At 39.1% G+C, this 144179-nt stretch overlaps 10 protein-coding genes across 15 annotated transcripts; 4 read left to right on the forward strand and 6 right to left on the reverse strand.

Moving 5' to 3' along the window:
• The first annotated feature begins 1686 nt into the window (after nucleotides 1-1686).
• LOC105384446 lies at nucleotides 1687-7116 on the forward strand. Its single transcript, XM_011554679.3, has 5 exons — nucleotides 1687-1841; nucleotides 4074-4116; nucleotides 4430-6270; nucleotides 6632-6820; nucleotides 6928-7116. The coding sequence occupies exons 2-5, from the start codon at nucleotides 4083-4085 to the stop codon at nucleotides 6982-6984; spliced, it is 2121 nt and encodes a 706-aa protein (XP_011552981.3). The 5' UTR covers nucleotides 1687-1841; nucleotides 4074-4082; the 3' UTR covers nucleotides 6985-7116.
• An 11791-nt stretch (nucleotides 7117-18907) lies between these two features.
• On the forward strand, nucleotides 18908-44737 carry LOC105384475 (trifunctional purine biosynthetic protein adenosine-3). 6 transcript variants are annotated; one of them, XM_048622831.1, is made up of 27 exons: nucleotides 18908-19333; nucleotides 19629-19876; nucleotides 20656-20836; nucleotides 21969-22182; nucleotides 26202-26332; nucleotides 26768-26891; nucleotides 30117-30220; nucleotides 30540-30658; nucleotides 31872-32091; nucleotides 32416-32614; nucleotides 33882-34089; nucleotides 34696-34943; nucleotides 35281-35430; nucleotides 35892-36057; nucleotides 36221-36305; nucleotides 36765-36857; nucleotides 37272-37425; nucleotides 38073-38188; nucleotides 38665-38800; nucleotides 39242-39315; nucleotides 39810-39914; nucleotides 40477-40587; nucleotides 41270-41413; nucleotides 41955-42116; nucleotides 42539-42672; nucleotides 43261-43384; nucleotides 43809-44737. In XM_048622831.1, exons 1-27 carry the CDS (start codon nucleotides 19160-19162, stop codon nucleotides 43992-43994), a joined length of 4110 nt encoding a protein of 1369 aa, XP_048478788.1. In that variant the 5' UTR covers nucleotides 18908-19159; the 3' UTR covers nucleotides 43995-44737. The 6 variants fall into 6 exon arrangements, with proteins under 6 accessions (XP_048478788.1, XP_048478787.1, XP_048478789.1 ...); XM_048622830.1 differs by lacking the exon at nucleotides 37272-37425 and adding an exon at nucleotides 32878-32947 and having other exon boundaries at nucleotides 32416-32544; nucleotides 36765-37011; XM_048622832.1 differs by lacking the exon at nucleotides 37272-37425 and adding an exon at nucleotides 32857-32947 and having other exon boundaries at nucleotides 32416-32523; nucleotides 36765-37011.
• A 529-nt stretch (nucleotides 44738-45266) lies between these two features.
• On the reverse strand, nucleotides 45267-46747 carry LOC105384447 (dnaJ homolog subfamily C member 28). Its single transcript, XM_011554680.3, has 4 exons — nucleotides 46572-46747; nucleotides 46281-46496; nucleotides 45838-46194; nucleotides 45267-45721 (listed from the first exon to the last, which is right to left on the reverse strand). Exons 1-4 carry the CDS (start codon nucleotides 46668-46670, stop codon nucleotides 45275-45277), a joined length of 1119 nt encoding a protein of 372 aa, XP_011552982.3. The 5' UTR covers nucleotides 46671-46747; the 3' UTR covers nucleotides 45267-45274.
• Nucleotides 46748-47078: 331 nt separating this feature from the next.
• LOC105391128 (ankyrin repeat domain-containing protein 13D) lies at nucleotides 47079-67552 on the forward strand. Its single transcript, XM_048622558.1, has 14 exons — nucleotides 47079-47386; nucleotides 48940-49081; nucleotides 50168-50338; nucleotides 50579-50683; nucleotides 51447-51590; nucleotides 52123-52297; nucleotides 53386-53596; nucleotides 54093-54266; nucleotides 54544-54661; nucleotides 55766-55913; nucleotides 56930-57044; nucleotides 57519-57619; nucleotides 58103-58298; nucleotides 65443-67552. The coding sequence occupies exons 1-13, from the start codon at nucleotides 47279-47281 to the stop codon at nucleotides 58293-58295; spliced, it is 1905 nt and encodes a 634-aa protein (XP_048478515.1). The 5' UTR covers nucleotides 47079-47278; the 3' UTR covers nucleotides 58296-58298; nucleotides 65443-67552.
• A 176-nt stretch (nucleotides 67553-67728) lies between these two features.
• On the reverse strand, nucleotides 67729-77101 carry LOC105391127 (glycoprotein-N-acetylgalactosamine 3-beta-galactosyltransferase 1). Its single transcript, XM_048622559.1, has 12 exons — nucleotides 76643-77101; nucleotides 76042-76180; nucleotides 75356-75452; nucleotides 74921-75047; nucleotides 74492-74652; nucleotides 74025-74186; nucleotides 71078-71264; nucleotides 70443-70581; nucleotides 69847-69940; nucleotides 69444-69573; nucleotides 68297-68451; nucleotides 67729-67875 (listed from the first exon to the last, which is right to left on the reverse strand). The coding sequence occupies exons 1-12, from the start codon at nucleotides 76860-76862 to the stop codon at nucleotides 67729-67731; spliced, it is 1758 nt and encodes a 585-aa protein (XP_048478516.1). The 5' UTR covers nucleotides 76863-77101.
• A 1461-nt stretch (nucleotides 77102-78562) lies between these two features.
• LOC105394500 (glycoprotein-N-acetylgalactosamine 3-beta-galactosyltransferase 1-like) lies at nucleotides 78563-80862 on the reverse strand. The gene is made up of 6 exons (XM_038115436.2): nucleotides 80535-80862; nucleotides 80062-80200; nucleotides 79821-79917; nucleotides 79527-79644; nucleotides 79145-79296; nucleotides 78563-78688 (listed from the first exon to the last, which is right to left on the reverse strand). The coding sequence occupies exons 1-6, from the start codon at nucleotides 80629-80631 to the stop codon at nucleotides 78569-78571; spliced, it is 723 nt and encodes a 240-aa protein (XP_037971364.2). The 5' UTR covers nucleotides 80632-80862; the 3' UTR covers nucleotides 78563-78568.
• A 3226-nt stretch (nucleotides 80863-84088) lies between these two features.
• Nucleotides 84089-85265, reverse strand: LOC125488916. The gene is made up of 2 exons (XM_048622835.1): nucleotides 84986-85265; nucleotides 84089-84464 (listed from the first exon to the last, which is right to left on the reverse strand). Exons 1-2 carry the CDS (start codon nucleotides 85155-85157, stop codon nucleotides 84319-84321), a joined length of 318 nt encoding a protein of 105 aa, XP_048478792.1. The 5' UTR covers nucleotides 85158-85265; the 3' UTR covers nucleotides 84089-84318.
• A 9916-nt stretch (nucleotides 85266-95181) lies between these two features.
• On the reverse strand, nucleotides 95182-101647 carry LOC125488869. Its single transcript, XM_048622561.1, has 2 exons — nucleotides 100225-101647; nucleotides 95182-100123 (listed from the first exon to the last, which is right to left on the reverse strand). Exons 1-2 carry the CDS (start codon nucleotides 101645-101647, stop codon nucleotides 95853-95855), a joined length of 5694 nt encoding a protein of 1897 aa, XP_048478518.1. The 3' UTR covers nucleotides 95182-95852.
• A 3071-nt stretch (nucleotides 101648-104718) lies between these two features.
• On the forward strand, nucleotides 104719-105745 carry LOC105394497 (60S ribosome subunit biogenesis protein NIP7 homolog). The gene is made up of 3 exons (XM_011566406.3): nucleotides 104719-104880; nucleotides 104984-105276; nucleotides 105515-105745. The coding sequence occupies exons 1-3, from the start codon at nucleotides 104825-104827 to the stop codon at nucleotides 105706-105708; spliced, it is 543 nt and encodes a 180-aa protein (XP_011564708.1). The 5' UTR covers nucleotides 104719-104824; the 3' UTR covers nucleotides 105709-105745.
• A 14113-nt stretch (nucleotides 105746-119858) lies between these two features.
• LOC105391120 (probable cytochrome P450 49a1) lies at nucleotides 119859-135954 on the reverse strand. Its single transcript, XM_048622836.1, has 12 exons — nucleotides 135666-135954; nucleotides 131168-131349; nucleotides 130043-130176; nucleotides 127409-127503; nucleotides 126772-126882; nucleotides 126151-126303; nucleotides 125456-125668; nucleotides 125011-125158; nucleotides 124299-124373; nucleotides 123836-123915; nucleotides 122791-122935; nucleotides 119859-120508 (listed from the first exon to the last, which is right to left on the reverse strand). Exons 1-12 carry the CDS (start codon nucleotides 135704-135706, stop codon nucleotides 120194-120196), a joined length of 1692 nt encoding a protein of 563 aa, XP_048478793.1. The 5' UTR covers nucleotides 135707-135954; the 3' UTR covers nucleotides 119859-120193.
• Between the last annotated feature and the right edge of the window lie 8225 nt (nucleotides 135955-144179).

Here is a 144179-nt window from a genome sequence, read left to right on the forward strand (position 1 = left end):
GGCAAATTTTAATCCCAAAAATTTCGGGACTGGAAAATGACCGGGATCCCGGGATCCCGGGGAGCGGGATCCCGGGCTTGTATTCCCTAGCTGTGATTGATGCAAAAAAAAGTTGAAAGTAACTTCATGTTAATAAAATATTAGATCTTAATTTAACAACATAACATTGCAAAAAAAAATTAACATTGTTGAGTATGTTATTGTAATTTACTAAAGTAGTAATAAAAACAAAGGCTTATTGCATAGTTTTCGTTCACGTTCGCCTACATCGCACGTTGTATATGAGAATAAAGGGTATAATTACTAAGTTTTCTTGTTTAAAAATCACGGTTTGGGGTTTAGAGGAAAACAAATGGTAAAATGCGGAATACAGTTTTTTTTTTCGAATAAAGAGGAAAACATGTGAATTCAAAAAACGTTTCCATTGACACCAAAGAGTACTTTTCGCCGAGAAAAGTGGAGTTACAATGTTTGCGATCTAAAGTGATGATAGAACTAGAACTTATTTTTTCAGTTCATCTGCTGTTGAGTGAAATCGTAATTAGGTAAATGACTCCTTGACATGAAAATAACTTTTTTTTTATAATCGTTATAACAAAACCGTTTTTTTTAATACAGCAATATTTGTAGGTGTACTTACAGTGAGCAAAAGAGCGCAGCAAGGTGTAAATTTTTTGGTTTTTAAGAAACAAAAATATTATTTTTATCATATCCCAAATACACATAAGTACTTAAAAAAAATACACACTCTCGCCTTGTACTAATGTACTTTCTTGCGGGGGTACTTACATGTTATTATTTTTCTGGTGACCTCCCCATATCCCTTTGCCAGCTACGTAACCTTTTGTGACACCCTGTATATGCAGAGTTCTGCAAACTACTGTTCTGCTTTTGAAACACCAAAAAAAACAGGTCGTCTAACTAAAAGGTCACGTGACCAAAAAAAAATTATATGAAGAAGCGTTTTTTTCATGAATATAAAAAATTACGTAGGATAAAAGTTTTTCAGAGTGACGCCTGAGTAACGCCCTTTCGGCTAACTATACTTTTTTTATTACACGGTGGCAGAGTTTAATACAACACCCTGAACTATTAAACTCTGATAATATTTTCGCGATTTTTTTACATTCTGATTTCATTTCCTGGCTTAGAAATAACATCAATAACATGCTACACACGTAGGTTTCGGCATAGTATTAAACCCTTTTTGCAACAACCTGTATAAATATCGGCACGGGTACGACTTTATATATAATTAATTATTAAATATTAAAAATACTTTCAAATAAAAATAAATATTTTCGTATCACAAAACAATATTACTTACTTAGTATATTTTTAACAAAGTGGCATGTCTTCACTTTTATGTTTTCGAGTACTATGTTAAAATTTCATGTCATTGTCTGTAGAACGCCCCGCATACCTCAACCCCCCCTCACTAGATTTGACAGATTCTGATTTTCTTCCAGCTTTAGTGACAGCCTTAAGTAAAACTTTTGTCAAGTCATTAGATGAAATTTCGGATCGATCGAGCACCTTTGGCATCGGAGGTTGTCAGGTTGTTAAAACATAGCTCAAACTCGTACGCAAGTGGCGGTCCTTTCCAACATGGTTGTGTACAAATTCATTCATTCAGTTCATTCATTCAATTCAACAAGTTTGGACTAGTGCAGCGTCTTCCTCCCGAATGGTTGGACGTCGGCGTCGGCGGTAGCCTTTGCTCTTGCATTCCATATTTGAATCATATTAAGTTAAATTAAGTTTTATAAACTAATTAGGTATCGGTGAAGTTAAAGAGGATTGCAGTGAATATAAGTGTGGTTGGATCAATCTTTTAATAAGTAAGTTCCTAGTTATTTACGTCAACAACGATAATTTTATTTTATATCAATTCAATACTTAACTACCTACACATATAATTATTACGATCAAGTAGTGATCGCGAAAAATACTGCCCAGAGGCAACACGGTTAACTTAAGTACCCACACAACTCAAATAAATAACTTTAGTAGGCAGGTACAGTAGGTACGTACTTAATTTATTTAAGTATTTATTTATTTTATAATTAAATTATTTTACTGATAAGTAGGTAACGTGCCTACAATAAGAGTAGGTAGTCAGTTAGTACCTCAATTTGTAAGTAAGGTCTTATTTTAAAATATTTTGTTAGAAGATTTTTCATTTAATTCAATAGTTCTCATTAAGTCATTAGGTTTAACTTCTTGAATCTACCTATGTGGTCTAGTGGCAGAAGCTCAGCTTCATCACCCAGGGATCCCGGGTTCGATTTCCGGGTAGGGCCATCAATTTGTGTTTCTATATTGCGGTTCCAAGTTAGTTTAGGACATTAAATTTAAACTTTTATCTCGGTTTGACATTATATAAAACCCAGACAGTATTTCGCTTCATTTTTTATGTCACACAACATCTAGTTCGTATATTGTTTATCAAAGGCTCTGTTCATTTTTCCATCTTGAATCTTGACAGAATGAGTGACAAGTAAACAACCCGTTGCCTGGTTACCGGTCTTAACCAAGTCTTAGCGGAACCCCACAGCAGCAATTAAGTTTATCACCCGATCAAGGGAGTTAACCCCTTGATTTAGCATGGTGGGACACTCACTAACCTTAACGGTCCATCATGTAACCAAACCGAGGTATTTTTAACCTAACCGAATGGTGTGAAATTAGGCCTTAGACTGTAACCAACAGAATCATGTGAAACCAGGTCTTAACTTGTTAAATCATATTTAAAAAGTGTTAATTTATCTATATTTTGTTAATGCTGTTCATAAGAAAGTCAGATGACCCGCTCAACCAACTTTATTATACAGAATGGAAGGTGCACTAAATTTTAATAATATCTAAGTACCTACTAAATCCAAACAATGTGCTTTAAAAGCATTGATTTATGTTATAATGTACCATTGATTAAGTATACATGTAAAAATTGTAAAATATTTAGGTATGTTTTTTCGTAAATGTACTTAAAATATTACAGAAGGCAGTAACATAGACTAATACACTAATATTAGTCTATGGCATTAAGTTAGTTTAGTCCGTTGAGGAGTAATTTGATGGTTTTCTCAATTTGCCTGTGACTGTAATAGACTACTCACGCCAGAGATGCGGATTCGAATTCCGGCGCTGACATGTACCAATGAGTTCTTTGAATTTAAGTACAATGTACATACCAAAGCTCTTAGGAAAACATCGTGAGGAAACCTACATATCTAGATTTAGCTCGTCTATATAATAATAATGTGAACCCGCTGACCACGCTTTCAGCGAAGCTGGTCCAAGCTTTGGAAGGCAGTTTAGACCTTGGGGATATGCACAAAGGTTCACTCGAGAGAGCCAGGTGCAGGTACTTACACCGCGCAGATAATAGAATAGAATGGATTAGAGGCTGCCTCGACGATGCGATGGAAGCTGCATGTGATATGCAAGTGACTGATATGTTTGTGACTATTTACTGGTTAGTTCCTAAGTTAAATCTTGAGTTTTCTATTCCCGTAGCCCCACTACCAAATTTAGCCATACATAGGTCTCAAAGAAAAAAATATGTCACATGATAAGTCAAATATTTTGTCGGTTCAATGAACCTTAGGACGCTTGTGCCTCGCGACAATGATTTTATTTAAAAACCGGCAAATTTAACACATTTTCACAAATTCTGGTGATTATACTAGATTATATACCTATCCTACCGAATAAAGTATATATATTTCACATTAAAATCTTAGTCAATAGCTTCATTAAAAATTGGGGTACGTAACGTTACCCTGTATTATCATTAAGTACCTACCACATTTCTTTCTTTCTGGAAGTATTGTTATCATCATCAGCCAATAATCATGCCACAGCACTCGGTCGTCGGCATTCCTCATCCAGCAACTCGCACTAAGGTCGTCGGTCCAGCGGGCAGTAGGGCGTCCCACGCTGCGTTTGCCTGTTCGTGGTCTCCACTTGAGAACTCGTCTACCCCAACGGTTATCGGTTCTTGATATGACGATAGGAAATATTGTTATTTTCATAAATCATTAAGCTTATTGTAATCTACATTGTTTCAGAATTAAAAAATGGCGAAACGTGATTTACGAAGTATAAAACAAGGTAAATATATCAAGCTAGTATAATTTTATACCCATAGACTTAGTATATACTGGCGTATATACGCTAGTATATACTAGGTCTATGGTTATACCCAAAGGATGAAATTATCTTATTCAGTCCGGGGCCTGAGCGCAAAGACTAATAGCCCATATTTAAATGGACTAAATAAGGGGTTCGCCCGGGGTATCACTGTGCCATTTCTTCTTACTTGCAATGAAAAAAGAGAGATTTTTTTGGGGTTGAGATACTATATATGATATATATGAGATATATTTGGCTTCAATTTCTTAGTTGGTTCTCGTTTACCTTTCAGATGAGACTTGGGAAAAAATGCTGGCATTTAAATCAGTTGAAAACATAGAAATGAAAATTATTTTTGAAGACGACGGAAGTAACTTTGAAACAGAAACGACAGAAAGACAAAAAGTAACAAAACATGAATTAACAAAAAAGTCTAATAAAAATAAGTTAAATAAAAACGGAGAAAGAGGTTTCAAACACCCTAGGTCAAATAAAAGAAAGAAAAAAAAACACCATGAGACATTTCATGACAAAGATAATACTTTTGGTTGTGATGAAATCGTCTCAATTCATTGGAACAATCTTGAAGAGCTTTCATCAGCCAGCGATGCAGATGAAAAAACCAAAGAAAAAAATATTAATCTACCTATACATGATTCTAATGTAGAAGCTAAAAAGGACAATGAGGTATTACCTAAAAATAACTTACCTAGATCCCTTCCTGTCATAGATGATATTCATATGCAAAACGAAGTTACGCAAATTGAAGTCACGCAAAATAATGAACCTCTGAAAGAACTTCAAGAGTTTGTCGGTGACGTTGTAACAAGGCACATGTATGCAACTAATATTCAATCAAATGACGAAACTAATCAGCTAACAACTGTGACGTCAGTGAATCCATCTGAAACTTCAGATCCAATTGTTAGAACTTTCCCTAGAGTAAAATACACATCTCGCAGGGATGTAAAGAAATATCCTGGGAAGATGCATGCTATGAAAAATTATATGTCGCAAAAGTCTGTTCCATCTGAGAGTATTACTGAACAAAGTATAAATAATCAGAATAGTAAAATTGTAGAAGCAGATACTTTGAATACCATGAATGAACCAAAATTACCTCCAAATAGAGTGGATCATCGATACGAAAACTCTCAGTCATATTTTCTGAAATGCACTGAAATCATATCTGAGAAATTATTAAAATTATTCCCATATTTAAATGAATTTCTCATTGCGAGGGACTCACTGCCATTACGTAAGCATGTCCTTCTCGAGAAAAAAAATGCTCTAACGGAAATGAAAAACCGCACATTTTGGGATGTTTCTTATACATTGATTCCCATTTACAGTGCCTTTGAAAGTGAATCATTCACAAAAAACTTTTTTGATAAGACTTTAAAATTGGCTGCACATCAAGCAATGGTCACAAATGTGCACGGTTTTCAGGCCGATAATTTCAGTTTATTATTTGGAGAAATGTTAAAATATATCGAAAAGAGGATAGAGAAAGAGCAGCAAAATGTTACTTTCGCTAAATCTGTAACTCCTACAAACATAAACCAAGTTACTCAAGAAAGCTCATTACCGTGGCAGAAGTTGCATGGTCACCTGGGAAATGTGTCTGCATCTGAAAACAGCCACTTCCAGTTTTCGGTGGGGCCACCAGGAAGGGAGATAAAGATTTCTTTTGGAAACAATGAAGATAGTGCACAAGGTCAAACGTGTCTCTTACCTGGAAACCATAACGTACGACTACCTGCACAGTCGGCACATCCCGTGCTTACATCCGTATTGAATGAGCCGAGCCGACTACCGACTGTATTAAGAACTGCACCGCCGATGCATAGCTACCACCGGCAGGTGCCTCCACCACCTCCGTATCAACAGACGTACACCCACACCTCTGTCCAGCCCCCGTCACACTGGTACAACACTGACCCCCCGCCTCCGCCGCCGCCACCGCCGTCGCTGCTGCAGCCGCCGCCCTATCGGCAAGAAGTCCAGAACTATCAGAACAGAGACGCTGTCCCTAGTATAATGATGCCAGCTCAAGAAAGATCATCAGTATCCAGAGACAGTGGATTTTTTAGTCCGTTGTGTGAAGAGTTACTTAGCAACTTTGAGCAAATGGTAAGGATAACGTTTGACTCTGTTTTATTTAGGTACATAGCTGTTGCCCGCGAGTTTCGCTTCTCCTCTTACCCTACATCTTGCATCTTTTTTAAATAACTAACGTTGATTAACAGTAATAAGTGTTAAGTGTTTCATATTGCACTACTGGGACTCACTAACCAAGAGAAAACGGATACCTAAAGTCGGAAAACCATTCAGACGACACAGCATTGAGCCGCCATTCCTTAGCAGACTTGAGGCCCTGTATGGATGCAGTGCCTGTGTGGAGAAGTGAGGGGTCGTGATGATGTATGAATGCATACGAGTATACCAATATGTCACGCTATTCTCTAACAACGTTTCCTCTCATTATTTCCAGGAGTCACCAGGCCCGGTGTCTGCTGGTGAGGACGCCAGCTCGCTGAACACGCTGCAAATAACGCATGTGACGTCAATGAACCCTAAAGCTACGTTCACACCGTACAGCCAGTGTAGGATCTGCGGGACCATCACCAATCTTCGCTGTTTGGGATGCAACAGGGATTACTACTGCAGCAATATGTGTCAGGTAGACAGGGTTTTTTATTATCGTTATGAATAGTTAAATTATGCATTGTACAGAATTAAAAAAAGCTTACTAAGTAAACCACTTATATTTTTTTAAATTTGTTTCAGAATGCTGACTGGAACGACCATAAAAAGGCTTGCCATCAAAGTACATTGTCAATATAGTTTATTAAAAATATCATTATGACAACGTTACGTGGTTATAGATTTAAATATTTAGTTATTTGTTAAGACACAAACGGTACTGATAGAGTTAATCTTTTTGTTATAAATATACCTATAATTATTTTGTATTTTTCCTAGATTATTTGTTTAATTGTGTTACCGGTCCTGTACGTATTATGAACCTACAATGTTTACCCTACTTTATTATTAAATCCAATTCCTAGCTAGAGTATCATAAGCAGGATGAGTAGACAGGTACTTGCAATGAGGCTATAACACTTAAAAAACCGTAGCCATTTTAAAATACCAAAACCTAGGAGTTTGTTACATAAGTACAAAAACCGAGATCTCATCATTTGCCCGTAATCATCCACACTAGTGGATACAAGCGTCTCTCATAGAGCACAATAACTTCGACCTTCTTCCTCCGACCACAACCGCTTCTTGTCGTCTTTGCAGAGGGCTGGAGGCCGTCCCACGCTATGTTCGAACTGATCACTGACATGGCAGTCATGGCACGGTCAGCCATTCAAGTGGTTCTTTCCTGGACGCTTCCGTGCTTTGGATGGCAAGCTGCCGGTTGCTGCTTCGGCAGCAGTCGTTAAGCCTAGTCAGAGGCTTTCGGGCAACTTGAAAACAACTGACAGTCGGGTTGCTCACTTAGCGGACAACTTCAGTGCATTGTATCTATTCATTCAAAAGCGGCGATACGGCTCGCGACCTATCACGTAAGTACAAATTTAATGTATGTATTTACAGCTAAAAGCGGGTGACTCGCCTGCGAGTCATCTCTAACTACCTACCTATTCGGGGATTACAGTTGTGAGCATACGTTTCCCAACTGTATAATTAGTATTGAAGTACGTAGGTACTTTTATTAAAACAAATTTTCTTAATAAAAATCAGACTACCAGGAAAATAAAACCCACGTGGCCGTGGCCCGATCTGTTTTAATGAGACAGTTTCGAGTTTTCGACCATACATACTACTCTGTGTAAAAAGTATCGGGACTGGATCAATAAAACAAAAAATGTTTATTATTCATCCAATTTTAATTATTTTATAAGGTTATGATTAGCGAATGCCAACGATCGCTCGTTGGCGTGTGCCGGCGATCCGAAGCGAGGCGGCAACACCAAAGAAATCGAGCTATTTGAACGAATCCTGGACGGTCGCCGAAGGCCAACGAACGAACGCTCAGTTGAAGCAAGAGAGCGTAGCGTCACTCCAATTTGATAATTACTTGGATATTTCCCGCCATTTAGATCATGCAGAAAAACAAAGAATGGAGTAACGACGATAATATGGAGTACAGAACTGGCGAGCCGCACCGTGTGTCATCACGACCCATTACGTCCCCACTGCTGGGGCACGGGTCTCCTTCCAATGAAGGAAGGGTTTAGGCCTAGTCCACCACGCTGGCCAAGTGCGGGTTGGTGGACCCCAACACAAGCAAGCTTGTGCTGAGAGAGTTGTCGAGTAAGTGGGCAACCCGACTGTCAGATGTTTTCAAGCCGCCCGAAGGCCTCTGACTAGGCTTAACGACCGCTACCGAAGCAGCAATCGGGACCCACGGCTTAACGTGCCGTCCGAAGCACGGAAGCGTCCAGAAAAGCACCACTTGAAATTGGTCACCGTGTGTAATATTGTAATATTACACGAACCATTTCAAGCTACTTCTGACCCTCTCGTAAATCAAAAACTATTTAGGGGAACCCGGGGTAAGATGGGGTCGCGGGGTATGACGGGACCCCCCACATATATGCAAAACTATACATCTTAGGAATCTAAGTAATGAGCCAATAGAAAGGCTTAAATGATTGACCTTTAGTGCGCCAGAGACAGCAGGTGTGAGCGCATGCGTTTTTTGTGTAAGCTCAATTGTTTGTTTTTGCGTAGTGTTCATGTTATTTTAGACCGGTAGAAACAACGTCACAACATAGTAAGTAAAGAGTGGCATTTTTGGTAATTGTGTCTTTTTATTTAAGGTTTGGTACGCTTTATTTAAATATGTGCAAAATCACTTTGACATTGAAAATGTTTTTTTTAATTAATTATTTTTATAAAAAATATAACGTGGGGCAAGACGGGGTATTTTTGGAGGGGCAAGATAGGGTACGGATCTAGCTTGGTTAAGTTTTTTTTTTCTCTCCAACCCGATATTTGACATTGTAGAAGGGCTCTAAAAGGGCTACAGGGAAGTAGGCTAAAAAGACAAAGCAGATACTGCATACGAAGAAGAATAACAACGAAGATGACTGTGTCTACCTCTACTTGAGGATATCAACAGTCCTACTTTAAATCTAAGGAAAAGTGGGTCGGATTTCAAAGGTGCAGGCGTTGGGCTCACACTGCAGGTGCTGGTGTTGACGATAAAATCACAGAAGAAGTGTTGTTTGTCTGTTTTGTGCCCCTCATAGTATACTTACCCCATCTTACCCCGTACATGGGGCAAGATGGTTTATTTCCCATTTTTTACATTTCTTAAAATAAGTCAATTGTAATGATTACTTTTTTAGTAGTAGAGCGGTGGTAGATGAGGTTCCATTCGAGAGAGCCAGGTGCAGGTACTTACACCCCCACAGAGAATAGAATAGATTACTTTTTTGGCAAAAGCTGTGCCAAAGTGTTCGTCATTAAGTTCCTAATGAGCCATAAATAATTGATAACGTTGTGGTTATAAATACCTGTTGATTTTTTAATTTTCCCTTAGCGACCCCGTCTTACCCCGGGTTCCCCTAATATAAACGTATGAAATTTGGCTCATATATTGAGACTTACGAGATACCTCGGCTGTGCCATTTCAAAACACAGTAAGCGCCAACTTGAAAAAAAACGGGTCTTTGATTTATACATTATTTTAGGCGGTTGCGCACAAAACTGCATTGTCAGAATATCAAAAAACCGCTCAGAAACGAAAATAAAAATTCTAAAAACCTAGTAACTCCACCCTGCGATATCAAAAATGCCACGAAAACCATTTTAAAACATAGTAAGAGCCACCAACCATTTTAAAACATAGTAAGTGAAGTCATTTTCACTTACTATGTTTTAAAATGGTCAATGGCTCATACTAGGTTTTGAAATGGTCAGCAAAGGTCAATTTTTGCCCGTTAATTTTAGTAAGTCACAAATGGCATACATTATTACTAAAACTTTAAAAAAAAAATCAGATATTTCAGAACCTGTATCTTTGAACCAATGAGACCTAGAGAGTTGAATTAAAAGTAGAACATAAGGAAATTTTGTCTTCTTTATAAAAGCCATAGAAACCTTTCTCGTCAGAACCTTTCTACTAGCCCTATTTTGCATAAACAAAAAAAAACTCAAACATAGTAAACTAATTTTAGCTCAAAATTTAGGAAATATTGTCTAATTTAAGGCAGCTATAAATAATGTTCGTGTCAGACATGCCTTCTTAATATGGCGATTTAGTTCATTTAGATAAAACAAAAAACAAACTTAAAATATTTCAGCTATTACTTATAGTGCGGTCGTGTAAAAGTGCTGCAAAATTTGATTTATATTATGTGAAGGATTCAAAACATATAAAGAAAGAAAAAACATATAAATTATTACTTTATTGTTGCAATTTCAATATACTTAACATGTCTTAAATTACACAATAATGGCTCTTACTAGGTTATAAAATGGTCAGTGAGGGCGATTTTAGGGTAAGAAAACCATTTAAAACCTAGTTAGTGTTTTCTTTTGTGCATTACAGCAACAATATTAGTCATATTTAAATGAAATAGTATTGTATGTAAAGCCTAGGTTCTGCCGCTTCTTTTAATCTTACAATCGTTAAGATATGTATCATAGTTTTACCAGGGTTTAGGGTTTAATGAGGTTTATATGGGGTTGATGGTAAATGACGAATGCAGGATTTCTTGAGGCCAAACTATTTACTGATTTTACCAATTACATTTTACAAGTATGTTGTCTAAGTGACGGGCGCGAGACGACTAGCGTCTGCGCATTGTTCGCTACTGGAAGTTACTAGAAAGCTGACATTGCAAAACGTGACTATAACATGTGTCGCTACATCACTTCCCCCGTTTTTCAAAATTTTTCTCAAAAATTTTCAAGTACAATACGTAATACCTATGTTACAAAAGCCTCTCTTACGGAGCTTTAAACTTGAAACATACAATATCAAACAAAACAGAAATCACAAAATTACATTTCAATACTGATACAAAATTAACAAATCAAACTTATAAATCTCACACAATAAACCACTTGGTAAAACTACGTAGCACTCTGTTCACTCGCGACGCGCTTATCACATTCCGCTGACCGTGCAAGATGAACGCGGCTACCTCGGTTCTGTGAATCCGACCTCGTGTGTGATTGAACCATGTGGGAATTTCCGATCTAAAAATAGCTTCTTTCTTAGCACTTCTCACCCATCCTGGCGGGAACTTCCATGAGGACCCTCGAGTGAGCCTCTGCGTGGCTGACCAGTCCACTATGCTCCAGCTCGGCAGCCTCGCAGCGAGGAAACCGCCCAAAACTCGCTAACTCCAGAAGCGCCGATTACCGCTCGTTGACCTTCCGTCGTGAACGCGCAATCGTACCTTCTATATGTGTTCCGCTCGTCCAGGTCCTGACTTGAGATGCCTCGATACACTAATTTCTTCTTCGTTGCGTAACCAAAATGTGTGAAGGGGTGATGCACTTCCAGTAGGTGATGATTATAATTTCTTGATGTTGTCGCCGGTTACCCCATGGCCTCGCTGGGGGAGCCGTCTCGTCCACGCCGTTCCATGCTGCGCCGCGTCATTGCCGTGCTGACTCCATAATTTGTTGTAGTTTCTTCCGAAGGTTGCGTGTTCAAATTGTCGGTGGTCACCAGTTTAGGGTTTAATGAGGTTTATATGGGGTTGATGGTAAATGACGAATGCAGGATTTCTTGAGGCCAAACTATTTACTGATTTTACCAATTACATTTTACAAGTATGTTGTCTAAGTGACGGGCGCGAGACGACTAGCGTCTGCGCATTGTTCGCTACTGGAAGTTACTAGAAAGCTGACATTGCAAAACGTGACTATAACATGTGTCGCTACAAGGGCATTGAAATGAAGGGACAAAAACGTTTTTTGGCTCTCCTGAAAATTTTGTCTCTTGGCTGTTACTGTGTTTTGAAATGGCACAGCCGACCTACATATGTGTTCAAAATTTCATGAGCGTATCTCAAACGGTTATTTACATATTAATGTCCAAAAACCTCATTTTTATCATTGACTGACTCACCGATAGATCAAAACTCTTATGGTAGGTATCGTATCGTAACATAATAAAATATGCATAATATAAATGTTAACTAGTCTAAGAAAGCTGTAAATGGATGGGGGATGGGATCGCATACGAAACGACACGACACGACACGACGCGACACGATGCGACACGACGCGACACGAAGCGACGCGGCATGAAACGACACGACACGACAAAACACGACACGACACAACACGACACGACACGACACGACACGACACGACACGACACGACACGACGCGAGGCGACGCGACACGACACGATATTCTTACTTGTTATTGTTTTTCTTGGACTGCGATAATGTTTTAAATCATTTGTTTTACTGTGATTCTCATTAGATGGCGCTGCTGCAAAACTTTCTACATCGCGGTATGGTTGTGTTTCTTGACCACCATATAAAATTTCCTATACTGAGTGTGGACCCATAAATCTTGTGTCTTATTTTCTTTGTTCTTTGGTTATCTATCGATCTACGTTACGGCGACGTTACTAGGATATGTAGGTACCTACTTACCTATAAAAAGTAATGATATTCCATCAAAAACATAAATGTAAAATAAGAGCCAAGTTCAATATCGTGATAAATGCCATGATGCCTAAATGCCTAAATGATTTCAACGACAAAAGAAGTGAGATCTAAATGGTATGGTTGCCAAGTTCAATGGTCATTGGTCAGTCCTGAAATTTATTTATAAGTAACAGTAGGTATAATAACATATCATATATTATCTTCTTATAACATAAAATTATGTATTATAGCCTAAGGTCTGTCTTGGCTAGTTTTCATATATGAATATAGCCTTCACAAGTTAAACCTACAAGAATTCTTATATTATAATTCCGATAATTTGTATTGTTGGTAGAAACTAGCGATGAAACAGGTAGGTGTATAAAAACTAGCCAAATCAGACCTTAGGCACAGAATAATATCTAGTAACCAGGTGCCTTAGGCTACAATACATAATTTTATGTTATAAGAAGATAATATACCTATGATATGTTATTATACCTACTGTTACTTATAAATAAATTTCAGGACTGACCATTGACCATTGAACTTGGCAACCATACCATTTAGATCTCACTTCTTTTGTCGTTGAAATCATTTAGGCATTTAGGCATCATGGCATTTATCACGATATTGAACTTGGCTCTTATTTTACATTTATGTTTTTGATGGAATATCATTACTTTTTATAGGTAAGTAGGTACCTACATATCCTAGTAACGTCCTAAACTAGGAACGTTGAAATCAGCAACCAAGGCATTTATCATGATAGTGAACTTGGCTCTTATTTTACATTTATGTTTTTGATGGAATACTGTTTACACAGAATGTATATTATTATTATAGCTGTGGTTGGGGTCTGAGCTAAAATTAGGAAATTACATATTCATTAAAATCATAAGTTATTGACAGGTTTACGACCCTCTTGTTTACAACGTTTTTTACAATGTAAGTACTTATTAGGTAGTACTTCTGACCAACCAAACCGGATGAGATAAGGCACGCCGTCATGACTGACTCTTTATTCTCCTCAGAGGAAATATGTACAAAATCCTAGTCTTTTAACTTATACCAACGCTAACTTTGCAAGAGGTAACTATTTAAATATGGCAGATTTTTTTGTTTCACTAGTACCTACCCCTAATTTTATGGAGAAGAATAAGAAGACCTTTGGGTTAACTTTACGAACCCATTAATTAAGTAATTTAAGTATACATTTTTTTTGTGAAATAATGATCAATTTGAAAAGGCTTGGTAGTCTTATGATCGGATCGCTGGTAGTAGAAGCAGTGTTTATTGGTATATTACAGAAGGTCATTAACATGAAAGATAACTTAATACCGCGATGTAGTTTGCGGGATAGTGACATCTATGTAATTACATGACAGTTATTTGATAACTGAACAGAAGGTTTCTTAATTTAAACTAGACAGGTAGGTACAGTCCAACTATAAAGTGATGAAAACGGAAGTGGATGCTAACTAATCTATTATGTAGGTATTTATTACACAAACTTGCTAAAAAGGCACTATCTGTCGGTATTTTATTTTTAAAAGTCATTGCATAATCCGTCGTACTCTTTATTGTCAGGATTTATATATTTATATTATATATATATATATATATATATATATATATATATATATATATATATATATATGATATTTTAGTTGGACTGTACAAGGTATCTTTGGTAGGGGTAGGGATTCCCTACCCTTGCCTGTTGTAGGGAAATTTCCCGCCATAGACTTAGTATATACATATCAGGGTCTATGTTTCCCGCAGGCCCTGCACGCGTAGCACAGTATGGCGGTGACAAGATATAAATGACAGCTACTTGCAACAAATTGTGTGATACCAGTTGTCCTCACAAACGCTAACATGGCCAACACGAAATAATCACTACAAGATGTGAGTTACAATTTTGACAGCGAGATTGGAAGATTTGTCTTATTTCCTAACATGGGTGTACCAATTTATCCACACATGTCTCAGTTTGACATTTGTTTAGGTAGCATTATATCACTCAAGTTCGAAGGTGGTGATAACATGTGACACAAATAATTATTTGTTTAGTTTTTGTTAATTTCATCCTTGCTCTACAAGAAGAGATGCAGGAAAGGAAAATTACTATAATACTTATAGGGAGGATGATCCGGGACTCTAATAACCCGTTGAAAATGCTTTAAAAACAACATTTGTCAAAACACACATCCTCTTTTTTATTTGACTAAAATTATACATTAAGTATATTACTTATATGTAGCGGTGTTAGCTCAGACGGGTAAGCGCCCGCCCCTCACGGAAGAAATGTGGATTCAAAACCTGTCGCTCACATGTGCTAAGAAGTTAGATAGATAGACATTAGTTTGTTTGGAAGCAACTCAGTGCATATGTTTGCCCTTAGGAACAAACCACTGATTTTCAGTTGTCTCCCATATACTTTAAGTTTGCCTATTCACGCCAAAGTATGTAGGTAATGAAGTGGCTAACTGAATAGTTTGAATGCTAAATGTGGAGTTCACAAAATGTAAATCATATACATTGAATAGGTCCGGCACACCGGGCAGTCAGCGACTGATGCTATGATCACTGGTTGTCCTTTCACCACAGCGACAAACCCTAGTTAGGCTTTATTATTTATCAACAACACACTAACTAAAATGAAGTGGCTAATTGAATAGTTTGAATGTTAAATGTAGAGTTCAAGAAATGTAAATCATAATATAAACTGTACATTTAATAAGTCCGGCACACCGGGCAGTCAGCGACTGATGCTAATCCTTTCTCCACAGCGACAAACCCTAGTCAGGCTTTATTATTTATCAACAACACACTAACTATAGAAAAATAGGTAAATATGCTAGCATGTACAACTAAATTAAATGGTTATAAAAATATAATATTTTCTTTAGGTAAGTAAAACATTTATTAAACTTTTAATTAATAAATTATAAAAAGTATACTATTTCACACACCATAAAAGCATATTAGGTATTCTTAGTTATCAACTATCACAATAATCACTCTGGACTTGGCTTATATCAGTGATCAAAAAGGTCTCATAGTATGTATGCCAAGTTTTTCAACTTTTTCAGTTCGGTGCTGCTCCGGTTCATTGTTTCACCACAAGGTTGCTGATGTCATCTGACCATCTTCAGGTGGTTTCTGCCAACAAGAGCTCTCCAACCGTGTCTAGGCCATCATTTTCTGACCCGTTTTGACCATCTTCCGTCTTGCCTATGAGCCAATTTCAATGTTCTGTAACAAACAAAAATGTTTCATTAGATTTTAGTTATACTTATGAACTAAGATTATGACTCCTATTGTCATCTTCATCATCATAGCCCATCACGTCCTCACTGCTGGGGTACGGGTTTCCTTCCAATGAATGGCCTAGTTGACCAAGTACTGCCAAGTGAAAAAAGTTTTTTGAGTTGTTTTGTGTGCATGTGCCCAATTATAATAACATGTGACTGGTACTGGCACTTACCTACTGTTTTTTCCTTCCATTGATTATACAAATATTATTCAGTCAGGCCGTGGGACAAGCATCGTAGATGATATTCTGTTGCGCCCATCAGAATCCTGCCCGAGCTTTTGTCTCAAGGCCTTCTAGCTCCTGGGGCCGGGTAAACGGTGGGTGGGTCATCAGTCAGGTGGCATGCTGTTTTGTTCTTCGTCTCATGGAGCCGGTGCATAGAAATCGTCTGCCGAAGAACTCCCAAGGAATCTGATCGTGCTTGGTCGGGAGCAAGCTCGGTCGTATATTATTTCATGTGACGACGTCCAAGAAACTCAAGAAAGTAGTTAATGAGTCCATGGGGTAGCGCAATGCAAAAATGCAATGGTAATATTATCAAAATATTTCACTCGAACGCACCAAACAGCGAAAATTTTCTTCAAATTTGACGTTTGGTGACATTTAAATTGTCAAAAAACCATAGACAATACAAACAAGAGCCACAAATGAGGGATTTTCAAAAAAAAGAACGAATGAAATACATATTTCCACAGAGCAGAAAAGTTTCAGTGTCACTGTGGCTTATATCCAATCACACAACTAAAATGAGTCCCATGTACACCCTATGCTAACATTTAAGACTGATATCAAAAAGTGACTCAATTTAATCAGTCACTTCACATGTTGTCTTATTATGGCCATACTAGCCGTGCTGGGGGGACGCGGAAATGGCCAGCCAGAGAAATACCACAAAAAGTTAATATCAGTTAAAATCTAGTTCCCAGAAAAGCTCGGTACAGTAGAACCATAACAGCTTAACACCTTTAACAATATCACTTATAATAACGTAGGCACCTACCTATACCTACGTAGCTTTGGGTAAGTACACAGTGCAAATATATACGCGCCTATGTAAATTAGTAGAGCAATATCAATATTTGGTAGCATTGCGGTGTGATTAAGTAGGCAGGTGCGTAACTAAGTATAACAAAGGCCAACGATCGTTTCTTGGCGGGTAGTAGGTAGCTATGTATTTTAGTTCTTCGGTCTATATCTACTCTACCTCTCTCCATATTCAGTAGACGATTCCCCGAAAGGAGATCACGAACAGGCAAAATTATTTTTTTAAGAACCCACCACAAGTCGTCACAAATTTATCAACTTCGGATATCGCGTGATTGTCAGTTGACATAACTGGATGGGATGCTGGTGCTTGGCAGTGGTGACAGATCTGAGCCTGAGTGTTGTGGCTTGGTTGTGGCTCTCTTGAAAGAGACTGAATTAGGTAGGTAGTTGGTACTTATGCCTTTTAGTCAAGCAGTAGTTAGCATTGTTAGCACACTACCTATGTGCTGACGATGATAAGGTCAGTAGATACGTTCGTATGGTTGGACTTTCAGGCGTGTGACTTGGGTAGTATTATAGATCACTTTGACATATGTTGGTACTAACCATAGACTTAGTATATACCTACTAAGTCTATGGTACTAACTAATAAGTTCCCTGTTGATAGTATGATAGTAGTTAGCTGAACGAGGTAGGCAGGTTCCTTTATAAGAGGATTGTCTCTTGTATGTTTTGTACTACTACTATACTGCTTCCACTATGTTTTTTATTCTAAACTTCTAGACAGGTGGAATTAGTGATTGGAAAAAAAATATTAAAATATAGATTAGGTATCATCTGACTATCCGACCCATCACGTCCCCACTGCTGGGGCACGGGTCTCCTTCCATTGAAGGAAGGGCTTTAGACCTACTAGTCCACCACGCTGGCCTAGTGCGGGTTGGTGGACCCCGACACAAGCAAGCTTGTGCTGAGAGCGTTGTCGGGTAAGTGGGCAACCCGACTGTCAGATGTTTTCAAGCTGCCCGAAGGCCTCTGACTAGGCTTAACGACTGCTGCCGAAGCAGCAACCGGGACCCACGGCTCAACGTGCAGTCCGAAGCACGGAAGCGTCCAGGAAATAAACCACTTGAAATCGGTCACCCATCCAATGGCTGACCGTGCCAGTTGTTGCTTAACCTCAGTGATTCGTTACGATCACTGATGCCCGCTCGGCTACGGACGCTTCGTAGATTAAGTAGGTAAGTATACCTATGTTACAATCGAAATTTATTAACTAGATAGTATAGGTACTTATTTACTATTTACTACTGATGCCACGAATAGTGATTTGGCCGAATACCGAATATTCGGCCGGAGCTCTCAGCCGAATACCGAATATTCAGCCGGATAGTTACCGAATATTCGGCAGATGATCTTACTTCAATAAGTTGAAGTTTTATTTAAAGAGTGTTCTCCTTTCTTATGATAGATCCGTACAACTGGTGCTCAACCAACTCTACAATATGCGTATGCTATGCTACTTAACAAGCATTTTATGAATGTGCATTGTCTAATGTCAATGTACCTACCTACCTACCACCTACTACTACACCTACCTACCTACCACCTACTACTACACCTACCTACAACAACGACGTATTGGCTAAGTACCTAAATTTGTTTTTAGTTTGTACAAAGCTGGGCTGGGCAGTAGTAGCGAATACAATCAACAAATGATGTAATTTTATCATGAAGCACATTATCTCCGGAGACCTTTGTCGTTTGCACCTTTGCCTTTTCATGATAAATGAACGCGACCGTTGAATCTGACGGCCGCACCAAACGTCAACAAAACGTCATTTGAAAGTTTTCGCGTGTGGTGTGTGGTTGTAGGTTTTAATAAAAAATACATTTAAAATCTAATGTATTAAATTAATTACAGCCGAAAACTTATCCTAACTAATAAATTAGAGTAGCTTACTGTATTAAAAATATTTTTAAGACAAAATTCGTTTATTTCACTGTCAATTGTGTTGGATACGTACTTCGTCGATTGTAAACAATCCAACAAGTGATTTTAATTTCGTCTATCAACATGACTGAGAACAAGAATGTTCTTGTGATCGGGAGCGGAGGTCGGGAGCACGCCCTGTGCTGGAAGCTGGCCGATTCACCTCTAGTAAAGCGCATCTACTGTGCGCCGGGTAGCGTAGGCATTTCCACCACAAACAAAGTTGAATGCGTGGATATTGACATCAAAGATTACCAGGTTAGTTTCTTGTTTGAATTGCCTTAGCAAAATTGTTCACGGTATGTACCTACCTACGTAAAAATCAGCCAATATGCTTATTATCGTAAGTGCGGTGTTGTGGGAGCATTTTCTGAAGTAACAAAAAGCTTACAACTGTTTAGGTTAGGTTTTATCAAGATGTTCTATGGAAGAATCTATAGTGATATCTTGAATTAGTATACTTCATACAAAATCACATTAATCCTTACCAATCTGATTTAATTTACAAAACTAGGAAAAATACTGAAACTTTACCATTCGGTGTATGATACAGGGTCTAGCGAAATGGTGCAAAAACAACAACATCGATTTAGTGGTGGTGGGACCTGAGGACCCCCTCGCCAACGGCATAGTGGATGGATTATCTGCTGAAGGGATCGCTTGCTTTGGTCCCACGAAAGCTGGTGCCGAGATTGAAGCCAACAAAGACTTTGCTAAGAAGTTTATGAGCAAGTACCAGATCCCCACCGCGCGCTACCAGTCCTTCACCGATGCTGCCGCTGCCAAGAACTTCATCAACACGTAAGTTTAACATATTATACTTTATTATTAGTAGTATTATTTTACTTAATTAAACAATAAAAAGAAATTACTTAATTCATTTCATTAAATTAACTTGTAGTATTGTGAAAACTTTCCATCCATATTTTTTAATATTATACCGCATCATTGTGTTGATTTCTGAGTATAAAGTTGCCTATGGATGAGTATGAAAACATTAAATTCTATTCAGTCTGTATGTATTGAAAATAAAACGATTTTCCTTTTTCAAAATTTCTTATATAAAGTGCATAATTTTTTTCTGGTGCGGTACAGTGACATCACACTTTCTATTACTGTTCATACATTCAGATTGAAGGTGTATATCAACTTACCATTATGTGTATTCATGCAGTTTAGTAAATCATCCTATAAACAAAAGTAGAGCACATTGAAATTAAAATATAAATAAATAATGTCCATGAAGTGATTACAAATCCTTGTACTTAAAATAGCTTTGTGGCCTTCTCAAGACAGTTAATAAAAGAGGATTGTCATTATCACTACAGTTAATTAAGTGAGGTAGTTAAGAATTACATCAGCTTCTTACTTAAATTTTACATTATAAAAAAAAAAATGTAGGTATATTTAGGAACTGTATTCAGATAATGATAACTATGTTTTAAACATAAAACTAAACTAGGACTCTAAGTCCTAAAACAAAAACTAGACAAAGAGACAGCAAGCTAATACCTTTTATAAAAGAGGCTTCACTGGTTTTTATTTGAATACTGAAATAAACAAGCCTCATTTAATTGCAGAGCCCCGTTCCCAGCGCTTGTTGTGAAGGCCTCAGGCCTCGCTGCAGGCAAGGGTGTGGTGGTGGCCACCAGCAAGGAGGAAGCCTGCCAGGCCGTGGACGAGATCCTCACCAACTCCAAGTATGGGGCGGCTGGGGAGACGGTTGTGGTTGAAGAAGTGCTGGAGGGAGAGGAAGTTTCCGTAAGTTGCTGTCTCTTTCTCGCTTCAGTAGTCTGCTTCTTCATATAGCGTCGGTAGGCAATTAGGGCTTGTCACTGTGGTGAAAGGATAAGGCAAGTCTGAATAGAATGGGATATAACTTTATTGATGCAACTTAAATTAATCTTACACTAAGACTTCGAACAGATTCAGGTAAGGTCACTGGGGTGAGAAGATTACTGCAGGTATAGAATGTAGGGGTAAAATAAATACCTAATGTAGTTTATTGGTTAAAGATCTTCTACATCATTAGTTCTCTTACGCGGTGTTTCTCAATCTAATACTATGCTCTTATTTACTTCACCTGACCATAAAATCGTGTTATAACAAATTAATCATTAATGATTTTAAGTCCAGCAATGCTGACGAAAGAAAAATACCCCTTTTCGTAAATACTGGCGGATCGTATTGTTACTAAGTTATTAGCTATCTCGCCTCTCATATGGGTTGTTATTGTCGTGATTATGTTTTTGGTAGTTAAATGAAGTAATCAGTGATTTATTTGGCCTCATGGATGTCAAGTCGACCTCTGCTTATCTTAAACAGTTACCACCAAGCGATTCCTACAATAGTTAACAAAATATTTCATTTTAGCTATGTTTTTATTATTATAGTAAACAAATTAGTTTGTAGGTACTATATACATATACATATGCACTCACGGCAGTAATCCCCGAAGGGGTAGTAAGAGGTGGCTCACAAGTGAGCCACCCACTTTTCGCAGCACATTTGCACTCACGTGATAGGTTGCGAACCATATCGCCGCCGTTTTGGAATAAGTACAATGCACTTAGGATACACATCTAGATTCTAGATGTGCAGGTTTCCTCACGATGTTTTCCATCACCGTAAGAGCATGTGGTATTATTGTACTTTAACTCCTTAATTGAAAACACAATTGGCCAGGATTTGAACCCACGGCCTCTCGATTGAGAGGACGAGGCCTTATCCATTACGCCACCACCGCTCAAGTTTGTAGGTACAGTTTGAAAGTATCAAACTTTGCTAATTTATTTGCCCATAACCTATTAATGGTAAATTCTCCCATATTCACCTATGTGCTCCTAAAAATCTATCCATAACTCTCCAAATACCACAACAATGACCCCTGCAGGTGTTGGCCTTCACGGACGGCGACACGGTCTCGGTGATGCCGCCGGCGCAGGACCACAAGCGCATCGGCGAGGGCGACACGGGCCCCAACACCGGCGGTATGGGAGCCTACTGCCCCTGCCCGCACATCACCATCGAACAGCTGGAAGACGCGAAGCAACAGATCATACAGAGGGCTGTCGATGGCTTGAAGAAGGAGGGCATCAAATATGTCGGTGAGTTATTTTATTATTATTTTAAAGAAATTAATAATGAAATAAAATGTGGAATTAATGCGAAAAGCATTTTCTACTAGTCAACCTGCAGGAGTGTAGTGAGTGGAAAGTATGGGTGTGCAAAAAAATAATACGATCTAAAATAATATGAAATGATTGTGAAATACCGAGAGACGTAAAAGTGATGTTACAAGAGGGTGATAGTAAAAAAAATGCATATTAATTTGTGTCTTAATTAGCTGTGGGTGCCTAATGGATAAGATATCGTCCTTCATTCAAGATAGCCGTGGGTTCGAATCCTGTCATACCCTGCACGTACCATATGCCAGGCAAAAGACCGAAAGTTATATGCATAATAGTAATCATAATGTACCACTAAATCTAAAACTAAATAAAATAACAAAAATATAAATACCGCTATGGAAAAGTCTTCTAGAGTCAATGCAAATTAACTGATTTATTTTAAAAGCTACGTATTTTGAACAGTAGGTTAGTCCATTCTTACAAGGATTTTATTTATCAAACGACATTTATATTTTCCCACGGTTCTTAGTCCAGTTTATTTTGCAAACAATTAGGATTTTGTTATCTGTACTCCTATTATGCGGGGTGCCTAATTAAGAAGACTGTCGTCCATCTTATCAAATTATTCCGCTATTTATTAAGTTAATAATATAAATACAGTATTTTTATCGATTTTTATAACGTTATCAGCTTCAATGAGACGAGAAAAACAAGCGAAGTTCAAGTTCACTTTCGATCCAGATGATGGGTTATTGTGATTAAACGATGTATACATTTTTCATCATCTTTCCACTGTAAATCGTCATTGTTTGTGTCTAGCAATCATACAAGTATTGCAAAGCGCCAGGAAAACTTAAACGACCCAAATTATTGTGAAAACTCACTGTTGCGATTTTTAAATTGTAGTGAAAAGTGCATGCACATGGCATGCCATGGCTCCGGCTATCTTGGGGTCGGATGTGAGATGTCCCCACATATTACATATTATTATTATTATTATACGAGAACTATAGTCTTCACTAACTGCTTTTCATCAGATGATGTGATACGGTCGGTACTTTCGCTACCCTAATCATTATAACAATAACGTCATGATATGAAATAACACACATGTAAGTTAACGTGATCGTTTGCGCACGAGTCTACGCTTGACAACGGTCGATAGGGGGTTGACTGCCAGACAAAACAGCTACTATTGGTATCTAAAAGTATTATCTAACTGTAAACATGGATTTTGTATGGAAAGCTTTATCGTAGAACTGCCAGTACACGGGAGAAAGTTTTACTACACCCACGAGCAATGAATAATAATTAAAAAACCGACTTCAAAAAACCACTAAAATGCAAGAAAGTTCCTGCTTAGGTATATTTGTACTGTCACATACGAGTAGAATTTGTGTAAACCTTAAATTATTTCTTGCATTTTAGTGGTTTTTTGAAGTCGGTTTTTTTAATTTTTTTAATTATTATTTTATTTTATAGTTTTTAGTTTATTTGCGATAATTTTCAATCAAAAGTAAGGTGCAAATGATACCAAAAAGTCCTACTAATCAATACGAATCATTCAAGCCTAAACACGAAGTAGTTGCTATATACCGTTGAGGAACTCCTCAACCCCCTCCTCCTCCTCCCCCTGACTGCCTTCCGTTTCCATCATCAGATCAGCTCAAAGTCACCATCATATATTTTTGTTATAAGAACTATATTTACGTTCTTAATTTCATTAGAATCGGTTAATATGTGCCCAGAACCTCCTCCTTTTTTTGAAGTCGGTTAAAAATGGAAATTCATACCCTGTTTTTACCCCTTTACCCACCCTTGGGGGTGAGATAAAATTCTGAAAAAAAATGGGACCACCTGGGAGCTCAACCCAATACAACAAAAAAAGAATTTTCAAAATCGGTTCATAAACGGCGGAGTAATCGGTGAACATACATAAAAAGAAAAGATCCCGACGAATTGAGAACCTCCTCCTTTTTTTGAAGTCGGTTAAAAAGTCTGTCCAATGACATATAGAACGGCAATGGCAGGTGGAAATTTTTCATTGCTCGTGAGTACTTACCTACTTACAACAACGTTGGCAATGATGATGATAAATGAGTTACATTTCCATGAAACATTTCTAACAGCTCACGCAGTAAAAATAAATTATATTTAATTCCAAGACAGAGTAGGTATAATATAAATACGTGAAAATTTTAGTGCAGTAGGTACCCCTTTTATATCTTTGCTTCAGAGATTTTCCACAATAATCTTTGTTGGTCTTCTAATAAATAAATAAAAACAAGATTTAAAAAAAAAACCTATAATACCATAAGAAAAGGTGAATAACATGAAGCTTCTAATTATCACCAAAACCTTACGCTTGCTGCAACATTATCAAACATTTCCCGAAAAGTGCATAGACCTTAGCACGGTCTAGAAGAGGCACTTATCACTGGCGACATTTAGCATAAACGTGACCCTATCTGTCTCCTGTTGCCACGGTAATAAACTTAGGCACTGTCACTGATAAATACATTCATTTCGACCATTACTATGTAGGGTCATTGCACTGTTTTATCTTGCTTTCGTTTAGATAGTTCAGGAGTCTTAGGTTCTTATTCCAAATGTATATTCAATATTTTTCAACAATTTTAGATAAGTACTGAAGTCCGTATGTACTTATTATATCCGACTAGTCTATTTGCATAAATGGCCAACCTATATTAATTCATCAAGTTAACAGTAACTTCTTATCTTGAACTGTATCGTTTTGTTAGATACATCGAAATATCATTAAGTACTAAAGTTATCTAGATCTAGTATTAGTACTTAGATTGAATCTGGAACTAACTAGAACCAAGTTTCTAGGTATCACTGTTGAGTAACAAGACCTGCACCTATTAATATCTTTAAATATTATTTATAATTCATAGATTTGTTTTGATTTATGGATCGCACGAGTCCTAGGTACCTATTAGTTATTGCTGCTAGTGATAAGTGCTTTGAAATATAACATGTGTCTGTAATGGAAAGCTAACACTAGGAACACATATTTGTATCAGACCATTTGCAGTCATAGGTCATAAACTATAAGTAAATGCAATGCACTTAATGTAGGTACTTATAGGTACTGTCGGAGAATTGGCTAACTTTATTGGTAAACAGTAAGTTGAAACGGGTGACTCAGGGAGTGATTCATTTTGAACATGAAAATATATTTGCGCATCCATAGAAACTTTGATGATCACGTTACTTTTTACCCTACAGAATAGAAAGTTGTGTTTTTAGCGAATTTCCAAACGTCTTGGACGAAGAATGAAGATCAGAATTTCTCCCTTTCGGCTAACTATGCCACTTTTGCAACATCTTGTATTATATACTAGTAGATAGTTGCCGGCTTAATATCATGAGATATATGAATTTCATAAACCACAGAGTAAAATCTACTTCGTTTCTACACGCGTCTTAAATAAACAACTCGTACTCAGTTAATTAACTTGTTATGATATTGATAGTGACGACCGTATGCGTAGCTATTACCTAATAAAAACTGTATATGTATCTTTATTTCTAAGTACCTACATGGCATTTTATTTCTCATCATAGCTAGTTTAGGTAGTTAGTTTCGATGTTCCTACCATGATTTCTATTCTAGCCCATGTATCTTATTGAAATCCCTATTGAAAAACACCCGAAAAAAATGATTAACAGAGTATCAGCCTTTTTTTGACTGTAGCAATATCAGTAGGATATCCCACCAGACCAACTCTTAGGGCTCCGCACACGGGCCACCGGCCACAAACCACAAAACGCCGCCACTGGCATATTTCCTGTAATTTTCTACATTTTATATGGACTTGCCGCACACGGTTGACGCCGGTGGCGGCCACACGCTACAAATAGTTGCCCTACAAAAGCTTCTCGTGGCGGCGTTTGTGGCTGTAGCTGGTGGCCCGTGTGCTTACTGCCCCTACAATACGTCTCTACTTCAACCGTCCCTTATTTTGCAGGAGTGCTATACGCCGGCCTCATGGTGACGAAGGGAGGTCCGGTGACCCTCGAGTTCAACTGCCGCTTCGGGGACCCCGAGACGCAGGTGCTGATGACGCTGCTCGAGTCAGACTTGTACACTGTTATGAAGGTCAGTAGAACAAAGCAATATTTAAGCTACAAAGGCGATTTTATTCGATTTTTTTATTGCTCGCTTAGAGCATATCGACGTCACACATAGTATATGATAAGCATACTTAAGTGTTAACATTTTATAACGTCTCATTGGTACTTACCTGTGTTTTCTTTCCGCATGCGTACCATGTTGACAAAAACCTGGAATTGGTAGGTATTAAGACCCAAGTTATAACACCTTTATTGATAAGGCAGAGTAAGTTCATATCACGACCCAAGCAAAAGCTTTGTTCCAAAAAAAAATGTTTATAGCATGTCCAAACTTATCATTAAAAACTCAACCTTATTATCTAAAATCTAAAAACTCAACCTTATAATCTAAAAACTCAACCTTATAATCTAAAAACTCAACCTTATAATCTTAGCTAAACCTACGATATTTGTTGACCAGGCCTGCGTAGACGGCACTCTGAACCAGCAGAAGGTCTCCTGGAACACCAAGCTGTCTTCAGTGGGAGTCGTCATCGCCTCTAAGGGCTACCCGGAGACCTCCACCAAGGGTTGCGTTATCAGCGGTAAGTTTATAAGAAACCAATAAGTATAAACTTTATTTTCTAAGTTAAGTTCTTGTTTAAGGGTCCGCAATAGGCAATCGAGGGTTGGCATTGTCATAGAATTATGTAGTAAATGATGCTCTACAGCCTTGAAAAAAATCACACAGGTAGCCGAAGAGTCTAGCTAGGTGCTGAATCATTCGAATTTAAGTAAATGCTTATGGATAACTGTAAATTAATTACGAAAAACCAGTAAATCACACTCCCGTATTGTAACAACTGTGTCGTAATTATCAAGAATTTTCATATGATTCTTATCAAATTATAAAGATAAATGCTTGGACTAGGCGCTAAATACCTTGTTTTTTAATAAACACTCACCTATTTTGTGTAAATTAATCCCAAACTTGAGCAATTTTTTTCCCTCAAATCTTCATACAAATATCTATGGCGGCTTTCTGTGTTATAAAATCATAAACACAAGCGACGTTTGACTCAGTCGGCCGGTGGCCTCCAAAGAAGGGTCACGTCGGTTTAGGCGGCACTGACAGCTCGCGATCTAATTGTGTACAGACACAAAATCACTGCACATTGGTTGTCATTGCACTTTTTCAACTTTTATGACACCAACATAATTTGATTTGAAATTGAGGAAGCATAATTCTTATACTAATTAATAATTCAATAAATTAAATGATAATGTTTTTTATTAGCTAAGTCCATGGTACTTCTTGATTAAATTATAATTATTAATGCCTAACTAAAACTCACTAATATAAAATTAAAATTAAACTAAAAAGAAGATGCTGGCCAGATTGCTGCCACTGTCGGGTAGGGTACCCAAGACGCTGGCCGCGTTAACCCGCTATATAGCGATGCTTAGCCTTTGTGATAGGTAAGTGCCAGCCCTAGGGTCCCTTGAGACTTCTATTAGTCTGCTGCTGATGTCTTTAAAAAGCTGACGTGCCTCCCCACGGCCCTGGGATGAGGAGCAGGAATATAGTGAATGGATCTAAGTGATGACAATACGTAGGAAGATTAGGTTAGGATTCAAAAACACAGTCTCATGGTGCTGGTTGAGGCATGGTCTCGTGAGGATCTGATGAGGGCAGTAACACGGAGGTGACTGAATTTTATTTCAAAGATTTAATAGCTAAAAGCATCGAGTTTGGGCGCGGTGGTAGCTCAGTCGGGTAAGCGCCCGCTTCTCACGCAAGAGATGCGGGTTCGAATCACGGCGCTGACATGTACCAATGAGTTCTTTTAACTTAAGTACAATGTATACCATCGCTCTAACGGTGAAGGAAAACATCGTGAGGAAACCTGCATATCTAGATTTAGCACATCTAGATATGTGAACCCACCAACCCGCAGTGGACCAGCGTGGTGGGAAATGGTTCAAGCTTAGGAAGGCAGTTTAGACCTTGGGGATATGCACAAAGGTTCCACTTGAGAGAGCCAGGTGCAGGTACTTACACCCCCACAGAGAATAGAATAGAATCGAGTTTGGGCTATTAAGTATGTTTTTCAAAGAGAGAGAGAAAGATATTTTAGGTTTCCTCTGGATTAGTTAGGTTTACTGGGTTTACTAAATTCATTCGTAACGTAAAATTGTCAATGACGGAATTTCTTCTATAGACAGTAGCCACTAATAAAAACAACGATATATGGCGTGATTTGCAAAAGTACCTATCTAGTCAACCTGCCACGGGGTGACTTCGGTGGGTAACTCAGAATAATACTAATTATATGTTATTGCATCAATAATAAAAAAATCAAGAAAATATTCAAAGTTTCCATCCTCGCTTTTCACGCACACAAATCACAAACTCATGCCTTGTTCTAGGAGCAGGGTCTACCCTGGTGCATTTCCATGACCACTTTTCATTAGCGTCCCACCGGTTTCGATGCTCAGCGGAATAGCACCATTAACCATTATTATTCTGAGATATCATCACTTCTTATTCTGAGTTACCCAACATAAAATCACGCCATCTATTGAAATCATTTTTTAAATTAGGATTTGTCTATGGTGTGGTCCCCAAATTTAAGGGTAAAAGCCAAATAATTATATTTTAACCTTTTTTTATACCTATTATATTAAAAGACCTATTCAACGATACCCTACCTACACCATCAAAATAACCGGAAAAAATATCAACCCCATTTTTTTTTGGGTACTCCTCATATCTATGCGAAATATCAGCTTGATATCTTTACCCGTTTCTGAGAAAAAGGGCAGTGACAGACAGTCAGTCAGACAGACGGACAACAAAGAGATCTTATAACGGTTGCTTTTTTCCTTTTGAGGTACGAAACTCTAAAAATATGAAAAAATATTATTCTGCCACCAAAAAATATACTTACATACATACATACAATCAAAAAACATTACTCTCCTCCTTCGGCAGTCGGGTTAAAACAAGTGAGACTGATTCTGAACTAAAAATTAACCAAAAAAAACCTTTATCATAGAAACTTTGTTGACACGTGACTTTTTACCATGGAAAACGAATTTTTTTTTTCGCGTTTTTGCAAAACTCGTAGAACTAAAGTTGTTCAGAATGACCCCTTGAGTCATCCCCTTTCGGCTTAGTATACCCTTAGTATAACTTATTATCTACACTTTAATACCTGTAGTTACCTTTCTACAAGTAAATACCACATTTGTTTAGAAATCTAATCGGGTTCCGAGTATGGAGAAAAGTGGCACCCCTATTAATTTCTACTCTTTCCTGGTGCTTACCAGTGTAATTAAAAATTAAACTTACCCTCAAATCACTACTTGAAAATAATTGTCAATAAAGTTGGCGAGTAAAATTTTATCGACCCACTGTGCAAACTTACATGTGTGCGTGTCACTGCGTGTGCTGTGTGAAGAGCATTGAAAACCCAAAATTGGCGCGGCACGTCACCCTGTACGGGCCCTTAATTCAACACACTTATGATGAAGTTTGTCGCTTCTGTCACTGTTTTTTTCAGTGTTGTTGTTAGTCAAGCGCATTAAAAGCACATTAATCATTAGCCATAATCTCTCCTTCATCATACTGAATATAACTTAAAATAATAATACAATAGCGGACGAACTCAGAAATAATAATAGCGGACGAACTCAGGCTATCTATTCCCACTTATGATTCATGCTGTTTACATTATTATTTCTTTACTCACGGGCTCGCATCTATACCCGTCTAGGGTTGCCGATAATCAAAAACACCGCCAGCAAATGTTTGTTTTCTTCCCTAGGTCTGTCTCAGGTGCAAGCGACCCCTGGTCTGGTGGTGTTCCACAGCGGGGTGGCTCGCGGCGCCAATGGCACCCTCGTCACTTGGGGAGGAAGGGTTCTGCTGGTAAGTTTCATTTACTTATAATGATGCATGGAGTCTGTATTGACTCTGAAATAGTTCAAGTGACAGTGGCATGTGAAACTTTTTCATTGCTCGCGAGTTTATTAAATGCCTTGATGGCAATATGTGAAAATAGAAGTACTAACATGCATGTAAATTAAAATTATAAAAGCATAACAGATCTCGCTGTTTAACTTAGTAATTGATTTTTTACCCCTACACCTCTCCAAATAAATAACTTTTTTTCACATTCCAAAAACTTAAACAATATAAACTGCCTACCTTCAATGCCCAGAACTCAAATCAACTTCTATGTTCTCAGGTATGCGCCCGCGCACCCAATCTACGGCAGGCGGCGGCGGCGGCGACGGCGGCGGCGTCGGTCATTGACTTCCCGGGGGCCCAGTACCGCAAGGACATCGCGCATAGGGCCTTCTCCAAGTAACTATCGCATTTACACGCATGGTTTTACGGGTTTTGTCGTTTCATGTGCATCTATATTTTAGGTTTCGATTGGTGGGTTAGGTATTTGGTATGTTTAAGTGGAACGGTTCCATTATAGCTCGAGATAGGGTCGTTTTATGTGCATCTTGTTAAGTTGATGGCATGCTTCAAACATTAAATTTGTTGTAAGGAAACCTACATTCCATAATACATTCTAAAATTTAAATTGTAAAAATTATAAGATACGAGTATATTTTGTTGTATTTTATGCTTTTGTAAAGTTTTTTTTCGATATTGTAAACTAAAGATGCACGGTGCATAAAACATAATCATTATTCTGTTATTTTATATTTTTTTATAAAACTAAATAAACTTTGTCATGCATCTTTGGCTTTCACTTTCATCCATTTGGTCCTTCTCTTTTGCATGTATCATGGTCCCTTTAGCCCCTGGAGGGGTAGTCCGAAGTGACTCCTTGTCTCAGTATTTAATGTCTACTTAATTACCTATTTACTTATAGATTCCTCACGCATGGTAATCAGACTGAAGTTTTACCATTTTCATAATTATCAATGCAGATGCATTATTTCAGTATTTTTACAAAGTTAAGTAAGTACATAATTATCGATAAATACGAGTAGAAAGCAGAGTAGGTATGACATTCTGAGAGAGAGGTCTAAAAACCTATAAAGCTGCATGTCCACAATGTCAATATTGCTTTGGGCGATTGATTGTACCTACTTCTGTGGACCGAGTGTCAGTTTAGTCACTACGAAATCGCCTCTAAACACATTCTATCTTATTGCGAGGGTGCTATCATTTCATACAGACGCTGCACGTCACCTCACCATAACAATTTGCGTTTACTTTCTGGAAAACCTAAAACAAAAATGAACTACTTTCTTAGTCAAATGCAGTACAAGTGCCATAATAAAAAAAGTTCATTGAATTAAAAACCACAACAGCAACCAAACCCCCACTTCTTCCTATCCCTACCCTTATTTTCTTCTTAAGGCCTCTACACACCAAAGCCGCTGACCCGGCGGCATAGCCCGGCGGCCTAGTGCCGGCGGGTTAACATAGTACAAAATGAGGCCGGCGGGTTGAGCCGGCGGGCTGAGCCGCCGGGTCAGCGGCTTTGGTGTGTAGAGGCCTTTAGTGCATCAAACCATCAGCCAACCCAATTACAACTCACAAATTCCCCCAACAGGCTCAAAAACGGCCTGTCCTACCTAGACAGTGGGGTGGATATCGACGCGGCCGCGACCCTCGTGCAGAAGATCGAACCTCTCGCCACGGGCACCCACAGACGAGGGGTGCTGGGCAGGCTCGGCTGCTTCAGTGGACTGTTTCAACTGTCCGCTATGGACCCCAGTCTGAAGGACCCGATTCTGGTGCAGGGGACCGATGGGGTTGGGACTAAGCTCAAGGTATTGTTAAGGCTAAGGCTGTTTTGTTTGAGTAGGTGGAGTAGATTAGGTCATCTGATTTGCATAATTAGGTACTGCTTTAGGTTAGAACCATGACAAATATGCCAATCCTTAAAGTATGCTTCAGTACCTAGGTACATTCATCGATCAAGCCTAGAAGGACTCAATAGTATTTTTTATGGTTCCAAGAAATGAATTGAAATCGAGGTAAGGTAGGGCCGTAATCTGATTTCGATTGGGCGCCAGTTTCCTTTAGTTGTCATCTACCAATATTTTGTCACATTATTTAACTACCATAATCCTAAAACAACTCTCCCCCAACAGATAGCCGAGCACATGAAGAAGTTCGACACGATAGGCCAGGACCTGGTGGCCATGTGCGTGAACGACATTATATGCGCGGGCGCAGAGCCGTTCGCGTTTCTGGACTACATGGCGTGCGGGCACCTGGAGGTGGATGTCGCCACTGTCATCGTGAAAGGAATAGCTGATGCGTGTAGAGCTACGGGATGCGCTTTGTTGGGTACGTAAATACTGCTATTTGACATTATTATGAATTTTAGCCCCGTCAAAATGCAGTTTTTGTTTCGTCGTCTGTATTTTTGGATACCTTCTAGCAGTGTGTATGTGTAAATCGCTCTAAATAGAATGCGGGTTTTCGTCGTTATCTTAACATATATAGTTAGTGGCACTGTTTCACCCATTTTGGCTTAGCCGTATTTAGCTACAGCAAGGTCTGGAGTTCGTTATGCGTTTCTTGACTACATGGCGTGCGGGCACCTGGAGGTGGATGTCGCCACTGTCATCGTGAAGGGAATAGCTGATGCGTGTCGGGCCACGGGCTGCGCTTTGTTGGGTACGTTATAAGACAGTTTTTTTGTCAGTATCATTAATTTCAATAGGATTGCTGCCTTTTAGCATTGTCAAAGATGCGGTTTTGGTTTCGTCGTCTATATTTTTGATTATCTGCTAGCCATGTGTATGTGTAAGGTGTAAGTCGCTCTGAAAGGAATGCGGTTTTTCGTCGATATCCTGTTAATTTTGTAGCCGTGTTTTTTTCAAATTCGGTTCAGCCGTATTTAGCTCCAACCAGGTTGACCCAAGAGCTCGATATACTGTATTAGTTTGCGTTTCTCGACTACATGGCGTGCGGGCACCTGGAGGTGGATGTCGCCACCGTCATCGTGAAAGGGATCGCTGATGCTTGTAGAGCCACGGGATGCGCTTTGTTGGGTACGTAATACTGTTCCATTAATTTGAATCGGATTGTTGAAATTTTGTCCCGTAAAAAATGCGGTTTTGGTTTCGTCGTCTTTATTTTTTGTGTGTTACCTATTAGCCGTATGTCTTATGTGTGAGTCGCTCTGAAAGGAATGCGGGTTTTCACCGATATTCTGATCATTTTGTAGCCGTGTTTTTTTCAAATTCGGTTCAGCCGTATTTAGCTTCAACCAGGTTGAGCCAAGAGACATACATGGCGTGCGGGCATCTGGAGGTGGATGGAGGAATCGCTGATGCTTGTAGAGCCACGGGCTGCGCTTTGTTGGATACGTAATAAGGTTATTTGTCTCTGACTCAAACCCAGGGTTTCCCCTGTAAGGCAAGAGTAAGCCTGGGCATGCCTGCCCCGTTTAACTTCGACCGAAAAAGACTGAGGCACATACGTCTTATCCTACAACTGAATATTGCACAGCGGAAACTACTATCTTTAAAAATCTAAAAATCCCAACAGATCCCACAGTCTACACCCCAAAAACCCTCCCTAAAATCATATCAATCTCTCCCCACAGGCGGCGAAACCGCCGAAATGCCGTCCATGTACGAGGCCGGCAAATACGACCTGGCCGGCTTCGCGGTCGGAGTAGTGGACAACCACATGCAGCTGCCGCGCTCGCTGGACATCCGCGCCGGCCACGCCGTGCTGGCGCTGCCGTCCACCGGCGTGCACAGCAACGGGTACAGCCTGATACACAAGATCATGCTGGAGACTGGATTGAGGTGAGTTATACCGCGCGCAGATAAAGAAACATTATGTACATGGCGGACCGATTCAAAGCTATGACGCTATAATCGGAGCCGTAACTATGCTTCTTCGTTCTGTTTAACGTGTGCAGCTTAAGAAACCACATTAATATGGCGGACGGACTCGCTATGACTTTGTAAACATAAGCTCTGTCTTACTTAAAGCCGCCGTTATTTTGCCAGTTTCTTTATCTGCATGAGTAATACTGACATACCTTATAAATTATAGTAACTAGGCGCATAAGCAATGGGCTGGCCACGTAGCCCGCAGAGCCGACGACCGCTGGAGTAGAAAGGTTCTGGAGTGGAGACCCCGTGTCGGCAAACGGCGTGTCGGTCGCCCCCCAACCCGTTGGTCTGATGATCTGCGGAAGGTAGCGGGAAGCCGCTGGATGCAGATGGCGGGTGACCGTTTGGGGTGGCGATCGTTAGGAGAGGCCTATGTCCAACAGTGGACTACGGAAGGCTGAGAGAGAGAGGCGCATAAGCAACTTGTAATACAGCTATAATATTTACAAAAAAAAACTTGTTAACTTATTTACGTTCGCATAATAATATTTATGTTTTCTTAATTGCCAACAGCTACCACGAAACCGCCCCATTCTCGGACTCCAACAAGTCGTTCGGCGAAGAGTTTCTGACCCCCACTGGGCTGTACGTGGAGCCTCTCCTAGCGGCCATCAAGGCTGGCCTCATCACTGGTCTCGCCCACATCACTGGCGGTGGTCTTCTGGAGAATATTCCGAGGATTCTGCCGCCTGGCGTGAGGGTTAAACTGGATGCGAGCAAGTTCAGGATCAAGCCTATGTTCGGATGGCTTATGGCTAAAGGTATGGAATTTCTTTTCTGTGATGTAAAGACTATAATATTAATATTAATAATAGAAGAAAGTTTGGTTGATATGGCAATTCTCTAAAATAATTGCAGTTGAGCCGCCTGCGGTCGATCAGTAGCGCGTCATAGCGCAGTAATAATAGTGCTACTTTCACTATTTTGTAATGAATCTCGAAACGCGAGCGGTTAAGAATTGGCTATACCTACACCAACTTTAAAATTATTTTGACCATTATAATAAATCCATATTCTTACTCATAGTATGAATCATAGTACACTTTAAAGTACAGAATTCCCACATATTCAAAACTTAACACCACATTCTCCCACCAGGTGGCGTCTCCGACTTCGAGATGCTCCGCACATTCAACTGCGGCGTCGGTATGATCGTGATCGTGGACCCGGCCAACGTGAAGCAGGTGTTAGAGACCGTCACCGGGCCCATCGACGTGGTGGGCGTTGTCGAGGCGCTGGGCAAGGAAGGTGAGTCACGTTTGTAAGGTTACTTGTAAACAATTTATGTAAAGAACTTCTGGCATTACTGGAGAGGTTTATGTCCAGCAGTGTTCGAATAAGTAAATTGTGTGTGTAGGTATGTGTGAAATGTAGCTATAAAGATAAAAATTCTTTATTCGGTGTCCAGCACCACACACCAAAAATACACAAGAAAATACAAATAAACAAAAAAATTAAGGAAAATAACAAAAAGGTAAAACAAAAAAAAAACTGAATATAATATAAACTTATTAGTAATAGCTATTGCATTAGATTTCCACTTCCGAGGATTCCTTTTTGCTTCTGAACGAGCCACTTAATATTTGAGAAAATAACAATCATAGAGACAATAAATATTATTCATCATCGCACTCATTGAGTATGGTATGTCTCTCTAAAAACTTTTACTACAAATCACGCTTCATTTACTATTATCCTTTCCCCGCCAGGTGGTCACCAAGTGGTCGTAGACAACTTCGCCTCGGCCATGGAGCCCCTCACAGCCCCGTACAAAAGCGCTGTGGCGGCACCGCAGAAGTCCCTGTCTTACAAGGACAGTGGTGTGGATATTGATGCTGGAGACTCGCTTGTCGCACTCATTAAGCCGTTGGCCAGGTATTTATAGTGATTTAAGTGGAATGAATGAATGACATGTCAGTCAGAAAGTGACAACTCAAAAAAAACGCAAACGTGAGTAAAGAATCAACATGAAAGTGACGAGTGTTTTTCTTTTTTTTTATAGTTGTATAACGGTATTAAACATTGTATTTGTTTGTAGATCGACCTCCAGAGCTGGAGTGTTGGGAGGTCTCGGCGGGTTCGGAGGATGTTTCCAACTGAAGGCCATCGAACAGGAATACAAAGTAAGTTACTCATTCTCTTACATTTTGTAGGTAAGAATTGAAATACCAAAAATTTCTTGTGGCGTGCCTTGAGAGAGGCCTATGACCAGCATTGAGCGAAAACAAAAACTACAAAAATTTGTCACACAGTCTTTTACGAAACTGCTGCTGTGGAATTCATTTTGTGTTCTATATTGTAACTTTGCCGCCGTGGGTCCCGGTTGCTGCTTCGGCAGCAGTCGTTAAGCCTAGTCAGAGGCCTTCGGGCGGCTTGAAAACATCTGACAGTCGGGTTGCCCACTTACCCGACAACTCTCTCAGCACAAGCTTGCTTGTGTTGGGGTCCACCAACCCGCACTTGGCCAGCGTGGTGGACTAGGCCTAAACCCTTCCTTCATTGGAAGGAGACCCGTGCCCCAGCAGTGGGGACGTAATGGGTCGTGATGATGATTGTAACTTTTATATTTTTTCTTCCCCCAGGACCCCGTCCTAGTCTTCGCTTCAGACGGTGTCGGCACCAAGCTCAAGATCGCCCAGAAGATCGACCAACACGGCACGATCGGTATCGACCTGGTGGCCATGTGCGTGAACGACGTGCTCTGCTCAGGCGCAGCCCCGCTCACGTTCTTGGATTACTTCGCGTGCTCGTCGCTAGATGTCGCTGTCGCGCGTAGTGTAGTGTCGGGAATTGCTGAGGGCTGTCGCCAGGCTTCTGCCGCGCTTGTTGGTGAGTGTTTTAATCATTACCTAATTCCTTATTTCACTCAATTTCTGGTGAACCGTTCAGTCATTCACTCACCATGTGTCTGCCGCGAGCGATTGTTGGTAAGTCTTTTAGTCAGTCAATTCGTCATTCTTATGGTGGGCTGTCCAGTCAATCTCTTCATTCACTTTGTAGGGAGCCGTTCGCTCATTCCTTCATTAGATTACTTCGCGGCTGCTGCTTTGATTTTAAATAACCAACACGGCACGATCGGTATCGACCTGGTGGCCATGTGCGTGAACGACGTGCTCTGCTCCGGAGCAGCCCCGCTAACGTTCTTGGATTACTTCGCGTGCTCGTCGCTAGATGTCGCTGTCGCGCGTAGTGTAGTGTCGGGGATTGCTGAGGGCTGTCGTCAGGCTTGTGCCGCTCTTGTTGGTGAGTCTTTCAGTCTGAAATTTTTTCATTCAATCACTCATACACTTTTTGGTGAACCGGTCAGTCATTCCTTCATTCACTTTATGGTGAGCTGTACAGGTAATTCACTTGAGTTTTTGGGTGATTTGTGATAGTAACTAACTTACAACGTAACGCATCAAAATATTCACAAAGTACACTCGACTCCATAGATATGTGTAAACTTTTGTACCTTGTGAAAATTAAACTGCACTAGCCAAATACTTCTTGTATTTGAAGCGTTTCTAATATTTTATTAGACGGTACTAAAATTTAATATGCTTTTAAATAACTTTCTACAGTATATAACAATAAAAAAAATAAAAAAAAACACGCACTCACGCCTTGTACCTACTCATGTACTCCCTTGCGGGGTAGGCAGAGGTGCATTGCTGCACCCACTTTTCGTCAGAGTGTTATGTTAGTCCCAATGTAATAGGGGGCGGGCCTATTGCCATTTTACGGGCACATATCTGTCCAAGACCCGAGAACAAATATCTGTGTTTAAACAAATATCTGCCCCAGCCGGGAATCGAACCCGGGACCATCGGCTCAGTAGTCAGGGTCACTAACCACTACGCCATTCGGTCGTCGTATATAACAATAATACAATATAATGTTGACAACAGGTGGTGAAACAGCGGAGATGCCGGGCATGTATGAGACAGGCGTGTACGACATCGCCGGGTTCTCGCTGGGCGTGGTCGAGCGAGCCAACATCCTGCCCAAGATCAACGACATCGCTGTGAGTTTGTTGTTTATTCTGATATACCTAATCATCCCTGAATTTAAATAAATTCAGGGTTTGACGGTTCTAAACATGTTTAGGACATTCGTAAAATAACAAAATGCGCATATGTGGCGCGTAATAATTCATTGCAGAACATAAGCCTCCTCCAAGACTGGAGCGCTATTACCATAATCGACGTTGGCCGATGGTTTGAAGATTTAAAATACAACTTGCCATAGGTATACTAAAAACACCAGGGAATTTCTAGCTTATTTATGCACTGTAGTCATACATTGTAAACAGCGCCAAATAGTTTGGTGTATGCCACTTTATGAGACGAAACCTTTATGCCGACCCCATGCTACTTTATTTCAACGTACTTGGTAAAACATATTATGTCCATGCTTACCCTTTGGTATCGACCTCCTGACGCCATTCCAACAAAGTAAATACACTTTCAATTAACACTTACATAAACAATTCCTACCCAGGTGGGCGACATAATCATCGGTCTGCCCTCCAACGGGGTGCACAGCAACGGCTTCAGTCTGATCCACAAGCTGGTCAAGAAGGCGGGTCTGACCCTGCAAGACAAGGCGCCGTTCAGCAAGGAGGGACTTACCCTGGGTAAGATATTGTGTGGAGTTATTAGCATACTTATTAGCTAATTAGCCAGTGCTGTAAATAGGTTGTTATAAAGGAGCGTAATAGCTCTGTGTTCAGCTACACAGAGACCCATATATGGATATATTCATATTCATTTCGCATAGAACCATCATACTTTATGGTGGCACATACTCTTATAATGCTGCTAGCAATAATGGCCAGCGAATATGCGTATCTGAACGTTACAGTAAATTAGCCATTTGATTTTACGGATTTTTTTTGGGTGCGTGATTTAATGTAAAAGGCAGGTGCCCGTTATAGACTAACGGGTAAAATCACAATCCCTAATTGTCTGGAAAACATGGTTGCAAGATAAACGATGTAACACTTGCAAGTGCGATAGAAGTTATTTAGTGAATTCACTCATTTTATATGTTAACCTAACCAACATTTTCTCCACAGGCGAAGAGCTAATCAAGCCAACCCGCATATACGTGCGCAGTGTCCTACCGGCCCTGCAGCGCGGCAAAGTAAAGGCAGTGGCTCACATCACGGGCGGCGGCTTACTGCACAACATACCGCGCGTCATACCCGAGGGAGTGAGGGCCCGCCTCAACGCGCACTGCTGGAATGTGCACCCGGTAATATAACCTATCCTTCTAATATTATACCTAAACTTGAAAGTCGGTATGTATGTACATACCTATGTTTGTTACTCTTCCAGGAGAAAACGGCTGAAGCAATTTCCTATTCAGCAAGCTTGACCTTACTTATAGGCTACTTTTTAACCCATAATCCCCACGAGAATACCTTCTAAAGCCAAACGAAGCTTGCAGGAGAAGCTTGTAGATGAAATTTAGTATTTTCGGCTCAAGCAATTTTGATGAAATTCGGTATTTTCTATTTAGTAAGCTGAGACCGTGGATTAACACATAGGCTATATTATTTGATCCATAATTCGCTCGAGACACCTTCTAAAACAGTACGTAGCTCGCGAGAGAAGCTAGTAAGTATATAATGTAAAGTAAAGGCAGTGGCGCACATCACCGGCGGCGGGCTGCTACACAACATACCGCGCGTCATACCCGAGGGAGTGAGGGCCCGCCTCAACGCGCACTGCTGGAATGTGCACCCGGTATGATTACTTTGAGTTATTGATAAATACAGGACTAGGCCTAAAACCCTTCCTTCATTGGAATGGCCCCAGCAGTGGAAATGTGATGGGTCGTGATGATTGATAAATATACCCTTTAATATTATTAACGTAATAGTTTGAAAGTATGGATGTTTGTGCCGTGCCTTATTCACGGGAAAACGGCTGAAGCTGTTTTGGAGGTAGGGAGGGAGGTAGGTCCTAAAAATTTAACTTAGCATTTTTGGAAAAAATGATTTCAAACTGAAATTATGTTTTTTGTTTTCAATTTATTTATTTATACTTTTATTGCACAATATACAGAAGTAAATATGTACAATGAGGTGGACTTAATGCTAGAAGCATTTTCTACCAGTCAACCTGCAGGAGGTACCGGGAGCAAATTGTATGGGATAATAATATTCAATTGGCGACGGTAGTTGGCCTTCTACTTCATTTTATTTGCGTTTCTATGTATTTCATTACTCTACGGCCATGGATACATCAACGAAACTATAAATGGTGCCAATATTTCCAGTGACTAATTAACTTGTTGAAATTGCAGGTATTCGCGTGGATCGCGGACGCCGCTTCGGTCAGCGACGAAGAGATGCTGAGGACTTTCAACTGCGGTATCGGCATGGTGCTTATTGTGTCGCCTGAAAACCAAGCCGAGGTAACTATTTTTACTTATTTTTACTATTAATATTGTATTGTAACACAAGTATCATATCAATGCACAGAAAACAATTGACTTTCGGTCATTGACGGGATGATTCAGAATTAGATTGCGACATAAACAACTAAACTCTCTGACTAAAGCGCAGAAGGTCCCGAGTCCAATTTCAGGCCGAATCGTGTTATCGGGTCTTGTAAGTGCCCTAACAGTGCTACATTGCAACTAAGTAACTGCAAAGTTTCCGTGCTCAACCAATAAGGGTTTCCAAGTCGAGCTAAAGGAGGTACGGTGGCCTGCGCCTAAAAGTATACAGGCGGAGATTTTAAAATAGCGATCCCTGATGATGAAGGGACCAGCTACATCTGTTATAAATCCGGAGACGTGTTGTGTGTGATGTGTATAGCAGTGGTGTTTATGTGGATGTGCTTAAGCAGCATATGAGCTTGAGATCGCTATTTTAAAAACTCCGCCTGTATACTTTTAGGCGCAGGCCACCGTACATTTACTCTTACATGACGAAATACGAAGTTTCAACTTTATATCGTTGCATTAAACGTATCGATTACATCACAGTACACATTAGTTTGTAAAATTTGGGTAACCCTCTCGCACCTACGAGTATACAACGTGCAATCCGCATTACCTGCTACATTAATAAATAATCAACTACTCCCCACAGGTGATGAACATAACCCGTGCGTTCGGCGCGATGGTGATCGGTTCAATGCAGGCGCGGCCCGCGGGCACGCCGCGCGTCGTCGTCGACAACTTCCCCTCCGCGCTGGACTTCACCCGCCGCATGCCGCTGCTGCCGCACAAGAAGGTAACTGACTGTTAATAAAGATACATATTTATTTCAGACAGCAATAACAACACGGAACTAACACAATACAAAACAAAGTAGGTATAACATAGAGGTCGCTGTCTAGAAAGTCAAAAAGGCAAGTTCTGATGTTCAGCATAACATAACATAAACATAAACATTTCTTTATTGCAACACAAATAGTACAATCTAATGTAGCCCTGGTTCCTAAACTAGGGTAACCTGTGTGTCAGGAACCAGTTCCTTCCATTTGGTGGATAATTCACATTGAGTTACAGTAGGTATAAACATTAAAAAATAAAATTACTTAACGTTATGGGTTTATAGAGCGTTAGGCTCTTATAAGGTGATAGTCTATTTACATTCACTAATAGAACGGTGTAAAAACTCGCCATCCACATGCTGATAAGCATCGCTATACTAGCGCCAAACAATACAGTCATTTTCTTAATCGTCCTGCTCCTCCTAACTCCTCTCGTGCACCTCGTCTATTATAAACTTTAGGTTGTTGGTTTGGTTACAAATTCAATATTACTTCTAGGTGGGAGTGCTAGTGTCAGGCACGGGCAGCAACCTGCAGGCTCTGATCGACAACTGCGCGGACCCCACCGCCTGCATGTGTGCTGACATCAGCCTGGTCATCAGCAACAAGCCCCAGGTGTTGGCGCTGCAACGGGCGAAGGATGCTGGGATTCCGGCTGTGGTATGTTTATTGATTAATTAATGAATTATAAGGATGTGGACTATTGGTCAAGTTTAACTCAGACACATTGATAAGCGAGTAGATCACTGACGAAATTCTATATGTTATAGGAGCACTAATAATTACGATTGGCTACAAATTTTGTCACATACTAAAATCTGAGTGGTCTTATTGAGGAAAGGAGATTTCAATCCATACAGACTTAAATTATTTACGCGTACGATATTTACGTACGCACGTGCTGATGTCGCGTTTCAATTTGTTTATCGAATGTTATTACTTATTCTTATTTTGTTATATTAACCCTCTGCAGTAATATTCCGTAGAAAAATCTCGCGCGTTCTCCGGTGGGCAGGGTGGCGATTCTTAAGTAGAAAAAAAAATTCTATCTTACATACAATGGTAAAATGTTTCGCCCACAGTACCTGAACCCCAAGGACTACGCGACCCGCGAAGAGTTCGACGCGGCGGTGTCGGCTCAACTCGAGGAGCACAAGATCGACGTCGTGTGTCTCGCCGGCTATATGCGCATCCTGTCGCCAGAGTTTGTGAGGAAGTGAGTATTATGTATCACAGCCCATCATGTCCCCACTGCTGGGTCACCAGACCTCCTACCAATGAAGGGTTTCAGAAGAGTATTATGTATCGCTACCTAAACCCTATGGATTTTGCCAGCTACATGAGGATCCTGTCGCCAGAGTTTGTACCGAATGGAGTAGTACCACTAGTACCCCAGTAATTGAAGTTGATTTTTTAAGCTACGTAATGCCCACTTCACTCGAGGGTAGAACAGTGGGCTGGAAAGTACTGCTACTGTTTGAAAGCACACGCCTAGACAGAGAAGCACTGCTTTGCCAACTTGCCAGTAACCAAGGCAGAGCATTTAATAGACTCGCGATTTTTTCAATGTCGTAGAACAAACGTGGTTCAGAATGACCCCTATTCGGCATACCATACCACTTTCGCAATACCGTCCTGCTGCCGCTACACGTGTTCGTTAACGACGTAGATAAACGTCACTACTCGTATATCACGATTCGCTACAAATACGGCGCTATGATTTGTGGACCGTTCAACCCGTGTAGCGGCCGCTGTATACTTATCTCACAAGCACCAACTAACCTACATCCTCTCTCACCACCAGATGGAAAGGCCGGCTCATCAACATCCACCCGTCGCTGCTGCCGCGCCACCCCGGCCTCAACGCGCAGAAACAGTGCATCGACGCCGGCGACCGCGAGAGCGGGTGCACTGTGCATTTCGTTGACGTGAGTACACTTCTTGTACAGTCTACAGGGTGAAGACTTAACAGGTGGAAACACGCACAGGCAGTGCATCGGTGGCATTGTAAAAGTATGATGAGGTGTGGCAACACCTGTTTACTCCCTTACAAGAGTCGCAGCATTTACAATTTTGATTGCTAGATCGACAGCAGAGACGTGTGGAATAAACATGGGGAGGCCTTTGCCCAGCAGTGGGACACTGAATTGGCTACTTAAAAAAATAATAAAATAAGATTGCTAGTTGAAACCCTGCTTCACATATTAGCAAGTAACGTTTTTTAGCTGGTTTGTTTAGTTAGTAAGTAAATACCTACTACCTATCTATGGAATCATAATATTATGGCACGATTCTAAATGCTTATATCTTATCTTCCGCTCACTACACACAAACACTGCATCTCATTCACAGGAAGGCGTAGATACCGGAGCGATAATCCTGCAAGAGCGAGTCCCAGTGCATAGACACGACACGGTGGAAACACTCACCCAGCGCATCCACCAATCAGAGCACAGGGCCTTCCCTAGAGCCCTGAGACTCCTCACCACTGGCCGCGTCCGGCTATCCAGCCAAGGCACCATTATGTGGTATTCGTAAACGACAACTGGTAACGCAAAGTGACACCATTGTAGCACGGCCCGCGGAGAATGGAATCAAAATGGCGTCCAGTGCTTATTATTAAAGCTTTGTTAAGCTGAGTACAAGGTTTACACAGTTTTGAAAGGTAATTTAAAAGATTTTTACAGATTGTTAAGGGATGCCTCCATTCTTTGTGGACAAGTGTTCTACTAATTGTTGATGTTATATTAATTGATATAAGTAATTAAGTTAACTGTTACCCTACAAACAAAAAAGGGTAATTAGATAGTCATATTTTAGTAGTAAAGTAAGTTGCCTTAAATTTCATTCCTAAAGTTGCATTCCAACTAAACTACCAATAATTGCTTGGGGTTTTTTGTAAAACAACATGATTGTTTCTCAAGCAATCATTCTTGTTATGTCTTCCGACTTAATCGTTCTACCTTTTATATTATATGTGTGCCTTATTGACAGTGCCATAAATATATTTTTGCACTGTAAAATCTCCACAGCACTCGAATAAGTTAGGCAAAAAGCATTATTGTACGTAACATTAAGTGCATAATCAGGCCTTGTATTGTATATAAAATCATAATATTTTACGCATTTTGTTATAAAAAGTAGCTTTCTTTATATCACAATTTCTAGAGTAAAACTTGTTAAAATTTACACTTTGATTGTTAATATCTTTATTATTAACTATAAAGTATGTTTGTATTCGAAATATTTTTAAATAAAGTTGTTTTGTAAGTGCATTTATATTTACTTGTTTTATTCATCCAATCAAACCTAGCCGGAGTAAAAAATAAACCAATAATCATGACCATTCATAATAAATTTATTTAGAATGGCTTTGGTTTAACCACTACATGATTTACTTTTGAATAAAAATATTAATTTTTCCTTTTTTGTACTATTTTATATATAAGTTGTGAATTGTAATGTTGTCTTTAATGGTGCAAAATAAAGAGTATTCTATTCTATTCTAATTATATTTTTGACCTAATGACCTAAAGATCGTAAAGAATGGCGGCGCTTCACTTCGGCCCCGCCATTCTTTACGATCTTTTTTCCCAATCTCCGCTGGGGATTTGCTCCCCAGCAAGAATTGGGAATAAGTAAGTAATGACGGTGAACCTCGACATTTAGTTTGAGAAAAGAGCATGACTACTTGTAAGTAACAAATAATTTTATTGCACTAAATCACAGTTAGGGTTTTGTAAACAAAATATAAGTACCTAAAGTCATATGATTGTTCAAATGTTGTTTAGATAGTTCTATGGGTAAACCTGCTTCTTTCATCTCCCAGCTTCTTTTTTCTTTTCTTTCTCTAAACTGAAAACCTCAGAGAAGGCTTTGAATAGTGCACCTAAAAGGTCGTCATGGTAATTAGGCACTGACTCGTATTGCAGTTCCTTATGTGTCTCATCCTCTTTCTGATACACTGAGTGGATACCATTCTGCAACACATCATCACAAATCTCTTCAAACTGAATATGTAGCCTCTGTTTGTTAAGCAAAGGTACAATCAGATTATAGTGGTTGATTTTCTTGTTGATACTCTCAGCTATGCCCTCATAGCCTTGTGAAAGTTTGGCCCATTTGGGGGCCTCCTCTTCAGAGAGTGGATATGGTCCTAGAAACATGCGGTCCTTTTGAAGTTCTTGCTTCAGGGCTTCAATCTCTTGTGCTATTTCCTTGTTCATTGTTATCCATTCTGGCACAAAGCCATTGTTGATTAGGACCTGGAAATAATTAGCTTTTTATTAATATGAAAGTTTGAGTGTTCAGAAATAAATAATGAATTGATTTTGACTAATAATGATAAAAAAGAAAATATTATTCATAAGTAAGTAGGTACCTCATTAATTTTATGAGTTGTAAAATCTACATAAGGATTCCTGTTTTGGTCTTTCAATGGCTTCCCTTTACCGCTCAAGTTCTCAAACTCTCCTTTTGATATGGACTCTTGAATCAAATCTTCTACTAATCTATCAAATCCATATTTTGTTTTTATATCATGCTTTTTTGCAAAATAGTTTTTTTCCTTTTTCATGAGTGTATTTTCTGAAGCCATGGATTTGGCTACTCTGTGTTCCATGACATTATCCGCTGCCTGCTGAGCGCGGGCCTTTTCCCACTGCCTCTGTCTCTGGGAGGGAGTGCCGTGACCAACTCCTTCAAAGCTTAGATACTGGCGATGTTGTGGGGCTGTATGCTAGCAAAAAAGAAAAGGGTTAGTACTGGTAATTGGTCTTAGATATGATTCAGTGAACTTCAATATTTATTAAATAGAATACACACCTTGATATCAAATATTTTTGGAACAACCTCGGTGGTGCTGCTGCCAGTAATATGTTTAGATAAAGTTCTGAAAGCATTTTCTACAGCTACAAACTTTTCTATGTCCGCTTCTGGAGATCCTGAATCTGGGTGGTATTTTTTGGCCAAATCAACAAAAGCTTTTTTCACATCTGCGTGTTTTGACCCTTGAGGTAAGTTCAGGATATTGTAACATTCCTGTGGAATAGAAATGAATGATTGTATTGTAATAAATTCATAAGACTTGTGTTAAATATTTTACTGGTATTTTACCTGGATTTTTTTATCAGGGCGGTCCGAAGTGATCTGCCTGTGAAACAAATTTCTGATATTCAGTAAACTCTTTCGATAGATGTGCAAATTAACGTTCATTTTAAGGTTTTTATGACTAAATCGGTAAAAAATTCTTGTTTATTTTGATTTTTGCCCTCGCACCCCCCCTCACTTATTTTCTGTCAAGTGTCAAAAAAAAAAATGACAATTTTGACATCTGTCACAACGACAGAATAAAATATCTGTTGGTCCTCAGAATATTAACGACTCGAAATTCCCTAATACAATCAGTTTCAGTTATTCAGTGAGATTGTCCAATGTCCATGCCATATCTGACCACAAGCCTACTGTAGCTAGCTGGTTTTTATGGGTGCAATGGAAATAGAGGTCGATGCATTGTAAATCTGGCTAAGCGTGGTCGTTTTTATTCTGAGATCTGGCTTAACGAACGCATCTGTGAATTCCGTGACTGGTAATTTGACATTTGAATTGACAGTGACACTGACAATAACGTTTGATTGGGTTTGGTTGCTTGTGGTTGGTGTTTTATTTCGGTTTTCGCTGAATTTTGCTGTGTTTGGACTACAAATATAAATTTCTGCGTTCTCAAAAACATTAATTGCATCTTTTGATGCGCAGTAAATTATAGTTTTGGGGTGCTTCTAGGAAAACGAATACTACGATAACGTTTTAAAGTAAATGAATTGATGACCATGTCGATGTCAACAGAGGAAATCGAAAACCGCTATCCAATCCACTGGTTAGTGTGGAATAACCGGCATGAGGAATTAAAGAAGGCTCTGGACTCTAAGAAGGTATTCCCTACTATCTCCATTCTTTCTTAAGTTGTTAGCTACAATGAAATACACAATTTTGTGTACTTTTCGTACGTTCGTTTGTTGACCGGGAATGTAGGATTTTGTGCTATAAGTTAAGTTATAAGAATCTGAACTGTTACATTACCTACAAGGAGACACCTTGACTACAGTTACTAGTTTTTATCAGTTTTAATATACATTTAACAATTTGCCTATTGATTTTGTGCATGTATGTACTTCCTTATCTTTCATACACCACCACTTTGATAAAACCTAGTTGTCTACTAAAAAAGTCAGTATTTTTAGTCGTATTTTCAGATATAAATAAATGTGTTATTTATGTGAATTAAAATTAAAGTTAATAATAATACTGTTTAATCAATGGAAACCTTAGAAGTTTCTCTTTTGTGAAACATTAAAATAATCTTATTACTAAAGAAGCCACTGAAGTGGTATTAGGCCAAGTCAATAGCTTCTTGTCAAATATTTGTACATTGAAACTAGCTAAGGAATTAGGTACAGACAATAACATAGTGGCTGAAAGGTGGCTGGTTATGATGGGATTTGGGAGAGGCTTATGTCCAGCAGTGGACTGCTATAAGCTAATGATGAATAACACAGTAACATAGATATATCAGCTGTCTAATACCCATAATACAGGCTCTGGCTAGTTGGATTGTCATATTATTATGTAATATATTATCTCCAAAAAAAAAAAAACACGCACTCACACCTTGTACTAATGTACTCCCTTGCGGGGTAGGCAGAGGTGCATTGCTGCACCCACTTTTCGCCAGAGTGTTATGTTAGTCCCAATGTAATAGGGGGCGGGCCTATTGCCATTTTACGGGCACATCCAAGACCCGAGAACAAATATCTGTGTTTAAACAAATATCTGCCCCAGCCGGGAATCGAACCCGGGACCATCGGCTCAGTAGTCAGGGTCACTAACCACTACGCCATTCGGTCGTCGGATATGACATATATGATATGATATATAAAATTACCCAGCATCTGCTCCTTGGAAGAGACCTATACCCAATTCAAGACATTAACATGCTAGGAAAAGTAAAATTATGAGAAAATAAGTATCAGAAAGCTGAGAGTGGTGCAAACCATTACTGTATCTCTATCTCATTGTATTAAATGTGCTAATTGCACTACCGGTAGTTTGCATTTCGTAAGTATAGAGTAACCCTCCAGTAACTGGCTTAATAATGTCTAACAGTTATTGTTTGGGCTAGTTCATGTGTCCTTGTAAATAAATACATATACACATGACTACAGACAGTAGTGATAACTAAATTAGTTCAGATATTTTCTTGTCTGTTCAGATGACTCATGTTATGTGCTATTGTTGTTACTTAAAAGGCAAAGCAAATGGTGAGACAATATGCTATACATAACTAGGCTTATAGTACTTGAGTATTTGATATACAGGATGTCGCAAGGTGGTACCACCTGAAGGGGAAGTACCTTTGCAAAAAGTTAACTATTATTCATATTTTCATTCAGAAAACTTTATTCAGAAATGGATTTGAACCTTTCAGTTCATGACAGAAGAGTTAGAATCGAAGGATCCCCGGGGCCGCACTCCTCTGCTGTTGGCGGTCACCCTGGCCCATGTGGAGTGTGTGAAGGCGCTGGTGGAGGCCGGCGCTGATGTCAACTGCGAGAAGGACGGCTGGACAGGTAAGTAATGTGTGAATATAAAGATAAGATAAGATATTCTTTATTTGCACACAAAAATATGGACAACAATACAAAACTTAATCTAACACATAAAGCTAGGTATCCAATCCATTAGCGCTCCTGTGGCGCGCGCCAGAGCATCTCATGCAAGGTAGAATGGGCAGCTCCATGTTCCATCGTACTCGGACAATTAGGTACCTATAACGAATCCGCATAGATAAACAGTATATCGCGAATCGCCTTAAATATGGCACTTTATTAGTGGAATGCACATTAAACGAGTTTATCAACGTAGATAACGAACCCGTGTAGTGGCTGGAGCGCATACCAGGGCATTTATAATGATACCTGTATATTAACTAGGTACATAAGTACCTACATGAAGTATGTAACTAATCTTTGTGGGCGTTTCTCACTAGTTTCCAATAATACCTACTTTATGACGCGATTGCGTGTAAAGAAAACTGTAAGCTTAGTGGTTAGCCTTTGGCAGTAATCTGCTAGTTTTAGGTCACGGCTGAAGGCCATTGTAGTCTGAATCACTCACAAACCCGTGTAGTGAGCTAGTCTAATTATAGTGTTCCTGAAAATAAGGTACTTAGCCTTGAATTAGGTTGGTTCATTTCTCAATACATAATAAAAATAGAAAACTTTTCTTAGTCCAAATTGAATAGATTAAGGTAACAAATACATACATAGCTATATATACAACCGCTTTTTCTTCTTAGTTAGACAACGGGTTAGCTATAATGCCTATGAATTAATCGATACCCTATCACTATCATGATCCCTCTAGATTAGCCTAATCCCAGCGGCGGTGGGTATACTCAAAGCTACGATAAAGCATACCATACACCATGTACAATTCATTCAAATAAGTTTATTTCGCTTTGAATAGTTGATGATGGTATTATAGGTAAATAGACTGACATAAGAACTAAGTTTTGAAACTTGGCTTACAAATATGTTGACGGGCAGCGCTCCACTGGGTCAGCGTGACTTTAAAACCAGCCTTAGGTACATTCAGCATCTCCTCACTCTAATTCTAATACCTACCTCTAACCTTAACCTCATTACCTCCCACAGCGGTGCAAGAAGCGACGGCGACCGGTGACGCGGAGTTACTCTCACTAGTGCTGGGGCGCCGCGACTTCCAGCGACATGTGCTGCGCTCGGGCGGCGTGCCCGAGCTGCTGCAGCGCCTGAGTCTGGCGCCCGACTTCTATGTGGAGATGAAGTGGGAGTTCACTAGCTGGGGTGAGTCTAGTGATGGGACACGTCCTGCGGTCGGGCGGCGTGCCCGAGCTGCTGCAGCGCCTGAGTCTGGCGCCCGACTTCTATGTGGAGATGAAGTGGGAGTTCACTAGCTGGGGTGAGTCTAGTGATGGGACACGTCCTGCGGTCGGGCGGCGTGCCCGAGCTGCTGCAGCGCCTGAGTCTAGCGCCCGACTTCTATGTGGAGATGAAGTGGGAGTTCACTAGCTGGGGTGAGTCTAGTGATGGGACACGTCCTGCGGTCGGGCGGCGTGCCCGAGCTGCTGCAGCGCCTGAGTCTAGCGCCCGACTTCTATGTGGAGATGAAGTGGGAGTTCACTAGTTGGGGTGAGTGGGTGGGAGCTGGGAGCAGCTTTGAGTTTTATAAGAAGCATATAAGGGCTGGATTAGGGAAACGCTTCGAATCGAATGTCATCAAGTGGCTTTCGTTTTTATACCTATTACACATTACAACCAGGACACGACCAACCGTCCCGTCAGCTGAACTCGTATCTTGTTTACTCGTTCATTACAGCCCTAACACTTTTTAGAGTACCCTTCAAAAATGCTATAGTAGTAACTGATAACTTATCTTCCTAAAACCTTTTTACTGTAGCTATATCCATCAGAGTACTTTTAACCTATTTCGTTTTTTAAGCTAAGTGTACTCCTTTTAACTCATCAGCTATCAAATATGCTGAAAATGTATACCTAAACTTTACACAGCACTGCTTTGCGGTGCTGACGGCTATGTGATGTGATGTATAATACACGTAAATAGAGTTTACAAATATCGACATCGCCCTTCCGTCTCGTCGGCCGCGCGCGAAAGTTAACAGCAGCAAGATGAAATTTAACCTCCCATTGGTGTACTTATCACTATAACCTCCACTCCTTCCCTATAACAGTGCCGCTTGTGTCCCGCATGTGTCCGTCGACTCGTAGGTTCAAGGTGTAAAAGCGCGCCGCGATCTATGAAATACTTTTTGTATGAGTTCGGTATTTATTGAGTTGGCTTTCCCACTATTTGACTTCACGCATCGTCTGCTGCCAAATCGCACCTTTACCTCCCATTTTTGTACCACTAACCATTAAATCTTCCCTATTCCAGTGCCGCTCGTCTCCCGCATGTGTCCGTTCGACACGTACAAGGTGTACAAGCGCGGCGCCAACGTGCGCGTCGACACCACGCTCGTCGGCTTCGAGAACAATCGCTGGCAGCGAGGAGATAGGACTTATATCTTTACTGGACAAGGTATGTTGTTTGATGGATTATTCACCGCTTCATATGTATGTTTGTTGCGACGGATTATTCACCGCCAAGCACTTCATGTCTACGTAAAAAAGAGGACTGTAAAGGATTGTGTGATTATGTCCAAAAAAGAGTGCCGGGCCGCATCGTAAAAGTAGCTTTAATATAAATAGATGTAAAATAAACTATCACACACTGTGCTGGTGCGTGACGGCCTGAATTGTCATGTAAAATTTAAGTACAATACCTACATACGAGGTTGCGCTGCGGCTTGATAATCATTTTTTTCTATAAAATTACAGAACAACTTCTTCAACAAAGTTAAAGAAACTAGACTAAAGACTACAACCATAATTATTGCATCTGCTCTTTGGTTTATATTTGGTCCAGTGACCACCAACCTTGCGTCTCCTGTTGAACTATTTATACCTACCAAGTAACGTACCTACTTCTCTGACGAGAAGAGGTATCTCGTGCAAATTCCAAGTCATAAAACTCCACAGATTTTACTGACGATGCTCACGTTTCTTCACAGGCAACGCAGCCAGTCTGATCGAGCTGGACCACGAGCGCAACACAGTGTGGTGTTCCCACCTCGACGCGGCGGCCGAGGCGGCCTGGCCCGCGCCCTCCGCGCACAGCGTGCAACAGCGACTGGCGCAGCCCATCGCCATTAATTATCTGGACACGGACAAGATCAGCTTCGAGAGGTGAGTATTTGATGCAACATGCCGTAATGTCTTGAAGATCCAAACCAGTTTTCTTATCCTCTCATTTACGTATTCTATGTGCATATGCCACGATAGTCATTGATCAATGATTACCCCTAGATATTTTGTGTAAGCTACTCTTTCAATAATTTCGCAGTTACAATTGGTTTTGCACACAATTGCAGTATCATCTGCATACGAAAAAATATGTCCATTATTTATTTTCAAATTTGTCAGATATATTCTATTCTATTCTATTCTCTATGGGGGTGTAAGTACCTGCACCTGGCTCTCTCGAGTGGAACCTTTGTGCATATCCCCAAGGTCTAAACTGCCTTCCTAAGCTTGGACCATTTCCCACCACGCTGGTCCACTGCGGGTTGGTGGGTTCACATATCTAGATGTGCTAAATCTAGATATGCAGGTTTCCTCACGATGTGTTTCCTTCACCGTAAGAGCGATGGTATACATTGTACTTAAGTTAAAAGAACTCATTGGTACATGTCAGCGCCGGGATCGAACCCGCATCTCTTGCGTGAGAAGCGGGCGCTTACCCGACTGAGCTACCACCGCTCTTTTGTCAGATCATTTATGTATATTAAAAATAAAGTGGGGCCCAACACACTTCCCTGGGGAACGCCAAATGTTATGGACGCGTCCCTGCATGTAACATGTAGCGCGCACAGCGTGCAACAGCGACTGGCGCAGCCCATCGCCATCAACTACTTGGACACGGACAAGATCAGCTTCGAGAGGTAATGGAGTTAGGGCGTCCCACAGGGAGCGATGTATGCGAAGCGTATAAGGCTGAGGTTCCATGATAAGAACGTCACACGCGACATACGAGACGCTGCGCGTATGTGCTCGGGGTTCTACTCCAAAACATAGCGCGGCCATATTTCCTACGTCACATGCACTAACCGCGCTCGAATTATGAATACTGCGCTATGTCATCATTACGAGTATCGTTATCATAATGCCTTATAATAATATAAAACGTCGTCATACTATACAGTATACAATTTCAATTTCAATGTTAATAATACACACTATAAACTCACTATAATTTCCAATATTTAACATTCCAGAAACAAATGCGGCATCTGGGGCTGGCGGCAAGACAAGACCGAGCTAGTAAACGGGTTCAGCTGCGTGGTGTGGGGCGCGCACAACGTGGAGCTGGTGTCGGCGACCAGACGGGAGCACCTGGCGTCCCCCGCGTCCCCCGCGCCCCCCGCGGCCCCCGCCCCCGGCCCCCGCGCGCCCCTGCAGCCGCTGCTCGCGCTTACTAACTCCGAGGTGAGAGTGTAGAGAGCACAAGGCGAGCCCCGGCCCCGCCCCCGCGCCCCCCGCCCCCGGCCCCCGAGCGCCCCTGCAGCCGCTGTTAGCGCTTACTAACTCCGAGGTAGGGCAATTTTTGATCAGCCAAGTGATTTCGTACTAAACTGGCAAACTGTTAGTTATGTCAGGACTCGGGAAAAACAAAACTAAGGCCGAGTGAAGCGAGCGATTCAAAACCAGAAGAGACGAGGAGGACGAATTAAAAACAAAAGTTTGAATGTATATCATGTATCTGAGTTGTTAATTTGTTGTATTAACGATATAATATTGTTAATCCAAGGTTGTAGGTGAATAATGTATTTACGTTGCAAGACCGATTGGTCCGCGGTCGAATCCCCGTCCATGAATCAGTTACATCCACTTTTGTTTAACACGCACAAGACACACGCAGTAGTTGTTAACGTCTACAGCAGCCGTTGTTTCGTTCTTTTTCTAAATTACCGCCTCTTTCCAGCCAGAAGAAGTGGAGTGTCCTGCCCCTGCGCCCGCGCCGTCGCGGCCGTTGACAGCCGAAGAATACTTCTCGGAACAGCCGCCAGAGGGCGACATCGGGCGGCCGAGGCATTTAGCCACCAAAGTACAGAAGTTCAAGGCTACGCTGTGGCTTTGTGAGGATTATCCGTTGCAGGTTTGTGTTTTTTAGATAAAAAACTAGATGAAAATCGGTTCAGCCGTTCGGGTGCTACGATACCAAAGACAGATAAACGTACACACAGACACGTTAAACTTATAACGCCCCTGTTTTACATCGCTGCTAATAAGCTAGCGAGACAGATATAGCCTTGACATTAGCACCGTGCTACGTTTGTAAAAGCCATGGAAATAATTTGAATATGAATAGCAATTGTTCGGAACTTGCATGTGTTTTTAAGGTTATTGTAATTAATATTGTTGTTTTTTTTCAGCTTCAAGAGCAAATAATGCCCATCCTCGATCTAATGGCTTCCATGTCGTCTCCGCACTTCGCCAAGTTAAAAGACTTTATACAAATGCAGCTGCCAGCTGGCTTTCCAGTTAAAATAGGTATGTTCAAAATTATACATACAGTTCTCCCATATTAATAATGCGCACGCAAATCTTCGCAAACTGTCGTATTCCCGGAAACACCCGAATCATTGAATCGTTGAGCCTTAAACAAAGCACTTGCATTTCGATTCTTGTTCGAAAGAAATAGTAGTCAATATCATGTGACACATAATCGAAAACAATTTGGGCGGTCGGTGGCTGTCACCGATCAGTCAAAGGTCTCAAGGTCAAGATCAATATTACTTTTGTGGAATTATAAAGAGCTGCAAATTACACATCGTTCTTGTTATTTTTTCAAATGTGAATTTAATTTCAACTTTAATTATTTTTGACGACGCCATATTATGAGGCACATTTAAGAATAAAATATACGTCACATTGATAGACTTCACTTTGCCAATAAAGCCACACCCAAAAGACTAAGTTTGTAATTGTAATATTATTGTGAATGATCAGCGCTGAAAATACTTTTGAACTGAGATTTTAATTGAAACATTTTTATTAATGTGAAATAATCAGTGCTGTAAATACTTTTGAACTGATATTTAAAAATTTTAATGTAAACCTGTGTTTGAAATCCATTTCTCCTTATAATATAAACCTTGTGTTATTCAAACCTTCTTTCATCCATCTTTACATCAGCTTCAGTAAGACACTTGAAAAGTACCTACTGTAACATTTTCGAAGTAAATTTTAATATTATGGAATATTATGAATTATCGAATCAAATTTCGTTACTGATAAATCAATTATCTCTTTTAGCACCAATTACATAATTCTACTAAAATTTCATGAAGAAAATGCACTTAACCACTCTAAATACATAATAGTTTTCTAACGCTCGGGAATACGACCGTTGCCGAACAATGACGAAGATTTCTATGTGCATTATCAATTTTGGGGAACTGTACATAGTTATAAAAGATTGAAAATATATAATCCATTTATTTTCCGTATTTAAAAGCTTATCTGTTGATTATTCAGAGCCCATGATACTTTTATACCCCAGTAAAAATCTGCTAAGAGTATCCATAAAGCTGATTTCTTTAAGACAAACAAACGGTAGCCATAGATTTTAATGACAACATTTTTAACTTCCAGAAATCCCACTATTCCACGTTCTGAACGCACGCATCACGTTCGGAAACATCTTCGGAACGGAAACTCCGGTGCCGCACGTACAAAGCATTGAAGAGGGAGACAGGATATCGGCCGTCATAGACGACGCTTGCTTCGCGATACCACCCGGGTGAGTTTATTCATAATATTGCGTACATAAAAGTAACAAAAAAACTGAGGATCTGTCTTAATAGACATTAAGGTAGGTCTCTGGTTCAGGTCCGGCTCGAAGGAATAGAACGTACGGTACGGACCTTACAGTAGATAAACGATAGGAGTTTTGTAACTGTAAATGGATTTATTGATAATCAATGCCTTATGATAATTATTAGGATGAGTAACCGACGTGATTGCTGAAAGTGTAATGTAGCAGCTCAGCTGGAGCTGGTCTGGATCACCGGGGAGCGACCCCTGGGTGAATCGACCTGCCTGGCCTCCCCCGAGAGTAGGGGTTGGGTGCTATATTGTAATATGATACTTACCCTTATGACTATGTTACTAGTGCTTAGGGCTGGTACCTACCTAATAACTCTCAATTAATATATACCGGGAAGCGGTCTTGGGCTAGCTCAACTTGATGCCGGGCCTCTGAAGGAGTGCGGTCCTAGCTATCCTGATCTTGATCCTGAGGCCCCTGGAGGGAAATAACCTCGGTAGGTATACGGGGTGAGAATTAATAATACCGATTAAACATGACATTTTATAATTTATTATATAACTAAATGAATGACTATTATTGTATGACTATTTAATTATTATATTGCTATTATTGTGTTATCTCAGTTTGAACTTAATTTATATAAATTTGACGGTTTGGTAACGGCCCGTTACAAAAGTATACTAATGAATACGTGAAAAGTTATTGGTTTGTTGTAAAATGATCCGCTGATGCGGCGATGTACGAGTTGCGGCTCGTACAAGATTTTTTTTAATAAAAAATAGCGATCGAGCGGCATACCGCACACCAATTGTGTTCCGGAATTTTGACTCATTCCACTTGCGCCCCACCATACACCCCCAAGAAGACCGAAATAGTGTCTTCAAGGTAGATGTGGTTCCTCAAATACTTTAAGTAGAGGAAACATGACTGTAACTTGCAAAGAAAAATACTCACATTCCGATACCTAAGAAAACTTTTTTTTTCAGTTACAAAGACGCGACGGCCCTGGATGATAGACACTGCGGGTTGGACGATGAAGAGGGTCTACTGCAGTACGCGATACAACAGAGCTTGATGGAGAGCGGCACACAGGATGACCAGGTAAAAATAACCTTAGAATTTACGGGTGTTTTAGGTATTGGAAATAAAAGTGTCTTAAGCTACTTCGGCTTTTCACTGTATGATGTCTACGTTTCATTAGTCATTCAGCCGTTTATTGAGCTAATTTTTAATTATCGTCGCTTGCTTTAAATTTACAAGGTGGAATTTTATCAGTGTAATTACCGTAGTCAGGTCATTGTATCACACTTTACACACTTAACTGAAACTTTTCTGTTCCATAATGAAACTTACTCAGTGTATCAGACACCAGTTAACCAGCCAAAGTCAGTACCTATATTATTTATTTATTGCACAAATATTACAAAATGAAAATACGTACCTACAGCATTTTCTGCCAGTTACCCTGGGTGTGTATATCTTATGTATATTGATAAAATAACAACTTGTAGTTTATATAATGTTACCGTTCTTGGGTTGATCTATAAAAGTACTACAACCACATACTATTCCCAGGTGGACGTATGGGAGGCGCTACGCGGCGCGCGGCCCGTCACCCCCTCGCCCCGCTCCGCCTCGCCCAACCTCCTCAACTCGGAGGAGAGACAGCTGCAGAGGTAATGCACCCGTCTCGCTCGCTCGCACTTTTGGCATACACTTGTGTGTGAAGCTAGAGTTTGTGTTGTAGGTGTGTGACTGTGAGGTTGCTGTGTTGGACAGATATTTTCGAGTTGTAAAGGATATATTTGGTTTTTGCTGCACTAGGTTTTGGTCATCATCATTTTATCAATACTGGTATACCTATACAATATACAAGGGCTTTAACAATTCATAAACCGTATTTTTAGTATAGAGGAGGTTCACACATTATTTTGAAACACACGAGTTTCGACTCTTTGTGCCAGTAGAAATTCTAATATCGCAACGTCATTTGTAAACCTTTTTTGAACGAGACAAAGAGCTCTATGAATAAAGGAGTTAGTATTTTTCTCTACTACTAGGTTTAATATATGTAAAAAGTGCCCTGGAATACACAAGCAACACAAAACAGCACCTAGATTAGCCAAACCGTAGCATACACGGCTAGTTTTTCTTCGCAGAGCAATCGAGGCGTCTCTCGCTTCGCTATCAGTCGGGCCGCAGCAAGCCGCGCCCGCACCGCCACCAATCGAAGACGACTTGCAAGCGGCGCTGGCACTATCCGCCCAAGAACATTCTAGACTCGAGAGCGAACTCATGGAGGAACAGAGAGCCTTGGACGAGGCCATCCGGTTGTCTCTGCTCGATAAGTAGCTGGTAAGTGAGGTCAAAACATAGACCATGAACGTTACACGGTAATAAACCTGTAGGTTAAATAACCAATTGGTCGGTGGACATTGGAACATTTTTTTATAGTGTTATTGCACATACATCGAAGCAACCTATACTGTATTCATTCTTATTTGGCGAAAAAGGTAAACAATCTTTGTGTGTCTTTTTAATAAAATACTATTAAACAAATAAACTACGGCCAAAATAAATGGTTTAATTACGAAATCCCCCCCCGCTGCGCGCCATAGCGGTAACACGTATTCTTATAACGCTCCGGTTAAAAAAAGTATTGTGGTGTCTAAAGTGCTTAAAATACATAAAAGTTATTATTACTAGTTGTGATTACTTCTAATGGTCACAGTGATGTATATAAATCCCACTTTAAAAGCTTAAATAAGGTATCAGTTATAAAATAATTTTATTTATTTATTATTTTATTTTATCGTATTCGGAAAACTTACAGCTATCTTAAACTAGTTTACATTTATATGATGCATCTAAGAGCCATTTAATAGTTTTCGCATATGGTAGTAAATTATTACAAAAAGAAAAAACAGTTATGGTAAGTCTAATTTACACATTTCGTAAAACTACGCAATTAGCAATGACTAGAATTAAATTACGCTAACAGTGAGAATAAGAACTTATATTGTTATTTTAATAAAGAATACTAAAGCTAATCGTTTGTCTGGGAACCAAAGTACTCCGATGCCAAATTTCTTTTCAACGATAATAAACTACAGTTAAAAAAGTCAATCTCATTTGCCATAGCATTGAACTGTCTACTCACCCGTACAAAGAAACTATTTTGCCTATAGTTAGTGTTAGCTTTAGGTACGTGTAGTTGAAAACCAGTTCGACTTGATCTTGTAGGTACCTTCATCTTAACACACTCAAGCAATTCAGGAGAATCGATATTACCATTGATGATCTTATGTAGGTAAGACAGGTCAGCTATCCGCCGCCGTAGTTGTAAAGGTAGCAAATGATGTCTTTTACAGCGAAGGTCATAACTTATGTCATAAATACCCGTTTTAAACTGTATGTATCTTAAAAATTTACGCTGGATAGATTCAATTCGATTTATGTAATAGTCATAACGTGGGTTCCATACTTCAGAAGCATATTCTAGGATACTTCGTACAAGAGAACAATACAATATCTTAATTGGTTTAATATTTTTGAATTTAGCACAGGATCGTATTATAAATCCTAGGCTTCTTGATGCTTTTTTAATGATATTATCTATATGCCTATCATAGAGAAGTTTGGAATCCTGAACTAGGCCTAAATCTCTGATGTAGTTCACAGAGCTAACTGATTGATTTTTAAGTTTATAAGAAAAAATTATATTGGAATGTTTTCGTGAGAAAGTGATATAGAAGCATTTTGATACATTTAGATCCAGTCTATTTACTTCACAATACTTGCTAAAAGAGTCAAGATCCCTCTGTAGTGATACACAATCTTGGTCAGAGTGGATTTTACTGTAAATTTTCATATCATCGGCAAATAATATGAATTTAGATGAGGCAAAACAAGAATTGATATCATTTATAAAGATAATAAATAACAGAGGACCTAATAACGATCCCTGCGGAACTCCCGAAGGAACAAACTGCCATCCCGATGTAAATCCATTTATTGTTACCGCCTGAGATCGATTATTGATGTATGAGGTGAACCATCTGAATAAATTACCATGGATACCAGCGCTTTGAAGTTTTTTCAAAAGAATAACATGGTCAATGCGATCAAATGCTTTGGAATAATCTGTAAAAACTACATCTACTTGATCACCTTCATCCATAGTCGATGTGATATAGTCATTAGATATAACTAGGTTAGATATAGTTGAACGTTTTTGCAAGAAACCATAATATCGTGGGTAATCAAATCAGTGCTCAGTGACAAAATTACAAACCAGTCAATCAACAATCCACACCGACGTTCTAATACGTCATTGCGTCTAAAGTACGATTACCTATTTCGCTTCCAAAGCCAAGAAGTCGAATAGCTCGGTCGGAAAGAGACCGCTTCACTAAGCATTGAACACGAGTTCGATTCCCCTGGCAGCAACACAATCTTTTTTAATTTATTTGACCTATCAAATCCATAAAATGAGTAAATTGAAGCGAACGCCTCCACACTCTCCGCTTACCCTACAGCATGCGGGCTCAGAACCAAACTTGAATAAATGCACTACGCCTGACCCAATTGAGAAAAATATGTTGAATATTATCTGTCGTAACAAACGTAAACACGACGACGACCAAACATCTTTACTAACAGAAATGAAAAACATGTTCACTCAATGGCAAAAAATACAAGATAAAAAATTTGAGTCTCTGTTGTCTACGGTAAAGGATATCAAAGAACAAAATGTCTCAATTCAGGCATCTGTGGAATTCATTTCTAAGCAGTATGATGACCTATTGGAAAGAATGAATCATCTGGAACTTGAACGGAAGGCAAACATGTCACACATTCAATCACTTGAAGATAAAATTGATTATCTAGAGCGCACCCTTCGCTCATCTAGTATCGAAATTCGAAACGCTTCTCTGGATAAACAAGAATCAAAAATCGATCTGATAAACACAGTACGGAAAATCGGTGAAACTATAAATGTTCCTATACAGCCGTCAGACCTGCGAGATGTCTTCAAAATGAGTACCAAATCTGATTCGAAACCTATAATTGCTGAGTTTACGAGCGTGCTGACGAAGGAGAAATTTCTCCAGTCATATAAGTCATTCAACAAAGAACGCAAAGATAAGTTAAATACTTCATGTGTCCACCCAGCCATGCCGCCGAAACCCGTTTTCATATCTGAAAGTCTCACACCAAAATTGAAAAAACTACACTTTCTGGCACGTGACTACGCAAAAACGAATGCTTACGACTACTGTTGGATCAATAATGGCAAAATATTTCTTCGCAAGAAAGAGGGCACTCCTTACATTCGTATCACTACGGAGCAAGATTTGTCCAAATTGAAATCTGCAAATAACTGACTAGTTTCTAGCAATTACTTAATTATCTTAACCTTTTTAAAAATGCATGCACTATGTATAGTTAAAACCATAACACTTAAACCTTTTATTTTATGTACAATTTTGATTAAACTTCAACATTTATATTTAAATATTATCACACAAATCACACAATCACGGACAAAAATAAACTGCTTATCTCAATCAACACCTAAACAGTTAGTTTTTTACCAGCTTTTTGCTTTTCTTGTACCAATTAATCATTGTGACATTCCACACAAAAGGTCTTGTGTTTGTTTCACCGTTATAAATGGATGATATAATTTCAACAATAACTAATAATATAGATGAGATTACCGTCTCGAACTCATACATTTGTGTTCCTGAGGACTGCTGCAAAGTTCTAAAAGAGCACTCAAACAAGTTTCAGATTTTAACACAAAATATTCGTAGTATATCTTGTAATATCGATAGTTTTCTTTCCACATTGCACATAATGAATGTTAACCCCGATATTATTGTTTTAACGGAGTGTTGGCTAAATTCTCCTACCAATACTTGTATTCCTCAAGTTGACAATTACTTACAGTTATCTTCTAAGAATAACAAAAATCAAAATGATGGCATAGTTATATACATTAAAGCAGGTTTAAACTTTAGTTACTACGAGCCGGAATTTCTTGAAGGAAACTGTTTAGTTACTACTATTGATAATAGTTTTGCATTAGTCTCTATATATAGATCACCATCTTTTTATAACACCGAACTATTTTTAAAATCACTAGACTCTGTGCTTGAAAAATTAAATAAATACAGTAATGTAATTCTAATAGGAGATGTAAACATTGACATAAAACTTAATAACAGTGACAGACACGCACCTAACTACCTGGACCTCACTGCATCTCATGGTCTTCTACCAGCGCACACCTTTCCAACGAGGCTAGAAAACTGCTTAGATCATGTTTTACTCCGAAGCAAGCATCCCTCTTCAACGATTGTTGTCACACACAGTGTAACCGACCATGACTCTGCTCTTATCTCCTTTAATCTGAACAGACAAAAAATTACAGCCAAAACTATTAAAAAAATAAATTACACCGGTATTAGCAGTGACCTAAAAGCAACAGACTTTAAACCAGTTCTGGAGTCAGATGACTGTAACATAGCTTCGGATATTTTAGTTAGAAAGATATCTAATATCGTCGAAAATAACACAACCGTAGTTACTCTTTCACGTAGGAAAACTCCTTTAAAACCCTGGATAACTCCAGGTCTCCTAAAATGTATTAAAACCAGAGACAAAATGCACAAAAAATGTCAAAAAAATATCGAGGATGAAATGGTTAAAATTGTCTATCACAGGTATAGAAACTTCTGCAATGATTTGTTGAAAAAACTGAAACGCCAGCACCAAAAGACGGAATTAGAAAAAGCTTGCTCGACAAATATGAAACAAACTTGGAAGGTTATCAACAACATAACACAATTTAAAAAACAAAAAATTATAGCTCAGGACCTGATATCCACAGTAGATTCACCTAACGAGGCAGTAAATAACATAAATACTTTTTTTGCCGATGTTGGCAGGAAACTTGCAAATAAAATATTAGAAGATAACCTCCACAACCCATATAAGCCAAACATCCTTGATACACCGACAAATCCTATGGTCAACTCATTTGTTATGCTTGATACAGATGTAAGGGAAGTAATGGGACTGATTAATAATCTAAAATGTAATTCATCATCTGGGTGGGACAATATCTCCGGGTTAATTGTCAAGCAGAACAAAGAACTCTTGTCGGGTCTAATAGTTCATATTTGTAATCTATCTTTAAGGTCTGGTAGGTTTCCTGACGCTTTCAAACATTCCATTATCATTCCAATTCATAAATCTGGTGACAAAGCTGATGTTGGTAATTATAGACCCATATCTATCCTCCCAACACTATCAAAAATTTTAGAAAGAATAATCAATAATCGACTTATCAATTATCTAGAATCGGAAAATCTTCTTTCATGTAATCAATACGGCTTTAGGAAGGGCAGATCTACTGCTGACGCTGTATCTGACCTTACAGATCATATAGTCCGAGGTCTTGATGCCGGCGAAAAATGTCTAGCAATCTTCCTCGATCTCGCGAAGGCGTTTGACACGGTGTCTATCCCTCGGCTTCTGTGTAAGTTAGAAAGATTGGGAATTCGGGATCTCCAACTTCAACTTTTTAATGATTACCTTTCTAAGAGGACACAGTCTGCGAAAATTGGAAATTTTACTAGCGAACCACTTCCAGTTACATATGGCGTCCCTCAGGGTAGCATTTTAGGTCCCACTCTTTTCTTAATTTATATAAATGACCTGTGCAACCTTGAGCTACCAAATGGAAAAATCTTTACGTTTGCTGATGACACGGCATTGGTCTTTAGCGGTGAAAGTTGGGAAGAGGTTTACTTTCGTGCACAATCTGGTTTCGATAAGGTATCCACTTGCTTACGTCAAAATCTGCTTAGTTTAAACCCTGATAAAACCAAATATCTACCATTCACTATACTTAAAAGTTCCCAACCTGCGAACCGTCTAAATTATCTCATTACTGCTCATCAATCTGACTGTCACAGGTTTCCTTTAGTCGCATGCAATTTTCCGAAAATTGAAAATGTACCGACAATTAAGTACTTGGGTGTAGTATTGGATAGACACCTTAAATTTCTGCCCCATATTCAACAATTATCGAATCGTATTAGGAAACTGATCGTTGTTTTTAAAAATATTCGACATGTTGCTGACCCTAAATTGATCAGAATGGTTTATTTCGCCTTATGTCAGTCTTTGCTGACATACTGCATCGATACATGGGGAGGAGCAGCCAAGACTCACTTGATTATCTTAGAAAGAGCGCAACGGGCTATACTTAAGGTTAGCCATTTCCTTCCATATAGACACCCAACCACTCTGTTGTACAAAAAGACAAACCTACTGATTGTCCGTCAGCTTTTTGTCCGCCAAGTATGTTTAATACAGCACAAAACTAATCCGAGTTCATTAGGTAGACGTCGTGCAGACAGAGTGTACAACATAGTCAAATTCAACCATTTTTTACACATAGATTCACTTGTTATCTTGGTAGTTTTCTCTATAATAAGTTAAGCAAAATAGCGATGATAAAAAATCTTAATAAAACTAGCTGTAAAAATAAACTAACTGAAATTCTTCAAGATCTTTCTTATGATGATACGGAAGATTTACTTTTGTCCACAAGATAAACTTTCATTTAACTTAATAGTAAATTTGTGTTTAGTAAACTTATAAATTAATAGTAACCTTATTTTTATATAAATTTTGTGATTTGTGTTTAATTTTAAGTAGGTAAATTCTACTTTATTTTTATGTTCTGGCTGTTTAGTTATACTTACAATACTGTTGCACCTACTCTATTAGTTCCAATTAACAGTAACGGAGTAAATACCATATCTGTGTACCTAGTTTAATTTGCGGGATGGCACTGTTGCCTATAATACAGGTTTTACCTAGCTTAGGCATCAGTAACCAAACCAGAATTTTATGTTTTCTTTTGTTCAGTAAACAAACTGTTAATTACTTTTACTGTTTACATGATGTAAAATTCTTTGTTGTACTTAAATTTTTTTATGGCCAATAAATAAATTTATTAAATCAATCATTTTTGCTTGTAAGTATTTCATTTGTCATTATGTTTTATTTTATAACTTAGTTATAGATTAATTCAAATAAAAAGACACTCCAAGATTGCTCAGAATCTACGACAAGTAAGAAAAAATACATTATACATGGAATTTATGGCAATAAACAAGCACCTATACTGTATTCATTCTTATTTGGCGAAAAAGGTAAACAATCTTTGTGTGTCTTTTTAAATAAAATACTATTAAACAAATAAACTACGGCCAAAATAAATGGTTTAAAATAAATTTCTTTTCTTTATTAATTTTTTGTCGCGTTGTGTACCCTAAAAGCACCCTTAGCAGCAACGAATTAAGCAAGAAAACAATGTTATAATGAGCATTCTTTTCTTATGAGTAAGTTTTGGCTCAAGTTTAAAAAATGATAATATAATATACGCGTCATTGAATCATAACATATTTTATTACAGATCGCCTCTGCACTTACCCAGCGTCCAATTGAAGACTTTAATGCCTAAACGTATGTTTTATAAATAGTAGGTAAAATTCTACACATTAATGATGTAGGCAATATATTTATTTAATCTGCACTCCAGTGTATGCCCGAGAGATTTTATTCGTTTGTTTTACAAGAAGGAATCTTATGTTGAAGGAGACAAGATAGATTGATGTAATTATTTACCATGTAAAATCCCGGTATAATACTATTAAATGTTTTTTTAAAGTTGCATAAAACCAGGATTTCAAAACATAATGTAAAGCTCCGTACATTTACTTTTTTTTATATACTGTATTTGTATTCCTTATTTATTTACAGGTTAGAATATATTTATTATAGTAATTAAAGCTAGATAAGATATCTAGACTAATTCGAAGTTGATATAAATATCTGTCGATGGAAGGCAGTTATGGTGGTAATTTTTTTATAATATTGATACTTACTGGAAAAGCAATAAAATAAATTAATTTAACCTAAGATCTTATATCCTGTGCAATAACCTACATTTTAAGTATTCTGACTATTCATTACTTGACATAATATTTGATTAATTCACTGTAGAGATATTAAAGTATGATCTAAAAAAATTATAACCAACTATTTTTTCCAACCAATCTGGTTCAGAAATGTAAACAAAAGATTTATAAAAAAGTATTACATCTAAATGGTCTCGCTGTAATTAAGTACTTTGTAAATGCAAAATTGTTTATTTAATTGATCTAAGGGACTTAAATTATGATCTCTTACCTGTATTCCTAATACATAGTAGTTTTGTTTATATTTTATATGGGACTAAATATTTATAGTCCTTCTTACTAAATTAGGCAGTACCACTATCATTTTACAATTAGTGTTTTCTGAATCTATCCTAGTTATACTAGTTTGTATGTATGTAATGCATGCATTTTTATTTGTTTAAAGCACTGTTGTCAAATGATAGGGACTACGAATATTTAGCATACTTACCAAAATCACAATATAACATAGTAATTCTTCACACTAATTGCAGTCAGCGTATAGAAATAGCTTAGCGCTGGTTTTTAATCTGTGATTTATTGATACTTTTGATGCAAAAGTCAACTTTATGCTTTAGGTAATAAGGTTACCATGAACCGTGATACGTACGATACGTAGTCTAAGAAACATAACGACGCTAGACAAACAAAAATACCTAAGCGACATATTTTTTTTCATAAAGATTTATATAGCTTGCCCAACGCGGAAATATTTCCAGCAATGCAGGTAATTTATTGTCTAAAAAATTATGTTTAGTTATTTTAGTCTTTCTAGCGTCGATAGTTTCATAAAATGATTAATGGTACCCGTGATTCACCGGAAAACTTTTAATAGCCTTCCGTTTTTAGCCGTCGGGCAAGTGTAACAATTTATTTTAAAATATGGACGATATTCAAATGTCTCCTATACTTATCGATTAGGTACTTTCATAAAGTTGATGTTTGCATCTCAGGTCTAAGAATGAAGGTTACCCGCTAGGTATCCTTAGGGTACGTTCCGATTAGGGCCACATACAACTGTTATATGCAGGGGCACATTTAATCAGTGAAAGACAAGGCTTTTAAAATATAATCCGATAAACGGCATTTTTTTCCAAAACTAAATGTGAAATTGGGAATTGGATCGATCACTGATTAAGTTCTACCCTGAGACGTTGTTTAATTTAATTGGAGAACATTGCTTAATTTGAATGTGTTGTAATGTGAATTTAATCGGAACATACCCTTACGCCTGCCTTGAGCTCGACCAAAAAACAGTAGATGGATTAATTTACCAAGCAATAATGTATTACATTATGAAATATCAAAAAAATATGTACAATCCCAACTAAATCGAGGTTTCATAACTTATCCAATTAGGTAATTGAGTAGCATTTCTATTCAGCAATTGATTATAGTCACATGTCGCCTTAAATTATGTTTTTGGTCGAGCTTTTCTTCTAACTCTAAAGTAGGTTTATTTTATGTTACAAAATAAGGGACATTGTACAAGCATGCATTGATGAAATAAGCGTGTATTTAATGATTATATTTCTGTATATTGATAAAAATATTACCAAAAGTTTTTTTACTGTGTTTTTATTTAAAGATAGATATTCTTTATTTGTACACAAAAACATGGACAACATTACAAAAAACTTAATCTAACACATTAAATGTACAAATGGCGGCCTTATCGCTAAAGCTTTTATGTAAAGGTAGCTATAGCTAGCACATTATACTATAGTTAAGCCAATGAGACTTTACTGCTCATAACTGTCAGAAGATGGGTCATGTTTATAGTCGATGCCGTAAGGTCGTATGTGGTACACGAGGGCGTCCAACAGGTACATGCTTTGGGGGTCGATGCCGTGGAATGTGATCGCGAAGTCTGAACAGCAATCGAAACCCTGCAAAAAATTACATTTATAAACGAATGACGAGATAGGATTCGGAGCGCATTATCGCTCCGATATCGCTAAATAAATTTAATAAATAGCGCGCACTAATAAATTACCTATAAGGTAACTCTAACTATAAATGAAATATTTCTTCTTCTAAAGTCACCTGAAACGATCTCCGCTGTAGGTTCAGTCAGCTGCTGCCTGCTTTAGTAGCTATTTATACACTTTTGAACCTTGTCAAACTCACTAACTGCCTATTCATTCATTCAAACATTGACGTTTTGTTTAGTAGGTATTTTGACAAGGTACAAAAGTGTATAGCTACTAAAGCAGCTGACTGTACGTACGAGCTTTTTTTATCATGAAATTGAGGTTACCTTACTTTAGAAATCTAGTTTTTTTCTTAATTAGGTATGTACTGGCTTACCTTCCTACTCTTATAATAAGTAGTTGGATGTTCCCACGGGTGTTTCTTGAAGTCCACGGGGAACTGGTTGGTGAGTGCGAGAGGGAGGAACCTCTCCCGAGAGTACAGGTCTCTGGAGTCCATGGCCCTCACGCCGATGCTCTCGAGACATTTGCCTGGATGCGAGAGAAGAAGAGGTGATCAGTGGAGAATGGGGTAAGTACTTTATGCACTTGCATGTACACGTTTTTTCGAATATATTAAGCATGTTATTGTACATAAATATACCTACGTATTATAAACCTTCCTCTTAAATTACTCTACGTATAGGTAGGTACAAAAAACAAAAAAAAACTGCAAAAAATCCGTTGTTTAATTTTAAAGTATACATGTCGCAGGCATCTGGTTTAATCTCCTGTTTGATTGAACCACTAGCCCGTTCATTGGATGGCGCTATTCAGTTGTATGACTAAAGGACAACTCGTCAAGTCGTTGATTGTAACGTTCGACGTCTTGACTGAACGTCATTCAGCGGAGTCGTTGAATGGGATATAGTATAGCAACTTTGTAATGTCTGGTTAGGGTGAACATGACCAGACAAGAGTCAACAAAAAGACTATGTTACAAAGCTCTTATCTCACAAATTAACTAAACAATAACAATAAACGTACCTTCATATTGTTGTTTATAATTATCCAGTTACGCCAATTTTTTCTTTGAAACTATCCGCCCGCGGCGTAATTTTAGGTAAATCCATGTTGTCACACTATTTTAACACAAATAACGCACTTTAAAGCTAATTTATTTGGAAAAAACTAACAATATAGGCTTTTTGTATCAGCTGTTAGACGCCATATTTGTTTTGTTCACGTCCTGACTGATTTTAAGTCAGCTAACTAGTTGGACGTTTTGTGGCGCTTGTGCAATCAACGTTCGGCCTAGTCATACAACTAAGCAGCGTCATCCAATGAACGGGCTAGCGGTTCAATCAAACAGGAGATTAAACCAGATGCCTGCGACATACATACAGTCAGGCACTGGAAGCTATTTTCCTTTAATTTTTAAGTACTATTATATAGTTAGTGAAGTGATAAATTGCCATGGGTCAGTGTTCAGAGTGAACAGGACACCTTACTAACTAATGTAACATTAGTAATGTGACAAATACCCATCTGCAAATCCTCATTCCCTTGGCCCCGCTTGCTGCAGGGGGCGTGGGCCGGCAGCCCCGTGTTGATAAGTTTATCCAGAGCATCCCTGCTCAGCACGTACCCAGCCCCGCCGCTCATGTAACTTTGCTGCTTGGAAAAGAATACTTGAGGTGAGCAATGTAGGTGTTCAGAAATTACCTATGTAAGTAGGACTATACGCAGTATAGTTAAGTACGTAAGTAAGTAAGCAAAGATCGTATTCATGGCATAAGAGATAGGTACATATATTTGTATTTGGACTGACATAACGGCCGGATCATGCGGTCAGGATGGATTAGGAGTAATGACTCTTGTATGGAAGATCCTGCGGGTTTAAACTCATGTGGCGGATTTGCATATAATATAATTTAAAGTTGTTACCTTGCTTTTATCTTTGCAGCGATGCCCGAAATAAATAGGTCTCTGAGTATCGTAATTAAACAACATGAAGCGAAGATTTTCTACAATAACGTATCTGAAAAATACAAGTTTTTATTAAGTAAATTACGTTAGGTACCCTACGTATTTAGGTAGGTACCTATATGGTGTTCAATGTATAGGCAAATTTGTGCAAGTAGGTACCTACCTACGTAAGTATTTTATGTTCGTAGGTATTTATATGCAAGCATATTTCAATGTATTTATGCAAGGGCGTACCCAGGTAGGAGCAGGGGGGGGGGGCAGCTGCCCCCCCACCCCAGAAGATAAAATAAACGTAAATTTTCCTGCCAAGTGGGAATTAAAACGTGTTACTTACTGTGCGCAATATGAAGTATTGGAAACAAAGTATCTTTTCATTTTAGTCAGATATTTTGATTTAATATTCTTTTATCTATAATGTTTCAATATAACCCGACCGAGCATCATCTCGGAACAGGTATGAGCTGCCCCCCCTAGCTGAAATCCTGGGTACGCCCTTGTATTTATGTGCAAGTATTTTAAAATTAAAAAAGCCCATTGTATGTGAATTTTATTACGTATCATCGTCAGCTTTCAGGAACCAGTCGGCGCGGTCTATATAGTGCCTGTGCACGTATCTGAAGGCAGTTCGAGTCTTGCGCCACAGGAAGTCAGGACCTTCCTGAACATTCAGCTTCACCGTAGGGAGAGAATTATCTGAAAAGGTATAATAAGGGATAAATTTCATTGATTGAACTACATTAACAATTCTCAAAATACAAAAACTTATGAGTGATTTGTATTTTGAGAATTGTTCAAATTTTAAGGCGTAAATAATAAGTAGGCAGGTACGTATGTAAGTAGTTAGATCTGATAATAAATTAATCATTCAGCTTCCATTAACTGTAAGATGGTTGTATAAAAATTGTCACATCGTTACATCGGACAAATAAATGTTGGAGAAACAATATGCCGTAGTAAGATGTTCGGTGTTAAGATACGTCGAACAAAAAAACCCTCGAAGCAACAACCCATCGCACTATGAAAGCTTCGGTTTAATGTTATCGAAGTATGCATATTAGAAAAAAATAGTTTCGTAGACTCGTAGGGAACCTTGGACCACTATTACCTAACGCTACACCCTGTATTTATTGCAATATACACTAAGAAGAAGACCGAATTTGCGTTCGTATTAATTTGTAAAAGTCATTACCTTTCTCAGTGCTCATAAAGAGCAGGATATCGCACCGCTTGCCCCAAGTGGCCTTCACGTGGGCCGCCCGGGTCGCGTGGGTCTCGGGGCGGGTCATGACCCAGCACAGGATCTTCACGAAGCTGGAGTAGGCCCCCGCAACTGTCTTTATTACTGCTGGCTTGGGGGGTTCCAAGCTGCGTCTATGAAAAATTTAAAATATAGGTACTTCATTTTTTTTAAAGACTTCTTTCTTCTCTTACAATTCTTTATGTAGGCAGATAAGTATACCTACTATAGTTAAATAAAATATCATTCTGTTCCTGAATTTCGTAAAGGATAAGCCTCCAAGTGTAAGGTAGGTACATTTTTATGTTAACACTTCTTGAAACGTCGAACTGATTGCAAATGGTCTACACGTCAGAACAGTCTCAATGAATCTAAATGGTCTGCTACTAGGGTCCCTAGATAGGTAATATGAAATTGTGAATTAAAGATAATGAATTATACCAAAGTCGTACTCACCTATTCAATGTTGAATTGGCTCTATAATGCGAACTCACTGAATTTAATAAAACCAAAAATACTGTAACACTGAAAATCATATCTCGTGATATCATTGCTTATGGTGTGAATACCTAACTTTTACCCACACTCGTTAATGATATGAAATCGTCTGAAGAATTACGAGTACTTAAACCTCAAATGAACACTGGTTCGTAAATCTAAACAGTTTTGTTTAGTTATTAGTTATAGTGTTTTTATAAACAGGACATGATGTTCTTTACTTCCGTATAATATTCTCATCAGTTATTTATATTTATTGGAGTAGACAAGACCTATATAATTACACCGGGTATACCTATCAGGAAATTTCATAAACTTGTTCTACGACCTCAATGACGGGACGATTTTGATTCAATTTGAAGTTTTTGAAAGTTCAGTGAACGCGTTGATGTCTTTTGTATGAACAATTGTATTTTTGATATTCCAGCCCCAAACTATTCATTGATTGCGGATGGAAGAGTGATTGTCAAATGACTGCATACATCTGGAAAAAGAGTTCGAGACTATGTAATAAATTGCAGCAAGTGAAATGCTGGAAAATCTTTAATTTTAAGGTACTTCATCAACATCATCAATAGCCTATGTTAACACATTGCAGGGTATAGGCCTTCTCCATAATGCCAAGTCCCACGGTCCTGTGCTACACTCATCCAGTTACTCTCCTAATGTCATCGGACCAACGGGTCGGCGGTCTACCGACTGATTGCCGTCCCTCCCTTGGCATGTTGGTAGCCGGGTCTCTGCCGGAGATTGTTAGTACCCTCTGCCCCGCCGGAACCGTGACCGCTAGCGGAGGCCGGGATAGCGGGGCTGCGGGACTTAGGGCCGTGGTTTTTTGGAACTTTTCATGGGGGTATCTAAGTCATAAAACGTACTTGCATAGCATTTTTACAAAGAGATAAAATAAAATGCCCAGATTTTAAAACTTAAGTATATAATATGTATTTATTTATTACGGTTGCATAAATCAATGTAATTTCGACGCACACTTGCATAACACACAAAATTAATTATCTAATAGAACAGCTGGAATTTTGATGTTAACCACAAATTCGTCAAAGTTATTTAAAAATGCGTGTAGTATTTTCTCTCCAATTTCAAAAGAGCCGATTAAACGTCCCAGGCATAAGGCCGCCTTCCCGGTCAAAGAAGAGATGGAAATAGAAGAAGGGGGTTTCCTTGCTTTGATCGCATAATTAGATGGAGATGAATTTGAATTTCCACCATTACCACCAATGCAACTGCGATCACCTTTATAACATACTTGTGAAGATCTGGGTCTTATGATTTTATTTTTAGTTGGTTTTATGTTAATATTCACATCTGCTAACACATCTTCGTAATCTTGCAGGAACATCGTTGGATCAAGGGTAATTCCTTGTATGGTCATCTTTCTTTTTGCTTCACATGCCTTAGCTAATAAAATTATTATGATTGATAGCCACTTGATAACTTGCATTGGTCGTGCCATTTCTGATATTTTATTTGTAAGCACTGGACTGTATGATATTTATTTCTGTTGTTTAATTGATCGTAATTTTGGCACACACTTCGATAAATCTACCTTTTTTTGATAGTATGGATCTCCACTTGATTGGTTTTTGATAAAAAAGTATTTGTTACAAAATTGTGTTACTTAACGCTTTTTTCCATTTCTTCGTGTGTTTCAGTTCACTGACTGGCTCTATCATGATAACTGGGTCTGTAAACTTTACTAAGTATTGTGTTGAATGTCGTTTGTTTACTCGAGTCAAAGAATGTCGGGAATTCCTTCTGGCCTCCTCTTCTCTGTCGTCTGTAAACAGGTTTCATGAAAACAACGACGTCACTGTTGTTTGAAATTTTTATGATTCTGGGAATAATTTTTGTTATCATGCATAATTAATTTAATTTTACTTACATATTCTATTCTATTCTCTGTGGGGTTGTAAGTAACTGCACCTGGCTCTCTCGAGTGGAACCTTGGTGCATATCCCCAGGGTCTAAACTGCCTTCCTAAGCTCGGACCATTTCCCACCACGCTGGTCCACTGCGGGTTGGTGGGTTCACATATCTAGATGTGCTAAATCTAGATATGCAGGTTTCCTCACGATGTTTTCCTTCACCGTAAGAGCGATGGTATACATTGTACTTAAGTTAAAAGAACCCATTGGTACATGTCAGCGCCGGGATTCGAACCCGTATCTCTTCCTTGAGAAACGGGCGGTTACCGGTCCTTATTACTTACATAATAAAATGAAATTTTGTATTTACATGATGGATGATTTTTATTGTATGGTAGGTAGTTCATTTTATCACCATTAGAGGAAGGGTTTAGTGGCTTCCTGCCTGTGAACACTGAAATTATTATGAATAGAGTAAAATAAAACATCTAACTACCTAGTTTAAAATACTTTTATTATTTCCCATCAGTTTTCAAATTATACATAGCTTGGTCGTACATGGAATGTTTGTAGTCGACCCCGTAAGGCCTAAGGTGGTAAAGCAAATAATCAAAAAGATGCATTTCTTCAGGTAAAATGTAGTGGAAACTTATAGCGAAGTCTGAACAACAGTTGATGCCCTGAAAATATAATAAATAATCTGAAATCTGTAACTATGCATTGTGGTATTTTATCAGTGATGGACTCGAAGAAAGATTACTAGAAATCTAAGTAAAGTATTCATGCAGTTTACTAGAAATCTTCGTAGGACAGAAAAAGTTTCATATTTCATGGCTCTCGTTTTTTCTTTATAACATGACATGGTTTACACAACAATTAATAGATAAAATATATTTTGTAATATGTATTTAAGCCAGTCGTTATTGAGTTCATTAGATAATTTTACTTTCTTTTCTAATATTAAATATGTATACAGATATCTTACGTCATTTTGCGGATAAAGCGTGTACAGCTGATACCATGAGGGCACTCCCTCCCGTGAGGAGGGGAACATGTGTAGGGAGGGGATGAAGGGGAAGAACCTCTCCCGTAGATAAACATCCCTTGAGTCCATCGCTTTCACTTGGAGGTCGTCCAGGCATACACCTGGAAATGTGTTGAGTTCGAGTAATTAAATTAGCTATTACCCCGAAGCAAATAATGTTATTTTTGGCATCTTTCACCCCTTCTTTAACAATGTACTACTATTACATCAGTGATCTGCACCGACGACCTTAGGCGGGCAGCCGTAGCCGGTAGTAGCTGGATGAGGACCGAGTGTTGTGGCGCTCCTTAGGCCTATGTCCAGCAGTGGATGATTATTGGCTGATTATTACATCAGCAGATAGCAAGTTGGTCAGAAAAAGTAAAATACCAATTGAAACGTCCTCAGCTCCATGGAAATCGATAGAAGTACACCTGTTTCCGTAATATCCATGTTGTATGAGGCGGTCTAGCGCAGCTCCGCTTAGAACATAGCCGGCGCCGCCGCTCATGTAACCCTAGGAAATGGTTATGAATTAAGACCTAAACGTCTTAGCCATTTGTAAAATATTATAGCTGAGTCATACGAAGGAACTTTAAAATAAGGTCGGACTTGACGGCCGACTGGTGTAGTGGTTAGTGACTATGACTCCTATGCCGAAGGTCCCGGGTTCGATTCCCGGCTGGGGCAGATACTTGTTTAAACACAGATATTTATACTCGGATCTTGGGTGTTGATATTTATAATTAATAATTATGTATCTAGGTATCTATGTTTTTGTGTAGATATATCAGCTGTCCGATACCCATATACTTATATTCTTACCTGAGAGGTGAAATGCTGAAACCGGTGACCGAAGTATAAAGGCTCGCTGTGATTGTAGATGGATAGCATAAAACGTACGTTTTCTACGATCACGAACCTGTTACAATATTTTCAATGAATAAAAATAATGAGTTTATAATACTTAATTAAGTATATAACAACAAAAAAAACTAACGGGTGGAACTCAATCTAAATCAGGGAGAGGTCCGAAGTGAGGTCAATTGTATTTTATTTCGAGGGCTTACTCATTCAATTCCGCTGTGAATATCCTGTATAATAGCCTAGTATACCCATACTATCATACCTCCACGAAACCTTCAATCCAAAGGTTTATATCTTCTTTCGTCACACGTCTTATATTATCTACGTTCCCATGTCGCACAAACAACCAATACTGCACCGGGATTACTGCCAAAGTAGGTACTATTGGATACGTCGGGGTCACTACTTTGGGGTAATTAGTATTGAAATAGTCCTAATCAGAAGGATACAATTAAATGAGAGAAAAAACCAAATATTTGTTTTGTTCGAAAACACAAAGTTACACAAAACACATTTTTATCAATAGGTGTGGCGAAGGCGGAGTGACGTGGGCTACTGGCGTGTGGTACCCGTGACTCCACTATGTAACACTCAATTGCTGACACGTACTTTGCAACATAGTCGCCAGAAACCTTATTACGTACGTGTCATCGTCAGCTTTAAGGAACCAGTCAGCCTCCTTGCGGTGGTTGTCGTAAATGTATGCGAAAGCAGCTAGCGACTTCCAATACAGGTAATCTTTTCCCTCCTGCACCTCTAAAGGAATTGTAGGTACCCGTGGATCTAGAACAATATTTCAGTTTTCAGGCAATTTTTGATATCGAGTGGATTAAAACCAGTCAGATAAGCGTCAGTCCTTGATTGGAGTATCATTCGCTGATATTCGTTCGACGCTCTTTACGTTACGTATGTCAGGAACCGGAGGAGGATCCTTTCGGGAACGGCTATGTTCTCTTCTTCTGGTAGCTGATACCGTAAATTGGATGAAGCGCTCAATTAATATTATTATTCGTCGTCTGTGGTGAATTACGGCTTGGATTAACAGAAGGCACAGAAAAAGCATGTTCCGATGGGACAAGGTGGAAAATATGCATGGGGATGCCAGCATGTTCAGCAGTGGACGTCCTATGGTGGAGATGATGATGATGAAACCGAAAAAGGCTGATTGAAGTTGGATTCCCCTAACTCTACTCTAGTACTCCGTTATTTTTGTTGCATGGTCGTAAAATTAAGTTTGCAAGTTACCTTTTTCCGTGCTCATAAGTAACACCTTATTGCACCGTTTCCCCCAAGTGTTCATAGCGTGCAGCGCCCTCTGGTGGCCGCGAGGGTGCGTCATCACCCAGCACAGCACACGCACTTGCCTCGAGAGGTAATCCGATACAGCGGTCCGGGTGTTCACATGTGCTGCCTCTAGGTAGAAGTGGCCGAGGGTTATAGGGATTTCAGGAGGGCTGAAATGCATATAAAATTCTTTATAAAGGTAAAAAGGGATAATAATATTTAGGCGTGGCGCTTGCTGCTGTTATTATGTAATAATTATAGTTTATTTTTTATTATTAACTAACTATAGTCATTAATTTTTGTCACTATTGGTGGGAAAATATTAATGGCATTTCCGTGTTTTGTAGTTTTTTTTTATTTTGTTACCATATGCTGTTGGTTCTCCATGAACAATATAAATAAATAAGCATCTAGCCATCGTTATCGTATTAGACCAAACAGATTTTCATAAATGTATGGAGAAACGGCGTCGGCAATGCCAATGAAGTGGACGGACTTGTGTGAATTTGAATACAAAGAATGCTGAATGCGACCGTTGCGTAAAATTCCGAAAGGTGGACGCTTATATAGGTCGGTGGATACTTATATTTGGCATACATAAATTATTTAAGCAAAGTTTTTACATATCGTCGTAATAAGTATAATAATATTACATCATAGCTATACATAATAACATTTACTACATACTGTAAGAAAGAAGCATGCTCGGTCTGACTTTAAGAAACAAAGTAAGAAATACAATAATTAGAAATACAACAAATATTACTGACGCTGCCAAATTAGTGTGCCAACTAAAATGGAGATGGGCGGGCCACCTAGCCAGAACAACCGACGGGCGCTGGAGTGAGAAGATGCTACACTGGTACCCGCGCGAGGCGCGCCGCCCCCCCGGCCGGCCGCGCCGTCGCTGGCGGGACGACCTCGTGAGCGCCGCCGGCATCAACTGGACGCAGCTCGCCGCCGACAGAGACCAGTGGCGATCGATGGAGGAGGCCTATGCCCAATACTGGGCTACCCATTAACTTAAACTAAATATAATTCTTAATAAAAAAATGTATATTAAAATAATTACAGGAATGCATATAAATATAATAATGAGCTTATTTAATAAAATAATTGCATGTACATAATAAATCTAAAAATATATTATTCTATTCTATTCTATACACTATTATATATTGCACTATTATATTAATGTATAATAATGTTAAATGAAATGAATGTTATACTAAGTAAGTAAATGAAATACCTATATTAATTAACTATAATTAACTTAAGTTGAATTATAATTTTAATAATTAGATTCATTAATTTTTTTGCATGATGTAAATGAATTGATAATTTAATATTTAGTTAGAAACACAACTGTATACGAAAGAAATTTTGGGAAATAAAAGGCTTCTTATCTTATCTTATCTTATCTACATACTGTAAATCTTCTGTTCCTGCTGATGTTTTCATATTTACTAGAACTTGTATTACTATTGCACTAAAAGTGTTTAAAAGCGTCATATCCATGCACTCAATCATTAGTATTTTATTTACTTTTAAACTTTAATTTTATTAACACTAACTACCTAAGACACGCAAAATTTACATTTGTATGCTGACAATAATACTTAGGTAATGATTATAATATTATTTCGTCAATCAATCAATAGAAATTATTATCTCTTCAAAACAAATTAATGATACTATTGTTATATTGCATTGTTCCAGGCTTAAGAATAGAGTATAGAATAATATAGGTATTATATCACATCATAATACGCATATACCTACAACGTACAAAAAATATTCTATAAGTATAATGCTATAGAGAAACTCGCGAGCAATAAAAAGGAACATAGCTTTGGCTGGTTTTTAACCTGACTGTTGAACGTATATTTAACGGTTAAAATCTATGCCATAAGGTGTTAAATGATAAAATAAATAATCAAGTGTATACATAGCTTCAGGAGTGACATAGTGAAATGAAATTGCGTAGTCTGAACAGCAATCAAACCCCTGAAACAAATAGGATAAATAATATTATTGATATATGTATTTTTGTTAGATTCTTCTTCATCAGCTTGGTGACGATAATAAGCCAGTTAGTCGGCTGACTTTCCAGGGTTCATCTGAACTGTACAGATTTGAACACTCTGTATAAGGTATCCTCTCGTGTAGTTACCCGAGAGCGTGTCACAACCACTACTGAAGCCCTACGACAAAATAGAGAACTAATCTAGCTTACCTATCATGCTATATCTGACATTAGTTATATGCAGCCATAGTGTAAATAATATTATGTACATTTAGATCAGCGACGCGGCTATCGGACTTTCAGCTCGGACTCTAGTTTCGATCCCACTTTAAAGTGTCAATTACTCTATATTTAACGGAGATTTAATTTATTAAATAATATTCGGCTTCAGTCATTCATGTACCTAGGTAGGTACATGGGTGTGAATAAGTACTTACACTGCGAGGTTGGTAGTAAACGTAGTCTGTATACCACCAGTGTTTAGATGACGGGAACATATGCTCCGACGGACCCATTACCATAAATCTCTCCCTTTGATAAAAGTCTCGGGAGTCCATAGCCTTAACTCCTAAAGCAGCTAGACATATCCCTGGAAACGTAACTAGCTTTATTTACATTGCCATCTGAAAACTTTAAATCCTGGAAAACACTTCTAACTAATGTATAAGGATAATTAACATCTGACTTCAGTGAGATAGGTACTACACACTCGTCAGTATATAGGATAACTATATAAACTACATGATGTTGATTAATATTTCTGATAAGACTACCTTCACCAGACGACGATTGTTGTCTGATGACCATAAAAAGACTTACCCATTTCACAGTCCTCTTGGCTGTAATTGCACCGTTTACACTTAGATTCTTGTTCAGATCCAAACTTTTTAAGAGCACCCCTACTTATGACATATCCAGGTCCCCCTGCCATGTACCCCTGTAGAATGCATATGATGTATTAGGTATATTTAATATTTATACAGATTCACCTAAATTATATAGGCACGGGGTGATTTTTTAATATTGGCTACTGAGTTTTGGATATTAATATTTATGGATGTCTTTATGGTCTCGCAAATTTTAATGTCTGTGATTAAGTATTGAAGTACTTACCTGTTTAACATATTTGTTGTATCGATGTCCGAAGTAAAGAAGTTTTGTTGTATTGTAGTGTGACAGCATCAACTGAAGGTTTTCAACAATAACGTACCTAAAAAAAGATATCCATCCAACCACGCTAGATATTATATATTACCAATTAAACATTACGATTTCGATTAAGTACCTACATTCAAAAAGTCTGAATGGGTACTGTGACATTTTAAATTACAATTAATACAAAAAATCTACTTACGTGTCATCGTCAGCTTTTAAAAACCAGTCGTATTCCTCTGCATAGTATTTAAAAACATGTAGAAAAGCCATTTTAGTCTTGCCCCAAAGGTACGATTTATTTTCAATGATTGGGAGTTTCACCGTCGGAAGTGTATCATCTGTAAGACGTGTTGAATATCACTTTAGGTAGAAGATAAATAAAAACCTACATTATAACTAACTGCTTACCTAATGTTTACTATGCATATTATTACTAAAGTCTTAAAAGTACCAAGGGTAGTTCAACTTGATATCATTTTATCTATATTAGCCGAATATCACTTACGCTGGACAATTGGACATGCCTCTCCCAAGGAGCACCACAAAACTCCTTCCCTAGCCTCCTTCGATTAACAATATACCTATGAACATTTGTTTTTAATCTAAGATAGCCTCCCTCAACATACTACTGCCGGCTAACAGGATAACATGTTCCGTATGATATTTTCTCACCTGCTTCAGTGCTTATAAAAAGTAGTTTATTACACCTTTTGCCCCAAGTTGCTTTAACTGCTGCCGCCCTGGTCTTGTGGTATTTGGGACAAGTCATCACCCAACACAGTACACGGACCTTCTTTGCATACTCGTCAGCTGCAGTCCTGTGTACATCACTGTATACCCTCTTTTCTTCTATAGTATCAACTTTGGGATTGGTGGAGCCGTTATTTCTGAGGATTTTGTAAAACTAAATAAAATATAGTAGAGTTTTGCTTATTTTTTGTTGCTATAGGTTGATGATACTGGTAATGGTGGCGTTATAAACGGCATGGAAGTACGTACGTAAGTAAGTACTTATTACTTCCATGATAAACTGTTATAAAAATACCTACTTTATATTGGGTTTTTTATGCCAATTCTAATGAAATAAGGGTCCTTGTTGCCTAATGATGGTGATGAATTTATCATTCTAACAACACATAAGTAAGTAGTTTAAGGCATAAATGGGCTCTTAGTAACAATTTGTATGTAGAGGTATATTAATCAAAATTTTTAAAATAATAGTAGACTTAAATAACTCACGAGCTAAAATTTCCAATGTTATCACCAACATCTTTCAATCCTCTTACAGGTATTTTGCTTGGGTTGATTTTATGAGTTACGTTGTCAGCGAAAATTTTTTCATTATTCAGTTCCGTAGAATTAACATAAATATATTTAATCGCAGCTATCGAAATACAGACGTAACCAATAACTGAATGTAATGCCATAAAGACAGTAAGGAACCTTGCTCACTAAGATAATGTAGATACAGTAATAAGTAATAGGAATCTTTTGTCGGCTTTTGTTTCATTAACGAAATAATAATTATTATATATGTTGAGGATGTTTTAGTTTTAACAGAAATTCTCATGTAGTCATCCTGTTTATAATTAAAACAAAAACAGCGTTATCCATAACAATTAATTTATTGTTTGGAAATAAATTACGTCAGTTGTTTTGGACTGTTATGTACGGTGGCCTGCGACCAAAACTATACAGGTGGAGTTTTTAAAATAGCGATCTCAAGCTCACATGCTGCTCAAGCACATAAACAGTACTGCTACACACATCACACACAACACGTCCCCGGATTTATAACAGATGTAGCTGGTCCCTTCATCATCAGGGATCGCTATTTTAAAAACTCCGCCTGTATACTTTAAGGCGCAGGCCACCGTACATGTACATGCACAAGATCCACAAACATGAATTTATAAGAATGTTAATAACTGTTTTTGTAACTTATACTTAAATAAATAAGTTGTTTTCATATTTTTTTTACACTTGTTCTCAGCTACCTACGTGTATGCCTTCCATAATAATCTATTCCTTTAAATGTCATTCACTCACCGAAAGATACCTACATAAGTAAATAATATAGGTAATAAGTAAATTATCTTTTTAACATTACCGTCAACTTTCATATAAAAGAATTCAACGCGAGAGCAAAGCGCTGCCGCTGTAGGCACTGAATTATTATGGCCATTTTAATACCGAACCGCAAACGCGCATGTGTCTACTATAAGTACCTACCGCTAAGTTGTAAGGTTCCTGAGAGTAGTTTATTCTGAAATTTTAAACGCTGAAAACCTGGCATAAATGGCGTAATGGTAGCGACATATAGTGCGACAAACTTATCTGTTCCAGTGAGAGCGAACTAAATTGATCCATATCTCATTATTTACTAATGAATTATATATTGATATAGATTAGGTGGGTTTATTGAAACCAGAAGAGCGAATTACTACTACTGGCAAACTTAAAATCATATAGAATGAAGAAATATTACACATTTACGTGTGAGCTGTCACCGGAACAGATAAGTTTGTGGCACTGTAGATACTTATAGAGTATAGGATCGAAGAGTATAGTAGTGATGTAACGAATGTGTGTTTTTGGACATTCGCGAATGCGAATGCGAATGCGAATATCTGATATCGACATTCGCGAATGCGAATGCGAATGCGAATGCGAATATACAGTTTGTTTTCAAATTTGGCGTTATTTGTATGGTTTGGTAGCAGTCTCGTACTGAACGAGGTACGTTCCGTTCTAGGCGCATTCCGAATTAGATTAAACAATACCTACCAGACGCAATTTAAAAAATTTTGTTAAGTACACTTTATTTAGCTTCGTAACAGTTGCGACACATTGCGACTGTGTGCAGTTTCTGAGGACGATTTACACGAAACAATTAACCGTATTTAAATGTATGGCTGTCTTGCTCTGACACTATACTGTCAAAATACCTTTTTTGTTTGTTTATTTACACTCACGGGCAATGAAAAAAATCAATTAAAAAAAACACCAAATTAGGCATTTTGCTCCTAAGCGCAAAAAAAATACTTAATGACGACTTCTGCAATTTTTAATTTCATTTAACGACGCAGCAGAATAGAATATTACCAACTAAAAACGTTAATATTTTATTTAAATTTTCTATTAAATGTTTAAAAAAATAGGGGCTATTGGGTGTCTGCATTTTAAGTGGTGGACCAATAGAAGTCATCCGATGTTGCTTGGCTCTAATTTTTTTCTAAATGAAAAACTTGGATAATTTTTTTTGATTATGTTTATTTGAACCTTTGCAATTTTATTGGTAAAGTCTAGAAGATAATATCGGCCAAATGGACGCCGTCACAATTGATTGCCATACGGGCATCGGGTCCTTTTATGGCATTTATCATCACTTCAGCGAGAACATCGGGCCAGAGATTCTCGCACTGGTGTCAAATGTTGTCCTTAAGGGCTTTCAGAGACACGGGCTTATTCACATAAACACAGGTCTTCAAAAAACCCCACAAAAACCGCCTCAAACGGCGAAATCGGGAAATTTTGCAGGAAAAAATGACAGATAAAACGAAAAAAAGGCGTCCCGAAAACTGAATAACAATAAACTATACACAATTATTCCGCCGAAATTGGCTGCCATTTGTACAAATGAGAGCAACTGCCAATAGGGTGAGTGATTACTTTTGGCCCACCTTGTATTAACTATTTCTAAAGTTTCATTACCCAAAAAAAATAAAAACCGAATGATAAAGTAAGAGTGGTAATGTCATTAAGAGACTTGTAATAAAAGGTTATCTTAGGCGAATGGATTTTGATTTTGTTAACTTACATTATTTTAAAATACCTTTTTCTAATAAGTACCTACTGATATTCGCAAAACATTCGCACAAAACTTTGCGAATGCGAATGCGAATATCCAAAAATATGCGAATATTCGCGAATGCGAATGCGAATATTCGTTACATCACTAGAGTATAGCACATAGCTATGACACATAGGTTCGTTCATTCTGGTTCATTCGAAATGTTCGAACCACATAATAATAATTTAATGTTTTTTTTTTAAGTCACATATTTAGGTAGGTTCGTAGTAACTATCTACGTACGGTACGATATCGATAAATAAAACATTAACTTATAATATTATAGTGTAAGGGCAGAAGTGAAATTGCAATTAAAAAAAAAGAATTATTTATTAACCTAAAAACTAATCACATGTATTTACAAAAAATATAACCAAACTTAACAAACAGAGGAACAGAATTATTACCAATTATACAAATCAACAATAGATATTAAAGAAAGACACAAATACCGAACAGCAGATTACACCACGAGCAGAGCTTCCGCACGCCACCGAGTCCAGCCGAGAAAAGAGGCCTGCGCCACCGTTCGCTGCGCTTTTATAGGGAACGCCCGGCCCTTGCTCCTACGTAGGGTAGTAGGATCCAACACGGCCATCCTGATCATGCGTCGTCCTCGACAGCATCTGATATGTCCGGCAAGTGCTGCGCGGGTGCCTCGCGGGTCTCGCTGGCAGGACGGGAAGGACCAGCGACTGGCTCTGGGTCCTGGTGAGCGGGGGTGGTGGTGTCCTCGGACAGGTCGCCTTCTGCGAAACGAACAAAACATTATAACAAGTGCTAGCATAGCACATTGGCCTACTCTTCACAGCCATTCGTTTCATCTTACAAGGCCCTTTTCAGTCATCAAACACACACACCAACTAGCTAGATATGTTTATGCAGTACTAGGACTGTATCTTAGTACTTCATAAAGTTCCATTCATCACACATTAACATTACAACTCATGTCATCATCAGCCGTACATCACACAATACACATGGATCCATGTTCATTCGCTGTCATATGGGGCATTTTATAGCCAAAAGGATCGTCTCGCAGTCCGTCCTCCATATGACCCATCATGTAGGGCAATTACCAAATCGCCAAAAGGATCGTCTCGCAGTCCGTCCTCTACATGTACTTGTACCCGTGAGAGACTTGTCAGGTACCTCGCAGTTTACCTGACGTAGGCGTCTCGCAGTCCGCCTACCGTCTCATCACATGGAGATCTACACGGCTCTCTATAGCAATGCAGACCCCTTAAAGTGCACAAACATATGTACTCACGCTCAAAGAATGCAGCGCAAGTCTCAGGGCACCACTCCCCTTTCCATGGCACCATATACTGTGCAGCAGCTTGCGTCGTCTTCCCATAGGAACTTGCCAACAACCGCAGCTCATACCGCCCACTTGGCAGAGCGCGTGTGACTTTGTACGGGCCGCGCATGCCGTGATCCATCTTCCCAGTAGCCTGCGAAAACTTAATCACAAAGACCAAATCGTTCACATTAAACACCCTTGGAGGGCATCTGTTACGGTTCACATACTGGTCCTGTCGAGATTGGTTTTGTCTGACCCTATCTCCTTTACAAAGTCTAGAAACCTAGCAGACTGATACATTCTACCTCTATCTGTTACAATGAGTTTTGGTGCACCAAACAATGAAACTGCATTTGTAAACACACGTAAAAGTTCCTCAACATCCTGCCTATAAATTGGGTAAAGCAACGTGTACTTTGTCGGAATGGCACTTTTATATAGCTAATCAATAAATGTATTTTATTATAAATAAATAAATAAAAAAAAATAAAAAAAAATTGTATTAGATGTGGGTATGCATGATGATTAATAAAAACCAGTACAAGCTCAGCACTCGTGTTTCATTGACGTACTCTTTACATGGCGCAGTCGGTACGGAATAAAAATTTAACGTAACAAATTTAAAATACGAAGAAGAAACAAATAAACAAAAGTGCCGTTAATGTAGAAATTATAAATAATATAAAAGTGTAATAAAAAGTAAATTTAGAATAAATAAAAATGGAGGCCGTATTAAAGCCGCCATCGGCCTTTCAATTTGATAATAATTTAACGAGTGTAACGTCAGGAAATCTGTGCAAATCGTGGGAAGACTGGAAAAAATCATTTTTGGTTTATTTTGAAGCTTGTGAACTATCAAAAAAGACTGTAACAGTCCAAATTAATATACTGTTACACGTCATCGGTCCAAAGTGTCGCGAAGTTTACGAACAATTTAAGAAGAAAAGCGAGTCATTGAGCGATGTCTTATCTCAATTTGATGAATTCTTTTTACCTAAAAAGAATACTACAGTGGAAAGACACAAATTCTTCACCCGTGAGCAAAAAGATTTCGAGTCAACGGAACAATACGTCTATGAATTGAATAAAATGGCGGCGACGTGTAATTTCAAAGATCTATGCGACGAGCTTGTTAAAGATCGCCTAATCTGCGGAATTAATGATGGTGCATTACGAGAACGATTATTACGAGAACCGGATCTAACACTGAGCAGAGCCCTCGATATATGTCGGTTGGCTGAGCTGTCACGTGTTCAGGCCGGCAGTATCAAGACTGAGAGGTCGAGTCATCACGTCCACGAGGTAAATCATCACAATGGAGATTGCTCGGAGCAGCCGGGATCAGGCGAAGGATCAGTCAGCTGGGTGCAGTCGGGGCGCTGTCGGTGTGGAGCAGCGCAGGCGCAGCACGCCTCCCTCTTCTGACTATAAAGTATTTGAGAAAGTGATGGAGGATAGTCTTACCATCTTATCTAAGAGCTCAAAACAAGTGGTCGTGGTGGGAGATTTTAATATTGATTTATTAGTTGAGACTTCTATGAAATGTTGTATAATTAATTTGTTCAAGTCATATAATTTAAGTAATGTCTTCCTGGAACCTACCAGAATTACTCCCACCTCAGCCACTTGTATTGACAATATTTACTGTAATTGTGATTTTACTAATCATTCTGTAATCAATTGTTTACCATCCGACCACAGTGGGCAAATTATTACGTTTCCTTGTACTTTTGAACGTAAGTCAGCCACTTTCAAGTTCAGACCAGTAACATCATACAGAATTGATAAGTTTAAATCTCGATTGAACAGTAAACTTGGCTACTGTAGAAGCTCTGAAAGAAATCCCAATGATGCCTTTAAGGAAATATTTCAAGGTTTGTCTCAAGAATTTGAAAACGTGTTCACTAAGAAAGAAGTAGATGTTAATTGTAAACTAAGTCTTAATGACTGGGCAACATCGGGAATTTATAAGAGCAGACGTAAATTATATGATCTCTATGAACAGCGTACATTTACTCATGACGATAAATTTAGAGATTATGTAAAGAAATATACAAAGATATTCAAAGCCGTTTGCCACCAAGCTAAATCAGATTATATAAATAGAAAGATTAAAAACTCTAATAACAAGATTAAAACCGTATGGAATATCATTAATACTGAAACCGGGAAGAATAAACCACGTGATTTAAATTTTGAACTTAAAATTAATGATAAAATTGTTTCATCTAGTGAAGAAGTGGCTTCCGTCTTTGAAGAATTTTTCCGTAGTATACCGATAGCTACAACTGAGAACCTTGATTCATCTTGCGCTGAAGCTGAACGTTTGCTAAGAGGGAATGCACCGCCTTGCGATCTCGACTTTCAATTTCATGGTATAAATACACAGACCATAATTACCACTTATAAAGAATTAAATTTAAAAATGACAGAAGATTTATGGGGCATGTCCGTTAAAGTTATTAGTCATGTTATTGATATCCTAGCACCCCACTTGGCTAATCTTTTTAACAGATGCATTGAGGTCGGTGTATTCCCCGATTTGATGAAACTTAGTAAACTAATACCGCTTTTTAAATCTGGTGAGAAAAATGATCCCAATAATTTTAGGCCTGTATCAGTTTTGCCAGTACTGAGTAAAATATTTGAAAAAATTATGCTGCATCAAATGCTTTCGCACTTTAGTATTCACGGCCTTCTCCATAACCAACAGTTCGGTTTCACCAAAGGTCGATCTACAACTGACGCTGGTGTCGCGTTGGTCAAACACATATTTAGTGCTTGGGAGGAACGTCTTGATGCTGTGGGTGTATTTTGCGATCTATCGAAAGCATTTGATTGTGTGGATCATGCCACTCTACTTATGAAACTTAAATATTATGGGCTAACTGGCAAAGCTCTTACATTATTGGAATCATACTTGAGCAACAGAACTCAACTAGTTGACATAAATGGAGTGCGTTCGGCTGGCTGTCCTGTCAGTATGGGTGTTCCCCAAGGCTCGATTTTAGGACCATTCTTGTTTCTTGTATATGTTAACGATTTACCGTTTTTGGTAGATAAATTATGTGAGATAGTACTATTTGCTGATGATACTTCACTTATATTTAAGTTGAAGCGACAAGAAGTCAATTTTGACAATGCAAACAGTACTCTTTCCATAGTTGCTAATTGGTTCACTGTAAATAATTTAGCTCTTAACTCCAAGAAAACAAAATGTATTAAATTCACTTTGCCTAATGTAAGACAAGTAGAGACATATTTGACATTGAATAACGATAAGCTAGAGTTAGTAAATGAAACGGTATTCCTGGGTATTACAATTGACTCAAAGTTGCAATGGGGACCCCATATTGAGAGGATAAGCGGTAGATTGAGTTCTGCAGCTTATGCGGTTAGAACCATTAGACAGTTAACAGATGTAGATACAGCCAGGCTTGTGTATTTTAGTTATTTTCATAGTGTTATGTCTTACGGAATTCTATTGTGGGGACGAGCGGCTGACATTAATCAAATCTTTGTTCTGCAAAAACGAGCAATTCGAGCCATATATGTATTAGGGTCTAGAATTGCATTAAGAGATACGTTTAAGGAAATAGGTATACTAACTGTTCCATGCCAATATATCTATGAAAATATTATGTATGTTCGTAAAAACTTAAATTCATTTAGTAAAGTAGGAGCCACTCACGGTATTGAGACCAGAAACAAAAATAAGTTGCTTTTCCCCACACTCAGACTTTCGAAAACAAACACATCATTCATGGGGAACTGTATACGCTTTTATAATAAATTATCAAATGAAGCAATAAACCTTACTGAGCAAAAATTTAAGAATTATGTTAAAGCTACATTATGTAGTAAAGCTTACTATAGTATAAATGATTATTTAAACGACAAAAACGCGTGGTCTTGTCCACCTCAGCTAAGGCTATTGAAAAAATGAAATGGATATAGGTACTTAAGTAAAATTGTAGGCACTAGATATAAGTAAAAATTGTAATAGATTATAAGGAAAAAGTTGAAAAGATGCTCGAGGAGTTTCTTTCGCCATTTCTTTTCTTCTCAATGACGGGGCCTTTGTGAAATGGTGGTAGATGACTATCGACAAATAATTGTAAAATTTTACGTCGATTAAACCATTTGAATTTGAATTTAAAGAAAACACTTATATAATCAAATTCATCATAGCAGATGTCGATTCCTCCCCAATTATAGGTAGAAGTTCATGTGAGGAACTAAACTTAGTTAAAAGAATATTATCTATTTCAAAAAACTCAGGAAATACTGAAATTTTGGATGCATACTCGGACGTGTTTGAAGGATTAGGTTGTTTGCCGGGATGTCACAAAATACAACTTAAAGAAAACGTGAATCCAGTAGTACATGCTCCGAGAAAGTTACCAATAGCATTAAAAGATAAAGTAAAAGATAAATTGTCAGAAATGGTTAGTCAAGGTATCATAGCCAAAGTAGAAGGACCAACAGATTGGGTTAGTAGCATGACATTACCTAAAAAAGCTGACGGAGACTTCAGGATATGTCTAGACCCGCAAGATCTGAATAAAGCCATACGGCGTGAGCACTTTAAATTGCCAACTCTCGACGAAATAACAGCTAAATTGTCGGGCGCTAAAGTATTTAGTACGTTAGATGCAAAAAAGAGTTTCTGGCAGTATAAATTACATGAAGATAGCACAGACCTTTGTACTTTCAATACGGCGTTCGGACGATACAAATTCTTAAGATTACCATTTGGTATATCATCGGCATCTGAAGTTTTTCACAAAACTTTGCTACAACATTTTGAGGATATTGAAGGAGTATGTCAGTTCGTCGACGACCTGCTCATATACGGTAAAGATAGGAAGGAGCACGACGAACGTCTACACCAAGTGCTACAAAGATGCCGAAAAATAAATATAAAGCTTAATAGAGAAAAGTGTAAGATAGGATTGAATGAAATTACATATTTAGGTCATAAAATTAGTCAGCATGGTATATTACCAGATGATACACACACATTGGCAATAAGGAACATGCCGGAACCGAAAAACGTCAAGGACTTGGAGCGTTTCCTAGGCCTGGTGACATACGTAGGCAGTTTCATTCCACATCTGTCTGATAAAACCTCAATCTTAAGAGAGTTGCTCAAAAAAGATATTGAGTGGCACTGGACGGATAGGCACGCGGCTAGTTTCAAAGCTATAAAACAGAGTTTGTCGAGCCCGCCTGTATTGCAATACTATAGTTTAGATAAACCAGTAACGTTATCAGTAGATGCTAGTAAGAACGGCCTCGGGGCATGCCTACTGCAGGAGGGGTTACCTGTTTGTTATGCGTCAAAGTCCCTAAATAAAACGGAACAGGCCTACGCGCAGATCGAAAAGGAATTATTTGCTTGTGTGTTTGCGTGTGAAAAGTTCTATACATATATATATGGTCGTACGGATATCACTATAGAAACAGATCACAAACTACTCATTAGCATAATAAACAAGCCTATTGTAAACGCACCTCCTCGTCTGCAGAGAATGCTTATGAGGTTACAGCCATATACATTCACTCTTGTATATAAGCCAGGTAGGTATTTATATGTAGCGGATGCCGTATCGCGCGCCTGCCATTCATATAGCAACAGTGTTGACCGTGACCTCGAGCCCCGCGACCACCTCGATGCGCAGGCGCAGGTGTGCTCGGTGGCCATCCATAATCCTCTCACTGATTCCCATTTTTTACAGATACAAAAATATACAAAAAATGACAGTGAGTTACAATTATTAAAAACCGTTATTAGAAAGGGATGGCCTACACATAAAAATGAGGTTGATGACCTAATTAGGTGTTACTGGTGTGTTAGGGACGAATTAACTTTTCAATACGGGTTAGTTTGGAAAGGTACTCGCATTATTATACCTAAATGTATGAGGCAGGAGATGTTGCGAAAAGTACATATAGGCCATTTAGGTGTAGAAAAATGCAAATTGAGAGCGCGCGAAATTATGTATTGGCCTAACATAAGTTCTCAGATAGAAGATATGATATCTAACTGCCAGGCATGTCTTACCTATAGAAAAGCAAACGTAAAAGAGACATTGTTACAACACGAGATTCCGAATAGGGCTTGGTCTAAAGTAGCAGCGGATTTATTTCACTTCCGTGATCAAACATATCTTTTGGTTGTTGACTATTATAGTAAGTTCGTAGAAGTTATCAACATTCAGTCGATGACGTCACAGTCCGTTGTCGATCAGCTGAAAATTATATTGAGTAGAACCGGGATACCGGATATTCTCATGACAGACGGCGGCCCGGAATTTAATAGCGAGCATTTTAGGAAATTTTCTACCGAATGGAACTTTCAACATGTGATGTCATCTCCTAGGTATCCACAATCCAATGGTCAGGTAGAAAGAACTATTCAGACAGTGAAAAACATGTTAAAGCAGACTAGTTATGATAATTCGGATTTCCGGTTGGCACTCCTAGAGTATTTAAACACACCAATTGATAATTCGTTGCCATCACCTTCCGAATTACTTAATAATAGAAAACTTAGAAGTATCGTTCCATGCTCACCTTCATTGTTGCAACCTAAAATACATAAGAACGTTTGCTCAAAGTTACAAAGTCGTAAGATTAAAGAGAAGAATTATTATGACAAAAGTGCTAGGGATTTATCCATATTGAAAGTAGGTCAAAAGGTAAAAGCATGGTTAAATAATAAGTGGCAAAATGGTGTGGTCTTAAGTATAAAAGGAATACGATCATACGCAATACAAATGCAGTCAGGTCGCGTTATAGTGAGAAATCGTAGACATTTAATAGAAGATTCAAACCGTTGCTTATCGCGTACGTATAATGATAACAATAGCTACCCCTATGACGATATAGTAACGATGACGCACCGTCAACAAGCACCGCCTGAGAGTGGCGGGTCCCCGCGCCCGCGCAGCCCCCCCCGCCCCGGTGTCCCGCTTCAGCCACCTCATGTACCTAATGTAACAGCTGATCCTCACATAACCCGTTATGGCAGGGCGGTGAGACCTCCTGAGCGCTACGGCTTCTCTGCGGCACGATAGGATAGGACATCACGAATATTATCAACTAACTATAAGTGGAATGAATTTTAATTTTATTTTATAATCTTATATGTTAAATTCAAGCATTACTTACAATGTAATAATTGAATAAGTACTTACTTACTTATTAATTATAAATTTTTTGAATAATTGATAATTTATGATATAATTGCTGATGTTTAATATTATACCTAAGCACAAAAGTATAATTTTACTTACTTAATGAAATGTGATAATGAGGATTCAATTTAATTCAAATGAGTATGTTTATAAAATAATTAATATTATGTTATCAATATAATACCTGATCAAATTGTTTGCATTACATTCTACTAGTTATTTTGTTTGTTATTGTTATTTGTAACAAAAATCGCATGAGATTGTACACAAAAACTAGGTAGCTGTTTTTTATGATTATGATTCATTCAAGGACACCTTATTTAGCCTTATTATATTGATTGTCAATGTTTATTAAAGTACCTACCTTTCCACAAGGCAAGTTTGTAACCATAATATACCTAACAAATTTTGCTCCGGTACTTACGGTTCTATTTACATAGTTTTCTCTCATGATAACCTTATGAAATGAGCTGGTATAGGTAACATTGAGTTACAAATTTACCCCCTTATTCATAGAGAAGTTACAATACGTTTTAACTAATAAACTGTTTTGTCCCTCTCCGACAAAGAACAATTTGTTCTTTTAAAGAGAGGGACAAAACAGTTTATTAGTTAAAACGTATTGTAACTTCTCTATGAATAAGGGGGTTACAATACACAAGTCAATGAGTAGGTAGGTATTTATAATGTTTTTGTTTTATTTTAATGATTTTAATTGCATGTATTATGAATAGTAACTATGTTCTATCTAAATCAATTTGGGTAAGTATAAACTTACTGCCTTTATACACCTAATAATATATTATAAACTTACAACCACTTTATATTCAAGATAAAATTGTTGTGAAATTGCTCTTTACAAAATAAACTTATCATTGTACCTGCTGTTTGTCTATGTTGATATTGATATGTACATGAATTCGTTTTTTATGAAATTTGTTATGAAATTAATATCTATGCATGTATACCTACTGTGCTTATTTTTTTTATAAGAAGGGGGATGTCGGATATTGTATTAGATGTGGGTATGCATGATGATTAATAAAAACCAGTACAAGCTCAGCACTCGTGTTTCATTGACGTACTCTTTACATACTTAGTAAATGCATCCACAATTAGTAGTACGAACTTAAAACCATTCGATTCGGGAAGGGGACCCAGTACATCTGAATGCAGCACTGAAAAGGGCTGATCAGGTTTTTCCCATGAAGTTATATTTTGCTGTTGGGACCTAGGTACACGTTTCTTCGAAATACAAATCAAACAGTGCTCAATGTATTTTTTAACAAACTGTCTTAGGCCTGGGAACCAAAAGTGTTTTAATACTAAATCCAGGGTTTTGTCGTAGCCAATGTGATTGTGCTCATCGTGAAACACGCGAAGTAAGCTAAGTCTATGACCGCGAGGAATAAAACAAAGGAGTCGCGACTGTTCGCCTACTGGCGAGTACTTGTAATACAGAAGATCACTTTTCTCAACATAGCGATTGGGGTCGAGGCCACCCTCTCTAAGTTTCTCGAGGAGGTCTCGCGTTTCATTATCTGCAGCTTGTGCTATTTGGGCCCAATTGCGATGTTGAGTCACATTCAGTACTTCGCGAACGGGGTTCCCACTCAGGTAATCGGCATGTGACATCATCGTTCCCTTTCGGTATTCCATATCAAAAGTAAAGTCCTGGAGATAGATCCACCAGCGGGCCACTCTCGGAAGCAGGTCCTTTTTACGTTCGGTTGATTTGAGAGCATTGCAGTCTGTAATAAGTTTAAATTGAAGCCCAATCAAATAGTGTCGAAAGTTCTGCAATGCTTTCACAACAGCCAACGTCTCTAATTCATAGGAGTGATACCTACTCTCTGCGCCTTGAGTGGTCCGGCTGAAGTAGGCTACAACTCTTTTGTTACCGTCCGGGTGGGTTTGCAAGAGAACCGCGCCGTACCCAACGCTACTCGCATCAGTATGCACCTCCGTTGGTAATTTTGGATCAAAGATGGCTAAGACAGGCTCGTTAGTTAAAATTGTAATAATTTCCTGTCGCACTTTCTCCTGTTCGGTACCCCACTTAAACTGTGCGCCCTTTTTGGTTAGTTGGGAGATGGGAAACGTTTTAGTCGCGTATCCCTCGATATATTTCCGGAAATAACCAGCTAGCCCTAAGAACTGCCTGACCTGTTTTACGTTCTCCGGAGCGGGTGAATTTACCAGTGCTTGAATCTTATGAGGACTCGGCCTAACCTGACCTTGACTTATTATTCGCCCGAGATATTCGACTTCAGTGGTTAGAAAGACACATTTCCGTAAATTTATCGAAAACCCTGCCTCGGTTAAGGTGGCGAGTACTTTCCTCAGCAACTCTATCCCCTCGTCTATTGTGGTACTCATCAGCAGCACGTCATCGATATAAACCAGGACTTGTCCCGCGTCTATAAATTTGCGCAATGTTTTATTAATAATCCTTTGGTACACGATTGGCGAATTTGAGAGTCCATAGGGCATTTTTAAATATTCGTAGTGCCCCTCGGGTGTGACGAATGCTGTCCGATGTATGGATTCATCACTAATCCTTATTTGGTGAAAACCCGAAGCCATATCAAGTGAGGAGTATCGCGTTATATTTTTATCACCTAGGCGGTCGATGTGATCGTCGATCAACGGTAACGGATATCGCTCTTTGACAGTCACCCTATTTAAAGCGCGGAAGTCGACGCAGAGACGGTCCGACCCGTCCTTCTTCTTCACAAGGATAATAGGACTAGAGTACTCTGACTGCGATTCCTTGATAATGTTCTTTTGTAGAAGATCATTGATGATTTCGCGAACCTTGAGTTTTTCAGCGATCGATAATTTGTAAGGCCGATAGGTGACGGGTACATCACTAGTTACATTGATATGCATTTCGCCCGTGGTCACAGTAGTGGTTGCTGTGCCTGTTATAAAGAAATCCGCAAAATCATCAATTACCCTTGTGCGGATCACCTCGACCGTTTCACGAACTATTACTGTACGGTTCGAAGGAAGTGGCGGTGCACCTGTTGGTTCTTGAAGAAGATGAGGAAATGCCACTGATGAGGTAGCTGTTAGCCTGTAGAGTCTTCCAAAGAAAACACCGGTATTACTGTTCACTGTTGACTTCGAGTGTCTCTGGAGATCTTCACTGTTAGGCTGTTATTAGTGGACTGTATGTTGTTTACTGTTCCGCTGTTACTATTAGACTGACTTGCTGTGAGGTGTTGGCGTCTGCCTTTTATACTAATCTCTACCGAAGATAGAGAATTCCAGGAAGCTCTAGAAAAGACTCATAAGAAGTAGAATGTTCTAGATGGGGCTGCCATCTGTTGTCGAGTAGGTGAACTACATGGTCTATTTAGTGCACTATTGTTCTACTTCGTTATGCTATTTCCTACTAGATGGCGCTGGCCTCCTCACTTGCTGTCACTATTTATTTATTATTATTACTAAAGTAGGTAGGTGCTCGAACAACTAGTAGGTAGGTACATACTTAAACTATATCTATATCTATACACACACATAAGTAAGTATTTATCTTAGCGCTCAGAACCTTCGCGAGCGTAATCGAGTTAACTACTTGATCTAGTTATTTCTATGAACTATTTACAAATAAAACAAAACTTCTTTTAGTCGTTCCGTACATCTCTCCCGCCGGTCATCGCCTGCAGGGCGTTGAATTCTTTGGTCGGAACGTCTGGAGCTGTAGGCAGGATCACCAGCTTCTTGGTCGGTCTTCTAAGGGTTCCTCCTTTGGTTTGGACGTCGACTGTTCTTACGATGCCGTCTTGTCCGGGGTAGACAGCCGTGACAACGCCCTTTGGCCACGTGTTGCGCGGTAGGTTGCCGTCTGCCACCATGACAATGTCGCCAACCTTGACTGCTTCGCCGCGTCCGTGAGGCTCCCGCCGGTGCTGAAGTTCAGGCAGGTACTCTCGTAGCCATCTTGCCCAGAAGAGGTCGGCCAGGCGCTGAGAGGCGCGCCAGTGACTGCGGCTGATGAGGTCCTTGTCGTCGAAGCTGCCAGGCGCGTGTACGCGTCCTGATCCGCCGAGCAGGAAATGGTTCGGTGTCAAGGCCTCGGGGTCGTCGGGCTCGAGTGACACATGCGTGAGCGGGCGGCTGTTTACTGCGTATTCTGCCTCGGCTAGCAGTGTGCGCAGCACCTGTTCGGCTGGGTGCTGCTCGTTCAGGACGGCGTAAAGGGCGGTCTTCACTGACCGCACCAGTCTCTCCCAGGCCCCACCCATGAAAGGAGCCCCAGGAGGTATGTAGCGCCAGTTGATCTTCTGTTGGGCCGCTTCATCAGCTGTAGCGGCGTCGATTGATTGCCGCAGCTCTCTATCAGCCCCGCGCAGGTTCGTGCCGTTGTCGGACCATAGCTCAGTAGGTGTTCCGTAGAGTGCCATGTGCCTACGCAGCGCCATCACTGCCGAGCTAGTGGTGAGAGAGTCCACCAGCTCTAAGTGTACGGCGCGCGTCGTGAGACACGTGAAGAGCGCCACATATCGCTTCTGTCGAGTGCGGCCCACGGTGACTGTCAGAGGCCCGAAGTAGTCCAGGCCGGTGTAGGTATAGGGCCTGCAGTGATGTGCAAGGCGGCTCGATGGGTGGTCTCCTGTAGGTGGCTGCGGGGGTGAATCTTTCCTGATGCGGCATGGTCGACATCGATGAATCATCATCTTCACCACTGTGCGAAGGCGGAGTATCCAGTAGTGCTGTCTGCACTCATTAACTGTAGTTTCGGCTCCTGCGTGCATCAGCTGGCGGTGTGTGTAGTCGATCCACAGTTTGGTGATTTGATGATTGCCGTCGAGTATTGCAGGGCTGATGACTCCTTGTTCTATATTGAGTGTACGGCCGATTCGCGATTTCAATAGTAGTATTCCATTTTCAGCGACGACCGCAAGGTGGCGCAGCCTGCTTCTCGCGTTCAGGGTTCTGTTTTTCTGTAAGTCTTCTATTTCTGAGTCGAAGGCTTGCTGTTGACTTAGGCGTACGAGTAGTATTTCCGCCTCACGTAGTAGCTGCCCGGTGAGCGGGAGGTATTTTCTGTCTTCTGTAGTTTTCACTGTCGCACGCTTGTTCGGTTTCGTAGCTGTTTTCTTGCGCCAGTCATGGTCTTTTTCGCTATTTTTCGCAGTTCTTTTGTAGTTGACTCGCTGATCACGTGGCCGGCACAGCTGTATGAAGTGTAAAACTCTTGCTGTAGCTCGTAGCAGTTTTTCCCACTTAGAGAAACGGTTGTAGTCTGGCAGCGCTTCTTTTAGTTGTGCAGACTTTTCGGTAACTGAGGTCGTTTTCTCTTCGCCTGTTTTCTTCGTTAGAAGTGGTTTTTCCGCCGGCCAGGCAGTAGGGTCCTCGAGTAAGAAGGATGGGCCCTTGTACCATCGGTGGTCAGCGTCGAAGTCGCGTGGCACATCCCTTGTAGCGTCGTCGGCCACGTTGAGTTTCGTAGGTATCCAGCGCCATTCATTTGTAGAGCTGTTTTCCTCGATGTCAGCTATGCGGTGCGCGACGAACGGGCGGTACGATCTTGAGCCGTTCTTCAGCCATGTCAGCACCGTCTTACTGTCGGTCCAGAAGGTCTTCGATTCGGGCTTAACTTGGTGTTCTTCAATGACGGCTGCGGCCATACGGCAGCCCATAACGGCGGCTTGTAGCTCGAGGCGCGGGATCGAAGTGAGCTTGAGCGGTGCCACTCGCGCCTTTGCTATGACGAGCGATAGGTATGTCTTACCCTCTGCTGTTACCGCCCGCCAATAAAGAGCGGCGGCGTATGCGGACTCGCTCGCGTCGACAAATATATGTAGCTGTAGACTCGTAGCGTCGCTGTAGCGGGCGTAGCACCTCGGTATTGAGACACGGCGTAGCCCTTCCAGGTGCATCATCCATTGTTGCCATTGTTCTGAGAGGTCTTCATCTATTGGCTGGTCCCAGGTAGTGCCACGCCGCCACGCCTCTTGAAGTAGCTGTTTTGCTCGCACGGTGACAGGCGCGGCAAATCCGAGCGAATCATACAGCGACATGACGATCTTGAGTGCTTCTCTCTTCGTGGGTATCTTCTTTTCTATGACTGCAGGCGGCAGACGCGCCAAGTCTAGGTTGAAACCGAGCGCATCGGACTTTGGCCGCCAGATGAGACCTAGGACTCGTTCGCTTGATCTATCATCGATCTTAATGTTCATGGGCTCGTTGCCTGTTTCGCCGAGTGCTTTGAGTACTGCCTCGGAGTTTGATGCCCATTGCCGCAGCACGAAGTGGCCTCGCCGGTGTATGTCGCGGACGTCCTGCGCCACCTTGATCGCTTGCTCTTCGGTCTTGTGGCTGTCGAGGTAGTCGTCGACGTAGTGTTTGTTGATAATTGCGTCTACTGCCTCGGGGTGAGTGGCTTCGTACTTGAGTGCGTTAATATTCTTCACGTAGATTGCTGTTGATGGTGAACTTGTAGCGCCGAATATGAGTGACGTCATTCTGTATTCTGTTGGCGGCCCATCACGCTTGTTGCCCCTCCACAGGTAGCGAAGGGCATCTCGATCCTCAGCGCGTATCTTCACCTGCATGAACATCTCGGCGATATCAGCTGTCACGGCGACTGCATGCTGTCTGAAGCGCATTAGTACTCCCGGCAACGACTGTAGTAGGTCTGGCCCGGTGAGTAGGTGGTCATTTAGTGAGACGCCTTTATATGTGGCTGCTGCGTCCAGGACAATGCGAATCTTGCCCTTGTTCGGATTGACGACTGCGAAATGCGGTAGATACCACACTTTGTTTGATGTGGTCGGTGGCGCGACTTCAGCGTAGCCCTTTGTAATAAGGCTCTCCATCTGTTTCTCGTACTTTTCTTTGAGGTCAGCGTCGCGATCAATCTTCTTCTCGATGCTGTGAAGTCTCTTCAGCGTGTTCTCGTAGTTGTTTGGCATGCTGAAGTCATCCTTCTTCCACAGTAGAGACGTTTCATATCGGCCGTCGTCTCGTGCTATGGTGTTCTTGGTGAGCAGGTCGAGTGCTCGCTGTTCTGGGTCAGACTTTGGTGTCTTCGGTGTGATCGTTAATGAGTCGAGCGCGAAGTGTCTCTTCAGCTGCTCGTCCATGCTGTCTTCGAGGTTGATGATGTTGTTCACGTAGTGCACGCGCTGTCCCAGTGCGCGCGTGTGTGCACCGTGTAAAACCCAGCCCAGTGGTGTGCGTGAAGCCACTGGTTGGTGTCGCTGTCCCGCTCGCACTTCCGACGCCATGAGCAGGTGCCAATTGTCTTGCCCGATGAGCAGGCCTGGCTTCATGTCTGCGTGCTTCAGCTCGTGCTGGATGTCTTCTAGATGAGGGCAGCCGGCAAGGTCTTGCTCGGTGACACGCTGTGCGGCGAGGTGCAGCTTTCTTACTGTGCGTGCGTTGACTATGTGCGTCCCGCTTGCCCCCTCGAGAGTGAGTGTGACGCGATGTGATGCGGACTCTTCGACGCTTGTGTCAGCGATCACTTCTATGAAGAGAGGGTCAATAGGCCCCCTGGCTCCGATCCTCTGTGCAATGTCACTGTCGATGAGCGTAACAGTAGATCCGTCGTGTAGGAGCGCGCATGTGTCGACCGCTCCCGCTGGTCCGGAGACTTGCACCTTTACTATCTTGAGATACGCTTGCGTCTTCGGTGTCCACGAAGAGGCGACTGCTTCCCTTTTATTTAATTCGGGCTCGTCTTTGCGCACGAAGTGAAGCAGTCGGTGATGTGACCTCTCGCAGCCGTCAACTTCGCATTTCTTAATTCTGCATCGGTGCGTCTTGCTGCGGTAGCGTAGACAACGAAAGCAGAGTCTGCTTTCCTTAGCTAGCTGCCAACGTGAGTCGATGTTGCTCTCTACAAACTTGCGGCATTCTGCTATGTTGTGGCCGGCGTTGGAGCATACTGGGCACGAAACTTTCTGTTCCGCAGTTGCGTGTGCCATTTGTGCGCGGCGTGGCTGCTGCTGCTGTTGCTGCTGCTTCGGTTCGTAGGCGATGCTCGACGTCTTCTCATGTGCGTGCGGCATATTGAGGCTTCCCGAGTGAGGAAGCGGCTGAGCTTCAGCAGGTCGGGTTCCTCGGGCGACTGTGCGGCGGAGAAGTCGAACCAGCGAAGCTTGTGGGCGGCGGTGAGCTTCTCGACTGTGAGCTGCGTGATCTCGGGATTGTTGAGGTAGCGGTCGCGGTGCAGCTCTTGAAGTGTCGTTACGATGTTGCTTACTTCGTTTGCAAAGAAGCAGAACTCTGTAGCGATATCCGTAGGCCGGCGTAGTGCGCGCAGACGTTCCAACTCGGCGAGCGCGATGCTGTCCGGGCGCCCGAAGCACAATTCGAGTGACTTCATCACGTTCTCGGGCGTCGTGCTGGTGATGAGCAGGCGGCTGACAGCTTCCTTCGCTCTTCCTTTCAGGCATCGACGTAGGCGCCCCATGTTGTCGCAGGGCGCGAGTGATGCGGCGGACTCGTAGTAGGCGGTCTTGAACTGTAGCCACTCGTGCGGCGCGCCACTAAAATACGGTAGCTCACTAATGTGACGTGGAGCCGGTGGCGGTGGTGGTGGCGGCGGCGCCCCGGCTCTTGCAGCTAGAGCAATAGCTTCGGCGAGGGCAGTGAGGCTCACAGAGTCGCTTGTCCGCGGCTGAGCGACAGGGACGGCGGCAGTGGAGGCAGGGTCGACGGCGGTGGCGACTGGCGGCGGTAGAACGTAGTCCTCATCATGCTGTCTGGACTCCTCAGCAGCTTCTGTTGGCGGTGGTGGTGCTGCTGACGCGGAGTGAGGCTCGTTCTTGATGGCCAGTACATTCTGCTGTGTCTTAAGCCACGAGTCGACCTTGAGCGTACTCTCCATCTCGGTACTGATGCTGCCGTCGTCGTCATCGGTGTCGGATTCAGCTTCAATAACTGCGAGACGGGCGGCGGCGAGTTCAGCTTTACGACGTGCTATTTCTTCTTTACTACGTGCTATTTCTTCTTTTGCTTCGGCGATTTCAACTTGACGACACGCTAATTCTTCTTTCGCTTCGGCGATGCGGCGTGCCTTTAATGACTTGGCCTTCGATCTTGCTGTAGACGCTGGCGGAGTAGCCCGGATGCATGACGGTGGGCAGGGCGTTCCGGCAGCAGCTGTAACCACCCTCGCGGCAGTGGAGGGCGGTGGCGGTACTCCCCCGAAAACAGGGAGTGGTGCCCCCCCTGTTATGGGGGGCGAGACGCTATCCACCCTGGCGGCAGACGAGGGCGGCGTCGATACTCCGGTGGACACACCCGTCGATGTTGATGCTTTCACGGCGGTTGACGGCGTGTGCGTGTCGGAGTCTGTAGCGGTGGCGGTGGAGGCGGTGGCGCCGGCGGCCGACGATTCTTCAGTAGGCCTCTGTTCTAGGCCGCCGCGCTGTAGCCTCCCTGTCGTGGACCTCGTTACAGGCATTCCAAAGTCTTCAATCCGGCTCGAAGGACCAAATGTGCGGATCACCTCGACCGTTTCACGAACTATTACTGTACGGTTAGAAGGAAGTGGCGGTGCACCTGTTGGTTCTTGAAGAAGATGAGGAAATGCCACTGATGAGGTAGCTGTTAGCCTGTAGAGTCTTCCAAAGAAAACACCGGTATTACTGTTCACTGTTGACTTCGAGTGTCTCTGGAGATCTTCACTGTTAGGCTGTTATTAGTGGACTGTATGTTGTTTACTGTTCCGCTGTTACTATTAGACTGACTTGCTGTGAGGTGTTGGCGTCTGCCTTTTATACTAATCTCTACCGAAGATAGAGAATTCCAGGAAGCTCTAGAAAAGACTCATAAGAAGTAGAATGTTCTAGATGGGGCTGCCATCTGTTGTCGAGTAGGTGAACTACATGGTCTATTTAGTGCACTATTGTTCTACTTCGTTATGCTATTTCCTACTAGATGGCGCTGGCCTCCTCACTTGCTGTCACTATTTATTTATTATTATTACTAAAGTAGGTAGGTGCTCGAACAACTAGTAGGTAGGTACATACTTAAACTATATCTATATCTATACACACACATAAGTAAGTATTTATCTTAGCGCTCAGAACCTTCGCGAGCGTAATCGAGTTAACTACTTGATCTAGTTATTTCTATGAACTATTTACAAATAAAACAAAACTTCTTTTAGTCGTTCCGTACAAGCCTCATGAGAGAATCACGCTCGGTACCTTTTAGCGGGGTAGTTATAAGTGCTTCGGTATCTTTTGTCACGGTGAAAACGTGGGCATTTTTATCACTGACAGGCGTACGAGTTAGGTATTGGCAGTCTTTAGTTCTAACGTAGGTAATACTATCCCTATTTAAAATGTCGGTTCCGATGATTAAGGGTGTTTTCATAAACTTGGCTGGCACCACTATAAAATCAGCTTCTATCGCAATGTTGGCAAATTGGACCGTAAGAGTTGTGCATGACGTGGCTACAATTTCATGGTTACTAATGCCCCTTAACACGCATCTAGTAGGCTTTAATGTAGGATTCAGATGTTTTATTACATCCGATGATACGAGAGAAACATTAAGTGCCCCACTGTCTATTAACACGTCAACCGGTACGCCTTGAATTACAGCGGTAGTTATGTCGTTTGTTTTTCCGTGGAATCCTGACAAAAATTTACATTCCGATTGTTATGTTGACCTTGAGGGCCAGTCGATCTTTCTTCCGCAAAACAAACACTCTCCGTGTGTCCTATCTTTTTACAGAACGTGCAGGTCGGAGCACCAGGCCGTGCCTTGAAGGTCGATTCTGATGGCTTAAACCTCTTGGGACAGTTATGAGAGAGGTGGTCATGCCCTTTGCAGTTAAAACAGATTTTACGTTGGCTCTGATCCGCATGTTCTGTACCACGTTTTCGTGATGGATTTACATAAATAGACAGAAATGACACAAGTTTTTCCGAAGAAAGTTCGGCGTTCGCTGCCGCTGCTCGCACCTGTGCATCTTCTATTCCACGGATAACAATTTGTGTTACTAACTCGTCGGGAAGTCCTTTAATTATGTGTAGGCGTAACAAAGTACGACGCGCGTATTCCGCGTATGAACTAAACTTACTAGAAGTCGTGCACATTGTCTCGAATAGTATCGTCGCGTAGTCAAGTTTGCGAGAACAAAGCGGCTTAAATTCCCGCTTTAAGCTGCTCCACGATCTATCGGTCGATACCCATTCGTTTAGCCAAGTTCTAGCGTCACCTTTTAAACACCCTGCTACACGTGATAAGCATTCTTTGTCATCCCAGCGATTAGCTAGTTGCGCGCGGTCCACTTCATCACACCAAGAGTCCACGTCATGGATTGATGGGTCAAAGTTTGACACATAGTAATGTGAACGTTCCGGGTTTACAAATTGAAACGCGTCAACAATCGCTTGAGTAACTGACGAGGCGGATTGATCTGGTTGTGAGATGGGGGTAGAAGTGAATTTACTTTCTATCATTTCAAGGCGAGACAAAATCGTATCGAGTGTTCGCGATTCTACGGGAACAGGATTAGGTGTCGCGCTAACGTATGACGCAGGTGGCGACGTCACAGGGGATCGAACCCTGGGGGGTGTACGTTCATAACGATGACGTGATCTACGTGAATGTTTTCGCGATCGATCGCGCCTTCGTTCTCGTCGATGCGACCTGCTGCGCGATCTACTCCGCGAACTATGCGTGTTAGGCATGATTGTTTTGTACAGAAAAAATAGTGAAAAACACACAAGTTGGCAACGATAAAGTTCCTCTGTTTTTTAATCAAAATTGCTCAAGAAACGCAGATGTGGGTGTTGGATTGGAATCCCACTTCTGATGTAAGGGCAGAAGTGAAATTGCAATTAAAAAAAAATAATTATTTATTAACCTAAAAACTAATCACATGTATTTACAAAAATTATAACCAAACTTAACAAACTAACAGAGGAACAGAATTATTACCAATTATACAAATCAACAATAGATATTAAAGAAAGACACAAATACCGAACAGCAGATTACACCACGAGCAGAGCTTCCGCACGCCACCGAGTCCAGCCGAGAAAAGAGGCCTGCGCCACCGTTCGCTGCGCTTTTATAGGGAACGCCCGGCCCTTGCTCCTACGTAGGGTAGTAGGATCCAACAATAGTTATTAAAAATAGCAGGTGCTCTCACATTTAAACCTGTGCCGTTGGAAGTCTGTAGGCATAATAATAATAAAACTCGCATAAAGTTACCTACATTGTTAGGAAAGCAATACTGTTGTAAAATATCTAAAAAAATATTAATAATTATGTAGGCATTATAATAACCAACTGGTTTTTTTCTATTTGATACATAGATCAATGAAAAATCAGATGTTACAAGTAATTAAATATCCCCTTCATACTAATGTTTTAAAGTTTTTTTTTTTTGTGATTCGATTAAGTACCACAAATACATAGTTGAGATTGACGACAACACTATGGGAGTTCCATGGCAACACTGTATCATGTGTCATTGTCAAAAACTAATTGACAGTGACAGTTGGTTGACAGTGACATTTATAATGTCAAAAAGTACATACAACTGATACAACTTGTAATATCGCTCCACCACGTGAATTTATAACAATTTTGTAAGAAAAGTAGACTAAAACTAACAACAATGAAAGTATTATCTGAAGATAGAACGCGCATTCTTTTTGAGAAGCTGACAAAATAGTGAGTATTTATTTTATTTATACGTCAACAATAAAAATATAACCTCAACTCAATAACAAACTAAAATACCATGTGTTTTCATCGAGTGTTTCTTTCTTTTCAGTATTGGAGTGAATGTGAAACTACTTATAGATAGGCCCGACGGGACCTACTGCTTCCGAGAGAAGAAGGATCGTGTTTATTACATTTCTGAGCGTTTGCTACAACTAGCACAAACAGTCAAGCCTGAGAACCTAGTATCAGCTGGCACTTGCTTCGGAAAATTCACGAAAACTAACAAGTTCCGACTCCATATAACTGCGTTGACGTACATAGCACCGTACGCCCCGCACAAGATTTGGGTGAAGCCTTCGGCAGAGCAACAGTTTTTGTATGGACATCATGTCATTAAAAGTGGTATGTATTTATATTGTTATTTTGGTATACTTATGATTACTGCATAGTCAGACTACAGGACTTCCAATGCTGTGAACTTGAACTGATAGTTGAAAAGGTCCTTGCAGAGTTTTTTGCAATTTCTTGCGTTGATATGCCAAGCAGAACTTAAATTTCATTTAATTATTTTGATAACCTACAAATAATTACACCATGTTTGTTGAATACCTTTGTATCTGACCATTGATAACTTTTACAGGCTTGGGCCGTATCACCGAAAACACACCGAAGCACCAAGGAGTTGTGATCTACTCAATGTCAGACCTTCCCCTCGGCTTCGGAGTAGCGGCACGAACCACCACTGAGTGCAGAAATGCAGACCCTCTAGCTACCATCGCATTCCACCAGGCAGACATCGGGGAATACATTCGATCAGAAGACACACTAACATAAAATAAAGCTAATAAATGGTTAAGTAAGTTAATATTAATATTTGTTTTAATCTTGATTGAACACAGAACTTATTTAAATCGGATTTTTGTGTTCAGGGATCTCCTGAGAGGAAATTAATTGAACCTATAGGTACCTACTTGATGATTTCAGAATATCATTCTCAAGTTTTTCAGAAGTGCCTTCATACTGTTTATTGCATTACTAAAGTGCCAAGAACTTCTGCTTTTACATCACAGGTGGCTCCGTTACTTTAAAAGTATTTACAATATTAGGCTGTTTTCTGATTTGCATTATAAGGAGGCACATGTCCTGCAATGGACCATTAACAACGTGTTCGTTACTAACAAAAAAAAATACCAACATAAGCCCCAGTTTCACCATACTCTGTTAGATCATAACAAGAGATTAGTTGATGATTTTGGACACAATGACATCTGACATCTGTCACGAATTTAATATGGAGATGACATATAATTGATGACATTACAATGTAACAGGGTTGTTAATCATCTAACTGACTATGGTAAAACTAGGCATAAGTTTTTTAAAAGAAATAACAATAAAATTATTTTACCTTATATAGTACCTACCAAAGTACGAAGACAAATATCAGCGCCTAAATTTATGATACAACATAACCATTTCTGCAAACCCACCTTTTCACTTTTCACGCATATGCCACATTCATCGTAATCTTAACAATTAAAGAAACACAAGGGCTTTTTCTTCTAGGAAGTCATAAAACACGCATTTAACTGCTAGTCGCGTAGATGCGCTTTTGTTACGTGAAACAGGCACAGTGTTTAAACAATGTCTTCCACATTCAGCATACCTAGCACGGAAGATGCACAAAACAAGACGTGACCAAGATCCTGCGTAATATTTTATCACGCCTTCTTTTGCGCGTCTTGCGCCCCGTGCTAGGTTTGCCGGGATCGAACCCGGCACCCTGAGCAGAGCAGCTGAAAATAAGAACTTTGCAACTACCGAACTTAACTTTACAAGTCTTCTATCGGCTTGTCGGAAAGTTTTAAGTAACTACGTACAAATTGTGCTTCGTTGTTCTCAAAGGGACCAAGAAGTTTGCGATAGAGAGAAAATTAAGTTATCCAGATGACTGATTGCTTTGTTAGTGGTTGAAAAGTTGTAAAATTCAATAACGTATAGGTTCGACATGGAAAATTCTATTCTTCGTACCTACCTACTTTGTGCTACCTAAAATCTAGATGCAGTGGCTAGTCTCTAGCTACTAGATATTACGAGGTACGTTCGATGTAAGAAAATTATTAAGCATGGCATGACGTGACCAACAGATTTACCTATCAGTTTTGGGAAAATCTACAGCTTCATAATGCACTTGCCAGTATGTTAGTTTGAAAAGGTACAAAAGTGTAAGTATAGGTACCTACTTAAGAAGCTGACTGTACCTATAGCGGGTACACTACATAAATCCGAATTACTTTTTTACGAATATGAAAATAACGATTTTTAAAATTACGAATTTCATAATTCCGAATAATTCACAGTCCCGAATTTTAAGTTTCCGAATAACGAAAATCACGAATAGTTAATTAACGAAATTTCAAACAACATATTTATTAAAATGACGAAAGTCAATTTTCCGAATATTATTATTTCGATGTTTTAAAAGTACGACTTTTTATTATATCGAAATGTTAAAATTACGAATCCCGAAGTTTTAATATTCCGAAAATACAAATTCCCGAATGTATCTTAGTTAACAAGAAATAGTTATTAAGAATAGTGTGTTTATTAACAGCATAATCCGTATACAATTTAACAATATTTTTTAAGCTATATTATTTGAGACGCTTCGCTGCGCTCCGCTTTGTTTTCGATATCTATGTGCACCAAACACGCTCCTCCTCGCTTTGCTCGTCTTCGCACCTATCTTTAGATTTAGGTCCTAAGGTTTTTAAGGTTAAACACCGTAAAAATCCGAGCAATTTTATTGCTTTGTTGTGTTACTTAACAACAAATACTACAAATAGTTTTCTATTTACAATATTTTAACTCTATATTTGAAACGCTCCGCTCCGCTTCGCTGCGCTCCGCTTTGTTTTTCAATATCTATGTGCACCTAACACGCTCCTCCTCGCTTTGCTCGTCGTCGCACCTATCTTTAGGTTTAGGTCCTAAGGTTTTTAAGGTTAAACACCATAAAATTCCGAGCAATTATTTTGCTCTATATTTGAAACGCTCCGCTCCGCTTCGCTGCGCTCTGCTTTGTTTTTCGATATCTATGTGCACCTAACACGCTCCTCCTCGCTTTGCTCGTCGTCGCACCTATCTTTAGGTTTTGGGTCTAAGGTTTTTAAGATGTTTATGGTTTTTTTGTCAAAATCACGAATTATCACATTTTCGATCGGGATTTGAATTTTTCGTGATTATAATAAATCGGTATTTTATTTTTCGTAAGCTTAAGTAATCGTATTTTTTAACGTTCGTGTATTTGACAATCGTAATAACAATCTTCGTGATTATAATATTCGAAATTATAATTTACGTGATTTTTAGAATTCGGCATTTTAAAAAATCGGTATTGCAATATTTCGTAAATTACATATTCGGTGTTTTCAAATTCGGAAAAAAGTTTTTCGGAATATTTGGGTGTTCCCACCTATAGCACTTACAAACCTAAAAGCACTAGGAACTAGACAATAAAGTAAGTACAATAAACTCGTAACCTGCAATTACTTACATTCATTTATGTCTAATATGGAACCACAAAGGAGGAACAAATTGCTACCATCAACTCGACACCAATTCTGCTACTTAAATAGGTAAGTAATCATTCACATGTTACTAGTTTTCGTGTACCTCCTGCAGGTAGGCTTTTAGCATTAAGCCCACCCTTTGTACACTTACATATACTAGTTTTGTGCAATAGTGAGTTTGGGAGTTCAATAATTTAATACCCCCCAACACAGGGTATCCTAGTGGGGGAGCTAGGGATCTTAGTTTTACTAACTTGTACTTTTTTTTGAATCTAATAAAGAAAATTTATTATTTAAATTAATAATTTTCCTATCGGGTTTAGAACAGACACATTATAATCATCAGCCCGTAATTGTATTTTCATTTTATAGTCTCTACTTTAGTTAGGACTTATCTATACCCCCACGGTTGTCGTTTCTCCAGCAGACATGAGAGAGAGAGAAAGAGAGCCGTCGTAAAATCGGCATGTTTCATATATATCTTATCTTTGAAGCTACCTTTACGATAACCTATTTGTTACTAGAAAAGTCCCCGTACTACGTTCGTTTTGAACGATTCTTGAAATCCCAATAACTATGTAATTTATTCACGCCGCGCCACAAGCACAAGACTGACAAACGAAAGTCCACGTTATTCGTGGAATTATGAATATTCCTGACCACTAGAAAGTAAGTGCTTTTCTACCTGTATTTTTAGTAGGATACAATAATTATACATGGAAGTACATAAGACTGTAAGTACTGTATACAGTATATTACATCGTTAGCTGAGTTAATGATAATTATACTTTAGTACTTGTCAATAAGTCCTAATTTCACATTTTATTTTACAGTTAAGGAAAAATTACAGCTATTAATAGTTGGATAGCAATTGTCAAGTATACCTAAAATCCAATTATCAGTTTTCCCTGATACGTATCTAGTTCTGAGAATAGATACATTCGATTATTATACGAGTACATAATACATAGTTACAGAACTATAACTAATGGGCTGAGGACTGTTGGAATTACTTCACAAGTTTCAGAAGACATCTGTATTAGACATTGCGACAAATTAATGCATAGTTAATTGGATACAATTTATGCTCACCCAAGTAGTTGTAGTTTCTTGCCTGAATAGGCAAGCTGCCCTTTCCCAATATACAGGGTGCTGCTAAAGTGACAGGTAAGCCGAAATGGATGACTCAAGGGGTCATCCAGAATAACTTTTGGAATCTCGAAATGTTTTTTTTCTCTGTCCCTATAATTTTTAACAATTGTTTAAGTATACCAACTTAGCTATCGCTATCACATATTATATGAATTGATCTAAACAATTCAAGTTCTGAATAATCTACAGTGGTGTTTAGCCAGTCATAAATTCATAATGTACGACATTCGCAAGGTTATATTTCAGTCTACCTCATCCCAATCATAAATTCCGAAAGGTTAGAGCGTAGTTATATTATGATGTGAGGGTAATGTGACGAAAACACGCCGAGATAAAGCCGGCAAATGCCCATAGGCCTTTTCAACTAAGCGGGCCGAGGTAAATCTTGCGGAAAGATGATTGGCCCAGGGCTCCTCAATGTTATCGTATGTTAAACGCTGGACTAGCTAGAAGCATTTAAAAGAAAATAGTGCTAGAAAAAAATATGCACGTTAGAAACTCTACAAAAGTTAATGCCCAATTGACCCGCTTAGTTCACTTGCAGTAATTTATTTCGTCCGTATCTTTTAGGCGATTTCCCAAACGAGCCATTACACTTCAGTGACGGTCGTTTAGTGTGCATTAGGTAGAGTCGGCTTTTGTTCAAGAGTCCCTTTCAGCGCACGTTGTGGTCTCTATTTCCGGCCGCCATCTTCTACAGGCTAGTTTGATAAATTCTAATTTTAGTTCCTTTTGTAAAAAAGATAAAAGTATGAGACGTGACGTGAAGTCACACCTTCTATCAGAATGTATGAACATCAATAGAAGGTGTGACGTCACTGGCCTCTAAAATACGTGTCTACAATTTTTTAATTAACTAAAATACGCACAAAATATAATTTTGATTTTCATATCTTTGTATCTAAGTAGGTACGGTGGCCTGCGCCTAAAAGTATACAGGCGTAGTTTTTAAAATAGCGATCCCAAACTCACATGCTGCTCAAGCACATCCACATAAACACCACTGCTATACACATCACACACAACACGTCCCCGGATTTATAACAGATGTAGCTTGTCCCTTCATCATCAGGTATCGCTATTTTAAAAACTCCGCCTGTATACTTTTAGGCGCAGGCCACCGTACCTACCCTATTGTAAGTAGTCATGGATTGTAGTAAACTAGCGCTCTAGCTCTAACAACTACAGTGGTAACTAGGAGAGTTCTCGAGTAGAGACCTCGAACATAGATAGATAGATAAGTTATTTATTCGCTTAACACAATTCTTACACAGGTACACCCTGTTACATACCCTGATCAATGTAGATGATGACGCGTATTGATGTGGCGGTTCTTGCGAAAGTTCTGTGTCCATCAATATTTTCTGATGATAATTAGTAATGGTGTTCTTCGGTTGATGCAGCATGCGCTGATGGTGTGATGGTGTATTCCTGATGTCATCGGTACTAGATTATTGCTAACTAGTGGCTTGTATCTTGTACCTTGATGACTTTGTGTTAGGAAAGCACGGTATCACAGACCGTTTGCAAAAGTATTAGGTATATATCAGCTTTTGAGCAAATTTCATTAAATTTATTTTCTAGAGTTTTTTTTTTATATTTCCGATATCGCGGAGTAGCTAGGTAGGTGTAGGTACGTTGCGGGTGCATGGAGTTGGAAAGCTGGAATGCGGCTAAAAAATTCAAAGCATCGAATTTGAATCCACGCGAGTAAAAATTGAATTTTCTTCAAGTGACTCTCCTTGACAAACTAGGTGGTTCCAATCTAATACACGATTTCACATCAGATAAAATAACGGGAAAACATACTGAGGTACTGAATTACCTTACGTAAGTATAGTAGGTATAACAAGACTACAACAACAATACATTTAACTTATTTGCTTACGGCGTAGAAGGGGTAGATCTTTTTGCTGTTTCCATTTTATCAGCCCAAAATTTTGTAACAAATCCCACAAAACCAAATGTCAATATGGTTTGACTGTGAAATAATGCGTCTTTTCATAATTAGTAAAATTTCAGTTGAAAACCATTTCATGAGATTGTTTTAACTATGATTCATTAAAGTGGAATCAGCGAAGTAATTTTCGGGTTGTTTATAATCTTGGGTAAGTAACTATATTCTCAATGTCAATTGTTATTTATAACAAAGTATGCCAGGTGTAGGAGCAATGTGGAGAGACCCACACTCGTTGGTTTGCAAGTAGTTGCTGTAGTGGGTCCCGGGATTGCATCGCAGCCACTGAATCCCTCTCCACGTGATTACACTATGAGAGGTAGTGTTCCAATAAATAAATAATATGAAAAATGCATTTCTTCTGTTAATTGTGTATTGTTACTTAAATAAATGAATTTTATTATTATTATTATTTCTTCTGTTAATCTAGTGAGTGGTGACTTTATCATGGGGTATCGGCTGGGTGACTTTAATGTGCCCCAGTCTTTTGATATATGATGAGACCGGTATAATATCATCATGACAACTTATCAGACCTGTCGCATGGACCTCCATGTAATATCCTGCCTAGATCAGTGTTTTTCAACCTTTTTCATGACGCGACCCCCCTGGTATAAAAAAATATTTCGCGACCCCCTTGACCGGCTTGACCCTTTCGGTTTTTTATCATGTATGTATGTGTATGTTACAGTATTCCCAATATTCATTCCATACGACGTATTGATGGTCTCCATGAGTAGGATTCAAAGTAGAACATACTTATCGGATTTAAAAACACATTATTTTAGAATTACACACTTAGAATACGTGTGGCCAATGTGGTGGTATGTACGTACAACTAATGCCATTGTGACCCGGAATTTCTTTTTCGAAATTAGCTTTTTCTATCTGACTTTTTTGAGCATTTCAATATCTCGAATAAAAGTTTTCAACGGTGAAATGAAAGTAAAAAGACGAACTACCTGGCTTTACTAAAAAATAAATACTAGTGGTCGTCGTCTTTGAACCAGGGCGGAAGGCCTACCCACTCTACGTTTGCCTGTTCGTGGTCTCCAATCGAGAACTCGTCTACCCCAACGGTTATCGGTTTTTCGGCAGATATGACCAGCCCACTGCCACTTCAGCTTGCATATTTTGACAGCTATGCCAGTAATCTTAATCCTCATTTCCGAAACGATTTATCAGAGAAACCCCAAGCATAGCTCTCTCCATAGCACGCTGAGTGACTTTAAATCGGTGGACTAGTCCTACCGTCAGTGCCCACGTCTCTGCACCATACTTCATCACTGGCAGGACGCACTGGTTCAAATCTTTAGTCTTCAGGCTCTGAGGGATGGCCAAGGAGAATATGTGCTCGAAGTTTTCCGAATACAGCCCAACCCAGTTGGATGCGCCTTGCAGCCTCCTTGTCGAAGTTGCTTCTGCCTAGCCGAATTTGCCTGTTGTCTCCCCGAGGTAGACATATCTTTCACAAATTCGATTGTTGCCTCACTAACGATCATCGGCTCCAGTTCGATGTGAGCATTGTACCTATATGACTTTCATCTTGTCCAAATCTATACCCCGAAGCCTACACGTTGGGAAGCAGCATTTAGGCCACTTCCGTCATCCAGCTGGGTTCCTGCAGAGATTCCGCCATAATAACGATGTCGTCCGCGAAGCAGAGAGGTGTGTCATGTACTCGCCATTTATACATATGGCAAGTCCGGCGGCATCGTACAGACTCCTCGATATAGCGCCAGTCGATTTGAAATCTCTGCAACGTTACCAAAATTTCCCATGTCTCCATGGAGTTGTAGGCGTTTTCATAGTCCACAAAGGCTAGACACAGAGGCTGATTATACTCTTCGGTATTCTGTGTAATCTGCCTTACTGTGTGGATGTGGTCTATTGTTGACTAGAACAGATCCACGATGAGATAATTTAATTAACCCGCCAGTGGTGACGTGAATTTGACTTACATCGTTGGTGACGCCGGTCTCACGCACCGGGATTTTCAAACTTATTTTTTTACTTAATTAACTACACATGCTACTTAAAATTAGTTTAATTTTAAAGATAAGTATTTGTTTGATAATAAAACAAAGCATTATCATAAATCACGGCTCGTTTATTAGTCCTTTTACCATGGTACTTAGAACACTTAATATTTACATAATTTTTCACCTATCATCTTAAAAATTAAAAAAATACAACAATGATGTAATTTTTTATAACTAAGTCGACCTTTTATAGTTTTTTAACACTACGAACTTCATAAGAAAAAACAAAAATTTATATACTTCTACCAAAAAAATTATAATAATAATACACTAAAAGTCATTGTTTCTCCACAGCCAAACAGTCTCTGCAAGACGGCACTTACATGGTCGTAACACATATATTTCTTACATTTTGTGACAAATATATTAATTTTTTCTGTTATTTTCGCTATCCACATTCATAACATTGACAATTTTTTGAAGGTCCAGCTATCTCCGTCGTCATTTTCAAGGACATGCTGAAACTAGCTGATATTACTGTAAAAACTTATTGAAATCTATTAAGTACTTATATTTGTATAAATACCTACAACTATCTATTAAAAATAGTTCAATCATGAAATTTACAATCACAAAACAAAAATACAGTCAAGAAAAATAAAAAAAATGTATGAAAAATTTAAAAAACATCTTTAAATTTGACTTACATAGTCGGTGACCCCGGTCTCACGCACCGGGTTGGCGCCAAAACTCCGAAACCTGCGCACGAGTCACCGTCGCGGGGTGGACTGACGATGGGGGATGGGAAATGAGGCAGCTACCCGAAATCACAACAAAAATCGATGGCTAGTGAGAAAGTTATTCGACTTTTTCGAACCACCCGGTCTCACAGACATATACGTCACCACTGGCGGGTTAATAAAAAACAAGCTCAGCCTTCTCATTTCAGATTTTTTAATTTTTAAAGTTTGAGTATTTCTTAATAAATTAGTACTAATTGTCTTTATTGTTTTTGTACTAAAGTTCCCAGTTTTTTCGTCCTTTGGCGACCCCCCTTCAGAAGCTTCGCGACCCCCCAGGGGGTCGCGTCCCACAGGTTGAAAAACACTGGCCTAGATAAATAAATACACTCGCGAGCATTGAAAATGGCGACTCTAATTATAAGGCTTTTTTAAGTCCCTAAATAAAAATAGGTAAAAAAAATAAAAATAAAATGGTGAGCATAAGCACGAGTTTATGTTATGTTTACTCAACTACAAATTATTATATTCTCATCAATGAATGTCTCTATCAATAGAAATTCGAATTCATAGCGACAAACCATTCCCTATCACACATGAGCTCAAAGGAATTTTCACTATATCCCCCCAGGCATTAGCCACAAATTACGTTACCGCAAACATTTGTCACATTAATGTAGGCCGGATTCGATCTCCCAAGTGATTAGTTAAACAGATCTAAGTTAATTAAGATAAAACTTTGTTCGTTAATGTCTTAAGCACGCCGGTAAAATGTCTGCCAGATAATTTAAATTAACTTAACAATTTTGTACGAGCATGTACTAAGATTTGTCTGTGTAACGTTTGGATCGGACTGATTGTGCAGAAGGTATATTTCGAGGGAAAAAAACACTGTTTGAAAATTGTAATAGTACGACTATGTACTACCGACTTACTACCGACGAAGTAATCGTGTAACACATTAGGTAACGCATAGGTACAAAAAGCAGAGATAACATCTTAGGGTATGTAGGCACCTAGAATAGAATAGAATAGAATACTACTTTATTGACTTAAAAACAAACCTACCTGAGTAAAAAGGAAAATTTTACTGGAAAATTGGATAACTTACGTGAATCGCACTCTACTAACCGTTGCACCGTTTGATCGATGAATTACTTCCTCCTTAGGTACAGTAAGAGGCAGATAAACCTGACCCCCCTCAGAAGCATTGTTGGTATGAGAGGGGGGTCAGGATTCTCTGCACCTGACCGTACTATACAGAGTATTATACTAAGCCGAAAGGAGGTGACTTAGCTCATCATTCCGAAAAACTTTTGTTGTACGACTTTCGAAAATTCACTAAGGAAGAAGAGTTTTTTTAACACCCTGTATATTATTTAGGATTTTTGTGAATGTCTCCGCAAGCTTCAGTTAATGTACGTGAGCCATTCGTCTCGGCTCTTACCCTCATCCGCCTTTCCGCTGTCGCCATTCTTTATTTACTCACCAACTGTCTGATGCTTATATCCTACTTAGAGACTGATGCACAGAGCTTTTTTCGCAAAAGATACGTAAGTATTATCTTTGTTTTATTTTAATTTGTAACGAGATTTTACCGCTAGCTCCGCCTTATAATATTTTCTTGTGGGTATCCCGTGATAAGTAAACTATTTTATTCTAGTTAATGTAATTGTGACTGTACAGGGTGTTGCAAAAAGGATATACTAAGCCGAAACCTACATGTGCCCTTTTTGCAACACTCTGTATATTTTCATCTTATTCCTACTAGGGTTTCGTTCCCGGGAAATATGTCCTTCCCGAAACCGGGAAAAACTATACCATTCCCGGGAATTCCCGGGTTTGATTTTTAATCGACCGAATGGCGTAGTGGTTAGTGACCCTGACTACTGAGCCGATGGTCCCGGGTTCGATTCCCGGCTGGGGCAGATATTTGTTTAAACACAGATATTTGTTCTCGGGTCTTGGATGTGCCCGTAAAATGGCCATAGGCCCGCCCCCTATTACATTGGGACTAACATACACTCTGGCGAAAAGTGGGTGCAGCAATGCACCTCTGCCTACCCCGCAAGGGAGTACATTAGTACAAGGCGTGAGTGCGTGTTTTTTTTTTGTTTTTTTTTAATCAATTCTGTTTCTCCTACCTTAAATAAAAAAAAAAATATCGGCAGGCTTGTAGTCTACGGTCAGAAACACGGTTTTGTTGTAAAAGCTAAATTATTGGAAAATCATGCGTGTTATTGATATCGCGCAGCTGCATTGCAAAGATATGACTCATCTACATCACCTTGTTTTACCTCTTCCTGATTCAATATTTTCATCTTTATTTATCTGTTGATCCTACCGCCTACCTAAAACCAAACAATGGATCGGCTTTTACGTATGTGACCAAAGAGTATGTAAAAGCTGACGCTATTGTGACGCCTGTCATTTTTTTTATGTCCCCGTTTTGAGTACGCGTTTATTTTTTATAAAATTACTAACGCATAGAAAAAAAAAAGAAGTAGGTTGAGCGATAAATCGTTGAATGAATTAATTTTTCTAATACATTACCTCAAGTGTAATTAATTTTCTATTTTATTTATATGTCATAATCATATTATTTTCAAAACGTTAATTATAATACATTTGTTATTATTTAACTTACAATTTAAGAAAAACAAATGATTTGGCATGTATAACAAATCATTATAATTTTGGTTGTTAATTTTTTTTTTTTTTTTATATGTGGGGACATCTCACACACGGCTATCCGACCCCAAGCTAGGCAGAACCTGTGTTATGGGTGTCGGACAGCTGATATATCTTCACAAATACATAGATAGATAGATACTAAATATAAATATCAACACCCAAGACCCGAGTACAAATATCTGTGTTTAAACAAATATCTGCCCCAGCCGGGAATCGAACCCGGGACCTTCGGCTCAGTAGTCAGGTCACTAACCACTACGCCATTCATTTATCTGACTGTTGCTTTTTTCTACCTATACGAGTGATAAAAGTATATTTGATTTAATTGTAAGTGTTTTAATAGACTTTTAATACCCGAAAATAGCAAAACCAAGGATTTAAAATAAATTCCCGTTTCCCGGGAATTCCCGGGAAATCTTCAAAAAAATTCCCGTTTCCCGGGAACAGAAAAAGGTCGGGAAAAACGAAACCCTAATTCCTACCCAGTTTTAACGTGATAACATGCAATTTGAAGATGGAATGCTTTGTATTAAAATACACTCACGGGCAATGAAAAGGTTCCACTCACAAAATGCCGACACCAAACGACCCCAATTTGTTCAAACATTTAATTTAATATTTGGACTAAATGTACCGTTTTTATTTGCTTATATCCTGATGCTCTGTTAAATGGACTTTAATGTTGCAGAAGGCGTCAGTTTAGGAGTAATTTGGTACTTTTCTCACTGGAACCTTTTCATAAACATACTTGTTTTACCTGGTTCATGCAACCAAAATTGGTTAGTCTTCTGACCGTCTAGCGTTCAAAATTCAGTATACAGTGGTGTAATTGCGTTGGTTCCTTCTGTGTTGAACAATCCCCTCTATTGTAGGTGAACAAAGGAGGCTATGGACAAAAAGTACGCTATGCTCCGATTGAAGGTAAAGCGGACAACAGATTTTCAGCATTTCTTTTAAAAGAAAAAGATTCAATATTTTGGTTGGATTCTACCACAATCACAATTCTAACTTAAGTATATCGCAAATAATCTTATTCGAAACTTGATCTGCTAAAAATAACTAAAATCGATGATAATTATCACTAAAGGCAATTTATTTAATTAGGTATATGCTGTAATTATTTTGTAACGTTAATATTACTAAGATACTGATACAGAAACATAAACATTCAAGTTCTTTCTTTTTCCCGCAAACTCCCGAAACCATGTGTACAATTTTATCGATTAGACAGATATTAGACTTTCAACGAAAATTCACCGATGGAAATAAAGAATGATAAAGTTATTCCATTGCTTTAGTTCCACCACGCGGCGCCGTCTATTCAGCTAGCAATTTGAACCCCAAATGGGAAGCGTGCATTTGCTGCAGCCTTACAGCCTAATGATAGTAGCAGGAGAGCTTAGCCAACAGAGTTGTTTCAGCTGCTTTGTTCAGTTGTGGTGGCAATTGGTAGCGAACGATAAATCGCATAAACGTTTATAAAAACCAGTAGTGGCGTAACGACCAACAGCCTTAGCGTGAGGCCCTATTGGTGCGTTGTGTCGCGTCGTCGTCGTCCCAAAAAAACTATCATAAAAGTATAATATGGAGGCGACGATGCAACGCACCAATGGGGACACGCCCTTATTACCCGCAGCATAGACTAATTCTATGCCCGCAGGACGCACTGGCCAATAAATACCTACTCTACTATCTCATGTTGTGCGTTTGAGCTACCTATCTACTTATATCAGAACAAAATCGGAACATCTTATCAGGAACCACTCTAAAACCACTTATTGTCCGCAAAACGCTTGAGATCCTTCCCAAAGCAAGTACTTACTGCCAAGCTAAGCAATATTGACTTGATATCAGAAGAATTGAGAGGTAAATACAATATCTGCTTCTTATAGAAATGTAATAATATCCTACTACCTATAACTATGTACTACTGGCTGGAAAATAGAGCTAGCTCAATCATTATAAACGATATTAAAGTTTATTATCGTAGGTATGATTGCTCACAGAAGCGTGTCTGGAGGGTTACTCTATTCTGACGAAAAACGAACGAACGAGAGCTGTCGTGCAATTGGCACGTTTAATACAACGAGATAGAGTCGTGGATCGCGCAGCAGCGGCAGCGCTCCGAAACTTCGTTTGTCGTCATATAGAGTAACCCCCTGGTACCTAGTGTTTCTGGAAGAACGCAGATGGAGGAAACTTGAAACTTCGAAATTGGTATCCTAAGTGGAGCCAATTGCAATCCTTCTTTATTTTCTTTCTTCAGTACTGACTTACGAAACTTTCATGCCAAGAATAAGACAAGTCAATGAGAAAGACACGTTTCTGCTTTAGAACTTGAGTTGTTAAGCACAGCTTAAACTTTGAAAATACTTAGATCCAATACAGATCTATGAGATTAGTTGAGTTGATTGTTGTTTTGGATGTTCCAGATGATAGAGATTCGTAGACCGGTATGATTCGTTCATGGATTGGATGCACTGCACTTTAACTTGCAATGTAATTATGTAATTTTAATTTTTGAGAAGGTAAGTCTTTTGATTTTGGAATATTTTGCAGACATATTCAGTCTTAATAGTTACAAATAACATTTAAATAAGTATCTGCCTAGACCAGATTTGAACCCATTGTCGCCCTACAAATCAAAATGATTTCCCAAGATATCACAAACTTCCTATTTAATAACTCTCTTGTAATGCTGAAAACTCTGATTCGATTTGGGCTATCTAATGTCTTGCGCCTCCATTGGGAAATAAGCCTACTTGTCCGATGGGTCAGTTAGTTAAAAAAAACACCACTATTTCATAAGGTTCTGTTGTGTTATAGTTTTTTGCGGGAATTCTATATACAATATCTTATTTTGTTATGATTTGAAATGAAACGACCATTTAAATACGAAAAACATATTTATAAATCAACAGTGAAAACAATAGTGTAATCAGAGATAGCACATAAACTTATCAACGGAGATGATCAAAATTATGTAAACTTTTAAACTATCAAATAAACATGGCTTAGCCTCGGTATAGCTCTACCACAATTTGTCTCATCATCAAACGGGACAACACATGAATAATGGAATCGTTATCACAAATTTATTGTTAAAGCACCTAACTTTAAGCTTTGTAACCTTAAAATACAACACAATCCAAACAATCAAAACCTAGATCAATATCACATACGGATACAAATATGTCACGTAACGTCCACATCGCGCAAAAATCACGCAGCATTTTTCAAAACGAAATAAAATGGCTGCTGAATTTTGTTTACTCCGGCGGTAACAAGGTTGGGCGGCGGGCCATGCCACTCCAGCCTGTATTTGTCTAGAACCCTGGTTGCGAGGGAGGCGAGCATTTTCCCGACTACTCCTTCAGCTGGGCAGGATTCTCCGAAGGGCATGGACGCGAGTGGATGCGCCCGGCTCGCGCTGAGCGGCTGCCAGTCTGAACACCATCGCTCGGGGATGAAAGCTTTCGGTCTTCCCCATTCTTTGTCGCATTTGCTCGTCACTCCGTGGGCAAGCACTATGTCTACCTGCGGAAAATGGAAAAGGTTCAATGTTTGTTGTGGAAACTAATGCCCTTATTCATAGAAAAGTTATAGATCGTTTTAGCTATTGAACTATTTTGTCTCTCTCTGTAAGCTCTCTGTCTAAGAACAATTTGTTCAGTTCAATAGCTTAAATATTCTGTAACTTTTATATGAATAAGTGGGTAACACTGTAATATTATTAAATACACATTCTGCATACTTCTATACATGTAGTAGCTATAAGTAGTAAGATGCACTTAAATCTCTTTGGATTTTATAAACCTAGAACAGTGTCAAGCCCTCCTACTGCCCTGATTCAACACGAATTTAAAAGCTACTAAGTCCAAAGTCGCTTAACGAGTATTTATGTATGGGCACCTCACAGTGCCAGCTCACAAATAGAACATTATTCGCGTGGACAATTCGCTTATTAAAAACGTGACTGGAAATTGTATTCGCAATAACAAGTTTCAGCACAGGTCAGTTCTACTTGCGTACAGTCCACTTCAGGTGCAAGTTATTTATAAATTATACTTATACTGTACTGAGATGTAATAAATTTCTACATAAATGCTGAATCATTATCAATTTGTCTAAGTAGTTATGTCTTCTAAAATAATCATATTCAATGTTGGAAGCATTCGATTTTCGCGATGAGACCGCCCGCCATTTGCACATTATGTGGTAGTAAAACTCCCGTACCCGTAACTGTAGAAAACACAAAAAAATACTCATTTTTTTTGCATCACTTGTTTTTGAAACTCATTTCATAGCATTAAGTTTTAACCAATTTTCCTCCACATTTCTTAATGCAATTGGCCGACTGTACCCCCCTACATTAGCCTTGTCAGATACAATAGGCTACCGTCATCAAACGATATGTCACAGCACCCTGTATTTCATCAATATATCTTTATTTGAATCTCGTTCTCTTTCACTGAACTGTTTCTGAGCTAAATGTTGTTGAGAAATAAAAAGGAATTCTTTTTTTACGTTTAATATACTGAACAAATGGCTACAAAGGTTCCCAGTATAAGTAATGTTATGTGCTTTTCAGAATATGCAATTTTCTTGATAGGTTGTAGTAAAAAAGTTTACGGCTGAGCTTACGTACCTGCTTCATTTTTTACGCAGTACCTATATACCTATTTATCTGTAACCTTGGTCCTCTAACTATTCATTATGTTAGGAGAACCCAATAGTTCTACTGTTTGACCTTGTCTATAACATAATATTTCATAGTTAAAATAACAGGCAAAATAAAAACAAAACACACCCTACCTTTTCAAAACTTTATCGTCGATACTGAATGTTAATACTACTACTATCACTATCCGCTATCGTTCACTTAACTAACTACCACCGTTAACGTTAATATACAAATGCACATGCCATTTTGCCGTTAGCTACATTAATCCTCGAGTAAATAACATATAGGTCTAAGTTTGACGTGAATATTCTGAGATGTCGTCAATACTAAAGCTGCATGCGTACAGACCGGCCAATCGAACGCCAACGAACGGGTTTCGTTGACCTTCGTTGCTGCAATCTGCCCTGTATTCCTGATAAAAATCCATCGTTGGGTGTTCGTTGGGCGTTCGCTGTACGCAGCTTAAGAACATTGCGGCGCTCCTTCGAAAACGCCTCTTTATTCATCTAATCCTAATTATCTCCCTTAAACAACATTATCTTAATACGAACGAGATGGAGTATCAGAGCAGGAGTGACGACGATTTTAACTTGTTTTGTATGTGACCCACCATCACCATCTTGTTCGCGTATCTTTAAGTAATATCAGCCCTTAGACTATCATCACCGTCTAAAACCTTTTGTATTGGACCCACCATATTGTTAAGTAATCTGATCCCTTATCCTACGTCCTACACCATCGTCTACAACCAACTCACCCCAGCCGGCACCACATAGTCAGCCACCACAAACTCCTCGCGACTCCTCCTGACAACCCCTCCGGTGGCCGGGTGCAGTCTCAGCGCCTCCCGCGCCACCCCGGCCAGGTAGGGCAGCTCGGGGCAGCCTGAGGCTATTGCTGTTCTGAGATGTCGTAAACTGGTGGTCCAGTTGAATAAATTGAAAAAAACTTGAAAGGACTCAATCCTTCGAAAACGCCTCTATTATCTTCCTTCAAAAACGATGTTTTAACATGAATACGAAAATAGATGGAGTATCAGAGCAGGAGTGCGGACAGTTTCCTACTTGTTTTGTATGTATCATCTTGTCCGTATAACCCTTAGCCCTTACACTATCATAACTGTTTCAGAACTCACCCCAGCCGGCACAACATAGTCCGCCACCACAAACTCCTCGCGACTCCTCCTGACAACCCCTCCGGTGGCCGGGTGCAGTCTCAGTGTCTCCCGCGCCACCGCGGCCAGGTAGGGCAGCTCGGGGCAGCCTGAGGCTATTGTTATTCTGAGATGTCGTAGACATTGAGTCCTTTGAAAACGCCTATATTATGGAAACTAGATGGAGTATCAGAGCACGAGTGCGGACAGTTACTACTCGTTTTGTATGTGCCCCACCATCCTACTCCTATATCTCTAACCTAAGCCCTAATCCTACACCATCTATTAAAACCAACTCACCCCAGCCGGCACAACATAGTCAGCCACCACAAACTCCTCGCGACTCCTTCTCACAACCCCTCCGGTGGCCGGGTGTAGTCTCAGCGCCTCCCGCGCCACCCCGGCCAAGTAGGGGAGGTCGGGACAGCCTGAGGCTATTGTTATTCTGAGATGTCGTAAACATTGAGTCCTTTGAAAACGCCTCTATTATGGAAACTAGATGGAGTATCAGAGCAGGAATGCGGACAGTTTCAACTTCTTTAGTATGTGACCCACCATCCTACTCCTATATCTCTAATCTAAGACCTAATCCTATACCACCGTCCATTAAAACCAACTCACCCCAGCCGGCACAACATAGTCAGCCACCACAAACTCCTCGCGACTCCTTCTCACAACCCCTCCGGTGGCCGGGTGTAGTCTCAGCGCCTCCCGCGCCACCCCGGCCAAGTAGGGGAGGTCGGGACAGCCTGAGGCTATTGTTATTCTGAGATGTCGTAAACATTGAGTCCTTTGAAAACGCCTCTATTATGGAAACTAGATGGAGTATCAGAGCAGGAATGCGGACAGTTTCAACTTCTTTAGTATGTGACCCACCATCCTACTCCTATATCTCTAATCTAAGACCTAATCCTATACCACCGTCCATTAAAACCAACTCACCCCAGCCGGCACAACATAGTCAGCCACCACAAACTCCTCGCGACTCCTTCTCACAACCCCTCCGGTGGCCGGGTGTAGTCTCAGCGCCTCCCGCGCCACCCCGGCCAGGTAGGGGAGTTCGGGACAGCCGGCGCCGGCGCTCCGTGAGGCTGCGGCCCAGGATACCTGGTATTCGTATATATATTATATAATGTAGGTCTGTAAGTATATTTAGCATTTAGCCCCTGTTCCACAATGTCTGGTTAGTGGCTACCTGTGAGATAAAATACATGCTGTCACTTTCTGTTATTATTTTTTTGACAGTGACAGCATGTATTTTATCTCACAGGTAGCTACTAACCAGACATTGTGGAACAAGGCCTTAGTATAATATTTATATTTCATGTATTTCTATTAAGTTAATTATGAAGTGAATGTATCCTGCTTTCTACTTTACCTGTATCTGTACTTGTTACGTGTAGGTTGGCTGATAGAAAATTCTTATACCGTAAAGTTAATTATTTGTACACTTATTATGTCATATTTGTGCAATAAAGTATTATAGATACCTCGTCGTGAGCGCGCTGTTGTTGTGCGGCGTGCAGGGATAGGTGGTAGAGCATACCCAGTGCTGATTGGGCTAGCTGGAATATATATTATATATATGTAGATATAAGATAAAATAAGTACTCTTTAGTGCACAAAAACAGGATTCATACATAGAATAGAAAATAAAAGAAGGTTAAGAATGCAAATGAGATTGGAATTATTTATTTGTGATGGTAATTGTGGCTGATTTTTAAACTGTTAGCGGGAGTGATTATTTCAGTGCAAAATAAAAAATATTAGTTAACTAGGTACTTCTGATGGAAAAAGGTCTTTTTGAAAGTTCTAAAATAGCGTCCACATTAGCAAGTGACGAAAATAAGTTCGGTACCAACACGAGCCGCGCTGCAGACTCCGACTTCGGACTACGCTCAGAATACATTTTATAGAAATATAAATACCAATCTGCTGTTGGCAATTTCCATTTGGTTGTATCAGTTTAGTTTAAAATCGTGCAAGGGTGTTTACCCTATATAGTATAGTATATGACAAATATTCTCATTGTCACGAAAATCTGTAGCAAGGAATATAAGTACTTCTCAAACAAATCAGAAAGCGTTATGGTTATTGCGCTAGACACTATTTTTTAATGTTTCAGTTTCACGGAAGGAGATTAGTAGCATAATAATATGACAGACGTATTTGCAGTAGGTAATTATGAACAAAAGTGCTTACCGGATCCACTCCAGCCAGCATCATGTCAGCAGTGACCGGGAGAAGCCTGTTCTTCAGCGGCCGCAGTTTGTCGAGGAGGCTCTTTTCAGGCGCTAACTCGCCGGAGTCGATTCCTTCTAGTCCTTGTTTCAGGAAATGTTCCATTAAGCTAAAAATCAAACAAAATTACGGTTATTACCGTTTGTAATCATATAAGCGTAGGTACCTAGTTGGTATTTGTATAACATCACATTTTAATTGCATTCCTCTACCAATTTTATATGATGAATTTTATTACTTATGCATACGAAAAACTACATTCGAAAGCCGCAGCTGAATGTAGCTGTATACGGGTTAGGTTAATCGGTTAATCTAATCGTAACGTATTTTTGCTCCAAGTAAACCAGAAAGACTTCTAATTTCTGTAGGTTTATTATACGAGTATTTTTTCAAATTTCATTATTACCTAAAATGAGTATCAAACGCCTTCAAAGCCTCATTAAATCCTTCCGTGTCGGGGCGCAGCGTGAGTTCGCTCCGCACGAGGCAGCCGGCTGACGCGACGTCGCGGCTGGCGCGGACGAGACGCTCGGCCGCTGTCAGCCCGGCCAGGGAGCGCTTCGTGAGCGAGCACTGGGCTGGGGGAGCGTCGTCTTCGAGGGAGGTCTGCTCTGGGGTTCTGGGGAGGGTTTGGGCTAGTGTTAGTTGGTTAGTAGTCAAACAATACCGTCACTATAAAAAAATATCAAATAATTCATGAATTAGGTACTACATATTCAGTTTCCGCGTCAAATCCAATACATTGGAATAAAGATGCGATTTTTGTAGGAAGGTACCAACTAAAAGTTAACTATTCCATGTATATGTGTTTTTTTGTTTGTTTTAAGTTTATTTCTTATATCATAGGATAACGAGTAGGTACTAGTACTACTGTACTTGTTATTCTATGCTTACATCTACCCTTGTTTGAATCTGTTATGGATACGCAGATGATATTTTTCATTAAAATACAGATTCAATAATTCATTCCGGGTTTTTAAACTGCGACCAAAAAGTGGATCTCCCTACGTTGTAGACCGTTGGTAGATCCACTTTTTGTCGTAGTTTAAAAAACCGGAATAAATTATTATATCTGTTTTATTATACTGGTGTTTAATTTACCTGTTCTCGTCGGTGGGCACATGGGCCGGTCCGTCGAGGCAGCCGAGCCGGGTGCCGAACACCAGCACGCCCAGGGACTCCAGCGCCCACCGGTATAGTTCAGTCTCTATTTCCTCGTTCAACGCGTTCTCTGCATGCCGAAGTTCTTCTAGTCTGGAAATTATAATTTTATTAACTATCGTTTAGTATTAGCTCATAATCCCAGCAGTGGGTCACTAAATAAATAAATATGTGGGGACATCTCACACACGGCCATCCGAACCCAAGCTAGGCAGAACCTGTGTTATGGGTGTCGGACAGCTGATCTGACTTCATCTGACACTAATACGGCTGCGCAAATAAGTAATGCTAAGATTCCGTGCTTTTAACAAAGTCAGCCAACTGTGCAAACAGAGGTATGGTAAGTTAGTTGATTACGGTATTAATAACGTATGGCCTTTACAAAACCATGCGTCATGCAAATTATTGTAAACACAGGTTGTTTAAAAAAACAAAAGAATCATTTTGTATTTTCTGGTTTCAATACTTTCAATGTCGTATTTTAATTCGGATTTTCAATAGTAGAAGTGCATTAAAATTTAATAAAATGGAGATGGTGAGTCATCATCAAGTCATCCTTACCTCCTAGTGGCGTCTGTGGCGATATCATCAAAAGCCTTTTCATAGTTTTTCAGTAACGATCCGTCCAGCAGAAGAGCCCTTAAAGCAGCCCATATTGCCTTCGATTCATCCCTGAAATGGTAAACAAATTACAATCAAGTGTAAGTGAGTGCTAAGCTATATTTAATGTGAAGCAATTATCATATATTGATCCAGTCAGACCTATCGTTGTTAATAACCAATAATTAAGTGGTCAAAGACTGATGATTTACGATCTATTAGAAAAATACATACAATTGCTGAAGCTGAAGCTGAAGATTCATTAGAAGAATATCGCACCAAATAATCCAGTAAAATTCTGCGACACACACATAATAATATACGATGCGTGTGAACCAGCAATAGGCTAGCATTGTCAATGTAGAGCCATCCATTTCATTACTGACATTCCACTGCAAATCAGATAATTACCTATTTACACTAATGACACAATACCTACTTATAATTAAAGCCACTTACAATACAAGATAATTTAATACTCTTTATATGAAAGAAATAACAATAGAAACACAAAAAAGTATATTTAAAATTAAAAATACCTAAACAGTACAAAAAGGCGACCTTATTGCTTATAGCAATTTTCTACCAGACCACTTACCCTTGTATCGGACATCGGTTGGGGTTGGTCTTCCGTTGCTGCGAGAGCGGGGACCCCTCCCAGTGTGGCGGTGCGGTGGCGCTGCTGTCGTACACCTGCAGACAACGAGAGTTGTCGCACAGACAGTTGTAAAAGAGACAACGAGGGTAGGTTCATAGTAGGCCAGGTGACCAGGTGTAAAAGATACGACGAGGGTAGGTTCATAGTGAGCCAGGTGACCAGGTGTAAAAGAGACAACGAGGGTAGGTTCATAGTGGGCCAGGTGGCCAGGTGTAAAAGAGACAACGAGGGTAGGTTCATAGTGGGCCAGGACTAAAAACAGCCTCTGTGAAACGGAAGCTTTCTTGTAAAGTATCAGCAAAATGGATTTGTTAATTTCATTCAGCTAACATAGGTTATTTCATCTAAACTCTGCTTAAGCCAAGATTTCGGTAGTTAAAAAATAATTTCCTTTTTCAAACCGATTTTACACAAAAACATTTTAAACGATTAAGTATTGATTATACCTAAATTTGCCACCGTGATACGTAAAAGATGCACAAACACACATATATTTGCGTTATATGTAGGTATAGTTAAGCCAAACACAAAAAAAATAGCTTTGATTACAATGAAGCGATTAAGCACATACAAACAGTAAATAATTGTATGTAAATGAACTCTATCCAAGAACCGCTTATAAATCAAGAATTATGTGACTCAAATAATTGCATACGGCTCGTTGGGACAATGACACATAAATAACAGATAGCTGACAGATCCGTGACCCACGCTACCCATCCATGTAATGTATTCAGGCAATCTGGCTCTTATGAGGCTAGGCGTAGAGGGTAACTTTGTATGAATTTTGATTTAAAAAAGTGCGTTTGCTAGAAGTACAACGGGTTCTGTAGTTAATCGAAATTCAAATATTTTAAATTACTTTGGTACACAGAGATTCATCATCAATGTAATCATCATCACAAATGTAAAAAACTCGGGAGGCAGAACTAAAAGATAAGGTGAAGAGCTAAAGATGACCTCTGTATATTTTATTTATTTATTTATTATTTTATACTTTATTGCACAATTGACTATAGCAAAAAGCATTTTCTGCCAGTCAACCTGCAGGAGGTACAAGACATGGTCCTTCTATTTATAGTGTATACTCACATAGAAGGACCATCAGATTTTATATTTTTGAGTTTGATTGTTTTTATTATTTTTATAAACACTATAAGTAGATCCTAGTTAGGTATTCGCATTTTACATAGGTTTCCCGTAAGCTAACTATGACTTTTACAAAATACTGAAATATTGCTGATATATTTTTTGTTGTAATACTTTCGTATAGGTAGAAAGGGACCCCATACAAATTCTAACTACAGAACCTTACAATAGGTCAAATTAAGTACCTACCGCGCGGTCACGCATTATGTAAAATGGAATAAAGTACCGGGATTTTGATAATCTTGTTCTGTTTTTGCGAGCCCGTTTATCTTTTAAAACTGTCGCAGTGCGGCTCATGTTATACGTAATACGATGAGAACTTTTAAATACTTTCTATGTATTTTTTAGCCTTATTTATTGGGCTGCCGGCGCTAAGCTGCGGCGCGTGATAAATGTTCCAATGCTTTTATTGTTGCATCCGTAAAGTTCCGTGAGTTAGAGTTGATGAAATTACGTTTGTTGGACAAAATACATCGTTTTATGTGTATTTTGTCTGTTAGTATATAGGTACAGCTTTAACGAAAATTTATTTCCAACTTAAGATAGGTTCAAAACTAAACCTTTTATTTAACCAATTCACATACAATACTTAGAAAAAAAAATAAAGAGATAATTCGACACAAAACTGCTATATGTGTAAAGTGTTATTTTTAAACAAGACGTGTGCGTTGAAAAATATATTATTTAGTATCTAAAAAACATGATTTGGTAATCGACGAGCATTTACAAAACATCATAAGATTCGGCCTAGTTCTTGTTTGCAAAATAGTCATATTGTACGAAAATATAATAATAGATAAGAACTTATCAGTAATTTCAAACATTTCGTTGAACTTTGACACAGTAAAGTCAGCACATACGATTGTTGTGTCACTTTTTTCGTGCAATCGTAATCATATCACAACAGTAGGCCAATCATAATTTGATAAAGATATAATAATTATAGTTCTAGGCTAATTAAATTATTAAACAAATCTAAGCAGGATTTTTTTCTAGTTATACACCTGTAGGGTACCAATTAATAATTATTATTAACATGGGTAATATTATTATGTATAATGTAGAATACTTACTAGTATTTTAAAACCAAAAAATATATTTCTACTGGTTACTCGTGTAAACAATACAATCTTTACAGGGTGTTACAAACTTTATACGTTACAACCCTTTTTGCAACACCCTGTATAATAAATAAGTAGGTATACGCCTCGTCTACTTTATTTTAATATTTATTATATATATTATATATTATTATATTTATCAGTATTTATTTTAATACTTCATGTATTTTTTACCCAGGGTTTATTTCTCTATCAGGTGAAATATCTATAGATATGTATAGGGATTTTTATAACTACTATCTAATTATTTTCAGTACAAATAACCAAAACTCTTAGTGTTATTCTAATAGCGGGTTAGCATTACCTCTCTCATCATCTCTGGATCAAACACGTAGAGCACCGGCCGCGTCCGGGAGCCCTTGGCCAGGCGGACCAGGTCCCCGTACCTGGTGCGGAGACTGTCCAGCAGACCCAGGCCCACCACGTGGTGGAAACTACCTGTGGGACAGAGGTCAGGGTATAGTGGTTATGGGGGGTTACAGAGGGGGTAAGTTGTTTTGTGAGGCAAGGAGGATTGTTGTTATTCCCTGATTGACTATGACACAAGGGGGAGTTATATGGTTGAAGTGTGTTTATGGGGACCTGTGTATAATGTAGCCAAGCCGTAATTTTGTACCAGGTTAAGGAATGACTAAATTGAACTCGTGGTTATAGTGACGGCAACATAAAATACGACAGCAGTGTTCTAAACTCTCTATCAGTTAAACGTAATACGGATTTTAAATTTAAATTCGCAAGTGTGAAGTAAATAATACGTATGTATTAGATTGTCTCAAGGATAAAGCGTTTTGCCGTCGTACGAGCGAACAAATTGCACTCCCGCCCACACCACGTATACTTAAACAACGTAATTTTCTTCAATATTGTTGAGATCTTTATTTTTCTAAGTCTCGCTAGATATGTAGAGATGTTGATCTATAAAATACAAAACAGACATTTAATAAAATAAAATGGAACTCTTTTATGTTGTTGTAGGCGTAAATACCTATAATTTATTGTGCTTTAACTGCAACTTGAGTACCTTACCTATCCTATCTTTTCTCCAGGAAAAATAAGCCATAAAATGAAAATCCTATAACATTAAAGTTTATGAGCGATAGTAAATGCAGTAAGCCGTTGTGGATGCAACATCATGTGCAATATCCATTCGGGGAAGTTATCGCTGCGAGGGTTATAGGTACCTATGCTTAATGTAGTTTATGTACAGGCTTATGTTCAAGCATACTGATCTAGATATAATCACGTAGGATGCCAAGTTAGCAATTTAACTTTCTCGGTTGTGAAACCTGTACGGTAATTGTCAGTTTACACGATTACTCGAATTAAGCAGTGTATCAAATGAAAATGCAGCCCTGTGGTTGGCTTAATTGCTGTAAGTCTAATTGTAATCAGATTGGCAATATATTAGTCTATGGTGATGGTGACCTACCTATCCTCGGCAGGATATGTGCGGAGTGCCGCATCATGGGCAGCGCCATGGGTCCAGGGATGTCGCTGAACCGGCGCGGCTCCGCCAGCCGGCGCCCCACGGCCGGCCCGCGCCGCTGCGGAGACGTCGACGTGCGGTCTGATGATGAAGAGGATATGTGGCGTCTGGATGGCCGGGATGTGCTGTGGAGAAAGGGTTGAGTTTTGTAATGGCATGTTGAGGTTTTGTGTTTATAATCAGGTCTTATTTGGGACTTGTTCATTGATTAATTGACTGGATTAGTTCAGGTCAAACACATATTTAATCACTTCACGTTAGTCACGTAGAAAACTTCCATCTAACAACCATTAAAACTAATCAATAATTTTAATCTCAGATTTTAACTGTATCTAATATCTATATTATAGTTACAGCCATGCTCTACTTCGTCAGAAGAGAATACATTTTCAGTGGGGTTGCCACTACCGAACATTCGATATTATTATATTTGTCAATTGGTGATGTGTCGACGGTGGTACGGTAGCAGTTACTTGTACCAACTCTACTCTAAAGCCTAGCAAAATTCTGCACACTGTGGCAAACCTTCAAAAGGTTTATTCAGGGTACACAGATAACGAAAATGCCATCGCAGAGAACCATACCATCGGCCCCAGATGTTATGTAGGCACTATCTTTGAGCCATATGTGAAATTGCCGTCCGTTTGTCGACCGAAATCCTATCTCGATGTGTCCACTCCGAATCGTTTGCAGAATTCTATCTGAAGGGTCACTCTATATGACGAAAAACTAAGTTTTGGAGCGCTCCTTCGCGAGCCACGTCTCTATCTCGTTGTATTAAACGTGCCGATTGCACGACAGCTCTCATTCGTTCGTTTTTCGGCTGTATAGAGTGACCCCCCCGGCACGGATCGGGACACTTCGTTCAATATTCCCTTTCGTTTTCCCCATTTGTTATCTGTGTGTGGACACGATTGCATTCGAAATGGCCTCTTTGCAATGATTTCTGTTGATATAAATTATGAGCTTTTTCTGTTTTCTAAAGTAAAAGATTTATTTATGGTAAATATTGTGTATAAAATAACCGTATGTCATTAACAAATTACTAATGGCATGATAATTAGGTATACCACGGGTGTAATATCACATTTAATTTCCTTTAACTCCGATCCGTGAGTTTGTTATTGTTAACTTTCGTTCCTCAGGTAAATATAAAAATACTAGATTTCAACAAAAAAAACAAGTCCTTATAATAACATAATTAGAAAGCTCACACGCTAATCTATAGAACTTGTTGTAGGCACTATGTAACAAATGAAAGTTATTATGAGTCCATCTAAAAATCCTTTCGAAATCGAGCAACATTTTTATATAAAATGTAGCGAACTAAATAAGCTCAAAAATACGCTAAAGGCAGCGCAGCTAAACCTGTTTCGCATTTCTAAAGCTGGAGCTTATTACTGTAGACCCGTCGCTCTAAAAATAACCGATTCACGCCGAGTTTCAGAAAGGAACTTTAAGCTAAGTCGACATCAAATCTATGTCTGTCTCTTTCTGTCTGCATACTGTCAAAGCAAGGCAGCATTATATTCAAAAGCAGCAATATAGTTTGAAGTTCCTTTCTGCAACTGGCATCAGTCTAACAGGGTTGCTCGTAATGGCGAGTACTGCTCGGAGCGAGTGCATTCCAAATTCACCGGTGAAACGCTGTTCCAAGAATATGCAAAAAGATTGGTACTTATTGATTTATTTAAAAGCTTATGACGATTTGGAATGCCGCTAACGATTTTGGTTATATAAATTTTTTGCGATACACAAGCGTTGATAGTGAGCTTCTTATTCAAAATCTGATGTTTCTTACTGCAGTAATGATTTAGTATAAAAGCTTAACTGTTTCACGATTACAGATATGTTCAGATAGTGAATAAAGCTGCTCATGGTCGAGTAAATTAACCCGGCAACGGGAACATTACTGATTAAATTTTATCCTAACTAGATAGATTTTCTTAAATGCCTCAATATTCTATATCTAAAAAAAATTAACACTCTAATTCATTATACGGAAGTTCAATCATAGGTCAAATTAATTTGTTTGCTTAAAATCGGGTCAATTGTGTTACTTACTTGTTTTTATCTAAAAGTTAATTAGCAAACTTGTCTAAAATTAAAATAACATGAAAATAAATACAGTTTACCTAAAGTAATCAAGTCAAGAAGATAAACAGAAGTTGCCAGAGTTGACAGGAAAATAAACAAAAAATATTTTTATTTTTACTGTCGTCGTTAGTAGTAATACCTTAATCGATAACACCTGGTATCTGCGTGTATTTTGCTTAATTAGTATTAAGTAGCACGCGTTTACTACGTGTTGTTTATATAATTGCATGAATATGGATATAAGTAATATGCAAAAGGTTATTTTTTGTCTAAATTTGGTAGGTAACAAGGTAAAAATATAATGGCAGGAAGCTGAAAACCTGGATTAATCATCACGGCCTTCTTTTTATCCCGGGACTCACACAGGAACACTTTTTGAGGTGAAGCGAAGCTCACGGGAAGCAAAGCTCAGCCTCGTCACGGATTAAAGAAAAAACAAAAATACAATAGGAGGAGGATCCGCCACTACGCATTCCAAACAGGTTTAGGTTTTAGGGGTCAGCTTTTATTTTTATTTGATTGCCAAGTCAATCGATGCAGATAGCAGAAAGGCCTAAATGTAAATACTACACTAAAAAATTAAATGAACCCTTGTTACGTTTTCCATTCATAAATACAACTGCGCCGGGTGGCGTAAGAGTACGGTTGGGAGTACTAATCTATATTATTATTATATTGTGTACTTCTATAATCACAACCTGACTAAATCTTCTAACTACACTACTTAATTCAAAATAAAAGCTCACTTGGAATGGTGGTGAGCTATAATTTTCGAGGCGTTTCTTTTGAACCCACACTGTATCTTGCTCACTTAATTATTTTTATTTATCAAACCTACGAACATATTTTTAAAGAATCACCTTGCCGATCCTCATACTCTGCACCGATCTAAATAAATAAATATATCTATCTCTGCAACTTAACGTAGTAGCTTTAATGTATGATCACGAGTATGTATGTAATATGTAAGTACAAGTACGTTGGTGTATATTGAAGGTCAAGTTGACACACAGTACAATTGATTATATCAGACCACGTAATTAATATGCAGGAAGCAGATAGTTGCGGCGTAGGTACATAATAACGAGTCTTATCTTACAACATAAATACATAACTATCTGTATACCTCGTTGCCTCCTGTAAGGAAGATCAGTCTTCATACTTTGTTATTGGTCTTTATTTATTTTAAACTCCAAAATAAGATTGGTACTTAATTTTAATTTTTATACTTAATATGCCATTTGTGGTCTGTGTTATACATTATAATGTTATGTATATCTGCTTCAAAATTCGTTCAGCTTTCCCTAGTGCGGGCTGTGATTATGGCAGCATTATAAAAAGTTATTACTGAATAATTTTAATAAAACATGTTTTTTTTTGTAATTTCTACCTAGTATCAAATATATGCTTACTAAGATAAAAATAATATTTTAATACTTGTTGAGAATGCCATGCTCAGGGGAAGAATAATCAACCATCATGTATCCAACGCTCTCTACTAAGGCTTCGATCAATTAGGCCCAACATTGTAGAGATCATTTTCATCGACAGTGGTTTGTTTTTGCGTGGTAAGTATCTCTAGTTTTTCTGCTGGTTGTGGAGATTGTGAAAGATAAAATCCTACCATTTGTAGGGAGCGGAAGTGAGACTAGGGCTGAAGTTCATTTTGCTCTATATAGCCTACGGTCTAACACTATAGAGCTTCCACTATGTTATTGTATTTTTGACGTTTCCTTATGTCTGGTAAGTAAAGTTGGTTTTCCTTTGCAGTCATCAAATATGTATGGGATTTCGAATGTCAAAAAACCAATAATATAATGGACAGAGTATACTCGTAACTAGCAATTAGGGCTTGGAATGGAACTGACCTGGGCACCATTAAACCATTAATTATATTGCATGATAAATTACATAAATTAGCATTAGGATTAAAATTTAGCCATTTTACCCTAGTCGGATATGAGCGTAGATTTTGTACACTATAAAATAAACTTATTTTATTTAATCAGAGTGTTCTAAACGTAACTTCTTCCAACTACTAGGTAGGTACTGTTATCAGTTATCGGACTCTTAAATCTATGGAAAAGGTACAATCATCAAGAGTCTCATCCGTACAAAAAATCCTGTATGGAATATACCCAACCAAAAGAGGGGGTTGAACGTTAAATGCGTGTGAGATTCTTTTAAGTTGATTTTTTATTGAACACCACGTCGTTTAATAAAAATCAATCAACTTAGGATTATCTAGTTTATGAAATTAATAGTTTCGCTACTAAACATAAAATACTATAAAAACAAATAATAAACATTAATAATAAAAAAAAATGTATGATTTAATACTTACATTAACTGATATTGGCGAAACAAATTATTTGAGCGAGTCATTTTGCACGTCTTCTTAGAACCAGCACAATTTAAAACACTTTCATAAATAGAAACCAACTTCCAAAAAGTTTTTATTCACACACACGTCATGGCCGGCAAGACATCACATTCACTTATTTTTTATTTATGAATAAAGTTTTACGTCCACATTTGAAATTCGAATCACAGAACTGCTTGAGTCAAACACACGCGGATGATTGTTTGGTCGTCTCTCATACAGTTTGGAGCAGCCGTTATTGGACTAGTGATGTGCAATGTTATCGCAAACTTAGATAATAAATAACATATTTATGAAACGAACTATTTGGAAATATAAAGCTATGTTAGTTTAGTAAGTACAGAAATATATTAACTACTTATCATAAATTCATTTGACACATTTTACGCAGCGCATCAAATTAAGAACGTGACTGAAGACCATTGCCTGATTAACCGATTTTAGTAGCTGCGCGTATAATGATTGAGTATGGCTTGTAAAAAAATACTCCTAATTACCTAGAAATAAACATTACTTAAATGTGTTTTTTTAATATCACAAAACATGCTGGCTTAAAGAACCTGCGTGAAGTTAGCAGCCTAAAGTTAGCAGCCTTTGAATACCCGACCAAATTAAGATGGTCACTTCAGTCATTGCATACTTTATCAATTAAAACACGTAAAAAGCCCCAAAAACATTGGAATAATAATGCTAGGTATTTATATAAACACTAAAATATGTTCTAAAATAAATAAATTCTAAAAAATACGACGTTTACTTACTGACGCTCTTGTTGGTTAATGGATATTTTGTATGGGGGCACCAAGATGCTATAGACCTGCCCGCATCTCACCTGGTTTATTATGTGTGTTGTGTCATTAGAAAACACTGACAGAAGTTTCATCAACATTGAAACGGTATAGCAGGTGTCCAGGAGCCACTTTCTGACGGATTTTGGGTCAAAAATTGTCAATATTTCACGAATATTCAAGTTTGCAGGTGGAACCTGAAGAGATTCAGCTGCAAATGATAGTTCATATGAAAGGCATTATTAATACCTAGAAACAGTTTTCAGCAATTTCAGATTAAATGACTTTTGGTGACTCTTCAAGGTGAAAATCAAAAAATAAAACTTAGCAGCCCAAGATTAACATTTTGTATGGGGGCACCAAGATGCTATAGACCTGCCCGCATCTCACCTGGTTTATTATGTGTGTTGTGTCATTAGAAAACACTGACAGAAGTTTCATCAACATTGAAACGGTATAGCAGGTGTCCAGGAGCCACTTTCTGACGGATTTTGGGTGAAAAATTTACAATATTTCACGAATATTCAAGTTTGCAGGTGGAGCCTAAACAGGTACAGCTGCAAATGATAGTTCATATGAAAGGTATTATTAATACCTAGATACGGTTTTCAGCAATTTCAGATTAAATGACTTTTAGTGAATATTCAAGGTGAAAACCAAAAAATAAAACTTAGCAGCCCAAGATTAACATTTTGTATGGGGGCACCAAGATGCTATAGACCTGCCCGCATCTCACCTGGTTTATTATATGTGTTGTGTCATTAGAAAACACTGACAGAAGTTTCATCAACATTGAAACGGTATAGCAGGTGTCCAGGAGCCACTTTCTGACGGATTTTGAGTGAAAAATTGACAATATTTAACGAATATTCAAGTTTGCAGGTGGAGCCTGAACAGGTACAGCTGCAAATGATAGTTCATATGAAAGATATTATTAATACATAGAAACTGTTTTCAGCAATTTCAGATTAAATGACTTTTGGTGACTCTTCAAGATGAAAATCAAAAAATAAAACTTAGCAGCCCAAGATTAACATTTTGTATGGGGGCACCAAGATGCTATAGACCTGCCCGCATCTCACCTGGTTTATTATATGTGTTGTGTCATAAGAAAACACTGACAGAAGTTTCATCAACATTGAAACGGTATAGCAGGTGTCCAGGAGCCACTTTCTGACGGATTTTGAGTGAAAAATTGACAATATTTAACGAATATTCAAGTTAGCAGGTGGAGCCTGAACAGGTACAGCTGCAAATGATAGTTCATATGAAAGATATTATTAATACATAGAAAATGTTTTCAGCAATTTCAGATTAAATGACTTTTGGTGACTCTTCAAGGTGAAAATCAAAAAATAAAACTTAGCAGCCCAAGATTAACATTTTGTATGGGGGCACCAAGATGCTATAGACCTGCCCGCACCTCACCTGGTTTATTATGTGTGTTGTGTCATTAGAAAACACTGACAGAAGTTTCATCAACATTGAAACGGTATAGCAAGTGTCCAGGAGCCACTTTCTGACAGATTTTGGGTGAAAAATTGACAATATTTCACGAATATTCAAGTTTGCAGGTGGAACCTGAAGAGATTCAGCTACAAATGATAGTTCATATGAAATGTATTATTAATACCTAGAAATAGTTTTCAGCAATTTCAGATTAAATGACTTTTGGTGAATATTCAAGGTGAAAACCAAAAAATAAAACTTAGCAGCCCAAGATTAACATTTTGTATGGCGGCACCAAGATGGTATAGACCTGCCCGCATCTCACCTGGTTTATTATGTGCGTTGTGTCATTAGAAAACACTGACAGAAGTTTCATCAACATTGAAACGGGATAGCAGGTGACAAGGAGCCACTTTCTGACGGATTTTGGGTGAAAAATTTACAATATTTCACGAATATTCAAGTTTGCAGGAGGAGCCTGAACAGAAACAGCTGCAAATGATAGTTCATATGAAAGGTATTATTAATACATAGAAACAGTTTTCAGCAATTTCAGATTAAATGACTTTTGGTGAATATTCAAGGTGAAAACCAAAAAATAAAACTTAGCAGCCCAAGATTAACATTTTGTATGGGGGCACCAAGATGCTATAGACCTGCCCGCATCTCACCTGGTTTATTATGTGTGTTGTGTCATTAGAAAACACTGACAGAAGTTTCATCAACATTGAAACGGTATAGCAGGTGTCCAGGAGCCACTTTCTGACGGATTTTGGGTGAAAAATTTACAATATTTCACGAATATTCAAGTTTGCAGGTGGAACCTGAAGAGATTCAGCTACAAATGATAGTTCATATGAAATGTATTATTAATACCTAGAAACTGTTTTCAGCAATTTCAGATTAAATGACTTTTGGTGAATATTCAAGGTGAAAACCAAAAAATAAAACTTAGCAGCCCAAGATTAACATTTTGTATGGCGGCACCAAGATGGTATAGACCTGCCCGCATCTCACCTGGTTTATTATGTGCGTTGTGTCATTAGAAAACACTGACAGAAGTTTCATCAACATTGAAACGGGATAGCAGGTGACAAGGAGCCACTTTCTGACGGATTTTGGGTGAAAAATTTACAATATTTCACGAATATTCAAGTTTGCAGGAGGAGCCTGAACAGAAACAGCTGCAAATGATAGTTCATATGAAAGGTATTATTAATACATAGAAACAGTTTTCAGCAATTTCAGATTAAATGACTTTTGGTGAATATTCAAGGTGAAAACCAAAAAATAAAACTTAGCAGCCCAAGATTAACATTTTGTATGGGGGCACCAAGATGCTATAGACCTGCCCGCATCTCACCTGGTTTATTATGTGTGTTGTGTCATTAGAAAACACTGACAGAAGTTTCATCAACATTGAAACGGTATAGCAGGTGTCCAGGAGCCACTTTCTGACGGATTTTGGGTGAAAAATTTACAATATTTCACGAATATTCAAGTTTGCAGGTGGAACCTGAAGAGATTCAGCTACAAATGATAGTTCATATGAAATGTATTATTAATACCTAGAAACTGTTTTCAGCAATTTCAGATTAAATGACTTTTGGTGAATATTCAAGGTGTAAACCAAAAAATAAAACTTAGCAGCCCAAGATTAACATTTTGTATGGGGGCACCAAGATGCTATAGACCTGCCCGCATCTCACCTGGTTTATTATGTGTGTTGTGTCATAAGAAAACACTGACAGAAGTTTCATCAACATTGAAACGGTATAGCAGGTGTCCAGGAGCCACTTTCTGACAGATTTTGGGTGAAAAATTGACAATATTTCACGAATATTCAAGTTTGCAGGTGGAACCTGAAGAGATTCAGCTACAAATGATAGTTCATATGAAATGTATTATTAATACCTAGAAATGGAAAATCAAAAAATCAGATCAGATGTACCTGTTCAGGCTCCACCTGCAAACTGGAATATTCGTTAAATATTGTCAATTTTTCATTCAAAATCCGTCAGAAAGTGGCTCCTGGACACCTGCTATGCCGTTTCAATGTCGATGAAACTTCTGTCAGTGTTTTCTAATGACACAACGCACATAATAAACCAGGTGAGATACGGGCAGGTCTATACCATCTTGGTGCCGCCATACAAAATGTTAATCTTGGGCTGCTAAGTTTTATTTTTTGGTTTTCACCTTGAATATTCACCAAAAGTCATTTAATCTGAAATTGCTGAAAACCATTTCTAGGTATTAATAATACATTTCATATGAACTATCATTTGTAGCTGAATCTCTTCAGGTTCCACCTGCAAACTTGAATATTCGTGAAATATTGTCAATTTTTCACCCAAAATCTGTCAGAAAGTGGCTCCTGGACACCTGCTATCCCTTTTCAATGTTGATGAAACTTCTGTCAGTGTTTTCTTATGACACAACACACATAATAAACCAGGTAAGATGCGGGCAGGTCTATAGCATCTTGGTGCCGCCATACAAAATGTTAATCTTAGGCTGCTAAGTTTTATTTTTTTATTTTCACCTTGAAGAGTCACCAAAAGTCATTTAATCTGAAATTGCTGAAAACCGTCTCTAGGTATTAATAATACCTTTCATATGAACTATCATTTGCAGCTGAATCTCTTCAGGTTCCACCTGCAAACTTGAATATTCGTGAAATATTGTAAATTTTTCACCCAAAATCCGTCAGAAAGTGGCTCCTGGACACCTGCTATACCGTTTCAATGTTGATGAAACTTCTGTTAGTGTTTTCTAATGACACAACACACATAATAAACCAGGTGAGATGCGGGCAGGTCTATAGCATCTTGGTGCCCCCATACAAAATGTTAATCTTGGGCTGCTAAGTTTTATTTTTTGGTTTTCACCTTGAATATTCACCAAAAGTCATTTAATCTGAAATTGCTGAAAACAGTTTCTAGGTATTAATAATACCTTTCATATGAACTATCATTTGCAGCTGTACCTGTTTAGGCTCCACCTGCAAACTTGAATATTCGTGAAATATTGTAAATTTTTCACCCAAAATCCGTCAGAAAGTGGCTCCTGGACACCTGCTATCCCGTTTCAATGTCGATGAAACTTCTGTCAGTGTTTTCTAATGACACAACGCACATAATAAACCAGGTGAGATACGGGCAGGTCTATACCATCTTGGTGCCGCCATACAAAATGTTAATCTTGGGCTGCTAAGTTTTATTTTTTGGTTTTCACCTTGAATATTCACCAAAAGTCATTTAATCTCAAATTGCTGAAAACCATTTCTAGGTATTAATAATACATTTCATATGAACTATCATTTGTAGCTGAATCTCTTCAGGTTCCACCTGCAAACTTGAATATTCGTGAAATATTGTCAATTTTTCACCCAAAATCTGTCAGAAAGTGGCTCCTGGACACCTGCTATCCCTTTTCAATGTTGATGAAACTTCTGTCAGTGTTTTCTTATGACACAACACACATAATAAACCAGGTAAGATGCGGGCAGGTCTATAGCATCTTGGTGCCGCCATACAAAATGTTAATCTTAGGCTGCTAAGTTTTATTTTTTTATTTTCACCTTGAAGAGTCACCAAAAGTCATTTAATCTGAAATTGCTGAAAACCGTCTCTAGGTATTAATAATACCTTTCATATGAACTATCATTTGCAGCTGAATCTCTTCAGGTTCCACCTGCAAACTTGAATATTCGTGAAATATTGTAAATTTTTCACCCAAAATCCGTCAGAAAGTGGCTCCTGGACACCTGCTATACCGTTTCAATGTTGATGAAACTTCTGTTAGTGTTTTCTAATGACACAACACACATAATAAACCAGGTGAGATGCGGGCAGGTCTATAGCATCTTGGTGCCCCCATACAAAATGTTAATCTTGGGCTGCTAAGTTTTATTTTTTGGTTTTCACCTTGAATATTCACCAAAAGTCATTTAATCTGAAATTGCTGAAAACAGTTTCTAGGTATTAATAATACCTTTCATATGAACTATCATTTGCAGCTGTACCTGTTTAGGCTCCACCTGCAAACTTGAATATTCGTGAAATATTGTCAATTTTTCACCCAAAATCCGTCAGAAAGTGGCTCCTGGACACCTGCTATACCGTTTCAATGTTGATGAAACTTCTGTTAGTGTTTTCTAATGACACAACACATATAATAAATCAGGTGAGATGCGGGCAGGTCTATAGCATCTTGGTGCCCCCATACAAAATGTTAATCTTGGGCTGCTAAGTTTTATTTTTTTATTTTCACCTTGAAGAGTCTCCAAAAGTCATTAAATCTGAAATTGCTGAAAACAGTTTCTAGGTATTAATAATATCTTTCATATGAACTATCATTTGCAGCTGAATCTCTTCAGGTTCCACCTGCAAACTTGAATATTCGTGAAATATTGACAATTTTTGACCCAAAATCCGTCAGAAAGTGGCTCCTGGACACCTGCTATCCCGTTTCAATGTTGATGAAACTTCTGTCAGTGTTTTCTAATGACACAACACACATAATAAACCAGGTAAGATGCGGGCAGGTCTATAGCATCTTGGTGCCGCCATACAAAATGTTAATCTTGGGCTGCTAAGTTTTATTTTTTGATTTTCACCTTGAAGAGTCACCAAAAGTCATTTAATCTGAAATTGCTGAAAACCGTTTCTATGTATTAATAATATCTTTCATATGAACTATCATTTGCAGCTGTACCTGTTCAGGCTCCACCTGCAAACTTGAATATTCGTTAAATATTGTCAATTTTTCACTCAAAATCCGTCAGAAAGTGGCTCCTGGACACCTGCTATACCGTTTCAATGTTGATGAAACTTCTGTCAGTGTTTTCTAATGACACAACGCACATAATAAACCAGGTGAGATGCGGGCAGGTCTATACCATCTTGGTATTCTTGGTGCCGCCATACAAAATGTTAATCTTGGGCTGCTAAGTTTTATTTTTTGGTTTTCACCTTGAATATTCACCAAAAGTCATTTTATCTGAAATTGCTGAAAACTGATTCTAGGTATTAATAATACCTTTCATATGAACTATCATTTGCAGCTGTACCTGTTTAGGCTCCACCTGCAAACTTGAATATTCGTGAAATATTGTAAATTTTTCACCCAAAATCCGTTAGAAAGTGGCTCCTAGACACCTGCTATACCGTTTCAATGTTGATGAAACTTCTGTTAGTGTTTTCTTATGACACAACACATATAATAAACCAGGTGAGATGCGGGCAGGTCTATAGCATCTTGGTGCCCCCATACAAAATATCCATTAACCAATAAGAGCGTCAGTTAGTAAACGTCGTATTTTTTAGAATTTAATTATTTTAGAACATTTTTTAGTGTTTATATAAATACCTAGCATTATTATTCCAATGTTTTTGGGGCTTTTTACGTGTTGATAAAGTATGCAATGACTGAAGTGACCATCTTAATTTGGTCGGGTATTCAAAGGCTGCTAACTTTAGGCTGCTAACTTCACACACCTGCTTAAAGATACCTTTATATTTTTTGTCGCAAAATATAAAATAAGTAATATGAGTATAATATATAATTATGTTGGTGCGGATTGCGATAATAAGTTCTCAGGGAAATTATAATGATTATGAACAGCGCGACTTAAAAATTGTGTCACAAAAACTCACACTACAAAATTTCGTAGTGTTCTCAGGGTCCTAATAAACGTTATATTTTCGCTGTCGTCCCATCACTACGGCTCGTACTTTGACCCCGCGCCTCCCATCTCTCTTTGTTTACATGTATCAAGTAGGTAGCCACTAAAACGTAACTGCGAGTGAATTAATCAATAGTCAAGGCCAATATATGTAGTTCAGCGCCGCCAGTTTTTATAAGGTGAACGTGTCTGGTTTTAAATTGTTGTTATTCGCAATAAGCAGTAGACGCAGTTTTTGTTTGTAAAAAACTTAGACAGTGTAAGTAATTATTACATTGTGGTCATGAGGTACACGTGTAAAAATATAAAATCTAAATTGAATTTTCATACTGGTTGGTACAAACAGATTTCCACAAAGGTAAATACAGGTTAATCTCTTTTAAATGTTCAGTCAACAAAAAAACATAAAAACAAATGACAAAGTAGTATACTTACCTACTCAATTGAAAAAATAAAACGATTAGTGTAGTGGATCCAGATGATATAGGCACCTAGGGTACATGTCTGAGAGTGAACGCCTATAGGCTGAATCATCATCAACCGACAATG

Source organism: Plutella xylostella, chromosome 8 (genome assembly GCF_932276165.1).
Source record: "Plutella xylostella chromosome 8, ilPluXylo3.1, whole genome shotgun sequence".
Classification (NCBI taxonomy): domain Eukaryota; kingdom Metazoa; phylum Arthropoda; class Insecta; order Lepidoptera; family Plutellidae; genus Plutella; species Plutella xylostella.

Coding starts and splice junctions, on each gene's coding strand:
- LOC125488869 (XM_048622561.1), bottom strand. CDS start 101,647: ATGCCTGTAACGAGGTCCACGACAGGGAGGCTACAGCGCGGCGGCCTA. Junction 100,124..100,224: donor CCGCACGCACATGAGAAGAC/GTCGAGCATCGC, acceptor TTTCGTGCCCAG/TATGCTCCAACGCCGGCCAC.
- LOC105384447 (XM_011554680.3), bottom strand. CDS start 46,670: ATGAACGTTAATTTGCACATCTATCGAAAGAGTTTACTGAATATCAGA. Junction 46,497..46,571: donor GCCCTGATAAAAAAATCCAG/GTAAAATACCAG, acceptor TCTATTCCACAG/GAATGTTACAATATCCTGAA. Junction 46,195..46,280: donor CAAAAATATTTGATATCAAG/GTGTGTATTCTA, acceptor CTTTTTTGCTAG/CATACAGCCCCACAACATCG.
- LOC125488916 (XM_048622835.1), bottom strand. CDS start 85,157: ATGGATCACGGCATGCGCGGCCCGTACAAAGTCACACGCGCTCTGCCA. Junction 84,465..84,985: donor TTGCGCTGCATTCTTTGAGC/GTGAGTACATAT, acceptor TTCGTTTCGCAG/AAGGCGACCTGTCCGAGGAC.
- LOC105394497 (XM_011566406.3), top strand. CDS start 104,825: ATGAAAGTATTATCTGAAGATAGAACGCGCATTCTTTTTGAGAAGCTG. Junction 104,881..104,983: donor TTTGAGAAGCTGACAAAATA/GTGAGTATTTAT, acceptor CTTTCTTTTCAG/TATTGGAGTGAATGTGAAAC. Junction 105,277..105,514: donor ACATCATGTCATTAAAAGTG/GTATGTATTTAT, acceptor TAACTTTTACAG/GCTTGGGCCGTATCACCGAA.
- LOC105394500 (XM_038115436.2), bottom strand. CDS start 80,631: ATGACTTGTCCCAAATACCACAAGACCAGGGCGGCAGCAGTTAAAGCA. Junction 80,201..80,534: donor TTTTATAAGCACTGAAGCAG/GTGAGAAAATAT, acceptor CACGTCTTACAG/ATGATACACTTCCGACGGTG. Junction 79,297..79,526: donor CCAAGAGGACTGTGAAATGG/GTAAGTCTTTTT, acceptor TTACGTTTCCAG/GGATATGTCTAGCTGCTTTA.
- LOC105384475 (XM_048622827.1), top strand. CDS start 19,160: ATGACTGAGAACAAGAATGTTCTTGTGATCGGGAGCGGAGGTCGGGAG. Junction 35,431..35,891: donor CGAGGCGCTGGGCAAGGAAG/GTGAGTCACGTT, acceptor TTTCCCCGCCAG/GTGGTCACCAAGTGGTCGTA. Junction 43,385..43,808: donor GCACTGTGCATTTCGTTGAC/GTGAGTACACTT, acceptor TCTCATTCACAG/GAAGGCGTAGATACCGGAGC.
- LOC105384446 (XM_011554679.3), top strand. CDS start 4,083: ATGGCGAAACGTGATTTACGAAGTATAAAACAAG. Junction 4,117..4,429: donor TTTACGAAGTATAAAACAAG/GTAAATATATCA, acceptor TTTACCTTTCAG/ATGAGACTTGGGAAAAAATG. Junction 6,821..6,927: donor ACTGCAGCAATATGTGTCAG/GTAGACAGGGTT, acceptor AATTTGTTTCAG/AATGCTGACTGGAACGACCA.
- LOC105391128 (XM_048622558.1), top strand. CDS start 47,279: ATGACCATGTCGATGTCAACAGAGGAAATCGAAAACCGCTATCCAATC. Junction 52,298..53,385: donor GACAAGATCAGCTTCGAGAG/GTGAGTATTTGA, acceptor TTAACATTCCAG/AAACAAATGCGGCATCTGGG. Junction 53,597..54,092: donor TCGCGCTTACTAACTCCGAG/GTGAGAGTGTAG, acceptor GCCTCTTTCCAG/CCAGAAGAAGTGGAGTGTCC.
- LOC105391120 (XM_048622836.1), bottom strand. CDS start 135,706: ATGACTCGCTCAAATAATTTGTTTCGCCAATATCAGTTAAT. Junction 127,504..130,042: donor ATCCAGAGATGATGAGAGAG/GTAATGCTAACC, acceptor CGTTGTCTGCAG/GTGTACGACAGCAGCGCCAC. Junction 123,916..124,298: donor AACAGCGCGCTCACGACGAG/GTATCTATAATA, acceptor TACGAATACCAG/GTATCCTGGGCCGCAGCCTC.
- LOC105391127 (XM_048622559.1), bottom strand. CDS start 76,862: ATGCATTTCAGCCCTCCTGAAATCCCTATAACCCTCGGCCACTTCTAC. Junction 70,582..71,077: donor CTTTATGAGCACTGAGAAAG/GTAATGACTTTT, acceptor ATACCTTTTCAG/ATAATTCTCTCCCTACGGTG. Junction 68,452..69,443: donor GAATGAGGATTTGCAGATGG/GTATTTGTCACA, acceptor TCTCGCATCCAG/GCAAATGTCTCGAGAGCATC.